At 36.7% G+C, this 113,892-nt stretch overlaps 8 protein-coding genes, 1 non-coding gene and 1 pseudogene across 23 annotated transcripts; 4 read left to right on the top strand and 6 right to left on the bottom strand.

Annotated features, from left to right (window-relative positions):
- Positions 1-36,175: 36,175 nt before the first annotated feature.
- LOC103948937 (ankyrin repeat-containing protein At5g02620) lies at positions 36,176-39,382 on the top strand. Its single transcript, XM_009360031.3, is given in 5 exon segments — positions 36,176-36,417; positions 36,587-37,291; positions 37,387-37,796; positions 38,291-38,744; positions 38,747-39,382. Coding segments are annotated over 4 exon segments (1,647 nt in total). The 5' UTR covers positions 36,176-36,417; positions 36,587-36,930; the 3' UTR covers positions 39,169-39,382.
- A 1,664-nt stretch (positions 39,383-41,046) lies between these two features.
- Positions 41,047-48,596, top strand: LOC103948932 (E3 UFM1-protein ligase 1 homolog). Its single transcript, XM_009360021.3, is given in 21 exon segments — positions 41,047-41,296; positions 41,623-41,934; positions 42,013-42,057; positions 42,059-42,280; positions 42,522-42,569; positions 43,022-43,087; positions 43,211-43,314; positions 44,289-44,382; positions 44,460-44,516; positions 45,005-45,437; positions 45,543-45,697; positions 45,784-45,849; positions 45,934-46,002; positions 46,138-46,230; positions 46,369-46,434; positions 47,021-47,067; positions 47,164-47,227; positions 47,345-47,422; positions 47,519-47,581; positions 48,093-48,185; positions 48,281-48,596. Coding segments are annotated over 21 exon segments (2,451 nt in total). The 5' UTR covers positions 41,047-41,122; the 3' UTR covers positions 48,383-48,596.
- A 628-nt stretch (positions 48,597-49,224) lies between these two features.
- On the bottom strand, positions 49,225-57,094 carry LOC103948933 (probable NOT transcription complex subunit VIP2). Of its 7 annotated transcripts, none has more exons than XM_009360026.2 (15): positions 56,951-57,094; positions 55,323-55,455; positions 54,610-54,715; positions 54,361-54,539; positions 54,148-54,196; positions 53,815-54,033; positions 52,924-53,130; positions 52,745-52,846; positions 51,323-51,414; positions 51,032-51,217; positions 50,187-50,612; positions 50,041-50,093; positions 49,917-49,958; positions 49,521-49,665; positions 49,225-49,430 (listed from the first exon to the last, which is right to left on the bottom strand). In XM_009360026.2, the coding sequence occupies exons 2-15, from the start codon at positions 55,338-55,340 to the stop codon at positions 49,371-49,373; spliced, it is 1,884 nt and encodes a 627-aa protein (XP_009358301.2). In that variant the 5' UTR covers positions 55,341-55,455; positions 56,951-57,094; the 3' UTR covers positions 49,225-49,370. The 7 variants fall into 7 exon arrangements, with proteins under 7 accessions (XP_009358301.2, XP_009358302.2, XP_009358297.2 ...); XM_009360027.2 differs by having other exon boundaries at positions 51,323-51,411; positions 56,951-57,093; XM_009360022.2 differs by having other exon boundaries at positions 53,815-54,196.
- Positions 54,610-54,687, top strand: LOC125470506. Its single transcript, XR_007252788.1, has one exon. It is a non-coding gene; the product is annotated as a small nucleolar RNA snoR35 (small nucleolar RNA).
- Positions 57,095-66,144: 9,050 nt separating the features above from the next.
- LOC103948934 (disease resistance protein RPV1-like) lies at positions 66,145-75,699 on the bottom strand. 8 transcript variants are annotated; one of them, XR_001953340.2, is made up of 9 exons: positions 75,517-75,699; positions 74,715-74,792; positions 73,775-73,815; positions 72,307-72,391; positions 71,161-71,716; positions 69,915-71,019; positions 69,433-69,726; positions 66,963-69,341; positions 66,145-66,588 (listed from the first exon to the last, which is right to left on the bottom strand). XR_001953340.2 is itself a non-coding variant. In XM_048569165.1 (9 exons), the coding sequence occupies exons 6-9, from the start codon at positions 71,664-71,666 to the stop codon at positions 67,449-67,451; spliced, it is 3,798 nt and encodes a 1,265-aa protein (XP_048425122.1). In that variant the 5' UTR covers positions 71,667-71,716; positions 72,307-72,391; positions 72,837-73,026; positions 73,775-73,815; positions 74,715-74,792; positions 75,517-75,699; the 3' UTR covers positions 66,656-67,448. The 8 variants fall into 8 exon arrangements, 7 of the variants coding, with proteins under 7 accessions (XP_048425122.1, XP_048425126.1, XP_048425121.1 ...); XM_048569165.1 differs by lacking the exon at positions 66,145-66,588 and adding an exon at positions 72,837-73,026 and having other exon boundaries at positions 66,656-69,341; XM_048569169.1 differs by lacking the exon at positions 66,145-66,588 and adding an exon at positions 72,837-73,026 and having other exon boundaries at positions 66,656-69,341; positions 72,322-72,391.
- Positions 75,700-79,080: 3,381 nt separating this feature from the next.
- On the bottom strand, positions 79,081-82,846 carry LOC103948935 (putative pentatricopeptide repeat-containing protein At1g12700, mitochondrial). Its single transcript, XM_018647900.2, has 3 exons — positions 80,811-82,846; positions 80,004-80,104; positions 79,081-79,402 (listed from the first exon to the last, which is right to left on the bottom strand). Exon 1 carries the CDS (start codon positions 82,734-82,736, stop codon positions 80,886-80,888), a length of 1,851 nt encoding a protein of 616 aa, XP_018503416.2. The 5' UTR covers positions 82,737-82,846; the 3' UTR covers positions 79,081-79,402; positions 80,004-80,104; positions 80,811-80,885.
- Positions 82,847-89,719: 6,873 nt separating this feature from the next.
- LOC103948931 (receptor-like protein kinase HERK 1) lies at positions 89,720-93,254 on the top strand. The gene is given in 3 exon segments (XM_048569077.1): positions 89,720-89,869; positions 90,002-92,715; positions 92,718-93,254. Coding segments are annotated over 2 exon segments (2,496 nt in total). The 5' UTR covers positions 89,720-89,869; positions 90,002-90,401; the 3' UTR covers positions 92,900-93,254.
- A 1,711-nt stretch (positions 93,255-94,965) lies between these two features.
- Positions 94,966-97,912, bottom strand: LOC103942272 (putative pentatricopeptide repeat-containing protein At1g12700, mitochondrial). Of its 2 annotated transcripts, none has more exons than XM_048569576.1 (2): positions 97,603-97,912; positions 94,966-97,150 (listed from the first exon to the last, which is right to left on the bottom strand). In XM_048569576.1, exons 1-2 carry the CDS (start codon positions 97,624-97,626, stop codon positions 95,843-95,845), a joined length of 1,332 nt encoding a protein of 443 aa, XP_048425533.1. In that variant the 5' UTR covers positions 97,627-97,912; the 3' UTR covers positions 94,966-95,842. The 2 variants fall into 2 exon arrangements, with proteins under 2 accessions (XP_048425533.1, XP_048425532.1); XM_048569575.1 differs by having other exon boundaries at positions 94,966-95,412; positions 95,548-97,911.
- A 3,556-nt stretch (positions 97,913-101,468) lies between these two features.
- LOC103948928 (putative pentatricopeptide repeat-containing protein At1g12700, mitochondrial) lies at positions 101,469-103,646 on the bottom strand. Its single transcript, XM_048568861.1, has one exon. It carries the CDS (start codon positions 103,392-103,394, stop codon positions 101,553-101,555), a length of 1,842 nt encoding a protein of 613 aa, XP_048424818.1. The 5' UTR covers positions 103,395-103,646; the 3' UTR covers positions 101,469-101,552.
- A 3,434-nt stretch (positions 103,647-107,080) lies between these two features.
- On the bottom strand, positions 107,081-109,253 carry LOC103942275 (annotated as a pseudogene).
- Positions 109,254-113,892: the final 4,639 nt, after the last annotated feature.

Below are 113,892 nucleotides of genomic sequence, written 5' to 3'. Positions count from 1 at the left end.
ATTACACATAGAAGAAGTTATGGTAGCACTATTAACTTATGCGGAAAGAGATTGAAAAATATACGTTAAAAGTGATATCTAATTATATCATAACACGTAATGTACTAATTTATATTCTGAGTACATAAGAATTTGGGACTATTTTGTATTGTCCATGTCTCGATGCAGATATAGGGTAGCTGGTAGGACTTTTGAATCCAATCCCATCCATAGTTCCGTATAGTCAATTTTGCTTCATTTGTCATAGTAGATTGGAATGTTACTTTAGGTTGGACGACACTTAGATTAAATTCTTATTGTTCACCTTTCATGTAGTGTCAATATTAAGATTAGAATGCGTAAATTATCGTTAATTGGTACAACATTAATGTGGAACATACATAACAATATTAAACCAATGTTTTTATATATAATTAAAGAAGGGAAAGCATACAACTACACAAAGATTTGGATTACATTCCAAAACTCAAAAGAGGAGTGTTGCATCAACAATTAACATCAATCTAATATCCTCCCTAGTTGCATGAACATTGAGCAAATAAGAGCTATATTTGAAAGTATTTTTAATATGATTGAAAGTATTTTTGGTAAAAATATTTTTAGAATCAATCTTTAGTAATAACGTAAGTGAATCTTAAAAAAGTACTAGTGCTTCTTCCAGGAATCATTTCAAGTGTTTTTGAAATCCAAAAATATTTTCTCCAAAGCGCTTTATGTCATTTTAAAAGCACTTCCAAACGAATCCAATAACGTAAGTGAATCCTGGAAAAGCAAATTAAGTGTTTTTAGAACTCAAAAACATTTTTTTTAAAGAGCTTTCAATTATTTTAAAAACACTTTCAAACGGAGTCTAAATCTAGAAACAATTAAAACTCGTTCACTAAATGGCAACAATAGAAAAGTTGATTTTGAAACTTGGAACTATCAATGTCAAATAGGGAATCTAAACCAACTTCATTCATAAGGGGGCTAATTCGCAAGGGTCAATGACCTGACAGCATAAAAGGGCTTCGGATGGCAATTTAATCCGTCACATCCGATCTCCGCAGTTAATCGACCCGAACAGTTTGGTTTCAGGGATTAAATTTCGGGTTTTTTACGGTTATGGGGAACTATTGGGTAAATTGTTTGGTTTCGAGTTCGGTTATGGTTATAGGGGTTTCCACTTCGAACCCGCACAATTTTCATTCTTTAATAAAAAATATAAATATTATTATTTATATATATTTTTTTATAAAAGAATGAAATCCCTATTTTTTTTTCTCCAGCAACTTTAATACTCCATCAATTGAGGGATTCTGGGAGACTCCATAGGTCTTGAACCTGCAGACTTCAAAGGTCTCTAACTTTATTTCAAAAAATGTAATGCTTTCAATCAATAATGGAATATGGAAGAACTCAAAGGTCAGAAATGATGGTTCAATACTTCAATTTTGGGAAGAAAAACCTATTTGTTTTCTCTTACAAATTAGCAGTAGCAGATACTACTTCAAGCCTTCAACCTTTTGCGAATCTCCAAGTTTATGAATCCATCAATAGGTATGTTTTCTTCAAATTATTCTTATGGTATTCAAACTCTTAATATTTCATAAGAAAGAAATATTACAAATTCATAACGGGAAATGTGACAGCCCGTTCTGGATTTTCGAACCTTAAGGGTGAAATGACGATTTTGCCTCTAGCATGGTTTTTTCGTTGTGTGGTTGCTTTTGGGTTTTGTTTGGCTGGTTTTGGACCACACACACACTCCCACGCTCCCTCAACCTTTTCCCTATCCCGTATCCCTGTCCTTCTTTCTCTCTCTCCCATTTCTATCCCCATGTGTACGGACACACCCAAAAACCCTTGGAACCTTCACAAATCGAGGAAACAGATTACATATTCGTGTTTGTGAGGTCCCTGGGAGTTCAACCATACCCATTTCAGGTAAGGATACCTTCGTATTCACGTCGAACTCGGGATCCCTCGATTTGGTCATTGTTCATGCACACGTTAATTTTTGTGTTTTTGGGAATTTCAAGCTTGTAGGAAGCTTGATGAGGTCCTTGGGAGGCTCAGGGTGGTTCGTTTGAAGGTTATGGACGTCGGGATCGTGAGTTACAAGGTTGGCCTGAGTTGGTGGTGTTTTCCCGGTGAGATTCCGTGAATTTTAGTGCTTGAAAGTGGTATGGATTTGTTCCTTTTGTTGTAAGCTTCATTTTGGTACCAATTTTGTGAAATTTGGTTGAAAAACGAAGAAGATACAAGGTTTTAAAGTTTTCCCGGTTTTCTAGCGCCGGCGCTGGAGTTTGGCCGGAGAAGATGACGGAATATTCCGTCAGCTTGGACGGAATATTCCTAACAGCGTTAACAGCATCAGTTAAATTTAACGGAATATTCCTGACGGCGTTAACTGACGCCGTCAGTGTGCCAGGCACGTGCCTGCACGTGAGCGGCGCGTGTCGTCGTGCCTTGGCCGGTGCGTGGGGGCGCTTGCGGCGTCGGAAAATTTATGGGGATGTTCCTAAGGTTGAGTAGATGACGTTGGTGTATTCATACACCCCATTTGAGCATTGTATGAGAAGTTATTTCGTAAGGTTGGTCATGTGCTTTAAAATTAACGTTTTTATAGTTGTTTCGCATATAGGTAAGACTTATCCCGAAGACGAGCGAGGTCACTCGAGGGAAGGGGGTTACGACCCTTCTACATACCAGTGAGTGGGCTTTTGGTTTTCCGTATATACCTATATACTTATGTTTTTCCCAGAAAATGAATTGCAACGTTTATACATTTATATGCCATGCATTATGTTTGCCGTTTGTTTATGCATTATTAGTAGCCTATATATATTGGTATGTTGGTGCTGCGGGCGCACAGGTAGGTGCCAGGTGAGTATGGTTTATACTTATATTCAGTAGTGGTTTGAGATGCATAGAGAGCTCATAACCTGCACCCCCGGTGTTAGTGCTCCCGCCCAGAGTTGGGCACAGTCCTTCACGTGATGTTCACCTCCCGCATCACACGCTCATCTTGGATCCAAGTTAGGTGCACAGTCCTGTCGTACATACCACTTTAGGTGGTTCCGACTCGTAGGTGACCCGCGATTATTTGCCCAGCCTTCACATGATCGTAGCACTTGAGCGTACTTATTATACACCCAGTCTTGTCGTACAGACCACTTTAAGTGGTTCCGACTTGTGTGCAGGTATAGTTAGTGAGATGGAGATTTGAGCTCTAGATTTAGCCGTACAGGTCACGTTAGGTGACTTCGGCTAACAGATTACATAGTATTGATTTGACATTTCCTGAGCACTTGCATTTTATCTCGAGACATTTGGCATGTCATATTTCTAAGCATGACCTATATATGTATATGTATTTTCTATTTTTCTGGGAAGTATACAGGTTTTACGGCGAGGGTTTAGAACTTTAGTTATGAAATGGTTTTTGAAAAGCTTTGTTTTTGCCCACTCATACTTTCTGTTTTGCGCCCCTCCAAGTTCTAGTTGGCTAGCACTTTTGGTGGCTCCCCAGAGGATTTTCCCAACATATCTGACATATTATCACCAGTGTAGGACCACCTTTGGGTGTGTTTTTGTAGTGTTGTTTCTCCTGGACTGCATTAGGTCTTCGTGCTTTGAACTTTGTTTTCACACCTACGCTTGCACATGTATGTTTCTACGCTGTGTATAGCTGGTTTTTTTTATTTATTCGTACTTTTATTGTTACTTTATTAGCTTCCGCACTGTGCACATGGTTACATCACTTCCACGTGACGGCCAGCATGCCTTGATCTCAGTCGGGGTGTGTCAGGAAAACTATTACTGGATGGGGAATCCGTTACCCAACGGGTTTGGTTACAGGGAATACCCGTTTGGGTTTTTTACAATTTCGGGTACGGGGAAAACAAACGGGTTTGGTTATGGGGATGGCACATCCGAACCCAATCCGCCCTGTGCCATCCCTACTATACATCCATGCCAACCCAAAAATCTAGACACCATTAAATCGAGACTGGTCCACACAACTTATCGACGTTTCATTCTCATCCATCAGATACAGAATTGGATCATCTCCGAGGCTAAGCCTTGGGATCCTCCTGACCCACTAACATGGGCCGTTGGATTTTGATCTAACAACTACAATTATTATATCATCTATAGGGGCCCCCCTGTTTGTAGTCATTGGATCAAAATCTAACGACCTGTGTTATTGGGTCAGGAGGATCCCAAAGATTTACCTCGGAGATGATCCAATTCCATCAGATACATATTATATTTGTCACCACAAGCCTACCACAATCAATAGTTCATTCACCACATCAACCCCTAAATAGGGGTCAACACTAGAAGGATCTAAGAAGATTCAAGTTTCAACTTGAATAACTTGGGATAAAGCCCCAGGAAGACTTGAGGCCATCTCCAACCAAATGAGGACCAGAGGACTCGTTTTAGCCCTATAGTCCTTCAAGAAATTAATATTTTAATGAACAGTGCAAGACCATATTTCTTACCATCTCCAACCGAGGGGCCAGAGGGCCATAGGCCAAACATAGCCCTGTGACAAAAAACCATCTCCAACCAAGATCCAAAAGGTCATAGGGCCAAACATAATTTATTATTTAAATTTAAAAACTACAACAGCATAACTTAAATTTAAAAACTACAAATTAAATTTAAAAACTACTAGCACTTAAATTTATAGGAAAAAAAATACCTACAATAGGATCTTGTTGCACATCTTTGGGCCAAAAGAAGCATAAAGTAGGCGTTTAAGTTTTATGTTGTTAAATATTTTAAAAAATGTTGTTTAAGTTTCATGTTGTTAAATGTTTTTATGTTGTATAATTTTTATGTTGTTTAATGTTATTTAATGTTATTTAATATTGTTTAAAATTGTTTAATGTTGTTTCATGTTACTTAATGTTATTTAATGTTGTTTAATGGTTTAGGAAGTTATAGAAAGAAAGAAAAAAGAATTTTAAAAGTTTTTTACAAAAATTTTGTTAAAAAAAAAAAAGAAATTCAAATATAACAGCTAGCTGACGTCAGCATGTTACCATTGCATTCAAATCATGGCCCAGCTTGGGGCTAGCTGGGTTGGCCCAACCGATTAGCCCTTTTCTCCTTTTTTGGCACATTGGGGCCCACGAGCCCTTTGGCCTAGCCCTTGGTTGGAGACAAATTTCGTGTCATTTCGAGCTATTTTTTGCCCTTTGGCCCTCTGGCCGGATCAGTTAGAGATGGCTTGAGGTGAGGCAAAGTCTAGCACCGTACGGCTAGGAAAGAAATGTCTCCACATTTAATGAGAGGAGTGGCTAGGTTTATTTTCTTCGATGAATTGGTTTCCAGAGAGTGGAAAAACAATGAAGTAGTGCGAATTGTTATTTAACTCCAAAATAGTTATAATATCCCTCTCTTTCTTTTTTTTAGAGTGAATGATGTCTATTTTGGAGTGGTATTATAAGAGAATTGGCTACACATATAATTCAGTAGATCGAAGACATACAAGGAAGAAATTGATGACAACTTTCACAAAAATAATTGAAAGGTATAAGATGGATAACTAATGAAGGAAATTAAGTTATCCATTTGAATCCCCAAAAAAGTACATCATCCTTGTCGTGGTGAGGGGGGCTTGTAAAGCAACATATTATGTTACAGCAATGTAGAACATCAATGAAGGTTTTAGAGAGAGAGGGAGAGAGAAGGGATTGAATTCTTATATATTTCATTAGTAGTATTACAATCCATACAATTTGTTATATAACCTTCTTACTAAAAAAGCTTACACATCAAGTCACTACAATCTCAACAACCTTGACTACCTTATAACAAACATACTAATCTATTGACACATGGCAATACATCTAACCATTTATCTTATACTCTTATCATCCTCCCTCAAGCTTAGGAGATGGATTACCAAGCTTGAGATTGCAGCAATGAGTGTGAACTAATAATGCGACAACCTTTTAGTCAGTATATTAGCAAAATGTTCATTGGAAGACAAATTGCATTTGAATAAGTTGTTTGGCTACCCTCTCACGCACAAAATACACATCAATCTCTTTGTGCTTTGTTCTTTGATGCATTACTGGATTACATGTGAGTGCAATAGCTGACAAATTATCACAGAATATTGTATAGGGAATTAGACCTGGAATTTGCAAAAACACAAGTAGCTGTCTTATCCAATCAATTTCAGCAGCTATTGATGCAATTGCCCAATACTCAGCTTCAGTAGATGAACGAGATATTGTATTTTGTTTCTTAGAAGACCAAGAAATAGGAGTAAACCCCAAGAAAACAACAATCTAGTTGTAGATCTCCTATCATTAGGATTTCTAGCCCATTCAGCATCACTGAATGCATTTAGATCTAATCTTCATTTGACATACTGAATCTCATAACTCTTTGTACCTTTAAGATATCGAAGTATCCTTTTGACAGCTAAATAATGTGACTCTATTGGACAGTGCATGAAGTTACAAACCTGATGCACATAAAATGCAATGTCTGGTCTAGTAAAAGTGAGATATTGTAAAGCTCCCACAATGTTTATGTATAGTTCTGGGTTGTCAAAAGGTATTCCACCATCTTTAAGTAGCCTGTTATAAGGTAAGCAAGGTGTAGCATAGAGTTTAGCCTAATGCATTTCTATTTTTGTTAATAGATCAGTGACATACTTACTTTTAGAAAGAAATAATCTTGCTGCAGTTTTTGTAATTTGAATACCAAGGAAATAGTGTAGAGTTTCCAAGTCATTGATATCAAATTATTAGGCCAATTTAGTAATAATCTCACTAATTGCATCAACCGCACTACCTGGTATGATTATATCATCTACATAGAGCAAGAAAATCACCACATCAAAACCAACATGTTCACAAATAAAGATGTGTCTGCATAAGTGGACTGAAATTCCAAGGAAGGCAAGAAATTGGTAAATCTCTCATTTCATGCCTTTAGGACTTGTTTTAAGCCAAATAAGGACTTGTAAAGTTTATACACTAAGGTAGAATGCAATGAATCCACAAAACCAGGAAGTTGTGCCATATAAACCTTCTCTTGTAAAATTCCATGCAGAAATGCATTTTTTTTTTTTACATCTAGTTGCCTTAGAGACCAACCAAAATATGCAGCTAGTGCAAGAACTAACCTCACTATAGTTGGCTTAACCATAGGACTGAATGTCTCTCCATAATCTATGCATGCATCTTGATTGAAGCCTTGGCCATAAGCTTAGCCTTGTATCTTGAAATTGTTTCATCTGCATGTCTTTTAATCTTAAAACCCCATTTACATCCCACAAGGTTCCTTTTTGAAGGTAGGGTGACCAAAGACTAAGTGTTATGAGAGTTCAATACTTGTATTTCCTCTTCCATAGCTTTAAACCACACTAGAGATTTAAGAGCAGACTTATATGACACTGGTTCAATCTGAGATAGATCAACTTCTGCATAATCATATGACATAGCCAGAAAAGCATTCTTCTTTGAAATACCACTTTTAGATCTTATTTACATAGGATGCAAATTCAGTGGAAGAATAAGGAAAATCACTTGCAAGCTTTCTGGTTGGAATTCAGGAACCATAGGGATTGTAAAATAGAGTGACTGAGATGAAGTGCCAGTAATAAGTTGATTTGAGACTTCAGCTTCTGTAGCAGCATTTGATGAAGTATGAGATAAGTCATTGGCACTAGCAGATCTAATTTTAGGATTGGGAAGTAGTGGTGGTGGTATGACTACAATGTTTTCACTTGTGACAGACACTGGTTATGAAGGTGTTCTTAATAAGAAATTGGTTAGAATTGCAGATTATTTTTGTGACAATGAAGAGTATGGAAACTCACACTCATCAAACATGACATGCCTGGAAATATAAACTCTTTTTGAACTAACTTCAAAACATATGTATCCCATATACTTAGATGCATATCCTAGGAACAGACACTTTGTGGTTTTTGGTTGCATTTTTGCATTGTTATAGGGTTTCAACAATGAAAAACATGAACAACCACTACTACAATATTAGCTTTAGGTGTCGGATGATGATGGCTGTTTAATAAGTCATTATGTCGGATAAAAGATATATGACACATAATTCAGTTAGTGTCGGATAACAATGAAATCATGTCGGTTATATTCGACATAAATTTTTGGTGGATATTTAGTGTCGGATGCAACCGCCATAAAATTATAATAACCGCTAGTATTTTTGAATTTTTTTTTAAAAATATTTTTAACAGATTCTAGCGGTTTTTAAGTTATTGGTGGTAGTTATAACCGACATAAATTGACTATTTTATTATTTTTATACCAAAAGCTTTTCAATTTGTTGTTCATTCAGATTTCTTCTTCTTGCTCATCTTCATTTTACTCATTTCTTTCTCTTCATTAAAAGAATGTTGCCTGATGGGATTGTTTGCCTGAATCTTGTTATAAGGCAAAAAAACTTATAAATGACTTGGGTCTAACGTATGTGAAGATTGATGCATCTTCGAATAATTGCATGATCTATTGGAAAGACACTGCGGAGTTGAACAAATGCTCAGTTTATAGTGAATCAAGATATAAAAATGTCAATGAAGATGATGGCTCTAGAAGAAAAAAATGGTAGCTGAGGTTTATGTGGTATTTTCCTTTAAAATCACGATTGCAGCCTTGTATATGTCGAAACATAGGGTTGAACATATGAGGTGGCATGCAACTGAATGTCCTAAGGATGGGTTTATGAGACATCCTTCAAATTCTCCAGCATGGAAGCATTTGGATAATTTATATCCGGAGTTTGGGTCAAAAATTCAAAATGTCCGATTAGGGTTGGCCAGTGATGGATTTAATCATTTTGGAAAATGAGGCAAGACTATAGCACATGGCCTGTGGTGTTTTTAGTTTACAATTTGCTGCCCTGGATGTGTATGAAGCAATCGAATTTGTTGTTGTCTCTATTAATACCAGGACCGCGCAGTCCCAGTAAAGAGATTGATGTGTACATGCGTTCATTAATTGACGAGTTGAATGAGTTGTGGGAGATGGGCACTTCCACTTATGATGCGTATTTTAACCAAAATTTTAGGATGAAGGCTGTCATCTTATGGACTATAAGTAATTTTCCGGCTCATGAAATGTTATCAGGATGGAGTACACATGGATATAAAGCCTATCCACATTGCATGCATGATAAAGAATCTATTTACTTGCCAACGAGTCGTAAGATTTGCTATTTAGGGCATCGACGCTTTCTTGCTGATGATCATAGGTTTTGAAGGTAAACCACATCTTTTAATGGTCGTCGAGAGCATCGTAGTGCACCAAGACAATGGGCTGGTTTACAATGTCTTGAAGAACTTTCTACTTTGAGATTTACTTTTGGAAAACCACAGAAAGATGCTTCGGTTGGGCAACGCAGAAAACGAACTGAGAGCAGTACAAGTATTAAGAGTCAACGAAAGAAGAAATCTATTTTTTATGAACTACCTTATTGGAGGCATCTGATGATTAGACATAATCTTGATGTTATGCATACAAGGGTTGGCGTGGAAGAGACTCCTTTTCACAAAGTATTACTGTTGCCTACCGAGTTCACTAATTTTGTCAATGACGACCATGACCAAACAGAAGATGAAATATAATAGTTTTATTATTTACTTTACGCTTTTTAAGTATTAATTAGACTATATTTCAATTTGTGTGGTGACTTTTATTTAAAATATTCTAGTTTGTGTTGTAAAATTTAAAATGTTATATTGGTTAAAAAAAAAAAAAAAAAAAAACCACACACACACACATGGTTTAAATTTTTATTTTTATTTTTCACTCATGGCCCCATTGGATATAACCGACACAAACAAAGCAAAATTTTGGGTGGGAAATTTCCCACAACTTTGATTCAAAAAAAATTAAGGGCGCACAAAATCCGACGGAGGAAAATTTTGTGGCAGTTTTTGGTTATTTTTGTCAATTATAATCGACACTGACCTGACATGCATATTAAAAAGGCTGGCGGTTTTTATTCAGGTTGTCGGTTATAACTGACAACATTTATTACCCTAAGCTAAAATAATTCAACTTCCCATTTTTACTTCTTCCTTTCTCAGCCATTTTTACTCCTTCTTCCTTTCCCAGCCATTTCTATGGAGGAACAAAATGAAGGCCATGAATTCCAGGAATAAACTAAAAAGGGTACGTTTAAAAGTAATTATATTGTGAGTTTTTTCTTTGTTGTTTTTGAAATACATGACAAATGTTTGTTTTTCATTAATAAGGAGCAACTCAACGTTGAACTCGTGGAGTTGCTATTCCGAAGTAGAAAGAGAGATAACTTTGTTCATTTGATTCGACAGGGGAATGTGTTAGTGCAAATGCCGCTGAATTTTCAAAATTAATAGCCTTTGAGGTTAAGGATCCAAGAAATCTTCCATTGAAGGGGATTGGTGCTTGATTCTAGAATGTGATAAGGAAGTTTTGAGGAAAAGAATTAAAGTATATATTTTCGTTTTTTACTTTTATATTTCAAGTCTATATTTCGGATCTGTATGTTTTTATGAATATAGAAGAATATTATTCTTCTTGATGAAGACTATGACAAAATGCCACTGATTCGTAACATGACTCTCCACGTCGCAAATCATCCGGTCCGTAGTTACTAATGTTCATTGACTGAAATCTTATCAGTTTTCATATTTTTATCGAAGTCCCTAACATAATGTCAACAAATTTATACGTCAGTTATCTGAAACATGAAAATTTTGCAACCAGGTTTTGTAGCTGCATAGTTTAATTTCATCATTTGCCTATGTATTGTGCTATCATTGTTTTGGGTTCATTCAATGCGTGCTTCAAAGTCTCTGGATAATTTCAAACGTCTTTTTAAGCTTTAGGTAACGTTAAGAAGCTTTTCCAGTTCCTTATCCTTTTGCAGGGCATATAAGGACCTCTAATACCGTTATATTTCATGATAACAGCCCGAAGAAGTTGGAATCGTATCCCATCATCAGGAGGACGTGAGTGACTCCAAACTTAGTAACAACAAAGTTTCTCAGGAGATGTTTGACAGTATTGTTCGTGAGGTTGTTGAAGAAATTGGAGTACCTTCATCTTCCCTTGTACGTACATCTGTATGCTTGTTTCCTAGTTGCCCATGATACATGTTATGTCGCTTTCCTGCTTACAATGAATTGAGTATTTACTGTATATATATTGCCCATGATACATGTTGATCATTTGGTTATGCTACAGTACGAGCAAGTTTTTATCGGTACATCTCGCAGGGAGTTGAACGCGAGGCCAGCTGCTTTTTTTCTTCATGAAATGCAATCTCAGCTCAAAGGAAATTCAAGAACTGTACTCTAGTGCCCAAGACAGCTTTGAGTCAACTCAGCTCTTTACAGTTCCAGTGGTATATAAGTTCAAGGTTTTATTTGACAGAGATGCATCGACGTTTGGTTTCTGTTTGCTGCATTTGAATGTTTTCATTTACTTGTTAGTTATCAATTGCAATCAATGACGGTGAATGACAATTCTGCGGTAACGTTGCTTACAATCCCTTGCTTTTTGTTAATACATTAGACGACCAATGAATCTCAGCTTTTTGTTTAAGTTTCAAATGCAAGTTCTCATGAAACTTCCTTGTACCAGATTGATCAGAGAACATGGCCTCTAAAATGCCCGGCTGCCCCGAAGGCGGATTCACCTTCTATAAGATGATGGTTGGACCCGTGAAGAATGTTTGATGGAAGGTCTGTTCAAATTTGTCGGTTGTTGCTTGTTAGTGGCTCGGCAGGTTTCAGTAACTGTTGTAAGGCTCGGGCTCCCTTTCTTCGTTACTCTTGCAGTTTGGTACAAAAAGGGATAACCTTGCTTGTTATATTCCTCAGTTTCACACGTATGCTTGTAAAATGTAATTTAATATAATCACAGTTAATTTGAATTATGTACCAGTAATTTGAATCTTTTTTTTTTTTTTCCATTGGCTATAGTAGTTGATCTGTTCTTTAAGAATGGCTAAATATTCAAATGGGAAAAAAATGGTTGCAATCAACGTAAGACGTAAGCATTTTGTCTATACGTCTTAACAATACTAGATGTTGCATGATTTGATTGCCAACTAGACAAAACTGCAATATTAACTAGTTTAATAACCAATTCGTTTTTAGTTCACTTTTTTTAAAACTAAAAACTAAAATCTTATTTGGTAAAACTTTAGTCTCTTTGTTCAAAAAAAAAAAGAAACCTCAAGTCTCAATTTTGTAAACTCAAGAAAGTAGTTTTCAATTTTTGGTTTTCAAGTTTTATTTTTTATTTTTTAAAGTGACAAGATTTCAATTTTCAAATTTTAAAAAACTAAAAGCGAAATGATTATTAAACGGCTCATAATACCACCAAAAGTGAAACTTTTTTTTTTTTTTTTGCACAAACGATATTATCTACACAAAGAGGAGGGGGTGAGCTTAGCCTCACAATGAGCTAACAATAATGTTGTTCAAATTCAACTTTGGTGAGAATCAAATCTAAGACCTCTCACTTACAAGTGAAGAGGAATACCACTAGGCGGCAGTAATATTAAATGGCAAAAGTGAAACGTATTAAAATAAGTAAGTTGAATGACATGGACTTTTCACCGACGTATCCTATTTACCAGGAATGAGGATCCTTTCCGGATCCTCTTTGTGAGGATCTCGAGAATCATTCAATCACATTTGTTCATCGTACATCGTGCGGCCGATTTTCATCAGGAACTATCTATATTTAATTTTAAATAAAAAAATTTACAATGATGTATAGTCATACGATATACGATGAACGAATGTGAATAAAGGATTCTCGAGACACTCACAAAGAGGATCCGAAGAGAATCCTTATTCATTTATTAGAGCTTCACAAACTACACTTATACATCAACCAAAAATGCAATGGGCTAATAATTGATCCATTTAAGATTAGTAGGCCCAGAAGCTTTCCCAGTTACATTGCTTTGACTGGAAAACTAGTAATTTTAGTTTAGCATAGAGGTGGGCACGGTGCGGTTCAGTGCGGTTCCACCCCTAAACTAGAACCAGAACTGGAATATACTAACTGTTCGGTTCAATACAGTTCCGCTTAAATTTATTATTAGAACCTTATGGTTCGGTCTATACCGGTTCCGATTCGGTTCTTGCTAGTCTACGGTTCCTAATACTAAAATTATTTGAACACCAAATCATCATGCATTCAAATATATCTTCTAAAACGTATTACATAAAGTTGCATACAACATATCTTTTTTAATGCAAATGTTTTTGATAGTGGCACCAAGTCAACAAAAAGAGACAACTAAAATACATATGCATTGGTCAATGAGTCAACAAACAAAAAAATGATGAAGTAAACTGCAAGTTTTCAAACTTCAGAAAGCAAGCAAGAAGCAGCAACTCCTGTACACAATCAGCAGCTCCTGTACACGATCAATTAATCAAAATCAAATCAAATAACTTATTACAGAGAGCAAGCAGAATCAAACAACTTATTTCAGAGAGGAAGCATGGGCTTCCCCAGTTTGAAGAAGCATCAAGAAAAAAAACCTCAAGAAAAATAAAAACCATCTCATGCTCATCTCATTCTTGCCGAAACTTCAATTTAAAAGGTGTACATTCTTACAAGCTCCAAATAAATCCAGAAATTAGAGTCATAACCCACCTTCCCTACACATCTTATGCATTTGCAGTGTTCCTTTCTAGTCATACCACATATGTTATACTTACTCAATCCCAAAATTTAAAGCATTTAAACACATTTTGACTGCCATTATGCTCCAAATTTCAATTTGCTGCCACAAATTCAAACAGAATCTGTTGACAAATTTCAACTTGCTGCCACACACAGATTTAAACAGAATCTTATGCATTTTGACTACCATTTGCAGGTTTAAAGTATGCATTTTGACTACCATTGATTGAAAGAGTAAATTATAAATTTCACTAACTATCAATAGTAACAAAAGGGAACATATAAAAGTGAAAGATTAAGGAGAAAAGGTGATAAGAAAGGTGCTAAAAAATTAAAGTTACATACATACCATCATTAGTAAAAGGTGATAAGTTAGGATTGAATAGTTTATGAGTCCCCAATGCTAGATATGCCACCATTCCTTTTTTCTAGAACATATAAAAATTAAGAACTCGTTAGAAAATAAGAAAGTAAGCATGCAATAAAATAAGAGAAAAAACAAAAACAAATTAATGAAAAATAAATATTCATACCTCTTTCAAGTGCTTCATAAAACTCTATATCTTCCAATATTGTCTCATCGTCTAAAATTGAGATGTTATCTGACATCAACCAATTTTGAGTACAAATTAACCTCTCTACCATTAGAGGAGTCAATGAAAAACGATATGAGTTCACAATCCTTCCTCCCGTGCTAAAGGCAGATTCTGAAACTACCATTGAGATCGGAATTGCAAGAACTTCCTTTGCAATTAGTGCCAACACTGGGTATTCAACACCATTCAATTTCCACCAATTTAAAATATCAAATTCTTGACCTACTTCCACTTTTTCATTGTGATCTAACAAGTACCTATCAAACTCATGGTCCGAGAGCACGACATTACTTGCTTCAACCTCTTTTCCCCCTTCCATGTTGATTTGGATCAGCCCCACCAATAGTAGTTGTAGTACTAGTAGTATTAGAAGAACTATTAGCACTAGAACCACTTGGTTGGTTGGAAGAAGGAACCTATTCATCATATAGTTTGAAGATTAGGCCTTTTATCTCATTCTTCTTAGTCATGACTTCATCAATACGACACCCACGACGTTTCAAAATATGTGGCACATAGCCCAGTTTATATCTTGGATCAAGCACAAGTCCCACAAATAGAAAAGGATTCACTTTAATAAGATCATCCCAATACTTATCAAATTTTACCTTCATGCTTCGTGCCATTTCATGCAATATCAAGCTTGTGTAGGTTTGAGTCAATAACATATCTTCTTCAACAAACAAATCAATTATCTCTTCATCAATTGCAAGCAAATAAGAAAAAGTACTATGACAAGCCGGATGCAAAATAACACTCATCTTCAATGTCATTTGATAGAACACTTTCAAAAAATTGACAAAGATAGCAGCATTATGCCAATCTTCCATATTTGGTGGCCCATACCTCTTTTTACCATTGGAAGGTTCACCCACCCGTTCTTCTTCTCCCGGCAAATCTTCACCAAACAATGACAAGTATGCAATCTCATCATCTCCCATTCTCACAAAAGCTTTTTCAAATTTCAAAGCATTCGTTAACATCAAATAGGTGGAATTCCACCTAGTTGGCACATCTAAAAAAACAAGACCCTTGCATTCAATTTTTTCCTTCTTAACACAACTCCTAAAAGTTTACACCCGTTGTGGAGAAGACGTTACATACACCAACGCATTCCTAATAGCTAAGATGGATTTATCTAACATCCTCAAACCATCTTGAACTATCAAGTTAACAATATGAGCACAACACCTAACATGCATGTGCTTTCCCTCAAGTATCATTCGTGAATTTTGCCAATGACATATCTTTGTCTTCAAATACTCTACTGTCACCTTGTTTGAAGAAGTGTTATCGACCGTGATGGTTAGAACATTCTCCAAACCCCATTCTAGCAAACAAACCTCAAGAAGTTTTCCAATGGAGTTTCCCTTGTGATTAGCTATGACACAAAAGTTTAGTATTCTTTTGTGCAACTTCCAATTACTATCTATGAAATGTGCCGTTATCACTATTTAGTTTACCTTTTGAAGACTTGTCCAGGTGTCGGTTATGAGGCTAACTCTGTTTTCAATTTTGCTTTCATTTCATCAGACAAGAGGACAAAGTGTCTCGCAAGTGTCCTACAAGATGGTGAATAAAAATGAGGGAAACAACATTACAGAAAAACCTAAACCCTCTCCCTTCAACATGTGTAAACGGCAACTCATCTAAGACAACCATTTGTACCAACGCCTTCATATAATCCTCTTTCATATTCCCCCTAGCCATAAGAGTACCAACACCATCATCAAAAGACAAAGTCTTTTGCCTTTTATCCTGATTTTTTCCCGGGTAACTCTTACATCTTCCTCTCTCAATATGTTTTCTAATGGTTGAAGTACCATTTCCAGAAGGGTTAGCTGCAAAGGTAGTAAAATAGTACTTACACTTAGCTCTCCTACTAATTATTGTTTCTTTGGTCCCATCCGGCTTCACAATGTTTGCTATGTCATCGTATTCAACAAAATGATCCTACACTGTTGACCTACGCATACTGTTCCCAAGAGGAGGCAATGGAGGAATATCACTCGGTTGAGTTGGTGATTGTGTTTGGGGTGGAATTGGTGGTTCGGGTTGTGGTGGAGTTGGTGGTTGGGATTGGGTTTGAGTTGGTGGTGATGGTGTTGGACCCGGTAATGACGAAGGCAATGATGAAGAAATAGATGCAACAAAAGAACAAAAACCATGTGATGTTGATTGGTTCTTCATCCCTAAAATAGACAAAAATAAAAATGCTACTGTTAAACTTAAGCATCAACAAAAACATACATGTATGTCTAAGCAAAAAATACATGTCTAAGCAGTTTGAATGTTCATGCAATGCAATAAGAATATATTATTGCTAGACCTTCAAATCTATTACCTTGTCTTTAATAATTAATTGCAAGCTTTTGTTTGTTTGAAAGGTTCTGTGATTTCCACATCAAAATAAACAATTGAAAGAAATTCTTAACAAATAATTATTAAAACTTAAAGGTTGACTGGCCAATATAACATATCAGTCAGTCACTTACGGTACTTACTTAAATAAGGGATACATCTGAAGTATACCACAACCTACTTCAGGACAATAAAAACCACTTTTTTGCAGAGATAAGGTTGAATAGAAACTATACAGATTATGCATATATGTTTCAAAGTGTATAGTTTGCAACTCACAAAGCACTAAAATAGGATGGGACCAAGTGACAAGTACCTTATAGCCACTTACGTTCAAATCAACTATGTGTTTGTAGTTCTTCACCATGTGCGCTATACCTATATCCGTTACCCTGAAATTCAATGCATGTTCACAAATTCAGCGAATGCAGTTCTTCACAAAACCTCCTATTTAGCGGTAGAGACGTCAAGAAGCAATTCAAAAGAAAATACAAGCGCATGCCATTGATAAGTTGCACATACAAAGTCAATTATATGTCAGCAAGCTCAAGTAGAAGTAGGTCTACCATTATCCTTAAGTTTTTCTTCTACACTTGGTTAGTTGGTTCATGTTCGTCAAATGCATCAAATTTCTTTCTGGCTTGTCAAGATATTACTAATTTTCAACATAGAAGACATCAACTAAGGGAACAATAGCTAACATGTTTGAGACAAAAGGGAAGATACAAGGAGAGAAGCATTAACGAGGAGTAATTACCACTCTACAAAAGCGTCATATTCCAATTCATTTGACAAAAAAGGATTACACATTACAAGTAGAGAGCATCAACAGTTCACAACCAGAATACCAGATATGTATAATCTTGGCCTAAATAGTCACATAGAAAGCTAGCAAAAGAAACTACCATTACTATAGACAAAGAATCCACAGGATCACATCTCAAATAGTAGTAACACGAATGACATCTCAACACTCTCTTCCAAATGCAAAGGTCCTAACTGTTGGAAATGTGCCCTAAAACCAATCATATGATGATACTTTACGGACATTTCAAACTAATGTAGTTTAAAGGGCAAACATTATTGTTTGAGCCGTCTCATATAAATGTTATATGCTTAAACGATAAGTCCAAGGAATATGTGATTGGAAGAATGCGATCTAAAGAAGTTAGATTCATGAGACCATTCTTTCGTTGACACATCCTAAACGTTCCTGATCATAGGATTGTCAATTGGGCATTGACAGTCCGTTAAGATCAGTACGTGCTATGTCTTCTCTCAGGGAGAGTGACTAGTCTCGAGTCATTGGTGTGTGTGACATCAAGACAAGTACGTAGGTGCTCAATAGAGAATGAGTTCACTGAACACGATCAACGAAGAGTTCTCATATTCATGTCACATGAGAACTCATGGTTGGGATAATGCAAATTAGTCTTTTGACCTGAGGCATCACAGTTGTCTTGTGGTTAGGTCCTTAATCTTTGATTATGTCAACGTCACTCTATCAGGGTGTCCACGGCATCGTTGGGGTTAAGCCACTTAGCCATGGAGGCAAGTGAATGCGCAACAAGGGATCTCTAACCTTCAAACTGTTTTGAGGGAGAATACTCTATGATATGATTTAGAATCTCTGGCCAGAGTATGAATGAGATGTTGGAATGCGTTCCAGATCACATTCAAGGTAATCATATAAGTACAAGATTCACATTGGATAGTAGACATGAATAAACTATCAAACCAAACAATGTGGTCAAGAGTATTGTATTAGAGAAAGACCGTATTGCATTTGTAATCCTAAACTGAATAGGTTCTCCACCTCTTCTGATTAGCTTGGGTAACCATGTTATGCTGCTAGGTGTCACTCATGGTTTGTGGAAGCCCTAAAAGTGTATTATCACTAACGGGAGAATTGAAAGTAAGTTTCAATTCACAATCGATTTGAAAGAGTTTGAATCGCCCACTGCCTCGCTAAAAGGAACCTAATGGATCGTACACCGTGTAAGGTAGAGTTTGAAGATTCAACGGAGATGAGTAAGAATAATTAAATGGTTTAATTATTTATGGCAAGGATTAATTAATATGTTAATTAATCAAACGAATAAGTTCGTTAAAAACCTCGGGTTAGTTTTGGGCCGCAAGGCCCAATGGGATTTGAATGTCAAGCCCATTAACTCAAGTTGTATGACAACTTGAATAAAACAAAGGGCTTGAAAGCCCAATAAACCTATAGGCTAGCCATGTGTAAAAGAATAGGGCTTTTGGTCCATTAGGTCACTTATTTTGAAAGGACTATATAAAGGACTTTATAGCCTAAAATTTACTAAGGGTTATTTTTGGGGGAAAGGATGAGAACACAAGCTCTTCTTTCTCTCTAAAATTTTGGCCAATCTAGAGGGGAAAATCTAGCAATCTTACTTCCTCTAGGTCACTCATTTCTTCTTTCAATATACCTTGGTGTGGAGACTTAGAGGTTCTCAATTTTGGGAACTTGGAGAAACCTTTTCATCCATCCAAATCCATGGATCCAAGATGCAAGGAATGAAGACCCTCTCTTTGGGTGATTAGCCTTTGCTTATGCAAAGAGGAATCTACAAAGGTATTGATTTCTCAACTCACTTCATTTTTGAGTTGAGTCTTGATTCACCTATCTACTAGGCTTTGAATTTCATGGGTAAATGTTTTGTTTTAAGTGCATACAAGCATGATTCCGCCTTTAATTGTTAATTGCATGCTATTGATGTTGCTTAAATGAACATGTTTTTCACAAATTTTCCTTCAAGTGGTATCAGAGCCTAAGTCTAGTAGTTGGTGAATCCTTTTGGGTTTTGTAGTTCATAGTTTGTGATTTGAATGTTGTAATTGTTACAAGCTTTATTCTTGCTTCTTTGAATGTAAATTTTGTTAGAAAATTTGCCATCTCAAATGTTGTAGATGTAGTTCATATGAGCATGAATAATGGAACTAAAAGTTGGTGCCAAGTGTTTTGGGATTTTCGGCCAAATCTAAAGGGTGATTTTTTGGGTTCATGTTAGGCTTGTTAAAATGGTTTTAAAGTGCTTTTTGGAACCCCTAAGTACCCTAGGATATTAACCCTCTTTTGAGTTGTGAAAATTTGAGTTTTTGATGAAAGAAAACATCCATGGAGCTATTATGAGTTTTCATGTATGTTCTTCATATTTCTTGAAGTTCTTATCAAGAACAAAAAGTTTTGAAGTTTTGATTCAAAAGTTTTATGTTTTACATAAAGTTTTGATTATTAGTTGATGGGTGATGATTATGTCAAAGATATAATTTTGATTATTAGTTAATGGGTGATGATTATGTCAAAGATATAATTTTGAATATTAGTTGATGGATGATGTTTGTTGGTAAGAAATAATTAAATGTTTTTAATTATATCAAAGATATATTTTCTTTTCAAACCATCCCCACCATCTTTAATCTCACCCACCAAAATCCACTTACAAAATTCTTTTTATCAAAAAAAACTCTATGTTACTATCCTATGGCCGGCCACCCTTATAGTGGGGTGCTTTTGTGCAATTAAATAAAGTTTTGATACTTTTGTGTATTTGTATTTTGACCCAAAAGTTTGTGTTTTTGCAAAATGGCCCAAATAGAATGAGAACAAAAATTGTTTTGTCTCTTTAATGAGAATTGGATTTTCATTATATTTAGTTCCATTTAAATCAATTCTATGGATACAAAAACCAAATGAAAATGTTGCATTCAAGTTTAATTAGTTAAAGCGTTGATTAATTAAAGAAAGGGTGATTATGAACCTTAGCCTACGATAATTGAGCTATGTGAAAGGCCGTTTCAAATTTGTTTGAACCATGGGAATGTGTAGATTAAATTTTGGTTGTAATTTGATATGATCAATTGTTGTAAAAGAGCATAAGCTCTTCTTTACTTTAAAGTAATTTGATTTGATCAATTGTTGTAAAAGAGCATAAGCTCTTATTTACTTTGAAGTACTCATTTCTTGTTTTATTCGATATGCATGAAATTGGAGTAGTTGGGTCCAACGCCCAATAAGACAACACGCCTTAATGTGATTAAACGCGTAACTAAAATCAATCTCCATCCCTAGACCGAGATTCAACACTAGGCTCGTGTTGAATCGAATCAAAGGTTCATAGTCATCCTAAGGCCCTAAGGCAACTATATAGTCCATCAATGAATGCAAACCTTATGTTAGTAGTATCATATACTCTTGCTTTAAAAACCGTTTTAAAAGCTTAGTGGGAGTATTATATACAACTAAATCAATCAAATGGACCAATAGTTGTAATAGGACCAAAATGTTTTAATTGGATTAAAATGTATGTTTATATGTGATGAGACCTAAAACCCTCAACAAATCAATATTAAGTTGATAAGCGAGAGATGCTTTGAATATCTCTTCGTGGCCTTCCACCGTGGTAGGCTCCAATCGTTTGTGACTTGTACACCGGCTTCACCCTATCATGGGGGAGTACAAAGTGCATGCTTACACTCAGGAGGAGTCTATACGCATATGATGAGGTGAGTGTAGGCAACGAGGATGGCCAATATCATATCATTGTGAGGTTATTCTTGAACCCCTTCATGAACTAAGCATGGTGGGAATAACTTAACTAAGTGCAATGGCGCCGATATCATATCATTGTGAGGCAACATTCTCTAGAGGCCAAATAAGATGGGTACTTGCATGAGATGCAAATGAGTAAGCGTACTCTCTCATTATTATTAATGCTAGCCAATATCGTATCATCGTGAGGTGGGCTTGGTAATAGTGAGCCTCCCATACCCTACTAAGAGTTTCCTCCAAAACTCTCGAATTCCGATGAGGGATATGGAATTTGCCAAAAATAGTGGGTGGTGCTATTTGATTTAAAGACCCGAATCAAATGGCTTAAAATCAATCAATTTATATTCGTTATGTATTTGTTTACCAATATATTTGCAAACGCTATCCAAAACTTGACAAAGAAAAAACCGAACGCTTTAATTTCCGGACTTAGTTCTACAATCCCATAGATTGTCTTTAATGGCTTGTAGATGTAACTAAGTAGTCTCATCCTCACAATCTTCCTATTGATAATGTATCATTGGAAGAATATGTTAGATAAGTCTAACATGAGAAGGACAACACTTTTAATGTCATAATTCTTCAAATACAAATGTTGTATGAAGAAATAAGAGTTGCTTTGAACAACCCTTAATCAACACAAACTTTAGTGCTTGTCTCTTTGTTACACGAATAAAGAACTTGAGAAGTAAGCACAAGGGCATGGACACTTTATGTGCCATGATTCTTCACTTACAAATTGTTGTATGAAGAAATGAGAGTTGCCTTGAACAACTCTTGAAAGTTTGTTATTATGTTTAGAACATAATGGTTGGTTGACAAAAATAGTCCATTTATATGGACTTATGATGATTTTGAATCATTGAGTGATTGAAGTGTTAAACCACTTAACGAGACGGAAACTAGGCAAGGACTTCACCTTTGTGTCCCTATCCTAATGGTTCACTAAGTTTATTGTAAACTATATAGTGAACAAATAACCGCACGCTCTCCAAATCGTTTGATGTGTATAACACATTTGAAATGAGTTTCAAGAGAGATAGTGGGAGTTTAGGGACCATGACTATTGTAATCAAAAGGGAAGTCAAATGAAGAAGGCAAAATAACTCCAAGGGAACAAACTTTCTTTATGAAAGGATGGACATTGGAAGGGGTATTTGCAAGAAATGTCTTGCAAGTGTCAAGAACACACCTTTCGAAGATGTTGTAAAATGTTCTTGAAAAGTTCACAACAGTTGGTTCTTCTACTTGAATGCATGATTCTGTATTAGTAACTATGTTTTACAATTGATGTAAAAGTGTGCTAATAAGAAGTAGAAGATTAATGAGAGAAGAGAAAGTACTTCACATTCCAAACGTGAATCGAATATAGATCTCTGCGAAAGCGGATTGTACTTACTTCCTCATATGAACTACCAAAGAAATTGGAAAATACTAAAGATTGTCTTTACATTCCAATTTTAAGGAACTTAAATCCGTCACTATAATAGAGATGGATGAATGTTTTGTTTGACAAAACATTGTTCTTTATTAATCAATAATTAGATTATTGTAATTTAATTGGTTATCTCTATAGTAGAGATGATGTGGTAGTTTAACTGTTTAGAATACGATGATGCTTAAAACCCAAAAGGTTGCAAGGTAGTGACTAATCCCAACTGAGTTGTGATACCTCTAAAACATAAGTTATGAGTTGGTCATAGATGGATGCTTTGGATCGTTAGATCCGGATCCAATACCTTCTTGTTAAAATTGTATAGAGGCGAAATGTTCGAATCTTTATTCTTTTGGAAAGAAGAAAGAATCACAAAGTTGTTGAGGTTAATTCACTTAGATGTTAGTGGCACTTGTCCACAACATAATACTACTCATGTTGTATGACATTCACCGAAGATCACTCTCGGTTGGACTATAGTTTATTTTGAATAAACACAAGTCCGAATATTTTGCAAAAGGTTTCAAAGAATTCAAGAAATGTAAGTAGATGAGTAAGACATCTAAAGTATTTACCTTCTTAGATTTGATCCAAGGAGAAAGATAACACTTTAGATTAATTTCCTTGAAAAATTATCAAGGAAAGTAGCATCGTAAGATAATGAATTTCTCCATTAGGAGAAGAATGAACATAAATAAGATTTAGTTCGTTGGACATTATCAATTACCCATATATATATGATATATACTTCTAAGACATGTTAGTTGTAGAGATCCATCCATCATGGATCTTAGCAAGCTAGTGGGAGCTATAAACGTCTTATGAGAAAAGATCAATTGTTTGATTTCTCATAAAGATGTAAATGAATCTTTTGTTTACTAGGTTTACAAAAGATTAGTGGGAGTTGATCATATTCCTAAATTAGAATATATATACATGATATATATTAATTTTGAAAATGAAAGGAATTCTTCATCGTTAAAGTTATGACTTTAAACATTCTATAATGATAGAATGTATATGGGAGACATAGTCTATATACATGGGATGGAAATCTATAATGATAGATTTCAAGATATAATTGGATTATATCAATCCCTAAAATAAACAAGAGATGCTAGGAAGTTTCTCATATGATGATAAACTTCAATTACAATGACAATTCTAGTGAGACTAGGAAGTTGTTCTTCTCAAAGGGAATGTACCCTTTGACTCCCAAAGAAATAATGCGTAAATAGAATCCTTTATGCATACGCAGAAAGGTGATTTATGTATTTCATATTGTATGAAAACATTGATATAAGTTGTACCTAGAACGGTACAAGATGATATCAATGCAAGCCCAGGATCAGAACCATGGCAACTGTCAAGTGAATCCTTAGGTATTTAAGAAATATTAAGGATGGATTCCTCAAGAATGAGGAAGAATTAGAGTAACGTAATGGAAGCGTAAATGTATTAGATTATGAATCTAATCCATCATAGAATATCCCTTCATTATGAATGAAATGATAAAGAGATATCTCTTTATTATGACTAAAGAGATATTTGGGTGGAAACGTTAAAAGTAAATGACTTTAATGTGTTTCATCATGTATGCAAAATATATTGCCATATAGAAGCTTACAACATTGTTGTTTGGATGGGAAAGTTCATTCATGAACTCTTCATTCGGTTCCAACCAGAAAGTGTATGACACTAATGGGGCGATAGCTCAAGCCAGGGAATCAAGGTCTCATCAAGGTCCGAACTCAAATGAGAGACTGAACCACATGATTGAGAATCATGTATAATGGTGACGTCGTTATTCTCAAGGTTGCTTCTATGGATAACATATAGATATCCATTGTCTAGGCCTACTACTCAGCCATTTATGAAATGAATTACAGAAGAGGTATCATCAATGATGACTAAGCTGATTGGCTCTAGTGCAAGTGGGAGATTGTTGGAAATGTGCCCTAAAACCAATCATATGATGATACTTTACGGACATTTCAAACTAATGTAGTTTAAAGGGCAAACATTATTGTTTGAGCCGTCTCATATAAATGTTATATGCTTAAACGATAAGTCCAAGGAATATGTGATTGGAAGAATGCGATCTAAAGAAGTTAGATTCATGAGACCATTCTTTCGTTGACACATCCTAAACGTTCCTGATCATAGGATTGTCAATTGGGCATTGACAGTCCGTTAAGATCAGTACGTGCTATGTCTTCTCTCAGGGAGAGTGACTAGTCTCGAGTCATTGGTGTGTGTGACATCAAGACAAGTACGTAGGTGCTCAATAGAGAATGAGTTCACTGAACACGATCAACGAAGAGTTCTCATATTCATGTCACATGAGAACTCATGGTTGGGATAATGCAAATTAGTCTTTTGACCTGAGGCATCACAGTTGTCTTGTGGTTAGGTCCTTAATCTTTGATTATGTCAACGTCACTCTATCAGGGTGTCCACGGCATCGTTGGGGTTAAGCCACTTAGCCATGGAGGCAAGTGAATGCGCAACAAGGGATCTCTAACCTTCAAACTGTTTTGAGGGAGAATACTCTATGATATGATTTAGAATCTCTGGCCAGAGTATGAATGAGATGTTGGAATGCGTTCCAGATCACATTCAAGGTAATCATATAAGTACAAGATTCACATTGGATAGTAGACATGAATAAACTATCAAACCAAACAATGTGGTCAAGAGTATTGTATTAGAGAAAGACCGTATTGCATTTGTAATCCTAAACTGAATAGGTTCTCCACCTCTTATGATTAGCTTGGGTAACCATGATATGCTGCTAGGTGTCACTCATGGTTTGTGGAAGCCCTAAAAGTGTATTATCACTAACGGGAGAATTGAAAGTAAGTTTCAATTCACAATCGATTTGAAAGAGTTTGAATCGCCCACTGCCTCGCTAAAAGGAACCTAATGGATCGTACACCGTGTAAGGTAGAGTTTGAAGATTCAACGGAGATGAGTAAGAATAATTAAATGGTTTAATTATTTATGGCAAGGATTAATTAATATGTTAATTAATCAAACGAATAAGTTCGTTAAAAACCTCGGGTTAGTTTTGGGCCGCAAGGCCCAATGGGATTTGAATGTCAAGCCCATTAACTCAAGTTGTATGACAACTTGAATAAAACAAAGGGCTTGAAAGCCCAATAAACCTATAGGCTAGCCATGTGTAAAAGAATAGGGCTTTTGGTCCATTAGGTCACTTATTTTGAAGGGACTATATAAAGGACTTTATAGCCTAAAATTTACTAAGGGTTATTTTTGGGGGAAAGGATGAGAACACAAGCTCTCCTTTCTCTCTAAAATTTTGGCCAATCTAGAGGGGAAAATCTAGCAATCTTACTTCCTCTAGGTCACTCATTTCTTCTTTCAATATACCTTGGTGTGGAGACTTAGAGGTTCTCAATTTTGGGAACTTGGAGAAACCTTTTCATCCATCCAAATCCATGGATCCAAGATGCAAGGAATGAAGACCCTCTCTTTGGGTGATTAGCCTTTGCTTATGCAAAGAGGAATCTACAAAGGTATTGATTTCTCAACTCACTTCATTTTTGAGTTGAGTCTTGATTCACCTATCTACTAGGCTTTGAATTTCATGGGTAAATGTTTTGTTTTAAGTGCATACAAGCATGATTCTGCCTTTAATTGTTAATTGCATGCTATTGATGTTGCTTAAATGAACATGTTTTTCACAAATTTTCCTTCACTAACATCATCAACAAACATTAGCTCATAGGATATGACAGGTTAAACATTCGAATGTGGGCATGTAGGTACCGTTTGGTACGTGGGACGGGACGGAACAGAGTGGGACAAGCCGTTCCGTCCCACGTTTGGTGCGCGTAATGTAAGAGAAAAACATCTCTATACTGGGCTGCAAATCGCAAACTTGATTAACCATAAACCAACATATGCACATATGACCCAGAAACGCACATGATCTTTGCAATTTCACCAAGTATTTTAAGCATGTGCAGTTAGATATAGATAGAGAAAATACCAAGGAGGGAGGACGGAGGACGAAGTGTTGTGAGCTGTCACAGAGGAGGGATGATGAGGGCCATCGCAGTTAAGGATGAGAGGTCGTGAGTGGGGGTCGCCGGGGTCGACTGTGTCTATGTGAAATCTGAAAGGGGGAATCAGGATTCAGGAATGGGGTGTGTGTGTGTGTGTGATTCGTGAAGATGAAGCCGTGTGTGTGAGTGAAAGTGAACCCTAATTAGGATAGGATCCTCTACTTTGCAATTTAGTGAAACCAATTTTTCAACGTATTATACCATGACATGTGTGTGTATATGTATAATTTATTTATTTATTATTAATAAAATAGTTCGGTTCGGTTCAGCCGGTTCTTGGTCATTCGAAATTGAAATCGAAACCGATTTGAACGGTCCGGTTCGATTTTTCACTCAAAGTTGAGTTTTCCGGTCAACACGGTTTTTTTCGAGCTTTTTTTCATACAGTTTGATGCGGTTTTGTGGTTTGGCAATTTTTATGCCCACCCCTAATTTAGCAGTCAACACCCACACTAGTGTGTATTTAAAAGATGCTGATGGAGATAATGATGAGGAAATCAATATGTATTTGGTGAGTCAATGATGGTGAAAGCAAAGCTCAAGTCAACTAAAATTTTAATACAAATATACACCATATATTATATTGCCAGATAAGCATATATGGTTTACATGGTCCACTAGATTCAAACACATTTTAGTGTGACACAAAAATACAAGGTGCTATCAATTTATACGTAGCGATGTACAATCACATTGATTTTTTTTTTTTGTCATAATATCTATCCAAACAACAATAACAATAAAGTTTTATCCCACTAAATGAGGTTGGCTATATGAATATGAATCCTAAAACGTCACTGCGCTATGTTTTGCATCAAATCTTTCGTTAGCTCCAAATACTCAATGTATTTTCTTAAATTCTCTTTCCAAGTCTTCCTATGCCCCTTTTACCCTAAGCCTCTATCTCATAATTGCATTTTTTAACCTGAGCCTCTATAGGTCTTTGGTTCATATGTCCAAACCACCTTAACAGATTTTTTTACATCTTGTCTTCAATTGTCACCACTCTTACTTTACCTCTTAAACATGTTTTTTCTCGTGTGCCCACATATCTAACGAAATATTCTTATATCCACTACATTCATTTTTACCACGTGGTGATGCTTGACGGCCCAATATTAATTCTATGTTATAAAGCACACGACGATCGTACAACACAACGGATACCCTCTTCCACTACATCCATTCAGCTTGTATCTAGTGATTGAGATTTCCACCCAAAACGAAAATGTTCACTCTTTGATACTTCATGTTCTCTAAATGAGAGAAAATAACAGCAACATTTTGGGGACATTATATGTAGTGCACAGATTCCCATCTGGGCACCAATTAGGGCTCAAGGCAGGACTGACTGGACCAGCACGTGCAAACTGCACGTGAGGATAATTATTCTCGATTGGTGTTGCAGATATGCATGCTTTATTTACTCCTAATAGTTCCCATGTGAGTTATATGTGTTTAACTATATTTTAATTTTACTAAAGTAGCTAAGGTGGTCTGTCATTGGATTTAGGAGCACAAACACTCGAACACTGCTTTTCCCTGTGGCTTGTTTGTGTATACAATTATAATATGAACTGAACTTGGCTGCTGAAAATTCAGCAATAGGTCTTACTTATATTCAATTCCGGTTGAACACGTGTCTAAATTTTAATTTTTTTAATTAAAATTTGGACATGTGTCTAGCTGGAATTGAATGTAAGCAGGATCTGTTGTTGAATTGTTCAACAGCCAAGTCTTTTCCGTATAACATAATCTAACACAAAATTACATGGTATACAAAATGTTATTTCTTTCTCTTTTGCTTTTGGTCTCTGTGATTTAAATAAACAATTGCATGATTCTGTATTTACCAGCAATTATGCAGTTTTCTTTGCTTCCTTCGATGCGAAGTACTTGTATTTTTTGCGTTTTTTATTTCTTTAAAAATGCAGGATTTTATAGTTAAGAATATTTAAGAGATTCCTTCAAAAGTGACTTTTTATAAGCTCTGTCACATTATGTTTTGACATTGCTTCATTTCATTTTTTTTTTGTTTGTCGCAATGTTATAATTTTTTTTAGTAGAGCAGTAGCTTCTACGTTGAAGTAACATTTAAACTATATATAGAGTTTACTTGTCTAGATTACTATTGTCGGCAAGAAATTTTGTAGCCACTGAACACATTAAGAATTATTTATTTCCAATTATTTAAGTTCTTTCATAATATTCATAGTCATGTGAGCCTCATTTGTTGAGTACGAAGAATTGATTAATTTAGGTATAAGTTTTTACATATTAAATGTTGAATTAGGATCCAACGACTGATGCGTGCAAATTTTTTATGCTCGTCGTTAATAGATCTAACGTTTTGATTTGAATATATATTTATTTATTATTAAGGTTATTATCTTTTTTGTTTTATTAGTTAGATCGTATATAAAGTATTAAGATGCATTATAAGAATTATTAATTTAATAACACAACATGTTAAATCTCTGGAATAAGTGTGAGAGTATAATTTTAACCTTTAAATTTTGAAGAGCTTGAATCTCACATAAGCGTGAAGTATTGTAACATCCCACATCGCCCAGGAGAGTGATCCTTAAATGTATATTATCATCTCTACTTAGCACGAGGTTTTTTGGGAGCTCACGAGCAACTTTCCAGTGGGTCACCTATCATGGGACTGCTCTAACCTCCTTCTCGCTTAACTTTGAAGTTGTCACATCCCAGCCCGGGGCAAATCACTTCCTGAGCCCGCTTCACCATCGTAGCACGATATTGTCCGCTTTGGGCTTACCATTCCCTCATGGTTTTGTTTTTGGGAACTCACAAGCAACTTCCCAGTGGGTCACCCATCATGGGATTGCTCTAGTCTCCTTCTCGCTTAACTTCGGAGTTCCTACAGAACCCGAAGCCAGTGAGCTCCCAAAAGGCCTCATGCTAAGTAGGGATGAGAATATACATTTAAGGATCATTCCCTGGACGATGTGGGATGTTACAATCCACCCCCTTTAGGGGCCCGACGTCCTCGTCGGCACACCACGGCCAGGGTTAGACTTTGATACCAAATTGATACATCCTAGCCTGGGGCAAATCACTTCCCGAGCCCGCTCCACCATCGTAGCACGATATTGTCCGCTTTGGGCTTACCATTCCCTCACGGTTTTGTTTTTAGGAACTCACGAGCAACTTCCTAGTGGGTCACCCATCATGGGATTGCTCTAGTCTCCTTCTCACTTAACTTCGGAGTTCCTACGGAACTCGAAGCCAGTGAGCTCCCAAAAGTCCTTGTGCTAAGTAAGGATGAGAATATACATTTAAGGATCACTCCCCTGAACGATGTGGGATGTTACAAGTATAAATTTATAATAAAACACTGCAAATATTGGAAAATAACAATAACCATATAACAGATTAGTTGAAATGTAGAAATAGATGTTCAAAATATGAACCTTATTTGTCTTGAATTGAGTTTGGCTTTTATTACATTTTGTTCATAAGGAAAGATATCAACGAGACTAAGGGAAGTAATTTTTTTCTTATTTAAACTCGCAGTTGTGCACATACGTTGTGTGCATAAATAATTTTGTTTTTTTTTTGTTTTTTTATTAAGGAGTGTGATCCAGAAAAAAATAGTTATAAAAAATGTGACAATGATCAGGTAGTTTCATCTAATGTAGCATATTTTTTTTATTTAATTAAAAAAATAGTTATGAAAAATGGGACAATGATCGGCCAGTTTCTTCTAACGTGGCACTTTTTTTAAATTTAATTTTTAAATAGGGCATGCTGCTGAGGTTGGTGTAAAAAACAGTAAAATTTATGTTGCATGTGATTACTAAATTACTCATATTTTTTTAAATTTCTGTTTAGTTCAGGTGAAGAAGTTAAAATAATAATTTTTTTGAGTTTTAGTTCATTCTATCACAAAAGAGTGGTTATTGACTTTTGGACACTTACATGGAATACATGGTTAATGAGTCTCCCTCTAAGCCCACCAAACTCAAATTTATCCTACTATTTTGTGTGATTTTTCTATGGGTTAAGACAATGACATTGTTAATAAGGATTAGGGGCTATAATTAATTGACTTTGTGTTTACACTTGGGAAAAATAAGACCTCGAAGTTTAACCGTCTCCAATACACTTTCAGCAGAGTCAAGCATATATCACCCATGACTCTTATAAGTCTAGAAGATTATTATTATTATTATTATTATTTTTAGAACAAACTGATATTAATTATGAAGATAAATCCAAAACTTAAGCATCATTAATGGCAATTAATAAACTTAATAGTAGTTTAAGTTGGAGGCAATTTAGGAATAAAAATTAGTCTCTCTTATCCACTATTGTGCAATTCAACTGTGCAAAAATTTGATATCAAAATTTAACATGTGAAATACGAGTCTCAAATTCGTTTCAGCCTGATCACTCTGTGATTGTTTGCTTGTTCTGGCCGTGGGTTGGTGTGCTCTAGATAGTTGGGATCTCGCTCGTTATCTGTTGATCCGGACATAACCCATCTGAGTTCATCAGCACTTGTCGGGCTACACAGTCATCTCCAGTACGCACATTACGCGGCGCGTGCTTCCTATCTCCCGTAGTTGGTGTGAGGTGTCCTCCGATGCTCGGGTGTGGGTCCGCGGGATTTGACAAATACGCGTGGGTCCATTTTTACTCGTCGATTTTGTCTTGTCTTGGACTGCCGTGGCAACGTGGGCGTTCTCACCTCCGTCCAAAACAGTCGCGGTCCACCTGCGCGGGCCCCAAATATTTTAGCTGACTTGGGACCACCTTTGGCAATTGAACGACTCACACAGTGTAAAGTGTGTAAAATATGCAATCATTGTAGGCTTGAATTCACTTTACTTCCTTGGACCAAAAAATATAAAAAGAAAAAAAAAAAAAAGAAATCACTTTACCTCCTGAGTCACCGACCAAAATGAACTTGTAGAAATTAAGCAAGATATGAAAGTGACAATTTTTTGGTTTATGAAGTGTTCTAAAAATTGACTTATGCGATCGAAGATTGATGCGATTTAAGTTGAAATGTGAAAAAAAATTGGCTAGAGGCTAGGCTAGACGAGGATTAGGCAGTTCCATTGTTTTTAATTTTATTGATTAAGTTAAAGATTTTTTGAATAACCTAGTTAATTAGTAAATTTTCAAATTTGGTTTTCTTATTTTTCTTATTTTTTGCTGCATTTGTCAGTGACGATGACAATATGTCTTAAGTTTAAAGTTTCAACTTTTCTAAATTTCCAATATAAATATATTTTTATTTTCTAGAGTGTCAGTCGGCACTTATTTATATGTTATATAATAAATTTAATTAAATTCGCCTAAACTCCCGCTTAGCCGCCTAGCCACTGGACCCCAACGTATTATCCTACTAGTACTTAACATTTTTTAGAACTTTGCTTATGAATAATGAAGATAGATAATTGGTTCAGAAAAATAAAAGATAAATACTTTGGGACATTTTAAGTTACCGACCAATAAAGAAATAGCGAGAATATTATTTTGTCAGACAATAGAATGTGTGATTAGATTTTACTTTGTCTTCGTTTGTGAACGCATATATACATGAATGCCATGAATTTATCGTTTCTTATTAATGAAATCCGCTTTCTACAACGTACAAACTCCTTATATATATGTTAGAATGAGCCCATATATTATAGACCATCACCTTCTAAATATAATAGAATGCCAAATATGTAAATAAAAAGATAAATGAAAAGAAATGTTTCCTTTGCATATCTACAATTTAGAAATAAGGATAATGTCCAAAAACAATTCCAATAATGTTTTGTTTAGGTAGCCTAAATGTATCTACAAACTAGACGGGGACATATTATATTGTTTTAGAAAATATGTTTTTATAGGCAAGTGATTTAGTGCTAAGTGAGTAAGAGCAGTTGTTTATGCACTTGAAGTTCTAAATTTAATTCTCCGTCACCCATTAATATATATATATATATATATATATATATATAATAACAGTAACATAATAATAGTGTTATAGTTATTATTGAAGTGCACAATTAGATTTTTAAAGTATCAATAACAATTTCTTAAGGGTAATGCTAGGGAGATCAAGTTTTTAAACCAAATTTTATAAAATAAATGATGTTGATACTAATGATTGGATTATTACTTAACTATTAATTAATGTACTTATTTTCTATTTGTGACACATCATTTGATTTAAAATTTTGATATTCCTAACGTTATTCATTTCATAGTGTTATTTGTAGTATTCGAATGAAGTGCGAATATGATTAATTAATTATCCTTAACAAAAACACAATCCAAAATCTAAACAAGAGATTTTTTAGTATGACCGTCACACAAGGTGGTACATCACGTGTCCCTATATAAATGGTGGGTTATGTGTATTAAAAGATTAATAACTTAAAAATTAAAATTTTCCACCACTTGCATAAAAACAAGTGGTGTATCATCCTGTGTTCCCAGTTCACAACGAAAAATTTCTCAGTCTAAACAAGGTGATAACAAGCCAATTAGCAAAAATGATTAAAAAAATCCAAATTGTCTAACTGACCGACACTCTAATAGACTCATTATATCACTTTTATAGACTCATCTTACCCTTATAAATTCATTATTTTTCTTGAAATAGATTAGAATCATTAGAAAAACAAAATTTTGCATTTCCATATGCCTAACCGATAATCACATACAATAAAAGGGTATGAATAGAGAAAATTTTCAATGTGTTAAGAACACATTCCGATACATCAAATGTTATAATATACAGTTAGTTGAATTTACATTTTTAAATTTTTACCTAATTGTATTAATACACTTATTATACTGCTCATGTTTTCAACACATTAAAAAAATCTAGAGTACGAAAGTCGTCCACAAGAATCTACTTTATCCTTTTCTTCATGAAAGGTAAAGAATGCATGGGCCCAAAGTTTAAAGATGGATTCAATAGACGTGTACTAAATTGAACTCCATGTGCGAAAATCAAATAAAGATGTTATATGTATGCGGTAATTAGTCACTAGGGTTTTTGGGTTGGTCGATGATTACCTCTAGCTGTGACCCACTAATACTTATGGTGCTTTTCCCATCATCCATTATATTTTGTAACCCAAATCAAACCCCAATTATACGTAGAATAATGCTTGACTTTTCAAAAGATAAATATGAGTGTTGCTCAAAACTATTGGTTTCAGTGTTTATGATCGGAGGTGTTTATATTGTTGCTCTACTACCTCCAGGTTGGGGTCTCATTAGAGTGATTATTGTGCAATTTTCCTGACTCGCGCGTGATTTGGTCTCTCTGCGTGTCAGCTGCTATTTTATTCTTGTGTTCCTTCTATTAAATAAGTTATTTTAGTGCTTTTGGCTAAGAAAAATTGGCTGAAACCCTTAGTGAGGTCAGAGGATATTTGAATATAATTTGTTTGGCTTTGAAGTGTCATCTTAGTCCTCTAAGGTATGGTTTGGGGTTGATGTGATTTTAAAAAAAGCTGGTATGAAAAAAAACTGGGAGGGTTTTTGGTGTTTGGTAAACTCTCAAAATCAGCTTTATTTCAAAGTTTTGGATGAAAATAAGCCCAAAACATGAAGCTGCAAATAGCAGCTTCCAAAAATTAGCTTATTTTTAAAAACACGGGTGAACAGTAATCTTTAATGAATTTTTCAATAGCCCAAAATTGCCCTCCTCCTTTCCTCACACTTTCAGAACATGCCTCTCGTAAGCACACCTCTCGCACCCAAACTAGAAAACTTCAATCTCGACAATCTCTCTCGTTCTCCAGGTTGCGTTCTCCTGCTCGACATCCCTCCTCTGGTAAGCTTCTCATGTCTAAAATTTCGCTATTTATTTGTTTGGATTTTTAAATTTGGGGATGGGAGAGTGAGAGTGAAAGAAGGGTGGGAAGAGCAAATGGATGAGTGTATGGGTGTCAGGAAAAATGATTGGGGATGGAGGGTCGGGAACAAATTAATTGGGGAAGGTGATATGGTTTGTGGAAAAAATTAATTGGGAAAAAATATTGTACTAATGAATCCTAGCTATCAGTCTAAAATATTTCAATTGAAGTAGTTTGTCATACTAATTAATATTTAAGATAAGGTTTATAAATATTTTTCTTTTAAAAATAAAGTATATTTAGTAATTCACCTTTATTTGTTAAGAAAATTAAATTACTAGTATTATACCCTTTTTTGTCATTTCACACAGTCACAGCTGTTTTACATAAAAGTTTATCAAACACTATAATACTGTTTTTTCTTTTCTTTTTCCAAAAGCACTTTCACAAAAAAGTTTACCAAACACTCTGCTGCTTTATTTTACAACTGCTTATTCTCACAGCACAGCAGAATCAACTTTTTTTCAAAGCACATCAATACCAAATTAGCCCTAAGTTTGACTGTGGATGATTTCAAGACTTTGATGCGTTGTTTTACTCACTTTCGGGCATCTCTCCCTCAAATCCACTAGTATTGCGGCAACTAGTTTGACCGAGTTGACCTTTTATGTTTTATTAAAGCTTATTTAGATTGAGGGCCTTTTGGATATTATCTCGAATATTCTCTTTGATAGTTGTATTTGTTATAATAAAAAAACCACTATTGTTTTGTCTAAAAAAAAAGAAAGCTCCCAAAATAAAAACCTAAAACAAGAAACTAACCGAATTAATCCAAGATTTTATTAAAAAAAATCCTAATTAGTTTTTTGGTTTCTCCCCCTAATCTCAACATAAGAAAAAACTTATTGCTTTCAAGAACTTCAATGGTGGTTGACCTGTCATCAGAATTTAATTTTAAGGAATATAAATTTCAATACAAGTAAACTCAATCCTGAATGGATATGTCTACTTCTTAACCAGTTGTTTGTAAAAACAAAAATAAAAATTAATAAAAGAAGAATAAGAACATGAAAACCCTGTGCGCCAACCCATTCAAAAGCGCGCGTGGTTCTGTTATCTCCGTTACTTCATATATTTCGCCACTTCATTCTGTTTTTCCCCCCTCCCATTTTATTTTATCCCATCTTCGTCTTTATAAAAATAATATTTTCTTTTAATTTAAAAAAAAAACAATTTTACATAATATTTTTATCCTTATAAACACCATATTTGTCATTTTGATCAAATAAAACAACCGAGATTAACATATGATTTTAAATAGAGACGTACAGAAAAATAAAGACGTGTAGAAGTCATTTTCCTTAAATTTTCTCTAGAACTAAAACCTTTGGGCAATCATTTATTGGTTATTCTGGGTCCGATTCGGATTCACGTAAAGTTGCAGCTGTCGCTGTTGTTGTATACATGCCCTTTTTTTATTTAATACTTTTTTTTTTTTTTAAATTTCCATTTCTTGGCCTATTTTCCTTCAATTTACATATTCACCTGGATATATATATATATATATATATATATATATATATGTATGTGTGTGTGTGTGTGTGTGTGTATGTTATAGCCAATTCCTTTCTTGCTCTTTCTACCTCCGAAAGAAAAGGGCCTCTCAGAAAAAAGTTTCTACTTCCTTTCATTTGTCTCCTAAATATGCTTTTACAGCGTGGTTGTTGAATCCCATGGCCCTCTAGAAACTGCTCCTGAATTTTACGGGCTGTTTTTGGTTACATGGAAGAGGAGAACATACAAGCTCCTTTCTGTTTCTTCAGAACCAGGTACATATAGTTTCTTCGGTTTATTTTTCCCTTTTTTCTTTGGTTTTTAATTCAAATTTTCAAATCCTGTTGTGTTGAAAAAACTGAATGAGAAATTAGGATATGTTGAGAAAAGTGCAACAACAAAAACCCATAATTTTGTTTTTGTAATATTGTGTTTTTTTTTTAGGTTTGTTGAAGCTGGGATTGATTGGTAGAGCTCTGTTTTTTGTTGTGGAAACAGGGCAGCGATTTGGGGTGGAGGAGAATTCAGAACCAGAGGTGTGAGATAGAAACCGATTTCAAAGGCCGTGGTTTTGCTGAATTTCAGGGGATTTTTTTGAATTTCTTTGATTTGGTTTGAAGAAACGATGACTGTTTTGGATGAAAAATGCAAATTTTGATCTGGGTTTTTGCTTGAAAGAAGAGGAAAAACTCTTGAAATCATTGGTTAGAATTAGCTTGTGGAGAAGGAGAGATAGAAAAATAGATATAGAGAGAGAAAGAAGGGGGATATTTTTGTAACTTGCTATAATGGAGGCAGAAGCGGCCCCGACTGAGCAGCCGCAGGCGGTGGCGCAGCCAACCTTGTCCCGGAAGAAGATGACCAAGCAGTTAACGGGAAAGCGCGATGATACGCCTTTACATTCCGCGGCGAGGTCTGGAAGGATGGCGGTGGTGATGGATATCCTTGAAAATACAGAAGAGGGTGAGTTGAAGGAGTTATTGGCAAAGCAAAACTCATCTGATGAAACAGCACTATATGTTGCTGCAGAATATGGTTATGTTGATTTGGTCAGGGAGATGATCAAGTACTATGATCTCGCCAACGCCGGAATCAAAGCGAGAAACGGGTTTGATGCGTTCCACATTGCTGCCAAACAAGGGGATATGGGTATGTATCCGTTAAGAACTTCCCCTTTTTCTTCATTTTTCGTGTTATGTTGTTTTCGGTGGAAGATTAATGTTTTCGGTTTGTGCCTTTTGCAGATGTGTTGAATGTGCTTATGGAGGCTCATCCGGAACTGACTATGACGGTGGATCTATCAAACACCACGGCTTTGCACACAGCTGCGATGCAAGGGCATATCGAGGTGGTGAACTTTCTATTGGAGGCAGGAAGCAGCCTGGCAACCATTGCTAGAAGTAATGGAAAAACCGCGCTGCATTCTGCAGCGAGAAATGGTCATTTGGAGGTTGTGAAGGCGCTTCTGGACAAGGAGCCTGGTATTGCAACGCGGGTGGATAAGAAGGGGCAGACGGCGCTGCACATGGCGGCTAAGGGGCAGAATCTTGAGGTGGTGGAGCAGTTGATCAAGGCAGATCCTTCTTTGATAAACATGGTTGACGGTAAAGACAACACGGCGTTGCATATAGCTACCCGGAAGGGTAGAGCTGAGGTAAACTAACCTTTTCCCTGACCTTACTAACATTTCATGTTTTCTTAATTGAGCTGAATGCATAAGAACTTATATTAATGATTCAACAAAATTCCTTCACATTCTTATGCCTATAGGCTATAGTGCACATTACGTTCGGTTATTTAGGCAGGCTAGATGCTCTCATCTTCCGGATTTTATGCAATGCTATAGCGCGATGGATCGCTAAATCTCAATCTTTTGAGAAAAAGCAATAGTCTTGTATAAGCTTACCTTCATTAAGTTTTGTAATTTGGGCATCTTGGTTGCTTTTGCTCGACAATTTTGGTGCATTTCCGGGTTGTCTCCCCACAAAGTTACAAATTCTACCTTTGTTAGGTTTTATAGGTACTTATGATGCTTCTTTTACCTTTTATTGGTTAATCGGATGAATTTATTAGACCCCTTATACCAAATTACAGAAAGAAATTGTAAGTTTCAATCTGACGAGCATAATGTCGGTTTTATGTGTGCAGATTGTTAAGATGCTACTCGAACACAGTGAAACCAACACAAAAGCAGTAAACAAGTCTGCAGAAACTGCCCTTGACACTGCCGAGAAAACTGGGAACCCGGACATTAAAGCTTTTCTCCAAGAGCGCGGTGTCCAGAGTGCTAAAGAAATCAAACCACAAGCTACAAACCCAGCTCGAGAGCTGAAACAAACAGTGAGTGACATAAAACACGAAGTCCACCACCAGCTAGAACACACTCGCCAAACCAGAAGACGAGTTCAAGGCATTGCCAAACGCCTTCACAAAATGCACACGGAAGGCCTCAACAATGCCATAAACTCCAACACTGTCGTTGCTGTCCTCATAGCCACGGTCACCTTTGCAGCTATTTTCCAAATCCCTGGCCAATACGTTGATGACCCCGAAGACATTCCTGCGGGGCAGTCACTTGGCGAGGCAAACATTGCTCCCAAACTCGCTTCATAATCTTCTTCATCTTCGACTCCATTGCGCTCTTCATTTCTCTGGCTGTTGTGGTGGTGCAAACTTCTGTTGTGGTGATCGAGAGCAAGGCGAAGAAGCAGATGATGGCAATCATCAACAAGCTAATGTGGTTGGCTTGTGTGCTTGTTTCCGTGGCATTTCTGGCGCTCTCTTTTGTTGTGGTGGGTCGTCAGACATGGCTAGCAATTGGAGTAACAATCATCGGAACTGTAATCATGGCTGCAACTCTGGGAACCATGTGTTTCTGGGTAGTTAGGCATCGGATTGAGGCGAAGAACATGAGAAGCATTCGGAGATCATCGTTGGACAGCAGATCGCGCTCGTGGTCTTTGTCTGCAGTAATGTCTGAATCTGAGCTGCTCAACAATGACTATAAGAAGATGTATGCAATTTGAAACTGCTTCCATACACGCCTGCATCATATTTTTGTTTTGCCACCATTGGGCCTAAAAGGTGTCCATAATTATTATAAAATCAACTTCAAAAATGTATATTGTCTACAAGGAGTTGATCATAGTTTTTAGCCAAAATGCACCTTGAGATCGACATAACTCCTCATTTTAGTTTTTGAGATTTAAAATTGATGGAACTGGTCCTCGATTTTCTCTACTTTTAATCATTTTGGTCATTCCGTAAAAAATGTATGTTAAATAAAGTCAAATATCCTCAATTTAATGAACAATGGGTTTAAATGAATTGACAAAAATTGAGAGTATTTACGTTTTATTTAATTTAACGGAGATTTTTTACAAATTGATTGATAATCGACAAACTCAAGAATAGTTTTATCAATTTTAAACGTCAGAGTCCATAATAAAGAGATATACTAACCTCAAAAATCATTTGACTATAAAAACCCTTTTTCCTCCTTTAGATATTTTTTTGGGTTTTGCGAAACCATATCCCAACAATTTGTCCAACTAAAGACCATCATTGACTTTGAGGACAAGAGGGACAATCATAGTGAGTCGATACATTTAATGTACCCCTTACGTATAATATCATGTTGAATGTACTATTTAGAGATGCGATGATAAGGGGATTCGATAATTATTTAAAATATGTCGATGTTTAAGTAATCTACGTACTCAAACGTTCGGACCTTGCGTTACTGATTATATTATTGATTACATTTTTATGTAAAGATTTTATTCATGTTAAGTCTTAACTATAAAGGTTACTGTCACTTTTATGATATGATATTATCAGTAACATGTCGATTGATTGCGGAAAGAGATCATCTTCGGATCTCTTTCTTTAAAACCATAAATCAAATGATCCGGATCTTTAAAATTTGATCAAATGACTAAAAACAGAAAAGTTAGTAAAATTTTTTAAAAGTTATAATAATTTGTTATCGTTGAATTATATTTTAATAGTCCAAATCACTTGATTTGGTAGCTTTGGAGAAGGAGATCATGATCTCTTTCCATTGGTTGCATATATAAAGTGATAAGTGTCTAATCTTGTCTTAAAAAACACGTTGATTAAAAAACAGTCCATTAAACCGAACTAGTTATATTTATATCATTTTATAACACTGAAATTAACATGATATTTAACTCTAGCAGTGCATCTCATTTTTCTTATAAAAATATGATCGTAAATAAAATTTTGTAGTTGATGTCCTTAAAATATTGTCATATGTGGCAATATCGATGTACAAATTTATAAAAATATCAATGTATATATCAATATTCATACCAATATCAGTTGTTTTATATGAAAATAATGAAAATTTGCTCAAAAACGTGAAAATTTAAAATGAAATTTAAAGAATATTTTATGGCATTTTATCAAAAATATTCAACAAAATCCTTTGATTTTAGCCGAAATTTTAGAACTTTTTCTGTACAGAGTGAAGTTTAGACTTCAGACATTTTTAATATTTTTCTGATTTTTTCAATATTTTTATAGAAATACCGAAAATTTTAGTAGTTGACAGTCAACGGGAGACACAAGCGCACTCACTCGATGAAGAATTGAGAATTATTAGGAACCACGTGTAATAAATGCAAATAGTCAATGTCGAGGCGGCTGCGGAAGATGGTCTCCTCAATCGTCCTGCCCAGGGTGGGATATTCAGTTGCAGGATGGTACCCTAAATTCTTTTTATTTTATTTTCCATTTCTGGATACCCATAAAACTCGAATTATTAGACATATGGGCCTTTTAATGGGCTTCAAGCCCAACTCACAAAGACGCATAATGGAGTCCGAGAAGCCCAATAGAAACCTGATTTTTGCGAGAATCGGATATACGAGAGCATTCGGGTCGAAAGGTCCAACGAGAGCAAAAGCGCGAACAAAACCTCTCTCTGGACCCGGAGACTCGGAAAGTGATCCGAAAATGGACGATGAATTGCTGGAATTGCAGAGGCAATTCGAGTTCGCACAGCAAGCGAAATCGAGCATCAGATTATCCGATCGAAACGTCGTCGAATTGGTCCAGAAGCTTCAGGAGCTCCACATCATCGACTTCGAGCTCCTCCACACCGTCACCGGCAAAGAATACATTACTCCCGTAAACCTCTCTCTCTCTCTCTCTCTCTCTCTCTCTATATATATATATATATATATCTATATCTATATCTTTGTTTCTCGAGAAAATAGATGAGAAATTATTTGAAGAAACTCCCTTTTATTTTCAATTTCGGTCATCAAACACGGCATTTCGTTTTAATTTCATCGTAATTCAAATCAATAATGTGTTTGGTAATAGTTTTTCGTTTTATGTATTGTTATTTATTTAATATGATAATTGCATTTGTAATTTGAGTAGTGAGTGTGAGTGTGATTTTGGCTGGAATGGTTTGAATTTGGTGAATGATGGTGGTGTGGTAATGATAGGATCAATTGAGGAACGAAATATCGGCGGAGGTCAGTAAACTAGGGCGTGTTTCGTTGATTGACCTTGCGGACACTACAGGAGTGGATTTGTATCATGTTGAGAAGCAAGCTCAGCATGTTGTTTTGGATGATCCGGAGCTTATGTTGATTCAAGGCGAAATAATATCACAGTCTTATTGGGATTCTGTTGCCGAAGAAGTCAATGACAGGCTTCAAGAGTGTAGCCAAATCGCTTTGGCAGAACTTGCCGCGCAGTTGCATGTCAGTTCGGAAATGGTGGCATCTGTGTTGGAGCCCCGCCTTGGGACTTTGGTAACTAATTTTCCTGGCTTTGAGTGATTTTGGAATCGAGGAAAGGAAGATTATATATGGGTTGTTCTCTTGATTCAGGTGAAAGGTAGGCTTGAAGGTGGGCAGTTGTATACTCCTGCATACAGTTGCACGGGTTACTGCCATGGTTCGTGGTGCTGCCAGAGGTATTGCAGTTCCCACAAACTTATCATTGTTGTGGAGTTCGTTACAGCAGCTGTTGCAAGAAATGGATGGAGCCAGTGGAGTGGCTGTAGAAGGTTCATTTTTCCAGTCCCTGTTTAATGGGCTTGTAAAGGAAGGCGAAATTCTTGGATCACTTCGTGCAGGAGTTCATTGGACACCTAATGTATGTGTCATAATCTCGTTTCATTTGGTTTAGGTGTTTTGATTTCATTGTGTATAATGACTGGAGTAAAAGTTCCATCCTCTGATTAACATCGACTTCAGTAATGTGCTAGCACAAACATGCAGACCATTAGCTTTGTTATTACAGAATCTCTTCACATAGACTTTATGGTTTTCTATCAAAGAAAAATATTTTCTTTAAAGCTGACTATACCTGTACATTATTTGTAACTTCCGTACAGGTCTTTGCCATTGCTCAAAAGGAATCAATTGATTCTTTCTTTTCTCAGGTATGAAACCCTTTTCTCCCACCTATTTGTAAACATGTGGTGTCCGGAAACCTGTAGATGCTTCCTGAACTTCAAATTTAACATTTACTCCTAATTGCATGCTCAGTTGTATGTTTTAGTTTCAACCTCTGATTTGACCTTTTACTTTTCTCATTTTTGAGACCTCTATCCAATGAGCAGTATTGGTAATGCAACTCAACAAGTGTATTATATGTGGTATTTAGCACTATTTTTTTGTACTTGTAGAGTGTCGAGATTACTAGTAGCTTCTCAGTCCAAGGCTTGGACCTTTCTAAAGAATTTGTGATTTTGTGGTTACATAAATTTATGGGAAACCAAAGTTCAATACATTTTGTGTGGTTTCTAGCATTTCTTTTTGGTACTGAAGTAGGGAAGAACATTCTTAGATATTAATGATTTGTTCTTCTAACTTTTTCTTCAATATCCTGCAGAATTCTTTCATTAACTATGATGTTCTACACAAACTTAGAATTCCTCAGCCCATTCAGTTCTTGCAGGTATCTAATTGTTTTCATGTTGATGCTCTGATTTTGGAGCTTATAGGATTTCTATGTGAAGTCATTTCTTTGTTTCTATTGTTTTATATGTAATTAAATTTGTGGTTATGTACTTGAATTTAGTCCAGATATCCAGAAGGCATACCTTTGGTTACTACATTTGTTCACCCCTCAATAATTGAGATGCTTGATGCTGCTACAGAAGATGCTCTCGAACGTGATAGCTGGTAAACTTCTCTACTATTGTTATGAATACTTTACTTTTCTACGAGTTAATTTCATCACCTATTGTAACATAAGTATGAAATTTTATCACTTGACACTGTACCTTTTCTGTTTTACTCTTTGTGCCCTAATTAGATTGCTTTCATGGGTGAACAGAGTGACCATCTTATTATAAACCCCTATTATAATCATTGTGCGGTTTTTTTTTTTTTTTTTTTTTGTTGAGAATATCGCGTTTAAGAATGGGAAAAACAAGAACAAACTCCGGAAATCGAAAAACAAATAACCAAGATAAATAACACTAAGAATTTACGTGGTTCGGCAATATGTGCCTATATCCACAGGACAGCAACAACAATCTTTCACTATATCAATAATGAGTACAACCAATAATCTTGCCAAATCTCTAGAACTAGGACTCGACGAAAAACCTGAAAGAACAAGAACAAGAAATACACTATCTCTTTTCTTTTCTCTCATACACACTTTACAATATTCTCTCACTCTAATCCCTTCAGTGGTATACAATTTATTGTTTTGCTCCCTTCTCAAAACTAGTACAATAGTCCCTTTATATAGACATAATAAAGGTCTTCTTCAATAAGGATTACTAATCCTAATTGGAATCTAGTTATGAATCCTCCAATTGAGAAACTAACTCCAATTGGGAAAACAACTCCAATTTTAATCGACTATAATTCCTTATAGACGTAGGACAACGTATCATGGGCTGGAAAAAACCCAACATTTTTTTCTTTCAGGTTTGGAATTTTTTAGTTGAAGGCCATTTAATCTGTCATTTCACTGAAATTCTTATACTTGAAACAATACTTAAGTTCATCAAGATGCTTTTCATGGATTAGATAGATATAGAAAGCTGTTTTAACAAGGTTCTTAAATGTGTTTCCATCATACTGTTATGTTAAGGTAGGCATTACATTTTTATTTCCTTATATGATTGGATGGAGCAATGCAGGATCGATTCACTTTCTATACTCCCAATGTCCTTTGGGTCTCAGGATGCATCTAAACTTTTGTCCCTTTGCCCTTCCATTCAGCAGGGTCTCAAGGTGGCTTTCTGATATCAAGTCTGCTCTTTTACTCATACACTTGATCTGTTAACTCTTATGTGCATCATCTTTTGCAGTCTGATAAAGCAATAATCTTCGGGGAGTCATATGTATTTAGCAGCGGCTTTATCAAGGTATGTCCATTGAAGTATATTATAAAACTAGTTAAATTTAAGATTCAGGTTCCTGATTGATTGGTATTTTTTTATTATCTAAGGTCTAATGACTAAAACTCTTAAATTGAGTCCAAATAGAAAAGTAGAACACTGACATTTATTGCATACCCAAAAACAGCAAAAATTACAAACATGCCATTGAGGGTTTAGGCTAAGTAACTACAATTTTACTCACAAGTTTGCACATTTCCACCTGGTGTTTTCTTCGACATTGAACTACGCATGTACTTACAATTTCTTTCCTGGAAAGTGATTATCAGTTAGATATATAAACATACTTTGCCAAATAATGAGGAAGAACCTGGTTTTTAAGTTTATTGTAGAAGTAAAGCTGTGGGACTCATGGACTTTCTGACTTCTAAAGGTCTTCATTGTGACTTTAAGCAATTCTACACCTCTTTTTAGTTTATAAATTCTGATGCTTTGCGTATACAATCTCATGTCAGGATGTGTATGATCGCCTGGAGAAAGAAATGGAAACCTTTAGTGTTTCAGTTCCTTCCAGTACTGTGGTGTCAGATGATTTGCAGGAGACAAAAGTTGGTCATGACACAAGCAGGTCGACTGAGTCCAATGAAACTGTTAGTGACAGCAGCAGTAATAAACAGGCAACGGAGAAGGGATCAAAAAAGAAAAAAGGTAGAGGGGCTGGAAGCATGATAACAGGGCCAGCTGAGAGTGAGCTGGACAACCAGGACAATGTTCCTACGAAATCTAAGAAAAACCAAAGGAAAGGCAAGAATACCTCTTCTGGACAGGCCTCAGAGTCAAAAGCAGCTGCTAAGTTGGTAAAAATAAAAGAGGAAAATCTCAATGTCCCTTCAGAAGATTGGGTAATGAATAAGATTACAGCGCTTGTACCTGATTTTGAAGAACAAGGTCTGTTGATTCTGTCTTCAGCTACTTTGTTCATTTTGATAATTGAGACTTAATGCCATGAGTTTCAAACTGTGTTTTGATAGAAGCAGTGTACTACTTTGATAGGTCCTGACGATCCCCAAACAATTCTTGGACCTTTGGCACACTATTTGAGGCCCAAGTTAATCAACTCCTGGAAGGAGAGAAGAAAGGCATTGTTTACAGAAAATGCGGAGAGAATGAGGAACTTACTTGATAACTTGCAAAAGAAACTTGATGAGGTAATAAACTCCAGCAACTATATTTATTGTTATTTGGAACCCTTTTAGAGTCTCCGATGTGCTAAACTGCCTTTTATTCCCTGCAGTCTTTCTTAAATATGCAGCTTTATGAAAAGGCTTTAGATTTGTTTGAAGATGACCAATCAACCTCAGTAAGTTTTCCCTCTAGTGATGCGTGTTAAGTGGTTTCAGTTGGTGATAAAATGAACTAAAGAAGGCTCATCGATGATTGACAGGTCATTTTTCACCGGCATCTGTTAAGAACAACAGCTACTACTATTGCTGATATGCTTCTTCAAAATTTGGTAGCTTTCTTTCATTGTGATGTTGTCATGTTCATGGTCACAATATGTACATGTATTCACACACACTAAACTGGTCATCTGTGCATGTAGCTGAGCTGTTTCACAGATTTTAAATGATGGTTACGTATGATGTAGGACATGCACAACAAATTGAAGAATGGAGTTGAAGTTGCAGAGCCTCAAATTACAGAATCTATTTCCCTCAACGCGGGAGAGAGAACTTCCATTGTAGGAAATAATCTACTACCTGATGTTACTTTTTGACATTTCCCAAGAGCACTCCGTCATTTTCTTTCATAAATATGGAACTTCTCAAGCACGTTATCCATTAAAAGAAACGCTTTATGGTCCTTTGGTTTTTTGCAGGCCAAAAACTTTCCTGGATCTCTTTCAAGCAAGGCTCTTGCTGTAGTTGAAGCATTGGAAGGAAAGGTCAGTTCTTATTTGTTAGAAACCCGCTGATTTCTATTTCTGGGAGCTATCTGGATGGGCTAGTCACAAGTCTTGAGCTGATTTTTCAGTTTTATGTTGGATAGTTATTTCTATTTTTCTGATAGATAATCCTTTATACAGTGATTATCTTTTTTCTTAATTATGAATTTAGGTTGCATCCTTAGTGGATTCAGTACTTTGTTTCTGATCTCCAAACTCTTCTGGTTCTACAGAGTTTGCAGTTATCTTATTAGTTTTTCTGTATGCAAAATTAAGCACTCGACACTGGTTGAGTTTCTACATTGATACTGTTTCCTGTTCTTTGTATGCAATGTTCAAGGAAGAGCTGATTATTTTTATCCCTGAAGGTTATCCATAATAAACGAAGCAGTTAGCTTGGAATGTTTAATTTTTGAAGAAAGTTTTTGTTTAGTGGCAATTATTGTTATTATTTTTTATTTTCTTATCTGCCTGATACATCTTATATACTTTTGATGAAATCAAAAAACTTTGTATGTGTCACACTATTACTCAACTCCGTCGACTTACCACAATGATGTCACATGTTGAATGTTCTACATGGCAGCGGGTGGAAACTTTCATGACTGCTCTAAGAGATATTACAGAAGAGAGGTAATTGCATGCTTATTTATTTGTCTTTGTGATGGGTTCCTTGAAGCACTTACTTTCTCTGAAGCTAATATAAACGTTTTGGTTTAAATTTTCTAGCGGCTTGCTCTTGAGAAAGCTTGACAAGAAATTGGAAAGAACGCTTCTGCATTCATATCAGAAGGTTTAGATCTTGTATAAGGAATTGTCAAATCTATTATTCACAAATAGCTAGGTGTGTAACTTGTCCATATGGATATGAAAATTACTTTTTATGGTTTTCTTTCTGTATCATTTTCAGGATTTGGTGTCTCAAGTTTCTGCTGAGACGGATCCAGTTCCTCTTTTGCCAAAAGTTGTCTCCCTGATTTACGTACAGGTTTGTTAATTTTTGTTGCTACCAGAATCAGTATTATATATGCACATTCATGCTTCTCATTTTGCCCAGTTTAGTAACATGAATTTTCATATGTAGGTTCACCATAAAGCTCTTCAAGCACCTGGAAGGGCCATCGCTGTCGCTGTTTCACGGCTGAAGGTACGTTTTCTCTCCCCAACTTCTCCATCAAGTTGTACATATTTGCAGTATGTCTTAGCCTTAGCCTTAGCCTAGATGATTATCCAAGCGGTATAGTTTGACAAGATATATGTCTCCATTCTTTTCCTTACGAAAGTTCCTCATGTTAGATTCATTAGGTTTCGTATCACAATGTCACTGAACAAGACTTACAAAAATAAGTCGGTTTTTCATTAAATTATAACATTTGATCCAGTTAGCTACCGGGAGAATAAGAAAGAGACTATGTTGTGGCTAATTTTGAGTTTTATTTATTTTGGTGAATGTAATTTACTAGTTACTACACAAGATCTGTTGAGTTGTACGTTCCAATATTCAAGTCACCATAGCAACTAAACTTTTCAAAGTGAACATAAGGGAACCTAACGCAAGGAATTGTGCCCGTACTTGAGTTCCTACGATTGATTTCTCATTTGAATAAAAGGGTACAGTTTCTAGTATCCTGTCCCTAATAACAACACCATCTTTTCAGGATAAACTAGATGACTCAGCCTTCAAGATCCTGACAGATTATCAAACTGCAACAGTGGCCCTGTTAACGTTAATATCTGCTGCAAGTGGAGACGTGAGTAGTTATTTTGCGGTTTTCCCTTTAAGTCTTGATTCATATGTTACTCATTGGACTCGTTATGTAATGCAAGCAATCTCTATTTGCATCAGGAAGAAGATTGTTCATCGGATAGAATTTTGAGCAAAAGGGAGCTTCTGGAGACCCAAATGCCCGCACTCAAAGGCCTGGTCTTGCGCAACTCACAATCTTGACTAACGTGAAATCAAGTTCCGAATGTGAAACGAACCTTTGAAAGAAGCCTGAGTTAAGAGATTCGGGACACGATGGAGTGCTTTTCGTTTACGGTGTTTGTGGAGTGGTTATATCTCCCAACTGATAGGAACAGACATTCAAATGTTCTCAGTTCGGTTTGGTCAAATTAGAGATTAGCGTTCATATTTTAATGTTTAAATATCATCAGTGCAACTATATCTTGCCAAAAACAGATTACCTAATACAAGCAGCAGCCATCCGCATGGTGTGCAATGTTGAACGTTGTCAAGAGATGGGGGCAGCCCGTGACAGAAAACATACCGGGGAATTTCATGTGGTACGCTGCAGTAGAGACGACTGCTGAAAGCGAAGTAGATCTTGAGAGCTTGGTTGGCGTACTCGGGATGGGGATCTAGGAATATGAAGAAAAGCAACCAAACGAGCAGTGAGGAAGTATTTCAAACCATTAATACGTTGGCAAGCCCCATGGGCAATATGATTCTCCTTTGATTTATTCAATTCAAAAACCGAAAATACACACGGTGCGCTTCAGATGAGAAAGGTGTGCAGAACTCGTTACCCTCTATAAAACACCAAGGAGATGGTAAGAAAATTTCTCACAATCCATACAACAATGGCTGGAATTTTACAGTACCGGTCGCAAGTTCTTAACACTTATGGCCATACAAGCACTTTGATATCAAACTTTTCAAACAATTACTTTACCTCCAATGCTTAAATCTTCGCGGCAGCAACTTCCAACAACAGCCGTCGATCCAGCAGTTTTATTGGTTGCCACAGACGCATAATTTGGTTAACAAAAAAGGAAAGGGTAAGAAGCTGATTAGCTGAACACTGCAATAAGGTGTATAAGAGAATGGCTTACATTGCTAAATTGAAAGAACATTGATACGGCAAACTGATTTACGTTCTAATGAATGAAATCCATCAACTGAAACTTTACATTCTAAAATATTAAAAAGGTCGTCAACGCTGTGGTAACGTCGGTCTCTTCTCCAACAACTCATAATGCACAACAAAATTATCCTGCGCATAATTAAAACATGGGTTTGACTCAGGGAACTACAATGTGTCAAGTTAGGATACTATGCATGAAATATATTTCAATCAGTTCACCTTTCGGATTGTTTCAAATGTATTGGGATCAAAGCAGTGATAAGATCCTCTCTCGTACGCGTTGGTCTTCCCAAGTGGCTCCATGTTCGGTACCCTTATGAACCATAGACGGTGCTCCTTGTGATAAAACCAGCCTCTATTATTACTGCCAACAACAAATGTCATAAAGCGTTTAGTACACACCATGCAAGACTTGTTCATATATATTTCAGAACATAAGATAACCTACGTCTCCGAGAAAAAAAGGCACATCGGATTTAACATGATCTAAAAAAAATTGTTGAAGGTCAAAAGTAATTCCATCACTACAAGCTCTTATGTAGACAAACCTATGGATATTATGGAGATTTTAGAAATTTTTATGTAAGGGAAATAATAAAAGAAATTTACGCTTACAGTTCATTGGCAGCATATAATTGGGCTTCGTCTTTGGGCATGCTGCAAACACAAAATAATGACTCCATGAGTTCAATACTTCAAAGACATGATAATAATTCGAAAGAGGTCCAACAAGAAGCACCTGTAAAAGATATAGAACAACGTTTCCACAGAAAACTTTGAAAAATACCCTTGCTGCAGCCACCAAAATGAGATTAGATCGCAGAGAGACAATATACACGAGGAAGGTTGAGTTTGTAAACAGATTTAATAAAAAGAACAGCTCACATGTAGTACAGGCGGTTGTTTAGTATAGTAACATTGAGGAACACCAAACTCTGGATCACCCTTAGCTGGCTCATCAGACCACGGGGAACCAAAAGTCTTGTGAAGATTTTCTGTTGAATTCAAGTTTAATCCCAGTGTTGTCAAATCAATTCCAAGTGCAAGTGATGTAAGATCAGGATCGCTCATCCTTATGACACTTAACAATCCAAGTAAACCAAATAGGTCTGGAGCGGATTGCGCTGACTGCATTGATTTCACTCCCTGATCCCTAAATGCTTGATTTCCAGCTGACATCTGTTGCAGGCGAAACTGGGATTGATTTTGTTGTTGATACTGCTGAATAAGCTGGTCATATGAACCCATACCAGAAACTGAATTGGCAGAATTCAGAGGTCTTAATCCAATGCCAGGAGGTCCTCCACTAGTCTGAATCAAATGTTTTAGATGTTAGATCCCACAATTACTCAAGAATATAAATAAAAAAATGCCTATAACTGATACTTTTCTTTTCTCGATCTGAAGATAAAAACCCATCCAACTCTCCAGATGTACTAGAATCGACTTATTTGGACCAGCAAATAATTTTGAATCAAATCACTTTTTGGAAACAAGAAAAACAATTAAATTAAAAAATTAAAATTAAAAAAATTAAAAAAAAAAAAAAAAAAACAGTTTCAAGTTAACCTTTGAACATAAATGATTATCAGATATAATACCTAAAATCATAAGAATATGTTTTCCAATCCACGTTGAATGACAACATAATAAAATCACCATACAATCAATCCCCATGGTGAAATCCCATTATAACATTAACAATAATTTGTGAAACCAAACTACCACACCTGTGAATGATACGTTGAATGTGATGATGGGAATATATCTGAACCATGCATATGGAGAAAATCCTGATTGTTTACTTGTGAAAACGAGACACCACTACTGCTGACTGATGGAGCATGTTGTTGCTGCTGTTGTGGCCTATGAGAAGAATAAGCTCCCCCCAAGTTAAATCCTGAGGACCTTCCCATCTACAAACAATATACAGAGATACAAGGGCTTATAGCAATTTGCAGGAAGTTATAGTCAAAGGGAAAGGAAGAAATAAGACATTTTATGTCAAGCTTAGAACTCACTGAGAAGTGCTGAGATTGCATCATCGACACAGCATTGTCGTGGAGTTGTTCTTTCTGGTGCATATCAATCCCATATTCAGCATTACCACCTGCTGAAGATCTAATAATAAGGTCAAAAATGCGCAAGTGGGCAAGCAGCCTCCCCTACAGGAATGTTGTTCAACTATCAAGTAGTATGTCTATGTGATTAAACGACAGAATGCTAAGTCCTTGAGGTTTCCTAAGTGGTGAGGGAGGATGAAATGGTTTAGGAGTACGATAGGTCAAGGGTTACATCCCTTCAATTGTAACCCAAAAAAAATGGTAGATGAGAGATATATTGACACCCATGGTTATGTGACACTGCCTAGTTCCTCAGCTCATTGACTGCCCTTCTATCCATCCTTCCACAACTCTCCCTCCGTCAACCACACCAACCTACCAAAGAGAAAAAATATCCCCAAACCCAATTTTTTTCATTACCATAAGTCTACCTCTGTTGCTGTCTAGCATAAGTCTACTGCATTATTTTTTGTGAAGAGCCCAGCATACTAGCACAATGGCAAGTCATTTAGAATTATGTCCACCTATTTAAATAGATTAGAACTAATTTAAATTGTGAAATACAAGAGGGAAGTCTGTTTCAAGATAGCATATGGTCCAATATCCTAGTGGATAGGGTGTTGGGTTTCCATCCGTGTGTCCCGGGTTCAGAACTTCCCCATCCCCTAAATTATTGTAATAGTTTCGAACCCTCGCCCTCATACTAATAATAATAAGTCTGTTTCATGATATAGTAGAGGTAGGAGCAATTGACTAGAATAACAAATATCACCAAAAATTGACGGGTCAAATAATATTTACATCTGAAAAGCACCTTACGGAAAACATTTCTCAAACCATTACATTTCAAACTCTAAAATAGATCAAAGTCTTAATTAGCTTAACATTTAAATTAGGGAGATTTAATGAAAAGCCCCTCACTAAATAAAATTTTAACCAAAAGCATTCAAAGAAATTTATTAATCATAAGGACAAAAACCAACAAAAGAGAACCACAAAACAAAACAAAGCCTAAACATGCAAACCACCAAACCAAGCCCAGCGGCAGCCCACTCATGAGCCACATGCACAGCTATGAGAGAATACTAAAAGGGAACTTAAGCAGCTTTCAAAGCTGATCTTAGAGGCTTAGAGGAAAGGGAACATTAGCATCAACCAACAAGGCTTACACTCCTACTTTTGTCATGAAATAGGATCAGTTTTTTATATATGACTAATCTCGCACTGATTAAAATCTTGAATTTTTCCATTATTATTAAAAAGTTTAATATGTGTTTTTTTATTAAAAATTAGTTTTGTTCGGCCCCTTTCATTAGTTTCCTATTTAAATTATGCAACTTCAAATGAATATTCTAATCAAATTAAATAAATATATCACACCTTTAAATCCTGGTAAAGCTGGAAAGTCCTCATTTTGGATGCTGAACTCTTGGTTCTGTTGAACAATAGGACTAACGCCAAGGCCTTGTTTTCGTAGTGAACCTAAAAATTTTCTGTATATTATATTCCAATTACTGAAAAAGGATACATTCAAAACTGCATCAAATTTCTTTACTAACCCAATTGCCCCTGAGGCCCTCCCGCAGAACTAGGACGACTTGTTAATGAAGGGAAATCATTGATGTCAAAAGGAGAACTGTCATTAGAATTCACATCATTCATTATTCCCATAGAGCTCAAATTATTCACTTGGACATGGCTTTGAGAAAGTGGACCTCCAGGATTAGGATAAGAATTTCCAAGCATCGAAATTACTTGCGGAGACCCTGAAACCAGAAAAGTTATGTAAAGGTAGATTTTGTAAGTAAACTTCAATAAAAAATAAAACAATTTCCTTTCAGCACCAGACATCCATGCGCAATAACAGCCAATAAAGCTGAGTCTGACAGTTCTTGGAACAATATTTACATCCAAAAACTAAGGCACTACACCAAACTGTGTTCCAATAGTTCAACAGAATCCACACAAGTATTAAAAAAAAATTGATAGTATTTACATTAATTACCAAATTAATAAGAACATCAAATAATGAACCAAAGTCAAATTTATTTCAAACTTCAAATCTTAGTAGAAACTCAGTCATATCAGTTTCATAGATAAGGCTTTCCACAGTAGGGCGGGAAATTCAGTTTGTTTCCAATTTCATAGGAATCAAACTCATACAAATAGACCAAAAAATTTGAGATCTGTGAGAGTGATTCTCGAGTTCAATATATTGAACTCATAAGTTTGATTCCTATACAATGAATGGCAAACTTTTTAGAGAAAAAAGAATACCTAATATTAGAGTAAAATGGATCCCACAACTAATAGATAGAATTCACCTCTATCAAACTCATACCATTGTAGCACTTGCTTTATAGGAATCAAACTCACCTTAACCACTGCAGAAGGCATAACTATAGTTATAAAGCACTTAAAGAACTAATTCCATAAGGTAGCCAATATACCTTGTGGTAGCACACCACTCATCAAGCGATTTTGCCCTTGGACAGTTAAGCTTCCAGATCCACTATTTGCACTTAAATTTAGACGAGAAGCAAGACCAGGCACTGACAAGCCTCCACCAGAGCTAATACTCCTCCCAATGTTGCCCCCACCAACCATGTTTCCCATGGAACTTGTAATCCGAGGACCTGCATTTCCCAAAATTGGGGACACGCCCAACCCTGAAACAGCATTCCGGTTACCAATTGCAGCAGATGTAGGGAGAATCCCAGGAATAGAACCGCCAATTCCATTTGTGCTACTACTAAATCCAGGGTTTCCTACTACACTTATACCTCCTCTACTAGTGATTCCTGAATGTCCATGGGAGCTTCCATGAGATAACTGCAAAACAGTTTTTTTTTTAAGGGAAAAAAAAATGCAATGAGGTAAAGCATGGGATAAGAGGAAAACACAAGACAGAGACAGAGAGGCAGAGAGAGAGGTTCATCGATTCTTTCAATACTCTCAAAACTACAATTAGCATATGAAATACTTATCCACTGTACCTGAGACAAAGCAACAGGAAGGTTATTTGATGTGAATCGTCCGCCAGAGAGGCTTCCAGTTGGTTGTTGTACTCCACCGGAAGGAACATTATTTAATGTTGAACTTCTTGATGTTAAAGTACCTGGCATGTTGGGAACACTGAAGCTCCCATGAATGTTATGCAATCCCTGAATACTTCCTGCAGAAAGAAACTTAAAATTTCACTAACATTGACATTAACGCAAGAAACTCAAGCAATAGTAACCCACCTGCGTGATGAAAAACAGGAGAAGCAGCACCAGATTGACCAGAGAAAGATGACGCAAATCGCCCACTATTGTCTGGAAGATTTGAGGCTGATCCGTTTAGAGAAGACTGCAATTAAAAGCAAATTAGGTTTCACGTGATAAATGAACAAACTATTCAACACATATTAAACATAACAACACTAGAGAAATTAAATTCCTCTTAATTCCTATATATCACAACTGCAACAATAACCGTCAGGATTACAAGATTTGGCACTATCTGTCTAAACATAAAACCAGAAAACTAATCAACATAGTAACATTTCATAATATACTGCAAAATAGATATAGTTCATCATGCAAAACATAACACCACTAAACAAAACACATGCATGAAATCGCCAATAATTTAAAGAAACAAAAGCATATAAAATCATGGTTTTGACCCTAAACTATTTGCAAATAAAGTGCAAATCCTAAAGAGCACCTCACAACAATGCTAAAATTGAAGGGGAAAAAAGTTGTGTATAATTGCTTGGAAAGATACATGAACAGAAAAATGACACATTTCTCTCAATAGAAAATCCAGAGTTCAATCATTAAACAATCCAAAACATTACATAATTAGACAGACTTGTTGGGAATAAGATAACATTTTGAGTCAAGGATACAATCTTAATATCTAGTATAAAAACTTTTTACTGTAAAGAAGTGATGTGGACAAAAGACTGTACATTAAGTAAACCCGACATTGCATGGGCATCAAAAGGTCATGCTATAACGCATTCCTTGCTTCCTTGCCGAGAAATAACCCTTCCTTGTAAGAACAACTTGATATATCTTCTCTGTTAACAAATAACCTATAGCCTGAAAAGGACAACTTGATATATCTTCTTTGTTAACAAATAGCCTACAGAATGAAATTAACCCAAATACTGCAGCTAAGATAAACGCACAGTTAAAACTATCAAGCAAGCACAATAGATGCATCCCTACAACCTGTTCGCTCTTTAAATTCAATAACCTGGCATCAATTTTAGTACAAATAAATCTGTCACACATACACACACAAAATAAGAAAGGTTACGGTAACAGTACAATTTTTTTGCATTTTTTTATATCTCAGGACTCCACATGCAGCTTTGCTGACACAAATAAGAAAGGTTACAGTAACAGTACAAATATTTTTTTTTTTTTTTCATTTTTTTATAATTCAGGACTCCACATGCAGCTTTGCTGACACAGCTTCTAAACTGCCCAACCCTACAATCTGTGGGGGAATTGCAAGGTAGGTACCTTAGGGTTTCGAACATGAGACCACAAGATACAAACCCATGTGCTTCAGCCAATCCCACTGACACCCCGTTCATAGTATAACAATTGCAATAAAAAAAACTACCTTAAAAGTCCATCAAACTAGATTTTCTTAGGCAAGGAATTGACAAAATATAATCAGATTTACAGAAACCCAAAATCTTCTAGTTGTTCATTTTGCAAAAACTATTTTACTAATGCCATATATCTCCTTCAGCATAAGGTGCCCAGATTATTATGAACTCTCGACTTCCCATACGCAAATGAAACTATCAATTACTATAACAGCATAAAAAATCAGAGTTGTATACAAATAAAAACACAGATGGTATTTTCAATTACTGAATCAAGTTCCATAAATTGAAAAGGTAAACTATACAATATTCTAAAGGTGAGCAATCCCAAGAAGCAAATCACAGAGTTCTCCAGGAACTTTCTCAGAGCTCCCACAGACTTCACCATCTGCTTCCCAATTTCAAATGCACTTTAACTCACTAAAAAGAATTTCTAAGACATCAAACACCATTTCAATATCAAAAAACGACTCCGGAACGTATGCTTCACCAATTATTAACTCATAATTCAAGAGCCGTAAACTATCCATTTCCTAAACACTCATATCCAGTAAGTTGGCAGTTCAGTTTTCTTCTCTGAGACAAAAATGAAACTTTTGAGAAAGAAAAGAAAAACACAAAAGGAAAGATCCCAAGCCATAAATCAAACAAAAACTAACACATAAAGCTTAAACTTCACTACATTCTGGTTTCTTCATCAGTCCAAATTTTCTCTACAACCAAACAAAATGTAACGCAACGGAAACTAGTCTCAGTCATTTCGATGTTAAAATCCTAAAATAAAAAAAATTCTCTCAAAAACCCTAGGAGAGAGAACGATGTTGCTAGGGCACCAAAACCTAATTTCCACAGTCACATGGGCAAGAAGAAGAAGGAACTCGGAGCGTTTGCAGATCGAACTCGGACCGAGTCGGGATCCAGTCCGACTCGGTGAGAGGTGAGAGTCGCAGAGAGAGAGAGGAGAGAGAGAGTACCTGAGGGAGCAGATCAGCGATAGAAATGGTTTGGGGTCTGAGTCAAACAGCGAGTACGAGAGACGAAGGAAAATAAAGATTTTCGATGGTAAAGTTTGACCAAGGGAGAAGAAAAAAGATCGTATGCGGCCGCGAGTACGAGTGGTGGAGTGGGCCGCACTCTGTGGTCTGCTGATGGGGTGAACTGTTGGATCTGGTAATTTTGCTGGACCTGGGTGGACGGCAATAAAGGAAAGTAAGAGGTAGTCTCTTATGAGATTGGTAATCTACGGAAGAAAATCTCGAATGTCAAATATCTATTGGCCGAAAGAAAAGTTATAATTTCCCGCATCTGGCTTGTGAAAATGCATTTTATCAGTTATCTTAATACATCATGCCTGTGTCAAATTTGTTATCTTAACAGATTATATCGTGTTAAATTCATTATTTTATCAAATTTTTAGTAAGTGACTTAGTAACAACCCAACTTGTTAATAGGTTCGTGTCAGGTTAAGGGGTCCTACAAGAAATTGTTATGCTTAATATCTATACTCGTGTGTCGGGTTCATGTCATACTCATTATCCTAACGGGTTCTAACTAGTGACTCAATAACGACCTGACTTGTAATGCATTCTTCGCGGGTATTATCATTAATGGGTTGGCCCGATACACGTTATTTTTGGGTCGTTTTGTGAAACCCCACTTCTAGAATTTATGTAATTTTACTTTTATTTTAACAATTTGTGAAATTACGATCTTGTCCCCCTAACCTTACCCAATCCGGATCTACTTTATAGATTTCCTCTCAAATTCTCTCATCTCTCTACTTACCACATGGTAGTTCCCTCACCATATCTTTTATTCTCTCTCTTCTATCCCCGATTCACTTTCTCTCACACATTCTCTCCCTTTCTCGGACGAACTCTCTCACTTTCTCCGATCGACACACACGCACACCAACCTTCGAACCCACACCTTACAAACACCAACCTTCAAACCCAGGACCTTCCTTTTCTCTCTCTCGCTCGCCTCCGTGAAGCGCGAGGACACCTAACCCAAACCCAGTGAGCCCGTGACATTTAAGCCCAAGTTCGGCCACCTTCGGCCGTTTCACGGTGAATCTCAGGTAACAAACACTCCCTCATATCTCTACCTTTATTTTGGGTGTTAGATCGTAGGTTAGTTTGGCATATCGTCGTTGACCGGAGCTCGGAAGGCTCCAGTCTTCGTTCTCGTCGAGAAACGGGTCTTTGACCCACACTCGGAACCCAAGCCCTTTAAGCCCAAAGCTTTGGGCCGGGCCTTCAAGCCCAACCTATGCATAAACCATTCGAACCCTAGGCCTTTGGGGTCGTATAGAATTGGGCCTTTAGGTCGTTACTGTCACATCCCAGACAGGCTCCGTCGTAGCATGATATTGTCCGTTTTGGGCCACGCCCTCACGATTTTGTTTTTGGGAACTCACGAACACTTTCCAGTGGGTCACCCATCCTAGGAATGCTCTCGCCCAAACTCGCTTAACTTCGGAGTTCCGATGGAACTCAAAGCTAGTGAATTCCCAAAAGGCCTCGTGCTATATGTAGGTGGGCATGTACATATAAGGCACATCACTCTCTCTCCGTTGGTAGATGTGAGATGTCACAATTCACCCCTTTTAAAGGCCCGACGTCCTTGTCGACACACTTGCACTACACGGCAGAGTAGCTCTGATACCATTATGTCACATCCTAGATTGGCTCCGTCGTAGCACGATATTGTCTGCTTTGGGCCAGGCCCTTACGGTTTTGTTTCTGGGAACTCACGAGCAACTTCCCAGTGGGTTACCCATTGCTCTCTCCCAAACTCGCTTAACTTCGGAGTTCCGATAGAACCTGAAGCCAGTGAGTTCCCAAAATATCTCGTGCTATATGGAGGTGGGCATGTACATATAAGGCATATCACCCCCTCTCCGTTGGTCGATGTGGAATGTCATAGTTACATCCGAGCCCAAACCCGTTGAAACCTTAACCCAGAACCCTTTTACCCTTGGCCGGGCTATCCAGCCTAAGCCCGTTGAACCCAAACCCAGAGAAAGACAAGCCATTAGGCCATCCAATTTAGGCCTCTGGCCCAGTAGCCTCAAGCCCAAAACCTTTAAGCCCTAGCCCAGCCTATTGGACCGGTTTGACCTAAACCCCAGGCCAGGTCAACGTTGACTTTTTGTTGACTTTTTTGGGTTTCGGTCGTGACCCTTCCTAGGCTAATTTCAACGTCCTGGATCCGTTTTTGACGTTCAGTTTTCTAAAATTCAGTTGTTTAGTATAGTTTTATTAATTAAACCTTTTATGTGCTTAGGTGCATTTATTAGCAGCGATTCCATCAGCCTTATTTCGTATGGCTCTTCGACGATAGAGTATCTGTGAGTGGACCCCTTCTAAAATGTATGTTTTAATAGTAGAAATGCATACACGAAAAGCATGATTTAATGGTTATGTTTTATGAGTATATTAGATTTACACTTTATGAGTATCATGCTTTACTGAGAATATTTTGGAATACCATATTTTATCGAACTTAGGTTCTTTGTAGTATATATGATGGATGACTATATACTACGAAGTGGTTTTGAGATATATGTATTTATGTTGGAAATACTATGTTCAATGGTTTTTGTGCTTATCTAGTGGTCAGTGTTCTGCCTACGAGCGACGATACTTATATTGCCTTCAGGCGGGTGTGTGTAGGGCACTGTTATGTGCGTATGGGAGATGATACTTATATTGCCTTTGGGCGGGCGTGTGTAGGGCACTGTTCTGTGCGGAGATGATACTTATATTACCTCGGTGCAGGCATGTGTAGGGCATTGTTCTGTGTGTATGGGAGATGATACTTATATTGCCTTGGGGTGGGCGTGTGTAAGGCATTGTTCTGTGCATTGGGCAATGCTGATACCACTAGTTAGCACATTATATATGAGATATGTTTTACGAAAGGTTTTATGGCATGCTAGGGTTTTCGGCAAATCTATCACCTATTATACTATTAGTTTTCATAAAACTTTGGGAGTTAGTATATTGAATAACTGTTTTAGTATTATTTATATATAACTTGGTTCACTCATGTTTGTTTTGCGCCCCCTCAGGACATAGGAACGAGGCGTACGATCCCAACTACGAAGCATTCCCCTACTAGTGATATCATATCATCCTCTCTGCTTTGACATCTATTGTAATAGCACCTCTCTACTTTACTTTCCACTTGTACTTTGGATTAGTTGTATGCTCTGAACATGTCATGCATTATTATTATATTCATTGTTGGCAGTTGAATATTATATGGTATTTTGTAAGACTTATATTTGAATATTACTTTGCATAGTTACGTGCTAAATTTGTATGCATTCTTCACATGTTATCAACATATGAATTCATTAAATGGCTTTCGTCACCTTCGGGTGTCAGTCAGCACGTGACCATCCTGATATTCCTCAGACATTTGGATTGGGGCGTGTCACGTTTTGTGTCGGGTTAAGATTATGCAAGAAATTTTCAAACTTACTCTAACCGTTAGATTTAATTTCCACAACGATCTGATATGCAATCTCATCCATTCATTCTCCATTGGCCCTACTTGTAGTGGTTGGCCATTAGGCATGTTGCCTCTACCATTTTGCCCAATAAAATGCACAAACTAGGAGTCACGATAGTTCAAAATTTCAAGTAGATAGTTCAAAACTTCAAGCATATATACTAATTACTAAAATATTGAGTAAATTGACATGGATTGTCCTTCTGTAACACAACACTAACATGAGGGAATCTTGAGTCAGATCGTTGAATTCCGTGATTGTTCCAACCATTTAACATTTGTAAGTATATTGATGCCTTATTAACTACTGACATGTCATTCATGTTAATGATACTTTGAATACATGTTTGTTGATATGCTTGTCAATCCTAAGCAAAAAGTAAATAATAATATGACAACATCTTATTAGGTGGCCTAGATAAACCCATAGCCACATTAAACCTAAGATTTTCCCCACCATCAAAATCGAGACTTAAGTACGATACGTTACTAAGGTAGTATTGCAAACTTGTCATGTGTATATATTTTAGAATACCATCAATGTACTAAATGTAGATAAGTCATTCGATGTAGGATAAAATCTCAGGTGAAAAGTTGTTTGTCACGTGATAAGTCATATTACTTTTTACTAGACAAAAAGTCCCTACCTAAGTTTACTACCATTTTTAACGATGATGTAATACACAATATGATCAGAGAAATTGGGTTGTATGCTTAATTACTTGCATAGCGTGCTGCAATTGCTGCTCTTCTCCTGATACCACTGCATATAACACAAACTATGCTCCCCGAGTTGAGAGTCCAACAACTGCTTCTTCACCTGAAGTTGATGTTAAGTCAAAAAAGCCTCTCAAAGTGCGGATGACAAGGTTGCATCATATGATAAAATGGGATGAATATAAGTCAGCAAAAAGTGCTCTGAACAATCCATTTGCCATCAGTACTTTTGGAAGCCCGTCTAGAGATTTCAGATTCTAAATATGGAAAGATCAACAGGTGCAGATGCCTCACCCGTCATAAGGAATCTCAAAGGTGTATTTCTGGATAGTTTTCTACATATTTAAGATTATCGTGATACCTGCAAAATTGTTGGAATTCTAAACTTTCAAGCGCAGTGATGATTATGAGGGTGCTGGGTCTGTGTTTTCTGGTGACAAGGGTTTCGTTGAACCAACGTGGGAGACATTTGACACTAATGATGACATCAACTCAGTGTTGAATGCAGTTAGTACCACCAAGGTAAGCCGATATTGTCTTTTCAGTTTTCTTTTTTAAGTTTAGAGTGGATTCAGTTTTTATTTATTAGAACTCATTTCTTTGACATTGTGGTTAATCTGACCTAATCTTGCTTCATGATTGCTGTTGGTAGCACCTAGTTTTTATTTAATCAAGATCATTTTGTGTTGACATTAATAAGAGATGGTGCCATATCGCGCACATTTTCAAATATTGACGGATTCCAGGTTAATCCATATATGAGTCATTGTTAAGAATAGTGACGGGAAAAAGAAGGTTAAATTTCAAATTAAAAAACTAGCATTCATTGTCATGTTATAAACATTTCTTGTTAACATTCTGTAGCTGATGTAAAGTATCCATTATTTTGCACCTTCCAAATAGTATGGTTTCAAGGTTCCAGTGAATCCACTTTCCTTTCTAATAGCATATCGGTTACGTAGCACTTTGAAACTTTTTGTTTTTGTTCCGGACTGGTTCATCACAAGGAGATGGCTTTTCTTAGAAGAGTCGTCTTTTACTTTCGACGATTTTGTTCCTAGCACCCCATTCTCAACCTTCAATTCTAGATATTCACCGCCATGATACAAGGATAGTTCAGAACCTTCATTTGACACCGTCTTTAGGTTTGATTCGTTCAAAAACACACAAGGTACTAGAATTTTCCCTCAACCAGAAACACTAGGAAAATTTGATTCTATGCGCAGCAGTAGAGATTTTGGTCTAGGGTCGTGGTTTTCCAACATTTGATGACATCCTAGACTCTTTTGGCTCTTCGCCACCATTTAGTTCATCGATGGACAGTTAAATTCCAAGAAGAAACTCGAACCCCTTTCAAATCTTTGGTGCCATTTCAGACGTCATTGGACAATCAAACTCCAAGAAGAGAATCAGATTTTTTTTGGGTCTTCATCACCATTTTGGACATCATTACACAGTTAAACTCCAAGAGGAAACTCGGACTCATTTGGGCCTTCTCCATTTAGGACATCATTCGACGCCCAAACTCCAAGAAGAGACTCCGACCCATTTGGTTCTTGAGGGGAAATGATCCTCGCCAGATCATTTCCACCAAGTCCACCAAGGCACATAATCTGGACCTTTGAAATTTGATCTAACAGCTAAAGTTATTATAACTTTTAAAGTGGACTCCTATTTGTAGTCGTTGAATCAAATTTTAAAGGTCTGGATTGTGTGCCTTGATGGACTTGGTGGAAAGGATTCGGAGAGGATCCTTTCCCGTTCTTAAGGTCCTCTTCGGATGCTAATGGAGATTCTAAGAAAAGACTCTGATCATTGGAGAGCATTTTAGCCTGGTAGTTGTTCTACTTCATTTTTGCGTTTGGTGTACCACTCTGTGTACCGGTCATACTGAAAAATGTCTCCTCCCTTTCCATCCCCTCATATTTAAATGGTTACGATTAAGCCATGTTAATATCTTGTTTTGAATTTTTTTACATAGAGAAAAAGACAAAAATAAGAGTGTGGGAGAAGGGGAGGGAAATGGATGGTAATAGGATGTAAGAGAACCCTACTCTGTTTGCTATTTTTCGCTCCAAGCTTTTCTACTATGGGTGGGATTGGCCTTATGTTTTATGCTTTGAAATCACTAAGCTTTTTTTTTTACCAGAAACGATAGCATAGCCTTTCATTAATCAACACCAAGCAATTACAGAGTGTCATTGGGTACATAATTCTAGTGACCAATAAATTGATTTGGAATGAATTTGCACAAAGTAGACAAATAACATTAAACCCCTAGTAAACACCCATAGGGTCTATCACACAGTAGCCAAACGCACAAAACTACTAGTACAGATCTGTCACAATAACTGATAGCAGCAACAGAGAGATACCAGTAGACACAACGGTCATCGCCGAATAACGAGGCCACAAAAATCATCGCAAAAGTGCGAGACCACAACAAAGTCATCGTTAGCAACGAGACTCACAATAACAACGCACAAAGACGAAGACCAAATTAGCCAAAACACCAGTGCTATCACAGTGCACAAAGGCGACAAGAACTAAACTACACCGAGAAAGACTCGATGAACAACTCAAAAGTAGGGGGATCGAGGCACTCAGGCCTAGATCACCTACAAAATCCGGACAGTGAGACGCCGGCGTCCACGCTTAAGCTAAGTCGAGTCGCAACAAGACGAACTAAGCCACAACTAGAAGAGTCGAGTTACAATAACATGAGCTGCAACAAGCCGAGTCGCACCAACATGCTCAAGCCGAACTAAGCCCCAATGAGACAAATGCGCCAAGCTCTCAGACCAAGCCGAACCTCCAGAGCAGAGAGCACCGAAGCTGTTGAGGAGGGAGACACCACCATGGAAACCGAGTTGATGATAGGGGATCCAGCCCACATGCAGCACATATCTAAACCCCATACTAGGAAACGAGCGCCAATTGAAGAAGATCTTGAATGGGCAAGGCCCGGGTTGGGGTATAAGGCATAGAACCATGTGTATTTGCACCCAAAATGGTGGGAGAGAAGCAAGGAAGGGGAAATGAGGAAGTGAAAGGTCGGGAAGGAAGGGTCGAAGTGAGGTGGTGGGAAGAAACGAGAATGGCGAGGGGAAGATGATGGATGAGAAGGGGAAAATGTGGGAAATGAAGGAAGGAAGAGCTAGGAAATGGAGGGGAAAGGCTCTCACCGGCCCCCAGCCATAGCCAGAGGTCGGCGACGAAGGGGGTGATGGCTAGGGTTTGTTGGAAGAGGGAGAGCTTTTTGGCAGAGGAAATGGAGGTTAATTTTTGTTTGAAATCACTAAGCTTGTAATGTATCTTTTGTATTTCATTTCTTTGTGTATGCATCTTGCTTTGTCTCCATTCTTTCTTCTTTTAGCTTGTTGCACGATGTATAATATTCCTCCTTAATTTTAGAATGTTCTTAGTCCTATTAAAGTGAAGATTCACATAGTTTTATCGTTGTTACAAATTTGATGGTTGTATTGTTCAACTGGGGTTGTGCCTTTCTTTTTTCACCCTTAATTTGTTGTAAGTTTTTTCCTTCTCTAATAAAAGTTGTTTTGCTGATCTTTTTTTTTCAGTCATCGAACTATCGCGTATTTTTTGTTTTGTTTTGTCAAATGTTCTAACAATTGCTCTTGGTCGTGAGATTTTTGTTTTGCCGTGGGCCTGGCATATTAATGTCTAAGTTTATGATATAAAGGTGAATTTAAAGATAACAAATGTTATACATTTGTCCATAACTTGTGCTTTATAATGTATAAACAATACCAAAATAACAAAAGCCTTACCTCTGCTATCGTTTCGCCTAAAAAAAAAAGCCTTTCCTTTTGTCTTATTTTTTGTACAGACAAGTTAGCTAAGTACAAATCTGCCGTAAAATTTTTCCTAATCTATTGAGGAATGGTGCTTAAGATTGTTGGATTAAAAGTCCGAATCATCTTCGTTTCCACTGGGTTTAGGCCCATGATCATCACTTTGATTTGCTTCGGACTCATCACTTGATCCACCACCTTTGTAATTATCATCTGGTCTTGTTTCTTATACTTTTGGGGTGCGTTTGTTGCACCAGACTATCTCGGACTGAACTAGCTTCATGGACTAAGCTGGATTGGCTTAGACTAGACTAAGTTGGACTAACTTAATGAAGTGTTTGGTGCAGTGTATGACTAAGAAGCAGGATAATGAAAATAGTTCCATTTTAATTTGTTTTCTATTAAGATAATTAATCAAAATTAAAATTGTTGGATGAGTGAGACTCAATAAAAAAAAAAATACCAAATTTAGAAAAGAACTCATGAATATAACAAAAGCACTGTGTATTGGAATCTCAAAACAAACAGACTGCAACGGAAGTTACAACTTGTTTAGGATAATGGTACAAAATTGCAGTGTTCTAAAAAACGCTTAAGGTGGCTGCCTAGGCGTTCGGCGGTGGAAGCCTGCTGCGATTTGGGGAAAATCGTTTGAAAAATCGGTGGGAACTTAGGCGGCCGCCTAGGCACTCGCTAGGCGCTCTAGATGGCACTAGGCGGTGCTCTAGGCGGTCTGAAATTCTTGTTGTCACACAAGGTGCTCTGCAACTCTCGTCACCACTGAAGGCTCTGCAAAACTGCAACTCTTTCACCTCGAACTCTCGTAGCATCTGCAACTCCAAGTTTCCAACACCTGCATAGCATCTCGCACCTCACATTTGGCATCTGCACCTGCATCAGAAACTATGGCTGCTTGCTAGAGATTTCTAGAAAAAGAAAGGGAGCGAGAGAAAGGAGAGAGAGCGGTTTTGGGTTTTTGTGTCATGGGCTCACGGGAAGAGTGAAAATTTATGTAGGGAGAGGAATTTTTGTTTGACTTTGCCACATGTGTGATTTTTTATGACTAAAATAAATATATTTTTAATGAGGGAAACCTGGTCCAATTGTTTTTCCAATTAAAAACAAAGTCCAACTATGATTAATATATATGGGGTAAGTAAATGTTACAAAATTAACAAAAAAAAAAGTTCTCAAATTATACACATATACTCATATTTTATAATATATATTATAAATTTATGTAAATCCGCCTAGACTGCTAGGCCCCAGCTTGCTGCTCGATTAATGTCTAGTGTTTTTTAGAACCTTGCAAAATTGTATGAAAACATTTTTTATTTTTAATTTTTTTTTATATCTCGTCATACAAGATGTTTCACCATGTAAGGCCCTTTAAGCTCGTAACCTAATTTCTTATAGTAATGACAAGTTCCTACTCCCGAAATATCAGCAATCTTTTTCCATCTATGCTCCTTGCTAGCGATCCATGCGGCCTCCACCGTTAAAAGGGTACCATAACCCTGTTCGAAACAATTACGGAATGGAGTTTGATGAGGCAGAACCTGCTCACAGGGCAAAACTCAAGCCGTAAGACTCACAAAACAAGATGAAAGTCAGTGAAACAAGAAGTTCCAGAACAATGAGATCCAGAGTTCATCTATACATGCTGAAGCGTAAATTACATATTCTACTCAATCTTACAATCATCTTCTCAAGAATTCATCTTTCATCAGCCCCGCACATTTGCACATAGCAAGAATAGAATGATGATTTCATGTGAAAAACCGCTCTCACACAACTAAGAGTTATATCAGTTACTCAGATGCTTCACTACAACCCTTGCATAAGTAAGCTTCACACAAAGATACAAAGATGCAAAATTACTTGGCCTCAGTTTATAGAATCAGTGGGCAATGGTGGCTGAATACAATCTTACCCAAAATTCCAAAGTAAATGCGTGTGATATAATATGTGCATGATTGTTTTCTCAATCCTACATTGCAGAGAGGATCATCATTGATATGTCACCGGTTCCCTTGCGTAAGCACTCAACTTGGGTTGTCATAAAGAATTCTTATCCCTTCTCAATGCATTTTTGTCCTGCTTTAACAACCTTCCTCCATCGAAGACAAGGACGCGGTAGTTGGTGGGATGGTCAGGCGAGGTCGTTCAACAGGACGAGGACTAAGACACGGTAGGGAGTGGTGGGTGACGCTGGATTGGTCGAGCAGTTGAGCAGACGCCAGAGAGAGGACGATGGTCTTAGCAGTCCGTGGGTTTTCGGGGGGCTTCGCGAATGAGACTTAATCTCATTAAACTTAGTCCATGTGAGAAACGAACACTGGATTGCACTAATTTTGTGTCTAGTCTAATCCAGTGAACTCTAGTGAAGGGAAACAAACACACCCTTGGTTCCCTCGACTCAGACATGATCAAATTTGAATTTCTCAGGATCTTGGGCATACAACAGGCGTATACCACAACTTTCCACCTTCATATGGGAATAAGAAGCAGGTTCTCTTCTTAAAACCACCGGGCAGAATTCAACAGAGGCCTCATTGGCAAGTTTGTAAACATCAGGGGAGCATATTTTTGCTACATCTTCACTTCTAAAGGCTCTATTCCACACATACACGTGATGCTGACCATAACAGTAGTCTTTCTGGCTGCTTCTTGGGATAAAGAATGAAGAAGTGAACAGTTCATGTCTTTCACCCATGAATTTGACAATGAAATTAGCACTTACACTCAAGTCATTCTGCGGCTTTGAAACCCCAGAAACAACAGCAGAGAGAGCGAATCCCGAGAAGCCTTTTCGAAACCAGTCTGGACAAAGCTTGATGTTCACTGAAGATCCCTCACTTTGATCACCGAACCAATTTGGAATTTCTTTTCCCGGACATACAACGTTAATACGAGGCCGAGGGTACTTTGACGGCGCAGTTGCCACTTGCATAATTCTAAGCTGTGCATCGTCCATTATGTTGCTCCTTGCGTTCTTGTCCAATTCTGGACAATTAATAAAAATTTTGCAAAAATAATCATATTTATCCAAACCTTGCGTGAGCGCTGTCCTTGAACTTGACACCGTCTTCAGCGATGTGCAATCTTGTGCTCTAAGAAGACGTACTCCTGGGAGCTCTGGTAAATATTGAAGCTGCTTGCACCCATATAAGCAGAGGCTAGACAACTGAGATGCTTGTTTGATGCTTGCAGGGATGCTCCTAATCCTGGTTCCACACAGATTTAAGTCTTGCAATGAGGTTGAGCAAAAGAGACCATCAGGGATTTCAAATATACCGCTGTAGCTGAGAATTAGTTCTTTCAAAGAGAGAAAACCGACAGAGCTGGAAGGCAATTTTTCAAGTTCCCGACAGGCATAAAAGTTGAGACTTCTAAGATTTGTTAAACTGTAGATACTTGTTGGGACATCCTTAAGGTACTTGCAGTCCATAAGGTCTAAAGTTTGAAGCCCAATTAGATTTTCAATAGACGAAGGAAGCATGTCGACAGCTGTCCCTTGCAAACTAAGAGACTCCAAATGTTCCATTGGCTTCAAGATTTCAGGGAATTTGGAAAAGCTTGAGCAACCTTTGAGATCAAGTCTCTCAAGATATTTCAACTTACATATGTTCTCTGGGATACTTGAAAGCCATTTGCAACCTTGTAGCTCAATTTTTTTGAGAGCAGGGAGAAACTCGATTGATGAATGTAGCTCTTGGACCGCTGTTCCACTTAAACAAAGAGACTCCAAATGTTCCATTGGCTCCAAGATCTTTGGGAAGTCTTCAAGTTTCGGGCACCCATAGAGATCAAGTAACTTAAGATATTTCAACTTACAAATGTGGGTTGGGATACTCACAAGCCTCTTGCAATCCAATAATAATTCACTTATATTCCTGGGAAGCTCAAAAATCTCATTAAGAGATGTGCAAGAGTGTATGAGAAACAAATCGGATATGTTCAGCTTACACCTGTTGCTTGGAAGTTTCTCAAGGTCTTTACAACCATTAATATTCAAGTAAGAAATCTTTTGATTAGACCAAACTGATTTGGGCAACTCCTTTATACCACTGGTACATAAATCTAAATATTCAATATTTCCTGGCATTTCTGAAAGATACTTGAGACTGGTGCATTCTCCAAGATCAAGATGAGTAAGCTTGTCAAGAAGTTGAAAATACCAAGGAATTTCAACCAATCTGTAACAGCCACGAAGATTTATGTGCACAATTTTTGGACACCTAGAGAGATTTGGAACTTCAGTTAGATTTGTGGACCATGCCAGATCGATAACTTGTAAATTCACAAGTCTCTGCAACAACAAATTAAATAGAAATATCAAGAATCAATAAGCGTGACTTCCTACACTGCATTTTATAAAATAACTGAATACGCATACATACCTGGTCTTCTTTCCAAAGCTCCTTAACTTGGCTTTCGGGCATATGAAGCTCAACTAGATTTTCATGAGAAAAGTTTGAGGGCAAAGATTTCAGAGGATATCCACACCAGTAAAGATAACGAAGAGAATCGGGAAGATCTAGAGAAGCGTTTAATTTGCAGTAATTGCCAAACTGTTCAGAGTTGACAACAATTAGCAATGTTAGGTTAGACATCTTTTTGAAATCTGCACGTTTCAACCGTAGCTCTTTAATCTTAGACCAATTAACCAATATGGCTTGAACATTTGGAGTTCCCTGACAATAAGAGCAAATTTTCAACGTGAATAAAACATATAGACATAAAGCAAAATCAATCAAACCACAAATCTAGGAATCTGACTTCTTGATTATATATGAGCATTTCTTTGGTGTGTTTTCATCTAAAATTTTCTATTTGTTTTTACTCGTATAAAAAAACAAATCCGAATGCATTTGGCACTTACCATGTTACTTTTCAATACATGATAGACATCTTCATCGTTGAACAACCTATTACGTTTACTAGGATCTTCAATACATTGTTCTTGAACAATTGTCCTTCCCATTTCTTGTAGCAAATCATGCATCTCTATGGTTCCCAATCCCCTTTTTGAAAGAAGTGATATGAGAGACATATTAGTGAGAATTCTAATTCCAGCTGCCGCAAAGAATCCACGGATATCTAACATTGGTTTTACCTCATCCACATCCCTCCCTTTATGAAAACATGCTATATCCAGAAATATCTCTTTCTCATTTCTTCCCAATCCCTCGTAACTTATTCTCAAAACTTTCTGGATATTTTCACTGGGGAATCGTTTCAATTTGTTCAATTCATCTTCCCAGTCTTCTTTGCTCTTGCAATCGAAGAACAAGGACCCCAAAACTATAAGAGCTAAAGGAACGTGTCCAGCATAATGCACCACCTTTTTTGCCAACCTATTATGATCTGTTCCAGGACTACTATTATTCTTGAAAGCACGTGAACAAAAGAGCTGAAGAGCATCATCTGTTTCTAATCCCTCAACCTCGTAGATCTTATCATCTTCAACAGTTTGTCTAAGTATGCTCCTATCTCTACTTGTGATAATGATTCTACTTCCAGTGCCATACGGAAGACGATTGCTAGCTAAACGTTCCATTTGCAATGAACTACTCACATCATCAAGAACAATGAGAACCTTTGTACGGCTAAGCCTTTTTGAAACACTACTTGACCCTATGGATTGACTTTTTACCTGTAATATCTTTTGAAGAAGAAATTTTTCCAAGAGATCTAGTCCATTTATTTGTTCTGAGATCTCCCTAACATTTCGAAGAAAACAACTAGCTTCAAATTCAGAAGAGAGTCTACGAAACACAGCATCAGCAATCGTGGTCTTGCCAATACCACCCATTCCCCAAATACCTACAGTGATGCAAGCGTCCTGTGAATGAATGTCTAACAGCGATTCAATTTGCTCGATGCGGCTTTCAATTCCAACTAGGTCTTCTAAACCGCATGATGATTTGTGACACAATTTGGTCGAAATATCCTCTACAACTTTCTTAACTAAATCAGCATCCGTCCTGGCATATATATACATGATTATGTAGGAAAGTAATAGTTAGTCTTAAATATATATACCTTACAAGATCTTAGCACAAATAAAATTGTCACAAGTTTAATGAAAATTTATATTTTATACAAGTAAAGAATTAGTTGGTTACCTAAAATTTTTTGAATCAAAACCAGATATATTTGCTGCTTTCGTCAGAGCATCCCTCCACTTGCGCACCTTGTCGATACTGTTCTCGAAACGTTGCTCGATTAGATCAAACGCAAACGCATAACTCCCCTGTTGTTTTCGTACGTCCGATGGAAGGATGTCGTAAAAAATGGGTATAACCAACTGACCATTTTTTTCCTTGCATTCTATGATATGCACAAGCTCATCCAAGCACCATGTGGAAGAAGCATAGTCTTTCGAGAAAATGATCACCGAAAGCTCTGATTCCTTGATTGCTTCGAGAAGGGCAGGTGCGATTTCATCTCCTCTCTTAAGCTTGTCATCCACGTAGGTTGTGATTTTTTTCTCAAGTAAGGCAGCGTGAAGATGGCTGGTAAAAGTACGGCGGGTGTCCTCACCTCTGAAACTAATAAACACATCATACGTTTTTGTATCATCAGCATCAGCAGCAGCAGCAGCAGCAGGTGAAGAAGAAGAAGAAGCCATATCCGTAACCACTAGTTTTCAGATCCAAGAAGCGGTTGCTGAGAGATTAACTGTTAATTAGAGAGAGGGGAGACTAGTTCAGAATTAAGGAGGATCCAATGAAGCAAGAAAGAGAGAGACGGAGACTAGTTCGGAATCTACTTCAAATTGGCTTTTGACTACTTTGCACAAAGTTCCGAAGGCTCCTTTAGGAAAATCAATCAGTGAGAGAATAAAAGTAGAAAAAGGGGCACATGGGATGGGGTCTCCTTTACGCACTTTACGTGCATAGTTGTGAACTAGAGATTTCCGCGGAAGTGTCAAGCGAATTATAAGTGCAGTATGCAAATAAGGGATGAAGTGTCGGTATATGGGTATGTAGAGACTATTTATACAAAACATGTACAAAGTATTCACATAAAACCATATAGTAGTTGTTGATAACTTAACCATCTACACTGATATTATACACATATTAAGAGTTGTTCAAAATATAACTGCTCTATTTTACCGATGTACTCCAAAAATTGTAGTCTTTTTTTACCACTGAAGAGTAGCTAGTAGCTAAATTATATTTACAGAAAACAACAGGTTAGCATTCTAAATTTAAAAAATTGTTCAAAATATAGCGGCTTCTAGTATGAAGTAGGAGTTACCCAACTTGTTTGGTGCTGACCTTCAATGATTCTACACTCTTGAGATTTACTCTTTTTTCTTTGTGGGTCCTCTGTTACAAATTAGATCACCTAAATAAAGAATCCAGCAAAAATTAGTCATAATTTTTCATAAGCTGCATGTGAATAATGGCTATAAAAATAAGCAAGTAAAACAAAGAAATGATATTGGGTAGAGAAATTAGTTAATCCATCTACAACACAGATTGTTGTACAATAATGTGTGAGAAGAAAGAATATGGTCATTCACAGTAAAAAAGATATCATGCGTATAATTCGTTTTAACAAAAATTTATTGTATACGTGTGTACTTATCTTTAAAAAAAAAAAATCAACACACACACATTATATTTATTTCACAACACTACACACATGCATATAACTACTATCAAAGACAAATAGTATTTCTCTCTTAAACTTTGGTTGTTAACCCTTTCTACATATTTTTGTTAAATTGTAACTTAATTGATGATTCAATTACAATATTCTATATGAAAAACACTTATTCTCAAGCCACCTGATTTTGGCATTTGGGTTGGGGGGCACAATTTTCCCCAGAAGGAGCCATCATGTTTTCTACGGGTTCCCCGTTATTAATAGAAGGATAAGTGACAATTGAAGTCCTTCGGTTCGTATCACTGAGTAGGATTGCCAACCAAATAATTTTGAAAACATCATGCTTTTCAGTCATTTGTCATTGTTCTCACCTAAATTTGAAATTCGGAGACGGTGAGTGATGTTGTAATGATGTATTATGAAATCATGTTGTAATTATGCATGGAACATAGAAGAATGCAGAAAGACGGTTTTCTAGTGCTGTTAATAACAATTCTTAAGCCAATAGTTTTAAATTTATGAGTATAAAGAGCATAAATTTAAAGAGTATAAATTTATGAGTCCTAAGATAATATATTACTTGAAAAGAAAAAGAATAGTTTTCTCTAATAATAGGACTACTGTTAGATTGAATAAAGATGAACGAAATTGTATATGAAAGTCAGTATAACATATAATGTCAAATATCTCATGATTTCACAATCCTACTCTTTATATTGTCAGACAATACCATGATTCATAACTCTGAATTAGAACATGAAATGAGTTGTTCGAGTAATGACACATACTTATTTTTTAACTGGTGACAGAATTTCGAACAGATGTTAGCATGTTATCTTTCTTATTCACATTTTGAATTCATCCTTTAACAACATAGCAAGGCAACCTAATTAACGCATGAAAAAAAGCTTAAGAAAAAATGTAAATGCTTTCGAAAAAATTCCACTTAAAATTAACTTTCACGAATGTTAGTAAGGCAGAAGAACCTTGTAAGTATATGCTAATACAGATTATAATTCATTGCACACAGAAAGAACTCAAATAACCTAAATAAATAAATAAAACTAACACACTTATAAATCATTCAAAATATATAGAAAGGGAGAAATGTGAAGCAACCTGTTGGAGTTCACCTCTGCGATTAATTTCCATCTAGAATCCTACACCATAAAATAAACATTAAAACAACACCTTAGATAGCCACCATGCTCTTTAAATTCCTCAAATCCCTTATACATCACAAAGAGAAGCACATGCATCTAGAGAATTGAATATTAGTATCACTACTATGGATTCAGTTTCATTGTTGTTTCTTCTCTTTGTTTTCAATTCTTTTGATTATCCCCAATGAAGTCAAAACCTATTAAATCAATCTGGTCCAATCGAGTATTTTGAAGTTCTATATATATTATATCTTTGTAAAGTTTTATTCTCATTTTGCATAATGCATTTTATTGATCGAAACTGTGTTTATATTTAACCTTCATATTCAAGAGTTATTCTCGCAACCAATCATTCAAATCCTAAAACATACACAAAATCATGACTCATTAGACAAAATTGTAATGAAAATGTCAAAACAATCGAACAACTAATCAATTGTTGGTTTAGCTGATTATTTGCATTCTTGAAAGAAATTCTAAAAGTGAACAATTTGGACCATTGATTGACTACACATTGAAAAATAGGATGATCATTTTATAGAAAACCTGTATATAGGTGAGTATGTTTATGAATTTTTGTAAGTGATTTGGTAAAAGCATTCTTTCCTTTTATAAAAAAGAATTGGTTTACTCAACAAGAAAACAATTGGTAAAAATATTACTCAAAGGATTGGAAGCTCATAATCATTCGGCTTGTCGGCAAAGGAAGATAGGATGTTTTATCGAATGTGCAATTGTACAACTTTATTATCTATCGAATGTGCTACATCAAAAAGAGAAGCACATGCATCTAGAGAATTGAATATTAGTATCACTACTACGCATTTAGTTTCATGAAAACAAAGCACATTGAATTGAATTACACAAAGAAATGGACAAATAGAAGCAAAGTATACCATCTAAATCTTCGTACCCCGTCGAAAATCGAGCCAAGTCTCCGGACCAGCTGCCTCTACCTCCTCTTCTAATCAAAACTAAAGCAAAGTTGAAGCGATTTTAGTGAACTCCCAAACCCCTATTAACAGATAGGAAAACCATAATAGTATACCTAACACAACTATCAAATAAAAGGAAGATTACTGCAATTTCAAATGCACTTTAACTCACTAAAAAGAATTCTAAGACATCAAACACCATTTCAATATTAAAAAACGACTCCGGAACGTAGTAGTATGCTCCACCAAAGATTAACTCATAATTCAAGAGCCGTAAACTATCCATTTCCTAAACGCTCATATCCAGTAAGTTGGCAGTTAAGTTTTCTTCTTTGAGACAAAAATGAAACTTTTGAGAAATAAAAAAAGAATGAAAGGAAAGATCCCAAGCCATAAATCATACAAAAACTAACACCTAAAGCTTAAACTTCACTACATTCTGGTTTCTTCATTAACCCAAATTTTCTTGACAACCAAACAAAATGTAATGCCATACAAACTAGTCTCAAGTCATTTCGATGTTAAAATCCTAAAAAAAAAAAAAAAAAATTTCTCAAAAACCCTAGGAGAGAGAACGATGTTGCTAGGGCACCAAAACCTAATTTCCACAGTCACAGGGGCAAGAAGAAGAAGGAACTCAGAGCGATTGGAGATCGAACTTGGACCAAGTCGGGATCCAGTCTGACTCGGTGAGAGGTGAGAGTCGCAGAGAGAGAGAGAGAGAGAGAGAGAGAGAGAGAGAGAGAGAGGAAAGAAAGAGTACCTGAGGGAGCAGATTAGCGACAACGAGGGTTTTGGGGTCTGAGTCAAACATCAAGTTAGACTGCCCTAAGAGCAGTTCCACCAAGGAGATGAGAGGCCAGCACCCAAGCACTTCAGCCCAGCGGATAGGCTGGCACCCAGCCTGTGCTGGTCTCTAAGCCAGCCCAAAATCGACAGAGGTGTAGGCTGGCCTGTATGACTCCATTTGCCAGGCGTGTGGCAATCACGTGCAACCCTGCGCAAGTAGCCAACACGGAATTAGACGGGGGCCCCGCATGTGCAAGCGCATTCAGCCATCATATGGGGAGACCACGTGGGTCAGCCTGGGCCATTGGATTTCCAACGGTAAAAAAAATTTAAATTTGAATTTTGATTTGGACCGTCCAATCATAGATCAACGATCCACGTTTGTCCTCCAAAAATTAAAAAAAAAAAAAAAGGCACAACGGTCAGAATTATGGCCGTTGGCCACATGGCACCTTATAGGCTGTTAGATTTGAATATTTTTCAAATCCAAAGGTCCAGATTAATTAACTAAATTAAAATTTATTAAAAATTATGAAAAAATTAAAAAAAAAAATTCTATAAATACCTAACCGTCATCTTCCGCCTTAGAGGAGTTCCATCTCTAAAAAAAAAACACCAAATAAAATTACATAACCTCACTATATAAACTTAAGAAAAACACACTAAATAAGATTACATAAACACACCAAGTAAACTTAAAAATAAAAAATAAAAAACCAATTAAATTTACATAACCTCACCAAATAAACTTAAAAAAATAAATAAATAAAACACACTAAATAAAATTACATAAACTTAAAAAAAAATACACTTTATTCTTCAACCACAAGCTCATTCTAATTATCTTCACCTTCTTGCAATCCCCATTAATGCTCAATTAAGTCATTCTGGCAGGTTATGTGCTAGTATGGCTCTTACACTGAAGTGTACCGCTGAACAATCAATTCATTGTAACGTCTATCCCGTTCCAACGACTCATGTTGCACGGGAACTTCGGTCCGGTCATAAGCATATAGATACGTGTTCTTGAGTTGTTCATCGGATCCGGCTCGTATTCATCGGCGACATCATAATCATACTCATCTTCCACAATCATGTTGTGGAAAATAATACACGTCATCATGATGGGTCGAAGAGTCTTGACATCAAACATTCTAGCAGTAGACCTGACAATTGCCCAACAAGCTTGCAGGATACCAAAACAACGCTCCATATCCTTCCTACACCCCTCTAGACATTTTGCGAGGTATTTTTCTTTTTCACTCTGTGGATGTGGCACTATTTTGACAAACATTGACCACCTTAGGTAAATGTCGTCTACAAGGTAGTATGGTCTGTCATATTTATGGCCATTAACCCAATATGTGCATCTCGGCGATTTTCCTTGCAGCAGTTTGTCGAACACTATAGATTGGGTAAGGACATTTAGGTTATTCTGAGCTTCTGGAACACCAAAAAAAGCATGTCAAATCCATGTATCAAATGAAGCCATCGCTTCCAAAATGATACTTTTGGCTCTTTTTATGTTGCCATAAGCTCCTTACCACGTACTTGGACATTTTTTCCAAGTCCAATGCATGCAGTTGATGCTTTCGATCATGTCAGAGAAGCCTCGCATCTCACCATTCCATAGAAGCCTTCGCATGTCCCTTGGCGTGGGTGTTCGGAGGTACTCATTGGTGTAGAGGGCTTCAATTGCAGAGCAAAACTGCATCAGGGACTCCAAAACAGTTGTTTTTCCTATCCCTCACGATCTCTTCCAGTTGATCTGCAGATACTCCATATGCAAGCATTCGTAAGGCAGCCGTAATTTTTGCTCAGGAAAAAGACTTAGAACATGAAAAGCATCATCTTTCTGCACAAAGTATGGATCATGGTTGCAAATAGCACTCATGATTTTGTCGAACAAACAACATCTAAAAACATGATAAGGGAATGCGATGTTAGGAATAAAATAATCTTCCAAGAGATCTTTTCCTCGTCTTTCACTTTTTCTATCGAAGTTTGCGGCACGTCTGGGTTTGGCTATCTGACCCACAGCTTCCATGACACGGCGGGAATATGAGGCCTTCTGTCTTCTATGGTCATTATCCTAATCCTCCTCCATTGCGAAGGCCTCATCTCCACCTCCACCTTCCTCGAGATTGACCAATTCTTCCTGTTGTGCCAACAGTCTTTTCTGTTGCTCCTTGAATTGTCTATACACTCTCCTTGAAGAAGACATTGTAAAAAGAACTCGAGATTTGAAAACGATGAAGAAGGATTCTGAGCTAAAAAGAAGGATTGAGTTTGGTGTGAGGATAGATGTAGAGATGTAGGGTTTATATGGACTAAAAAAGAAAGGATGAGGTTCTGGACAATGTCACGTGACACTACGTGATTGGTTGAAAATCTTATCGAAATCTGGCTAAATTATTGCAAACAGGAAGTGACACGTGGCGCGTTAGGATTGGTTGAAAATCTTATCGAAAATCTATCCATAAAATAGTACATTTGGATAATGACACGTGGCGTGATAAAATTGGTTGAAAATCTTATCGTAATCTTGGCTAAATTATTGTAAACAGATAGTGACACATGGCACGTTGGGATTGGTTGAAAATCTTAGCGGAAATCTATTCACAAAATAGTACGTTCGGATAATGACATGTGACGAGACGAGATTGGTTAAAAATCCCATCTAAAATTAAAACTATTTTATTTATTTATTCTTGTATAAAAAAAATTTAAAATATTTAAATAGGCTGGGTCCAGGTGAAGATCGTTTGTGCCAGTGCATTTTTTTAGAGGTGGAGATGTATTTGGCCTATTACTGTTCATTAGGGTCTATCATTGTTCATTGAGCAGATAAATGCACTGGATGTTGGCGCATTTTTTTTAGGAATGGAATTGCTCTAAAGAGAGAAGAGGAGGACACTAGAGATGAAGGAAAATAAAGATTTTCGATGGTAAAGTTTGGCCAAGGGAGAAGAAAAAAGATCGTATGCAGCGGCGAGTAAGAGTGGTGGAGCGGCTGCACTCTGTAGTCCTCTATGAGAATGGTAATTTACTGAAGAAAATCTCGATTGTCAATCATCTATTGGCCAAAAGAAAAGTTATAATTTCCAGCATCTAGCTTGTGAAAATGCTATTTATTTGTTACTTCGTGTCGTTTTCGTGTTATATATGTTTTTTTAACTGATCGTATTGTGTCAATGGTACGACTCGTTAACAAGTTGATTCTATACCTGCTATTTTCGTATTGAGTAAACAAGTTGTGCTAAAAACTGTCAGGCTTACTCTAATTGTTAGATTTGATTTCTACAACGAACAAACTTCTATCTCAGGCATTCATTTTCCGAGTGGTACATACTACTGAAGAAAAATTAAAACATTTAAGCTTTATGTACACTTTTTTATGATAATTATTATTGGTATTCTGAAATAGTCATCGTGCACTTACCAGAGTTTTAGTTTAGGGAGAGCTTAGAATTATGTTATAACTTTGTAGCACACGTTCAAAAATTCCAAAATGTCGCTTGTAAGAATTATTTGATACTTCTTGTTGATGAAGGCAAACAATATAATAAAATTTCAAACACAACTATGTATGAATACAATTTTGACTCGCACATACATGACACCAACTATAAACATAAGGTTCAAGCGGCCCTTTATCATAGTGAGGGAAAGGAACGTGAGTTCTTACCTAGTCGGTGACTAATCTAACAAAATCTATCGTTTGTTAAAAAAAAAAAAACAAAAAAAAAAAAAATTATAAACAAAAGGTGACCGGCCGGCGACAAGGAGCCAGTCAACGGTGTAGGTGGCACTCCTTGTAGTGGTTGGGCCATTAGGCATGTTGGCTCTACCATTTTGCCCTATAAAATGCACAAAAATATGAGTCACAATAGTTAAAACTTACAAGCATATATTTTAGTTACTAAAATATTGAGTAAATCCACATGGATTGTCCTCCTTCTGTAATACAACTCTAATATGAGAGAATCTTGAGTCAGGTCGTCAAATTACGTGATTGTTCCGCCCTTTTAATATTTGTAAGTATATCGACACGTTATTGACTATTGACATGTCAATCATATTATTATACTTCGAATACATGTTTATCTAGGTGAAAAGTAAATGATAAAAGGGCAATATCTTATTAGGTGTCTAGAGATGACCCACGGTCAGACTCTTCGACCTAAGATTTCCTCACTAACAAAAATCGAGACTTACATATGATACGCTACAAAGGTGGTGTTGCAAACTAATCATGCATTATTAGTTTAGAATACCATCAACGTACTAATTAAATGTAGATTAGATAAGTCATTCAAGATTGGAAAAATACTTAAGTGTAACGTTGTTTTTCACATGATAAGTCATGTAACTTTTAACTGGACAGATAGGTCCCTACCTAAGTTTACTACCTCTTTTAACGATGATGATACACAGAGATTAGGTTGTATGCGTAATTACCTGCATGGTGTGCTCCTGCAATGACCACAAAAACAACGAAAGCTGGAATTGTAATTCCAAGAATTAATGGTAGCTTGCTGCTGTCACCACCACCCAACGACCTTCATCCCAAAAAAATAGAAGCTAAACTTGTCAACAACCAAAAAAAGCAAAGAAAAACGAGAAATATGTGAAAACATAATCGGTTTAGACACTTTTTTTTAATCAAAAAAATTAAGATTTGAGGAACACTAAACAAACAATAATATGACACTAAATCATAGTTCATATACGGTTTATTGTCATCTAAATTCTTAGTAGAGGACAAAAACTGTGGCTAAATATCTATAGTGTAATATATTAGGAGACATTTTCTGGGAAAATCTTACAATTGAGTTTAGGTAAGGTGCCAAGAAAATCAGGAACGGCTCCACCCAAGCTGTTGTTGTGTATGTCTCTCCTTCAAAACATAATTTACTAGTGACATGGATAGAATTTGAAAACTATTTATAGGTCCCTTTATATTTAATCATATTTTCTAATTTAAAGTATTTTTTTACCAACTAACTCTTGGTTTAGCGATAGTTTTTTACTTTGGTAATGTTGGAACATTCGAAGCCTGCATCTTCCATTGATGATCATCTAGTGATATTTAAATAAGTAAATCATATTATGTTATAAAGCTATTAATAAAATCATCATGCAACTGTTTCAACGATATCAAAATTTATACTAATGTATCTACCAAGTTCTCTAGCTAAGAATATGTCAAAAATAAAATGCCAAAACATGTCCCAAACAACACAAAACTGATATAGTGTGTTTTACCTTGGACACCATGGTTGTCAATGGTGCAACAATTCCAGAGTTCTCTGCGATGGTCAAAAGCATCTCCTTCAACTTTCAAAGATGCAAATTAACTTCATTATGATCTTCTAACAATGGCAACAAAGCAGGATCTACATCATCTTTAGACAACAAATTAACTATCAATTCCACAGTTGATGCATCTGCAGAAAAACCCCTCTCCACCATTTCATGGATAAGTTTCATTGCCCTTGATGTCTTGTTCTGATTGAAAAAACCCCGGATAATTGTGTTATAGGTGCAACCATTTGGTGAACAGCCTTTTTCTTTCATTTCTGTAAGTAAATTCTCCGCTTCATTTATTAGGCCGGCATTACAAAGTCCACTAATCATTATGGTAAATGTCCTGACATTAAGCTGAAGTCCCTTTGATGACAAACCGTTAAAGAGATCCCTTGCGCATTCAACTTTTCCACCTATGCACAAACCTTCAATAAGAATATTGTAAACCACAATATTTGGATCCAATTTCTTGCCTTTCATCTCTCCAAACAATTCAATTGCCTTAGATAGTTGTTGGTTTTTACACAGACCATCTAGTAATATAGCATAAGTTTGAACATTTGGAAGTTGGCCACAAGCTTGCATCTCGGAAAACAGCTTTTGTGCATCGTGTATTCTACCCTGCTTGCAAAAACCATCTATTAGTGTGCTGTAAGTAACTGTATTCGGAACCAATCCTTCACCAGACATTTCCAGAAAAAGCATCACTGCCTCATCTATCATTATCTGCTTACAATAGCCGTTTATCAGTATGTTGTAACTATGAATCTCAGCCACGAGCCCCTTGCTAAGCATTAGATCAAAGACTTCTTTCGCCTTACCCATTTCTCCTCGCAAACAATAACCATCCATAAGTGAATTGTGCGTAACCATGTCAGGCACAATATCTCTTTGAGTCATCATTTCAACCATGTTTTTTGCTTCCCCGACCAAACCCTCCTTACAAAGGGTGTCTACCAAGACACTGAAGGTGTGCACATTTGGAAAGATACCTTTGCTCACCATTTCATTGACCAATCTCGTAGCTTCTTTCCACTCCCCTAATTTGCACACTCCATGAATCAAAGAGGTATAGGTAATGACAGTAGGGGCAATACCCTTACTCATCATTTCAGAGAAGAGGTTCAATGAATCCACAACAAGAGTATCTTTACAGAGACTGTCGATGATCGTGCTGTAAATGACAATGTCAGGCTTGCAACCTCCTTCTTCCATTTTCCTAAGTAGTTGAATAGCTTCAGCGTTGTTACCTTTCATGCAAAGGCCCTTTACTAGTGTGCCGAAAGTAACCACATTGGGCTTACAATTACCACTTTCCATCATTTTATTCAAAATCCCGACAGCATCAGCCTCTCTATTCCGAAGAAGGAATCCATGGATTAGAGTGGTGAAGGTCGCAACATTCGGTTCAAAACCAATTTTGAAGAATTTTCCCAAGACAGATAAACCAAACTCCATTTGGTTGAGATAAGAAAAGCAATTAATGATGATGTTTAGAGTATAAACATCAGGACGAATTCCGGACAGCTCCATTTGGTCATTCAGCGAGATGACTGCCGAATAATGTTTCAACTTGGCGACTTGAGTCAAGACTTGATTGAAACGGACGACGGAAGGCAGTGGACGCATTTGAAGCATTTCGTCGAACACATGGAGTGCATCCTCAAGATTATTGACTTTGACAAGCCGATGCAATTGGGTGTTTTTAGATTTGGTTGGGTAACAAGGTCGAGAGTGAAATGGAGCCAAGTAATTGTTGAAGAATAGAAAAGGAGTATATTTATGAAGAAGACGAGGCACAAGGGACATACCTCTCACTCTGCTGCCGATGCCATAACCAACCTTCAAAGAAGAAGAAGCAGCCATTGTCGTCGTCCGCATCATCTTCAGCGTCTGGGTTAACAAGTAAGAAGATGATGGTTAGGGTTTTATGCATTTTTCAACGCATACAATTACCACCAGCCCTTCTTTCTAACCGGTAATGTTATGCATACCAAATTTCTAACTAAATTGTATAAACTAATAATATGAAGTTTGATGATTAAATTATTAATTAAATATTTATTTACCGTGTTTTTTTATAATGATTTATTATTTAATTGTAAATTTGGTCTTTTTAGCACTATTCTTCCTTATAAGTTCTCATATGACATGAACACGAACATGACGTCTTTCCAAGCCTACTTTTGACTTTTTGAGGGAATTTTTAGAATCAACTTTTTATCTTAAACCTTTTTTTCAACATACGACATGAACACGAACATGATGTCTTTCCAAGCCTACTTTTGACTTTTTGAGGGAATTTTTAAAATCAACTTTTTATCTTAAACCTTTTTTTCAAAACTAATATTATTTCAATGTATTGTCAACGTGGCCTTGTCTATATTTCACCAAAAAAGTGGGTCTTAATCCACGTCATAGTGAATAAAATGCGGTAAAATGAGCGAAGCACATGACTTATATTGGATGTGCGAGGTAAATGTGGTAAAATGTGCAAGGCACATCACTTATATTTAGGATCGGCTAATTCAAATCATTAATTTGTCATCTCACCTTTATACAAAATATTAAGAAGATTACATAGTATTACGGTTTGTTTGGAGGTGAGACTTTTTACTAGTCGATCCTATCTGTATTATAGAAGTGATAAAATGTGGTCTACCTATTATTAAATCGTTTGCCACCGGCATTTAGGTCAAAAACTACCAATATGTCAACGAAAAGGAAATGACTTCTTTTGCCACAAACATCCTGGTTCTCCTGTGTTCCTTTACAATTTGAGAAGCTTGAGAGAAGAGCAGCCCATCACTCATTTCTCTTGGCGGAATCAATATCAATTAATTTAATGAAAATAAAATCTAATGCAACAAAATTATATACTACGAAATAGATACGTATATAATTACAAAAAATAAAATTATGAAACGCAATGAACTAACGGAGTTTGGAAATAGAGGCTTGTAGATTTTCAATGTTCTTGAAATAGAATTTCGGCCATACTCAATGCTTGTAGTTCTAAGGTGTTAGCTCCACCCGAATTCAATTATCTATAATCAAAGTTTCAGCACCAAAACTTTGATTATGGTGAACTTTTGTGTTTTTCTTTCTCAGAAAGTTTGTATGGATGAATATTGCAAAATTGACGTATTAAAATGCATATGGACGTTAGAAATACATAGGTAGTCTGATTCAAATTCAAACAGACGACTGTTTGAAATAATCTGTAAGTTTAAAACAATTTAATTAATCCTTAATTAAACGTTCCAAATAACGTCATAATTCTTAGTTTTTACAAAGGCCATCAAGTAAAACATTGTACAAGCTTGCATATGAGAGAACAAGTTCTTCGTATCTTGTAGTCTCCCCATCTTGCATAAACCGTCAATGAGAGTGATAAGTAACAGTATCTGAACCAGTCATTTCCTAGACATTTCGAAGAAAAGCATCCAGGCCTCATCTTTCCTTCTGTGCTTACAATGACAAGTTATGAATGTGTTGTAACAATGAGCATCAAATGCATAAGCCCTTAGCTGAGCATTAGTTCCAAAACCTTTTTCGCCTCACCCGTTTCTCCTCGCAAACAATAACCATCCATAACTGAATTGTACATAACCATCTTAAGCTGAATATCTCTTTGAGTCATCATGTTGATCATGCTTTTTGCTTCCCGGCCAAGCCCTCCTTAAAACGGGTGTCTACCAAGACATTGAAGGCGTGCAGATTTGAAAGATACATTTGCTCACCATTTCATTAAACAATCTCGTAGCTTCTTTCCACTCTCTTAATTTGCATGCTCCGTCAATCAAAGAAGTATAGGTAATGACGTTTGGGTCAATACGTTTACTCATCATTTCAGGGAAAAGGTTCATTAATGCATCCACAACTAGAGCATCTTTACATAACTGTTGATGATCGCGCGTAAATGACTAGGTTAGGCTTGCAAGTTACTTCTTACATTTTCCAATGTAGTTAAATAGCTCCAGTGTTTTTACCAATCATGCAAAGGCCCTTTCATAACCAATTATGGCTACTAGTACCACTCTCCATCATTTTGTTGAAAAGTATTGCTGCCTCGGCCTCTCTATGCTCAAGAACAAGGAGGTGAATTGTCTACCCTCTCATTTCTATACTCTTCACATGCTCTTCTATTTGTGTGGTCACAGTTAAGCTACGTTAACATTTTATATTCCTATTACTTTTTGTTTTATTATTTCTATTAAAAATTAATATAAAATGTTGACGTGGCTTAACCGTGACCACACATCACAGGAGGACATGAGGAGAGTATAGAAATATGAGGGTAGACAATCCACCTCCCAAGAACAAAGCCATTGATCACAAAGGTCCAGGGAAATGCTGAGGAGTTAGACTCTTTATGGACTCTCCATCACCTCTATTTTTGGTACAATTCCCTGCTAACATTATAAAACATTGTGCAAAAAACATGAGGTGACAGAGAGTATAAGAGTCCCAATTTGAGAGAGTCTGATTAGCATTATTCCCTACTAATTTTATAGAACATTGTGTAAAAAAAACAAGAGGTGATAGAGGATATAAGAGTCTCACTTTGAAAGAATCTGCTTAGCATTTCTCTTCATTACAAGTAGGTATAAATAACCACCACACAAGTTCTGGGAAAGAAACTGTGAACTCACATCATCTGCTGGCCATTGGCACATACTTGGATGTAGATTCTCATGTCTTATTCAATATCCTTTTAATTGGTTTTAATTTGTGTCGTCCTATGGTGCATTGCCGCGTCCCTTTGACTAATTGACACTCCCCCACCACGTAACACGTTAGTGATGTAGTTTTCGAGTTTTGTTTTGTTCTATGCGTGTAGGGTTTTCCATTTGCCAACCAAAAGAAGCAGAGTCCACTGCCGTAGCTTGCTAGCTAAGCTTGGCACACCCATCATCTTACAATTACTATTAACATTCAAATTATAGGCCCACTTGCCAACTGCCCAACAGAGACTTTCTTCCACTTTTTTCTTGTAATAATCTCCATTTATTTACATTATCTACAAGTTCAACTTCAACCTCCTTGGATATATTGAAAAATAAGTGTTGCTAAACTAATAACTAGTTAATTTTATAAAAACTGACAAGTAATGTTGATGAATTGAAAGGTAATATAAAACTATAGCCAGTGATGGAGTCAAAATTTGCATGGTGGGATCAAACCCATTGTAAAATAGTACTACAAAATATACATAAAGCATTATGAACTTTAAATTTTGCTTCACCCGACGCGTCACATGTTATGGGCTCAAAAAATTATGGTTCCATAATAGGTATACAGAAAGAAACACCACTTATGCCTACAAAACATGAGTAACGATTTCTCTATGTAGCATTTATGAAATAGTACACAAAAGAAAAACATAACAGGGTTTCAACTCAAAATGAAAAATCTTCCATGGAGGCCAACCAAAAGTGGCTAGTAGAGAAAACACCAGAAGTCTAGGTGAAGGATGACCTATCGTGGTTCCATAAAACAAATTTTGCACCACAACGCAACCATTGTTCGCCTTAAGTCATAACATATACAGACTTCAAAAGCCCCAAATAAGAAACAAAGTTAAACCACAAACATACAACATCAAAATACCAAAGAAAAACTGTAATTTATCACCAATTAACATACCAACCGAAAGTGGCTAGTAGAGAAAACCCCAGAAGTCTGGGTGAAGGATGACCTGCCGTGGTTCCCATGGTAACCAATTTTGCACCACAATGCAACCATTGTTCGCCTTAAATTGTAACATATACAGACCTTCAAAAGCCCCAAATAAGAAACAAAGTTAAACCACAAACCTACAACATCAAAATACCAAAGAAAAATTGTAATTTATCACCAATTAAAATACCAACCGAAGGAGTAGTCAAACCTCACAGTTATATCCACTGTCCGAGACCAGCAAGAACACATTTCTAACACCGACAAAGTAAGACATGAATTCAAAACCAAAAAAAGGAGGCGGAGAAAGTGAAACCAAGGTCTTGCTTGGATACGGGGACAATGGATGCTTTAGAAACGTACCATTGACTTTGAGTTTATTCTTTAAATGCTAGAGTGATCAAATTGCAAGAGTCATCAAATTGTTAGAGCATATTTTATATGGTTAAACTCATTTTTAAATGATCAATCGCCACACAATGTAAATCACAAAATATAATTTGAAAATTTGACCTCTCTTGTTAAGGAGGTCTGCACATTATATGATACATATTTTTCTATGTGTCTACACTTTATTGGATGATTTTGCTAATTGTTTATGAGATTAATAATTTGAAAAAACAGAGAACAATGATTAGCACTCTAAAGATTTAATTGTGCGTTAAAATTTTTTATGTTTACAAAAAGAAATTCTCTTATAAAAACGTAAATTAGATTTTTAAAGTACCAATAGTTCCATTGCATTATTGTATAAGGAAAACTAATGAAAATGACTTGAAAACTTTGAGTTTTAATGATAAAGACAAAATAAAAGGTAAAGTGAATAGTACCAGGATTAACTTTTTAGTGTAAAAATGTGATTTTTCGTTAAAGTGAACAGTACCGTGAGCTTTTCGTTAAAACTTCCTATTGTATAACTACTATTGTTTTAGCCCTAGTTTGATACTAAGGTGATTCTGAAAAAAATGGCTATAAAAAAATGCTGGGAGCTTTTTTATGTTTGGTAAACATTTAGTTTCAGTTTTTTTTCACAGTTTTGGATGAAAAAAAAGTAAAAAACACAAAGCTGCAAAACCCAGTTTTGAAAAACCAGTTTTTTTTCACATATTTTCACATAAAAGTTTATTAAACATTATAATACCGCTTTTTTTTTTTTTTTTCAAAAGTACTTTTACAAAAAAAGTTTACCAAACACTCTGCTGCTTTATTTCACATCAGCTTATTCTCACAACACAGCAAAAATAACTTTTTTTTTTCAAAGTACAGTAATACCAAACCAGCCATTAGATAAAATATGAGTAGTGAATGATGCGGAGGCTGGGAGCTATTACATTGGGTAGAGAGCAGATGTGTTTCATTTATATGTTTGTATAAAAATTAAAAACAGACGTGTGCAAAGGTGCTCAAAATTCAAAGTAATTCTAAACACAAATTACATGACTCATTTTGGATAGAAAACTTAACTGAGTTGGTGAAATAACAAATTAATAATTTTGAAAAATTTATATGACAATTCACTTAAAATTTTAGTTCATCTGACAAGTGGAATCCGACTTTTTGAAGGCTGTGGCTGCCTACATTACTAAGGAGTTGGTTTTTAAGTTACAAGAATGTAGTAAATTTCGCGAAAATGTAATGGAGCGACTAATAACCTTGCCAAGTCAAAATTATATAGCGGTGATTTTATAGTTTAGTTTGAGGAACCTCGAATGTTATATGGGATGTACTCTATCAAGATTGGTACTCTAGTTGAGGTCTTCTTCATCAATAAAGCTAGCTTTTTCTCTTAAAAAAATAAATTAATAATTTTGAAAATTGATATGATTAATTGAGTAAAAAGACAATGGGCAAAAACCTCTTGCCAAGAATAAACCCTCTTCATTATTTATTTTCTAAACTTCCTATAAATTAATAGGGGAAAAAAAAGGGGAAACTTAATATGAGTCCAATTTTATGAGCCATTATTAGTTATAGTCCAATTTTGTTTTAAATTTTAAGTTAGGTCCAGTGATTTATGATCCACTTAAGCTTATTTGTATTTTCTTGCCAAATTTACCCTTAATTTGACTAATTAAGTAATTACTGTTTTTTTTAATTTGTGATTAATGTTAATCTTATCCTTAATTATAGGATTAGGGATTGAAATCTCTTTCTTTCTTCTCATTTCCCCAACCGTTAATTTCTCTTTTCTTGTTTCTCCCTCACAATATCTTTCTCTTCCTGTGTTATTTTGCCGAGTCATCTTCTTCCATAATATTCCTCTTCTCCTCCTCTTCCATAAGAATGATCAATATACATTTGATTGGTTAAAAAAAAAAAAATTGCATTAGTGTTTTGGATTCTTCGTCTTTTTTTTTTTTTTTGCTTCTTTTTCCTTAATATATATATATATATATATATATTTTTTTTTTTTTGAATTTTGAAGTTCTATCGAATTAGCATTTTCTCTAGTGTTTCCTCCCTCAATATCATTTTTCTTCCCAATTGTTTTTGGTTTTATCTACCTATATCACTTGTCCTTTTTTTTTTAATTTTTCTATATTATAATGTACATGTATCATGAATAATTGTATTTATCTACCTATATATATATATTATATATTTTGTTGATAATTTAAGATTAATTGTGTTTATCTACCTGTACCATATGATTTTTTTTTATAATACTCTACCCATATTAGAGATTAATTGCATATGTATCATATGTTTTTTTGTTTGTAAATTAACTACATGCATCGCAGATTGATTGCATTGCCTACTTGCATCACAGATTAGTTGCATTATCTACCTATACCTTAGTTTAATTAGATATTATTTAAATATATCTTCATGACATATTTTGTATTTATGTACCTATATCATAGGTTTTTTCTTTTTGTAATCTACTTTTATCAAGAATGTATATCACAGTAGATTTTGTTGTTGATAAACATGCCATGAATTTTAATTTTAATTTTTTTTCCTTGGATATTGAATAGATTAAAGGCTTTAATGATACAAAATTTGGATAAACCAAGAAATTTAAATATATTTTCATTTAGATTATAAAAGGGTAAAATAGACATAAAAAAATTAGTTGAACCTAAACTGATAAGGCACATGGAATTGGACTCAATTGGAAAGTAGCTCAATTTTTTGGACTCGGATCTAAATGCCCCAAAAAAAAACAATGTAACAAAAAAAAAAAAAAAAAAAAAGCCTTCATTTTTTATTTTCATTTCGGACAGATATTTTTTTGTAGAGTTAAATCTGCACCAAACCCTTTTGTTTGTAATTTACCTTCTCCATCAAGCAGATAGATTCTCAATCTTCACTCTAGTTTCTACCAAACCAAGGTAAGCCCTTCTGAAACTTGGCCGGTTTTTAAGTAATTAATTAATTTAATTAATTAATTACTTATCTATTTATTAGTTTTTAAACTCATCTCTTTGCACATCTGACGCCGTTTCCCATTTTGTTTGGTGCAGTTTCGTGGATAGTTTAATGCCTAAAAGAATCTTTGAACCTGTCAGTATCCATCTAGTTTGTCATCTACTTCAAACCAGCTTGTGTTTTGCCAGATTTGCATACAATCTTGATTGTTCTTCCTCTTATTTGCAATTTTTCATAACTTTAGAGGGAGAAAGAGAGAGAAAAAAACTGCTACTGAAACCTCAAAAGATTGCATCAGATTTGTTTTGGAGCTCAGTTGATCTCAAAGGTGACATCTTTTCACTTCTCCAATCAATTCTGTTTCTGGGTTTTCATTAAATTTCTGTTTCTGATTGATCAGTAGAGTTCCTGTGTAAAACCCAGATTTTTTTGGTCCCAATTGAGCTCAAGAAACCCTAATTTCTTGGGTTCCTCAATAAATTTCCCAACTTTTGGATGATGGGTTGTTTTAAATTTGATCTGTTCATTTGGGTTTTATCCCCATTGTGTTTGGGATTGTTGTGTAGTGGATTTGTTCCTGCTGACAATTACCTTATAGACTGTGGATCACTTGCCAATACTACAGTGGGTAACCGTGTTTTTCTAGCTGATAACTTGGCGTCCAAATATCTTTCATCCCCAAAAGACGTTGTTGCCAATGTTTCTTTGAAATCAATCACTTCCTTTGATGATTCACCGCTGTATCAGACAGCGCGAATCTTCCCGGAATCCTCTAAGTACACCTTTTCCATAAGCCATAGCGGTAGGCATTGGATCCGCCTTTACTTCTATCCGTTTGTTTTTGGTAGTTATGATCTGAGCAAGGCGAAGTTCTCCATTTCCGCCCAAAACTTTGCCCTCCTTACTGATTTCAGTGTTCAAAACACTTCTCTTAAAGAATTTTCGGTGAACGTGACTTCAGATAGCCTTGTTATCACCTTCACCCCTTCCAGCAACTCGTTTGCATTCCTAAATGCTATAGAAGTTGTTTCAGTCCCTGACCAACTCATCACTGATGATGCCAGCTCTGGGTCAGAGAAATTCCAGGGTTTGACGAATCAGGCTCTGGAGACAGCTTGGAGGGTGAATATGGGTGGACCAAGAGTGTCTTTTGAGAATGATACCCTGTGGCGTACTTGGGTTCCTGACCAAAGTTTTCTAGTAAATGAGAACCTTGCAAAAGATTTTTCGAACATTGCAGCTGTTAAGTATGATGTTGGTTTGGCAACTGAAGACATTGCTCCACAAACTGTCTATGGAACCCTTACTGAGATGAACTCGGCAGATAATCCAAACAGCAATTTCAATGTTACCTGGGAGTTCACAGTGGATCCAGGATTCCAATACCTTGTTCGATTTCACTTTTGCGATATAGTAAGTAAATCTCTCAATCAGCTGTACTTCAATGTTTATGTTGACTCTGCCAATGTTGCTCCAGATCTTGATCTGAGTACTGCGACAATTAATAAGTTGGCTGTGCCATATTATCTGGACACTGTTACAGCGTCCATTGTCAGAAATAAGCTGCGTATTAGTATTGGCCCTTCTGCTGTAAACAATGCTTATCCCAATGCCATTCTAAATGGGCTCGAGATTATGAAAATGAACAACTCAGCAGGTAGCCTCAGTGGAACAAACGCAGTTTCTTCTTTGAATTCAAGTTCGAAAAGTAACGTTGGAGTAATTGTGGGTGCCAGCGTTGGGTCATTTGTTGCAGTGGCATTGGCTGGGGTTCTCTTTGTTCTGTGCAGAAGAAGGAAGAGACTGGCAGACCAAGGCCATTCAAAGACTTGGAGTCCCTTTTCCATGAATGGAACCAATTCTCACACCATGGGAAGTAAATACTCATATGGGACAACTGCTAGTGCTGCTTCTAACTATAGCTATCGTTTTCCTTTTGGGGTGGTGCAGGAGGCTACGAATAACTTTGATGAGAGCTGGGTTATTGGAATCGGTGGTTTTGGGAAGGTATACAAAGGAACCTTGAATGATGGAACCAAAGTGGCTGTCAAGAGGGGAAATCCACGGTCTCAACAGGGACTTGCAGAGTTCAGGACTGAAATTGAGATGCTATCTCAGTTCCGTCACCGCCATCTTGTCTCATTGATTGGGTATTGTGATGACAAGAATGAGATGATTCTGATATATGAATATATGGAGAACGGAACCCTGAAGGGTCATCTCTATGGCTCAGGTCACCCCAGCTTAAGTTGGAAACAAAGGCTTGAAATATGCATTGGATCTGCTAGAGGACTTCACTACCTTCACACTGGTTATGCAAAAGCAGTTATTCATCGTGATGTGAAATCCGCAAACATCTTGCTTGATGAGAACCTCATGGCCAAGGTTGCTGATTTTGGGCTTTCTAAGACGGGGCCTGAAATCGATCAAACCCATGTCAGTACGGCAGTTAAAGGAAGTTTTGGATACCTTGATCCTGAATATTTTAGAAGGCAACAACTGACAGAGAAATCAGATGTGTATTCATTTGGGGTGGTTTTGTTTGAGGTTCTTTGTGCAAGACCTGTTATAGATCCGTCTCTTCCGAGGGAAATGGTGAACTTGGCTGAATGGGCAATGAAATGGCAGAAGAAGGGGCAGTTGGAGCAAATCATAGATTCAACTCTTGCAGGCAAAATCAGACCAGATTCTCTGAGGAAATTTGGAGAAACCGCCGAGAAATGCTTGGCTGACTATGGCGTTGACAGGCCCTCCATGGGAGATGTGTTGTGGAATCTAGAGTATGCCCTTCAACTTCAAGAGGCAGAAATCCAGGCGACGCTGAAGAAAATAGTACCAATATGATTGGTGAGCTATCCCCACAAGTCAACAACTACAGTAACGTCGATACAAATGACTCTGCTGTGCAATTTGAAGTCTCGAGTGTGGATGATCTTTCAGGTGTTTCTATGAGTAAAGTGTTCTCACAGCTGGTGAAGTCCGAGGGTAGGTAACTGTTCCGAGATAGTATGTGCTATGGGTTTAGCATCTCCTTTGATTGCACTTCTTTTGTGGTAGTTTGCTGATTAAACTTGATGAAGCATTCTGAGTTCTCCTTTTGTACAGAAAGGGTCCGCGGTTTGAGTGTGTTTAAGATTCATAAGGGTTTTATGTAACTTGTTTATTTCTTATTCATATTGCACACCGTATGAAGCAAAAGTTCTGGTGGGAGATGGCTCTGTAGACCTTTCTCCTCACAGCCATCCATCGCGCGTGGTTCGTATGATCGGTGATTGTGAGAGGAAGGCTTATGCGTATCCCGCTTCAGACTTTTACCATGTGAAAGCCGGTAAAGTTTTCATTTTCGTACTCTTCCTTCTGCGGGTGTTTTGGTTTTTTGTTTAGTGATTTTGTGCATGATGGATTGTTTGTCGTTGTTTGGTTCTTAAACAGAAGAAAATAGTGCAAGAGAAACAGTTTCAGATGGTTCTCTGATAGGATAAGAGAATCAACATAACGGAAAGGGAAATTACGGGAAATTAGAAAAAATTAAAGCAGATTCATCATTTCATTCATAACCTTGCAACAATGCGTACAACACATATATGGAAGGCATTTTACCTAAAATGGTATTTGAGATTGACATAATTTCGCACTTTAGTCTCTAAGATGTGAAATCATTAGAAATTCACTGCCAATCATTTTACTTATATGAAAATCTCTGTTAAATAGGGCTCCAAATGACAAAAATAGCCTCATTGTAATAAATCATGGGCTAATCATTTGACAAAAATTTAGGGTATTTTTGTTGTTTTGTTCTTATTTAACAATGATTTCTTACGGAAGGGTCAAAATGATTGATGGTGAACAAACTCAAAGATTAATTCTATCGATTTTAAATTTTAAGAATTAAAGTGTGGAGTAATGTCAAACTCATACACTATTTCGGCCAAAATTTTTATATGGGTCAGACTATCTTGGATGCTTTTAGAAGCCCAACAGCCCATGGCAGCAGTAATTGGGCCCAAGAGAAGCCCATGATACCAAGTGATCCTAACATTCTCTCAAACTCCCTACTAATTGGATGTGGTTTATAGAGTTTGACATAGAAACAAAAGTGATCAAAACTGTAATTTCATCCCATTAGTTTCTTATATTTTCTATATATAACCAAACATTAAGAAAATAAAAGACTTTCCATTTTCTCTTTTATTTTTCCATATCTAAAGTGAATATCGTATCAGTTGGACAAAAATAACAATATTGTTAATAGGAAATAACGAACAAGATTAAACAAGGGTGTGCGAGATGAGAAAAATGGTGTGCTTTTGTCATTTTTCTTGTTAGTAAGGCAAGTCTTGTAGCTTAAATGATTAAGATCTTTCACTTTTAACTCGATTCTCTTTATCGGTTCCCAAACATTTCTTTTTGTTTAAACGGGGGACCATCTAATGACTGCCACTGTAGTCCACTCTTTCGGAGGCCTGAAAAGACTCACAATGGCATTTCAACTTCTTCTTGCCCACCATTGTGTGCTTCACGAGCACCATGAATTGAAACCAGGATGTGCTGCATAGAATATGAGTTTGAAATTCATCCCTAACTACTGGGGCAATCCGTGCCGCTACTGTCAATATGTACTCTGGATGTGCAGTTAGTATATCGTCGACAAAGGGTCAATAATCCATCACTTGTTACGCCACAAAATTCAGATTTGGAGTGGTTTGTGTACACCACGTTGTAAAACTCTGCATTGGATATGAATCATCAAGAAAAAAGGAAAAACCGAAGAGAAACAACATCCCACGCCCGAAAATTTTCATCTAAACAAACATCATTCGGATGAAATCCAGCAGCATTTGCGGGATAACAAGGCGCTTCTTCATGTGCGGGTTCTATAACCTATTGATTCTCGTTGTCAGTTCTTCCAGCCAAGAGAGAGGATACAGCATCCTACCCAAAAGTTTGTTTTCGATTCAAGAAAGTTATAAACAAAAAGAGTTGTCCGGCTCCTCATAAATGATGTTAAGATCGGCTAGCTCATCCTCGGAATCCGAAAATAAAACAGAGACAAAAAGGATTGTTTCAATGACACATCTAATCATAATCAATAGGATTTGAAGAGCTGTCATGGTTAATCACATCAAATTCAGCAGGCAGGAAGGGCACGGAAGCTACCGTATTGAGAATGCAAGCAAGGTAGCTTGCTTGCTCTCCTGGTAGCGTACGTTGGTGGCAAGGAAGGAGGCACAGGGACCATATTAAAGTAAAGAGGCATTCGGGAAGCAACTAGGTTCAGCTGAAAATTACAATCCCCCGTGTCTCAACCGAATTAATGAGAATCATATATTTCATAATCCATGGCTGGGGACTGCAAGTAACCATACTCAAATCGATCAGCATGTCTCCATTTTCATCCGCAAACAATATGATCTTCCATATCAGAGACTTCGTCATCATATATCACACTAAATTTTTTGTAACTTTCTGAGCCCCTATTTCCACCTGAACGTGGAAATGGATGCTCCTGCAAAAGACATTGACATCAACGGTACACACGTGAAGTGTCTCCTAAGCCCAAAGCTACTCATGCTTCACTTCGTGCAAAAGGATCACAACATACTATGTTTACAATATTATTAAACACACACAAAACACGTACCTTCACATAAGCGTCCAAGACATCTTCTAGCAACACTGTTTGCTGAATTTCATTCCCTGCTAAACAGTTGGCGTTGAGAAATCTAGCACACCCTTAAAGTCTTCCATCAAGATGAGTAATTAATTATTCAGATCGGGCAAGCCTTGGCACAAAGGAAAGGTTGCTCCTTTGTGACCGAAATGTCACGGATTCAAGTTGAGGAAAGAGTCTCTTTGCAACTCAAGGGTAAGGCTGCATACAATAGACGTACTCACCCCCCACGACCCTCGCAAAGTGGGAGCGTTGTTGGCTTGAGTCACCCTTTTATTCTTTCTATCAATGGTAACAAAGCAGGATCTACTTTATCTTTAGACAACAAATCAATTATCAATTCCGTAGTTGACGCATCTGCAGAAAAACCCTTCCCCACCATTTGTTGAATAAGTCCCATGGCTTCTGATGGCTCATTGTTATTGAAAAAGCCTCGGATGATTATGTTATAGGTCCAACCATTTGGAGAACAACCTTTCTCTTCCATTTCTTTAAGTAATTTTACCGCTTCGTTTGTTAGCCCTCCGTTGCAAAATCCACTAATCATTATGTTATACGTCCTGGTATTAGGTTGAAGACCTCTTGATGATAAACTGCGAAAGAGATCCCTTGCAGAGTCAACTTTCCCACCAATGCACAATCCTCCAATTAGAATAGCGTAAATCACAATATTTGGCTTTAACTTCTTACTTTCCATATCTCTTAACAATTGTATTGCCTCGGGAAATTGTTGGTTTTTACACAGGCCACCCAATAAAACAGCATAGGCTTGAACATTTGGAAAATGGCCACAAGCTTGCATCTGAGAGAACAACTTTTGTGCATCTTGTGTTCTCCCTACTTTGCAAAAACCGTCCATGAGAGTGGTGTAAGTAACGACATTCAGAATGACTCTGCTACTAGAAATTTCCTCAAAAAGCAACACCGCCTCATCTATCCTTTTATGCTTACAATAGCCGTTTATCAGTATGTTGTAACTATAGGCATCAACTGTGTAGCCCTTTCTGAGCATTAGTTCCAAAACCTTTTTTGCCTCACGCATTTCTCCTCGCAAGCAATAACCATCCATAAGAGAATTATAAGTAACAGTGTTAGGCTCAATATCTCTTTGCGTCATCATTTCGACCATGCTTTTTGCTTTCCCGACCAAGCCCTCCTTACAAAGGGTGTCTATCAATACACTGAAGGTTTGCAGATTTGGAAAAATACCTTTGCTCACCATTTCATTAAACAATCTCGCAGCTTCTTTCCACTCCCCTAATTTGCATACTCCATGAATCAAAGAAGTATAGGTAATGATGTCGGGTTCAATACATTTACTCATCATTTCAGAGAAAAGGTTCATCGCATCAACCACCATAGTATCCTTACAAAGACTGTCGATGATCGTGCTGTAAATAACAATGCCAGGCTTGCAACCTCCTTCTTCCATTTTCCTAAGTAGTTGAATAGCTTCAGTGTTGTTACCTTTCATGCAAAGGCCCTTTACTAGTGTGCCGAAAGTAACCACATCTGGCTTACAATCACCACTCTCCATCTTATTCAGAATCCCGACAGCATCAGCCTCTCTATCCTGAAGAAGGAATCCATTGATTAGAGTGGAGAAGGTCGCCACAGTCGGTTCAAAACCAAGTTTGAAGAATTTTCCCAACAAAGATAAACCAAATTCCATTTGGTTGAGATGGGAAAAGCAATTAATGATGATGCTTAGAGTATAAACATCAGGACGAATTCCGGACAGCTCCATTTGGTCATTCAGCGAGATGACTGCCGAATAATGTTTCAACTTGGCGACTTGAGTCAAGACTTGATTGAAACGGACGACGGAAGGCAGAGGACGCATTTGAAGCATTTCGTCGAACACATGGAGTGCATCCTCAAGATTAGTTACTTTGACAAGCTGACGCAATTGGGTGTTTGTAGATTTGGTTGGATAAGAAGGTCGAGAGTGAAACGGAGCCAAGTAAACGTTGAAGAATAGAAGGAGAGTAGATTTATGAAGAAAACAAGGCACAGGCGACATACCTCTGAGTCTGCTGGCGATGCCATAACCAACCTTCAATGAAGAAGAAATTGTCGTCGCCCGCATCATCTTCAACGTCTGCCGGTTAATCAGTAGGAAGATGACGAATTGGTTGTGCGTATCGGACTCTTTTTCCCGATGAGGTTTGGGGTTGGTTTGGGTAAATTTTCATAAATAAATGATGATATGCATTTTCAACGAAAACAATTTTTTGTTCTTCTTGACAATTTAGTAAAATCAACGACCGGACTTAAGAGTCCGTTTGGTAGGTTGAGTGAAATAGGGACTTAAAAAATCTATTGGATACTGGTAAGATAGAATTTGAACTCATGTATAAAGATAGATTAGATAACTCATTTTATTGTGAAATCCTAATCTATTATAACTCATGTATAAGCATTGATTAGATAATTCATTTTATTGTGAAATCCTAATCCATTATGTCTTTCATAATTTAACACAATAATATAATATATTTAAATATATTTTAATTGATTACAACCTATTCCAACCAATCAATAAACAAGTTTTATTGCTAATGTGTGACCTTTTCTTATTTTTTGAAGAAGATGATGTGTGACCCTTTCTTAACTTTTCTTAAAAGTCACGTTTTAAGGGAAATATAGGATCAATATATCGTTAAGATTTTCCTAACAAAAGCAATGTTTCAATTTGTGATTGAGATGCATGCCACATGGTTAATATCTACGCTTGATATGCCATTAATACATCAGGAGAATCCTTTTCGGATCTTTTTTATGAGGATCTTGAGAATTCTCAAATCATGTCCGTTCATTGTATATTGTGCGGTCAATTTTCGTCAGGTATTATTTATATTTAATTTAAGATAAAAGTATTTAAAATGATTTCTAATCTCATGATGTACGATGAACAGACAAGATTTAAGAATCTCCAAGATCTTCACAAAGAGGATCCAGAAAGGATCTTCATTCGTTAATATATAGTCGTCAAAGGATCAACGAATGCAAGTCTAAAACTTCAAAGTAGTCAGAAGAGTGTATTAAACCCATCCAGTATTGTAGGGTTAGCAACTTGAGAGGCTCAAGCTGTAATAAGCACGGTTACAATTGGTGGGCTACAGGCACAGACACATGTCACTCTAACTTAGAAGTCCAAAGCACCATTCGGCATTCGAAAATATTGTACAACCAGAAAGCTTGTGGATTATAACTCATGACATTCAAACATGAGCTTTGCGTCCTTCAAAAGAATTGTCAAAAAGGCGATTTGAAAATCATCTGAGGGTGGCTCTGAACTCCGACTTAAGTACGACTATTTCTATTCCTGACCAGCATACTAACCCAAGTATGTTGTAAAACACTTATGCCACAAAATTCAGATTTGGAGTGGTTTAAACTCTGCATTGGATTTCAAAACATCAAGCAAAAAGAAAAACATAACAGAAACAACACATCACGTCCGAATTTTTTCATCTAAACAAACATCAGTCGGATGAAATCTAGCAGCATTTTCGGGATAACGAGGCGATTCTTCGTGTGCGGGTTCCATAAATTCTTGATCTCGTTGTCAAGTCTTCCGGCCAATAGAGAGGATACAATATCCCACCCAAAAGTTAGTTTTCGATATAAGAAAGTTATAATTAAAGAGAGTAAAAGATCTGTGGAAGGAATAGAGAGATAGAATGACCACAAAACTCAGTTATCTGGCAAACCCATTCAAGCTATGAGATACAAAACTATTACAAAAAAGAAAATGAAAAAGAAAAAGAAGAAAAGAAAAGAAAAAGGTTGTTCCTCTAGGAACAGCCTTTGTCGTACAGCTCCTCATAAATGATGTTAGGATCGGCCGGCTTATCTCTAGAAAAATAGAGATAAAATAGATTGTTTCGGTGACAAATCTAATCAGACTGAATAGGATTTAAAGAGCTTTTATGATCATTTACTTTAGTTTCACCAGGCAGGAACGACACGAAAACATGATAGGCGTATTTCAAATGAAGGATACTTGTACCCATTGAGTCAAAGTCGTATCCGTTCACCATGATATGTATCCGATCAGTATCCAAGAGTACCTGACAAGTATCATTTCCGACAAAGTATCTGATACGGCCGTGCATTAGTTAATTCTGGAAAAACAAAGGCTACTATGGTAATTAGCGAAAATTCTATACGCAGTTCAGCAAAACTTCACAAAATTTATCACTCAATTGTTCAGTCGCACCACCAAAACAAGCAAACCCAATTTCAATGTTCACTCAATTGTTCAGTTGACCCATGTTTTGATTGAAAAGGACAACGGAAGGCAGCTGATGCGTTTGAAGCATTTCGTCGAATTCGCTGAAGGCATCCACAAGATTTGTGACTTTCACAAGCTGATGCAATTGGGTGTTTGTAGATCTGGACGATGTCGTATGTACTAAAAATACAAAAACTTCATTGTGCTGGGAAGCAATAATGAAAGAAACATCCATTCATATCAGCTTTCTAGACCAGACATCATCTCGGCCGACATTGCTTGCTTTATTTCATCCCTTGCAAAGCAATTGTTATCGTTGTTCTAAAAATCTCTACCTAGGTCCTGCTTAGATCTTAGGCGGTTGATCACCGTTCCAATTAATACATAGACGTTTGAAAATTAACAAAGGGCTCCTAGACCTGCTGGCGCCCGCCTAGCTAGGCCAAACTTGCCTAGGCATGCGTTTAAGTCGTGACTCATTTTGATAAAAAATAGATAACTTTAATTTTGTATTTTATTTTTTAAAATAAATTGTAAGAGACTTGTTGAATACTTAAATGAACACATATTATATGTTTGTTTCTCATGTTTTCATTATGTTTCAATACTTCATAATATATCTGTCATTCTATTTTATAGTTTATGACGAAGTTATATACATTCAAGTATAAACAGAAATTTATTTATACAAAATATAATAGATTTATTTAAATCCGTGTAGTCCACTTAGGCTCTGCCTAGGCGCTAGGCATTAGCTTGTCGTCCAACTAGCGCCTAACGTTTTTTTAGAACCTTCGTTGTTATTGAGAAAATAAGCAACATACTTATACTTGACGGAAGTGCTCGTTTTTGCCATTTTGACGAATATCATAATCCATGGCTGGCGAATGCTGCAAGTAACCAAAACTCAAATCGATCCGCAAGTTCTCCATTTTCATCCGCAAACGATATGATCTTTCATATCATGGACATCGTCATCATATATCACACTAAAATCTTTATAATTTTCTGAGTCCCTATTTCCACGAGAACTTAGAAATGGATGCTCCTACAAAATATCATATTGACATCAACGGTACACATGTTAAGTGTCTCCTGAGCCCAATGCTATTCATGTTTCACTTCGTGCAAAGGGATCATAACAAACTTTTTAACAGTATTATTAATCTCACACAAAACATGTACCTTCACTTCAGCGTCCAAGACAAGACATCGTCTCCTGGCAACATTGTTTGCTGAATTTCATCCCCTGCAAAACAGTTGGTATCGAGAAAACTAGCAACACCCTTAAAGTCTTCCATCAAGATGACAAATTAATTATTCAGAAGATGTTTGAATGTAAAAACCAGTCTTATTCTTGCTATGCACCTAAGGTGAGCCTTGGCATAACGGAAAGGGTTGCTCTTTTTTAGGTTACAAGCTTGAGTCGTGTAAACCACCTCTTTACAAAACAAAAGTCTGTGTACTATAGACATTTTCACCCCGGGCAAAGCAGGGAGCCTTTTAGCTTGAGGTCACCCTTTAATTCTCGATATGCACCTCCACTAACATGAGTGTAATTTAAAAAAAAAAAAAAAAAAAAAACCAAAGGGCAGGTGGTCTGTCATTTTCTTAAGCTATAATGTATGCATAGTATTATAATGCATTTATGGGATTGAAAGGTGCTACACTTTCAAAATTAACAATAATCATTAGAAGGATCTGTTTCAACTTTACAAGGTAGAAATTAACTTCGTTACGATCTTTCTATCAATGGCAACAAAGCAGGATCTACTTTATCTTTAGACAACAAATCAATTATCAATTCCGTGGTCGACGCATCTGCAGAAAAACCCTTCCCCACCATTTGTTGAATAAGTCCCATGGCTTCTGATGGCTCATTGTTATTGAAAAAGCCTCGGATGATTATGTTATAGGTCCAACCATTTGGAGAACAACCTTTCGCGTCCATTTCTTTAAGTAATTTTACCGCTTCGTTTGTTAGCCCTCCGTTGCAAAATCCATCAATCATTTTGTTATATGTCCTGGTATTGGGTTGAAGACCTCTTGATGATAAACTGCGAAAGAGATCCCTTGCAGTTTCAACTTTCCCACCAATGCACAATCCTCCAATTAGAATAGCGTAAATCACAATATTTGGCTTTAACTTCTTACTTTCCATATCTCTTAACAATTGTATTGCCTCGGGAAATTGTTGGTTTTTACACAGGCCACCCAATAAAACAGCATAGGTTTGAACATTTGGAAAATGGCCGCAAGCTTGCATCTGAGAGAACAACTTTTGTGCATCTTGTGTTCTCCCTACTTTGCAAAAACCGTCCATGAGAGTGGTGTAAGTAACGACATTCAGAATGACTCCGCTACTAGAAATTTCCTCAAAAAGCAACACCGCCTCATCTATCCTTTTATGCTTACAATAGCCATTTATCAATATGCTGTAACTATAAGCATCAACAATGGATCCCTTGCTAAGCATTAGTTCCAAAACCTTTTTTGCCTCGTCCATTTCCCCTCGCAAGCAATAACCATCCATGAGCGAATTATAAGTAACTGTGTCAGGCTCAATACCTCTTTGAGTCATCAATTCAACAATGCTTTTTGCTTCCCCAACCGAGCCCTCTTTACAATGGGTGTCTACCAAGACATTGAAGGTGTGCAAATTTGGTAACATACCTTTGCTCACCATTTCATTAAACAATCTTGTAGCTTCTTTTGACCCCCATAATTTGCCTACTCCATGAATCAAAGAAGTATATGTAATGACATCGGGGTTAATACCTTTACTCATCATTTCAGAGAAGAGGTTCATCGCATCATCAACCATAGTATCCTTACAAAGACTGTCGATGATCGTGTTGTAGACAACTAGATTAGGCTTGCAAACTGCTTCTTCCATCCTCTTAAGCAATTGGATAGCTCCAGTATTGTTACCCTTCATGCAAAGGCCCTTTACTAGTGTGCCGAAAGTAACCACATCTGGCTTACAATCACCACTCTCCATCTTATTCAGAATCCCGACAGCATCAGCCTCTCTATCCTGAAGAAGGAATCCATTGATTAGAGTGGAGAAGGTCGCCACAGTCGGTTCAAAACCAAGTTTGAAGAATTTTCCCAACAAAGATAAACCAAATTCCATTTGGTTGAGATGGGAAAAGCAATTAATGATGATGCTTAGAGTATAAACATCAGGACGAATTCCGGACAGCTCCATTTGGTCATTCAGCGAGATGACTGCCGAATAATGTTTCAACTTGGCGACTTGAGTCAAGACTTGATTGAAACGGACGACGGAAGGCAGAGGACGCATTTGAAGCATTTCGTCGAACACATGGAGTGCATCCTCAAGATTAGTTACTTTGACAAACTGACGCAATTGGGTGTTTGTAGATTTGGTTGGATAAGAAGGTCGAGAGTGAAACGGAGCCAAGTAAACGTTGAAGAATAGAAGGAGAGTAGATTTATGAAGAAAACAAGGCACAGGCGACATACCTCTGAGTCTGCTGGCGATGCCATAACCAACATTCAATGAAGAAGAAATTGTCGTCGCCCGCATCATCTTCAACGTCTGCCGGTTCATCAGTAGGAAGATGACGAATTGGTTGTGCGTATCGGACTCTTTTTCCCGATGAGGTTTGGGGTTGGTTTGGGCAAATTTTCATAAATAAATGATGATATGCATTTTCAACGTAAACAATTTTTTGTTCTTCTTGACAATTTAGTAAAATCAACAACCGGACTTAAGAGTCCGTTTGGTAGGTTGAGTGAAATAGGGACTTAAAAAATCTATTGGATTGACAGATACTAGTAAGATAGAATTTGTAACTCATGTATAAGGATAGATTAGATAAGTCATTTTATTATGAAATCTTAATCCATTATGTCTTTCATAATTTAACACAATAATGTAGTATACTTAAATATATTTTAATTGATTACAACCTATCTCAACCAATCAATAAACAAGTTTTATTGCTAATGTGTGACCTTTTCTTATTTTTTGAAGAAGATGATGGGTGACCTTTTCTTAACTTTTCTTCAAAGTCACGTTTTAAGGGAAATATAGGATCAATATATCGTTAAGATTTTCCTAACAAAAGCAATGTTTCAATTTGTGACTGAGATGCACGCCACATGGTTAATATCTACGCTTGATATGCCATTAATACATCAGGAGAATCCTCTTCGGATTTTTTTATGAGGATCTTGAGAATTCTCAAATTATATCGGTTTATTGTATATTATACGGTCAATTTTCGTCAGATATTATTTATATTTAATTTAAAATAAAAGTATTTAAAATGATTTCTAGTCTCATGATGTACAATGAACGGACAAGATTTAAGAATCTCCAGGATCTTCACAAAGAGGATCTAGAAAGGATCCTCATTCGTTGATATATAGTTGTCAAAGGATCAACGAATGCAAGTCTAAAACTTCAAAGTAGTCAGAAGAGTGTGTTAAACCCATCCAGTATTGTAGGGTTAGCAACTTGAGAGGCTCAAGCCGTAATAAGCACGGTTACAATTGGTGGGCTACGGGCACAGGCACATGTCACTCTAACTTAGAAGTCCGAAGCACCATTAGGCATTCAAAAATATTGTACAACCAGAAAGCTTGTGGATTATAACTTATGACATTCAAACATGGGCTTTGCGTCATTGAAGAGAATTGTCAAAAAGGCGATTTGGAAATCATCTGAGGATGGCTTTGAACTCCGACTTAAGTACGACTATTTCTATTCCGGACCAGCATACTAACCTAAGTATGTTCTACAACACTTATGCCACAAAATTCAGATTTGGAGTGGTTTAAACTCTGCATTGGATTTCAAAACATCAAGCAAAAAGAAAAACATAACAGAAACAACACATCACGTCCGAATTTTTTCATCTAAACAAACATCAGTCGGATGAAATCTAGCAGCATTTTCGGGATAACGAGGCGATTCTTCGTGTGCGGGTTCCATAAATTCTTGATCTCGTTGTCAAGTCTTCCGGCCAATAGAGAGGATACAATATCCCACCCAAAAGTTAGTTTTCGATATAAGAAAGTTATAATTAAAGAGAGTAAAAGATCTGTGCAAGGAATAGAGAGACAGAATGACCACAAAACTCAGTTATCTGGCAAACCCATTCAAGCTATGAGAAACAAAACTATTACAAAAAAGAAAATGAAAAAGAAAAAGAAGAAAAGAAAAGAAAAAGGTTGTTCCTCTAGGAACAGCCTTTGTCGTACAGCTCCTCATAAATGATGTTAGGATCGGCCGGCTTATCCCTAGAAAAATAGAGATAAAATAGATTGTTTCAGTGACAAATCTAATTAGACTGAATAGGATTTAAAGAGCTTTTATGATCATTTACATTAGTTTCACCAGGCAGGAACGGCACGAAAACATGATAGGCGTATTTCAAATGAAGGATACTTGTACCCATTGAGTCAAAGTCGTATCCGTTCACCATGATATGTATCCGATCAGTATCCAAGAGTACCTGACAAGTATCATTTCCGACAAAGTATCAGATACGGCCGTGCATTAGTTAATTCTGGAAAAACAAAGGCTACTATGGTAATTAGCGAAAATTCTATACGCAGTTCAGCAAAACTTCACAAAATTTATCACTCAATTGTTCAGTCGCACCACCAAAACAAGCAAACCCAATTTCAATGTTCACTCAATTGTTCAGTTGACCCATGTTTTGATTGAAAAGGACAACGGAAGGCAGCTGATGCGTTTGAAGCATTTCGTCGAATTCGCTGAAAGCATCCACAAGATTTGTGACTTTCACAAGCTGATGCAATTGGGTGTTTGTAGATCTGGAGGATGTCGTATGTACTAAAAATACAAAAACTTCATTGTGCTGGGAAGCAATAATGAAAGAAACATCCATTCATATCAGCTTTCTAGACCAGACATCGTCTCGGCCGACATTGCTTGCTTTATTTCATCCCTTGCAAAGCAATTGTTATCGTTGTTCTAAAAATCTCTGCCTAGGTCCTGCCTAGATCTTAGACGGCTGATCACCGTTCCAATTAATACATAGACGTTTGAAAATTAACAAAGGGTTCCTAGACCTGCTGGCGCCCGCCTAGCTAGGCCAAACTTGCCTAGGCATGCGTTTAAGTCGTGACTCATTTTGATAAAAAATAGATAACTTTAATTTTGTATTTTATTTTTTAAAATAAATTGTAAGAGACTTGTTGAATACTTAAATGAACACATATCATATGCTTGTTTCTCATGTTTTCATTATGTTTCAATATTTCATAATATATATGTCATTCTATTTTATAGTTTATGACGAAGTTATATACATTCAAGTATAAACAAAAATTTATTTATACAAAATATAATAGATTTATTTAAATCCGTGTAGTCCGCCTAGGCTCTGCCTAGGCGCTAGGCATTAGCTTGTCGTCCAACTAGCGCCTAACGTTTTTTTAGAACATTCGTTGTTATTGAGAAAATAAGCAACATACTTGGCAGAAGTGCTCGTTTTTGCCATTTTGACGAATATCATAATCCATGGCTGGCGAATGCTGCAAGTAACCAAAACTCAAATCGATCCGCAAGTTCTCCATTTTCATCCGCAAACGATATGATCTTTCATATCATGGACATCGTCATCATATATCACACTAAAATCTTTATAATTTTCTGAGTCTCTTTTTCCACGAGAACTTAGAAATGGATGCTCCTGCAAAATATCATATTGACATCAACGGTACACATGTTAGGTGTCTCCTGAGCCCAATGCTATTCATGTTTCACTTCGTGCAAAGGCATCATAACATACTTTTTAACAGTATTATTAATCTCACACAAAACATGTACCTTCACTTCAGCGTCCAAGACAAGACATCGTCTCCTGGCAACATTGTTTGCTGAATTTCATCCCCTGCAAAACAGTTGGTATCGAGAAAACTAGCAACACCATTAAAGTCTTCCATCAAGATGACAAATTAATTATTCAGAAGATGTTTGAATGTAAAAACCAGTCTTATTCTCGCTATGCACCTAAGGCGAGCCTTGGCATAACGGAAAGGGTTGCTCTATTTTAGGTTATAAGCTTGAGTCGTGTAAACCACCTCTTTGCAAAACAAAAGTCTGTGTGCTATAGACATTTTCACCCCCGGGCAAAGCAGGGAGCCTTTTAGCTTGAGGTCACCCTTTAATTCTCGATATGCACCTCCACTAACATGAGTGTAATTTAAAAAAAAAAAAAAAAAAAAAAAAAAAAAAACCAAAGGGCAGGTGGTCTGTCATTTTCTTAAGCTATAATGTATGCATAGTATTATAATGCATTTATGGGATTGAAAGGTGCTACACTTTCAAAATTAACAATAATCATTAGAAGGATCTGTTTCAACTTTACAAGATAGAAATTAACTTCGTTACGATCTTTCTATCAATGGCAACAAAGCAGGATCTACTTTATCTTTAGACAACAAATCAATTATCAATTCCGTGGTCAACGCATCTGCAGAAAAACCCTTCCCCACCATTTGTTGAATAAGTCCCATGGCTTCTGATGGCTCATTGTTATTGAAAAAGCCTCGGATGATTATGTTATAGGTCCAACCATTTGGAGAACAACCTTCTCGTCCATTTCTTTAAGTAATTTACCGCTTCGTTTGTTAGCCCTCCGTTGCAAAATCCATCAATCATTTTGTTATATGTCCTGGTATTGGGTTGAAGACCTCTTGATGATAAACTGCGAAAGAGATCCCTTGCAGTTTCAACTTTCCCACCAATGCACAATCCTCCAATTAGAATAGCGTAAATCACAATATTTGGCTTTAACTTCTTACTTTCCATATCTCTTAACAATTGTATTGCCTCGGGAAATTGTTGGTTTTTACACAGGCCACCCAATAAAACAGCATAGGTTTGAACATTTGGAAAATGGCCGCAAGCTTGCATCTGAGAGAACAACTTTTGTGCATCTTGTGTTCTCCCTACTTTGCAAAAACCGTCCATGAGAGTGGTGTAAGTAACGACATTCAGAATGACTCCGCTACTAGAAATTTCCTCAAAAAGCAACACCGCCTCATCTATCCTTTTATGCTTACAATAGCCATTTATCAATATGCTGTAACTATAAGCATCAACAATGGATCCCTTGCTAAGCATTAGTTCCAAAACCTTTTTTGCCTCGTTCATTTCCCCTCGCAAGCAATAACCATCCATGAGCGAATTATAAGTAACTGTGTCAGGCTCAATACCTCTTTGAGTCATCAATTCAACAATGCTTTTTGCTTCCCCAACCGAGCCCTCTTTACAATGGGTGTCTACCAAGACATTGAAGGTGTGCAAATTTGGTAATATACCTTTGCTCACCATTTCATTAAACAATCTTGTAGCTTCTTTCGACCCCCATAATTTGCATACTCCATGAATCAAAGAAGTATATGTAATGACATCGGGGTTAATACCTTTACTCATCATTTCAGAGAAGAGGTTCATCGCATCATCAACCATAGTATCCTTACAAAGACTGTCGATGATCGTGTTGTAGACAACTAGATTAGGCTTGCAAACTGCTTCTTCCATCCTCTTAAGCAATTGGATAGCTCCAGTATTGTTACCTTTCATGCAAAGGCCCTTTACTAGTGTGCCGCAAGTAACCACATCTGGCTTACAATCACCACTCTCCATCTTATTCAGAATCCCGACAGCATCAGCCTCTCTATCCTGAAGAAGGAATCCATTGATTAGAGTGGAGAAGGTCGCCACAGTCGGTTCAAAACCAAGTTTGAAGAATTTTCCCAAGACAGATAAACCAAATTCCATTTGGTTGAGATGGGAAAAGCAATTAATGATGATGCTTAGAGTATAAACATCAGGACGAATTCCGGACAGCTCCATTTGGTCATTCAGCGAGATGACTGCCGAATAATGTTTCAACTTGGCGACTTGAGTCAAGACTTGATTGAAACGGACGACGGAAGGCAGAGGACGCATTTGAAGCATTTCGTCGAACACATGGAGTGCATCCTCAAGATTAGTTACTTTGACAAGCTGACGCAATTGGGTGTTTGTAGATTTGGTTGGATAAGAAGGTCGAGAGTGAAACGGAGCCAAATAAACGTTGAAGAATAGAAGGAGAGTAGATTTATGAAGAAAACAAGGCACAGGCGACATACCTCTGAGTCTGCTGGCGATGCCATAACCAACATTCAATGAAGAAGAAATTGTCGTCGCCCGCATCATTCTTCAACGTCTGCCGGTTAATCAGTAGGAAGATGACGAATTGGTTGTGCGCATCGGACTCTTTTTCCCGATGAGGTTTGGGGTTGGTTTGGGCAAATTTTCATAAATAAATGATGATATGCATTTTCAACGAAAACAATTTTTTGTTCTTCTTGACAATTTAGTAAAATTAACGACCGGACTTAAGAGTGCGTTTGGTAGGTTGAGCGTAATAGGGACTTAAAAAATCGATTGGATTAACAGGGACTGGTAAGATAGAATTTGTAACTCATGTATAATAATAAATTAAATAACTCATTTTATTATGAAATCCTAATCCATTACGTTCAGTCATTTTCATTTCACAATTTAACACAATAATGTAATATACTTAAATCTATTTTAATTGATTACAACCTATCCCAATCAATCAATAAACAAGTTTTATTGCTAATGTGACCTTTTCTTATTTTTTGAAGAAGATGATGTGTGACCTTTTCTTAACTTTTCTTAAAAGTCACGTTTTAAGGGAAATATAGGATCAATATATGGTTAAGATTTTCCTAACAAAAGCAATGTTTCAATTTGTGATTGAGATGCACGCCACGTAGTTAATATCTATGCTCGATATGCAGTTAATACATCAGGAGAATTCTCTTCGGATTTTTTTTATGAGGATCTTGAGAATTCTCAAATCATGTCCGTTCATTATATATCGTGCAGTCAATTTTCGTCAGGTATTATTTATATTTAAATTAAAATAAAAGTATTTAAATGATTTCTAGTCTCACGATGTACGATGAACAGATACGATTTGAGAATCTTCAGAATCCTCACAAAGAGGATCCAGAAAGGATCCTCATTCGTTAATATATAGTCCTCAAGGGATCAACGAATGCAAGTCTAAAACTTCAAAGTAGTCAGAAGAGTATGTTAAACCCATCCAGTATTGTAGGGTTAGCAACTTAAGAGGCTCGAGTCGTAATAAGCACGGTTACAATTGGTGGGCTACGAGCACAGGCACATGTCACTCTGACTTAGAAGTCCAAAGCACCATTCGGCATTCGAAAATATTGTACAACCAGAAAGCTTGTGGATTACAACTTATGACATTCAAACACGGGCTTTGCGTCATTCAAGAGAATTGTCAAAAAGGCGATTTGGAAATCATCTGAGGGTGGCTCTGAACTCCGACTTAAGTACGACTATTTCTATTCCGGACTAGCATACTAACCCAACTATGTTCTACAACACTTATGCCACAAAATTCAGATTGGAGTGGTTTAAACTCTGCATTGGATTTCAAAACATCAAGCAAAAAGAAAAACATAACAGAAACAACACATCACGTCCGAATTTTTCATGTAAACAAACATCAGTCGGATGAAATCAAGCAGCATTTTCGGGATAACGAGGCGATTCTTCGTGTGCGGGTTCCATAAATTCTTGATCTCGTTGTCAAGTCTTCCGGCCAATAGAGAGGATACAATATCCCACCCAAAAGTTAGTTTTCGATATAAGAAAGTTATAATTAAAGAGAGTAAAAGATCTGTGCAAGGAATAGAAAGACAGAATGACCACAAAACTCAGTTCTCTGGCAAACCCATTCAAGCTATGAGAAACAAAACTATTACAAAAAAGAAAATGAAAAAGAAAAAGAAGAAAAGAAAAGAGCAGTGAGGAAAGTTGTAATATATAAAGGGCATGTGTCCAATTGAAATTTTGAAGGATTTATAAATCTATGGATTTGTATAGAGTTTAATTCATTTATAGAGATTTCATGTAAAATTTTGATTCAATTATTACGAAATCTAATAGGAAAAGGTGACATTTGTGGATGTATAAAATACACTATAGAATATCTCTAATTCCCTCTAATTTCTCAACTTTTTCCAAAATCTTTAAATTTAAATTCTAATTGAATACACTGGAATGTTATATATTTCTTTAAAATTATAATTGAATACACCCGGATTTCTAAGAATTTTAATAAACTATCTTAAAATCATAATTGAATACACATTAAATTTCAAAGAATCACTTAAAATCTTAATTGAATATTCCTAAATTCATTAAAAGAATAAAAATTCATCAAAATCTCATTGAATACGCACTAGGTCTTATCTGACAACAAATTTGTTTGAAGACATTTCATTGTGAAAAGTGCGGCGGAGTGGGGCGGGTTCAAGAAATTAATGGGGCGGGGCGGATCCAAAAGTCCCAAGAAACAGGGCCCTGGCTGGACCCGCTTCTCCCATTCGCACTCAGTTTATCTGGCGTGGTGCTACACACAACAAACTCCCAAAACATACGACTCCCCCAACCTCTCCTCCTTGTTCTCTTCCGTTTATCCCCATCTGTCTCTGATGCAGAGAGATCGAGCTTCCGTTGGCGCCTTTTAAGCCCTCCGATTCCTCCAAACAAACGTCGAATTCCAATCCCATCTGATCCAATACGATTCAATTGGACCACCGTGAAAACCCATATGAAGCACTATAGGAATGGCGAAATCTGGGACATTGAACACCAAATGCCAGTGGCTGCCGACGCCGGAGATGTTATATTGGGTGTGGACGGCGGAACCACCTCCCCCGTCTGCATTTGCATGCCGATTTTGCCCGTCTGCAAAGAATGTCACCCACCATCAGACCTTCTTCTTCTCCATCCCAGAAGACCCACGATCCCCAAACTCCATTAAGGACTAGAAGATTGGAGCACAAAAATCTGGGATCGTGGTTCCGCGGCTTTGCCTGTGCTACTGCTGAATAAGTTTCCCCCCTGCAAAAAAGAAAAGGACCCGTGGATCCGGCCCAAAACAGGCAGGGTTAGGTCAGGTTCACCTATTAAAATAGGTTGTATCTGATCTGGCCTGACTCGTTTCTTTTAAATCCAGGTTCAATCCGGTCCCTTCAAAATTCTGCTCGACCCTGCCCGTGCCCCAGCCCTACTCTGGATGAGGTAAGCAAGACCCTCTCCTAATTAGGCAGAAAGAGGGAAAACAAAAATACACAACCTTTTATTCCTGCTGATTGGAGTGGACCCCATCATTCTGATGGCGCGGAGTGTCCTAGTCGGCTTACAAGTGGAATCTCTCTGCTCCCGCCAAAACTGAATATCTTTTGAATTGTTCTTCCAAATCGGTCGCTCAAGACCTTTGGTCTCTATCCCGACCGATGAAAAAAATGGGACCACTTGTTATTGACTAGTTGAGAATGATTCTGAAGCTGAATTTCAATTCTCTCATCTCTCAAAAGAATCACCACTTGAATCGCTTTTGAGATTTCCAATCGTTAGAGAGAAACAAACTAATTAGACAAAAAGGGTACACTTTTTCAAGTAACAAAACCGTGATCATATTACTAGAAATAACATAACTCAATTCGATAGGAAAAAGAGGATAGGACCACGAGAAGGTCATGTGATTCTTATAATAGTTTCGAGTTCTCATCCCTCTCTTAAAATATTAAAATTTTAAAAAATTTGTTATTTAGATGCATGCCAGTATGCCACTATAATCAATATCCACGCTCGATATGCAATCAATATATAATTGACCATATATCACCCTTTCCCTTCCTCCCCTTAAGCACTTGTGCCACTATGTGAAGAAGTCTTTATCTACGGATAGCAAAGTACTTATATGGCGCTCCTGCCTATGACAGGATCAATAATCCATTGCTTGTTACAGCGCAAAATTCAGATTTGGAGTGGTTTGTGTACACCATGTTGTAAACTGTGCATTGGATTTCAAATCATCAAGATAAAAAGAAAAAAGAAAAAACAGTAAAGAAACATCCCAGAATTTTTCATCCAAACAAACATCATTAGCAGCATTTGCGGGATAACAAGAACATCATTCGGATGAATTCCAGCAACATTTGCGGGATAACATGGGACTTCCTCATGTGCAGGTTCCATAAATTCTTGATCTCGTGGTCAGTTTTTCCAACCAACAAAAGGAAACAACATCCGATCCAGAAGCTAGTTTTTGATACAAGAAATTTATAAACAAAAAGAGTAAAATATCTATTGCGGGAATACAGGCGACAAAGACAGTGTGACCACATAAATCAGTTATTTGGCAAACACATTCAAGCTATGAGTAACAAAACTACTATAAAAAAGAAAAAGAAAAAGAAAAAGCAGAATAAAGAAGAAAAAAAAGGTTGTGGAAGCACAAAACCTTCCTCTAGGCAAAGCTATTTATCAATATGCTTGCTGAAGCAAACTAGGTTTCTCCTCCCATCAATATGGGACTCATTTTGACGTGGTGAATTTACAAGGCTAATACGTGGATAACACAGCAGGATGACGTGAAGTGCCTAACAAGTAGACAACACAACCATGGAGCGCGTGTTGCCTTTTGGCTTTACACATGGGACAACCTGCTCTAATATCATAAGAAAGTTGAGGTTCTACCATAAAACCAATTGACAATATGAGGAGTAGCCCAACCTCTTATAAGTCCATGCAAGGTCCTTCTTTCCATCAATGTATGACTCATTCTCAATGGTTGATCATTATTTCGACAACGCTTTTTGCTTCTCCAACCAACTCCTCCTTACAGAGTGTTCAACTAAGACACTGACGTTGTGCACATCTGGAAAGATACTTTTTCCCACCATTTCATTCATCGCGTCGCTTCTTTGAAGAAACTTCCCAAGACAAACCAAGCCCCATTTGGTTCAGATGAGAAAAGCAATTAATGATAATGGTTAGAGTGTAAACATCGGGACTAATTAGTCATTCAACGAGATGACTGCCGAATAATGTTTCACTTTGGCAACTTGACCGATGTTTTGATTGGAAAAGGACAACTGAAGGCAGATGACGCATTTGAAGCATTTTGTCGAATTCGTTGAAGGCATCCTCAAGATTAATGGCT

The sequence above is a fragment of a genome, unplaced genomic scaffold, assembly GCF_019419815.1.
Source record: "Pyrus x bretschneideri cultivar Hongxiangsu unplaced genomic scaffold, Pyrus_bretschneideri_v1 Contig5, whole genome shotgun sequence".
NCBI lineage: Eukaryota > Viridiplantae > Streptophyta > Magnoliopsida > Rosales > Rosaceae > Pyrus > Pyrus x bretschneideri.
This window is presented reverse-complemented; position numbering and strand designations above follow the sequence as displayed.

What these genes read in the sequence shown, in the direction of transcription:
- LOC103948933 (XM_009360022.2), bottom strand. An exon ending in AGCTTTACCAGGATTTAAAG is followed by an intron (nt 51,415 to 52,744) that starts GTGTGATATATT and finishes TTAGATCTTCAG; the next exon opens with CAGGTGGTAATGCTGAATAT. An exon ending in ATTCAACGTATCATTCACAG is followed by an intron (nt 50,613 to 51,031) that starts GTGTGGTAGTTT and finishes CATTTGATTCAG; the next exon opens with ACTAGTGGAGGACCTCCTGG.
- LOC103948934 (XM_048569165.1), bottom strand. Translation starts at nt 71,666, where the DNA reads ATGGCTTCTTCTTCTTCTTCACCTGCTGCTGCTGCTGCTGCTGATGCT. An exon ending in ATGTATTGAAAAGTAACATG is followed by an intron (nt 69,727 to 69,914) that starts GTAAGTGCCAAA and finishes TCTTATTGTCAG; the next exon opens with GGAACTCCAAATGTTCAAGC. An exon ending in AGCTTTGGAAAGAAGACCAG is followed by an intron (nt 69,342 to 69,432) that starts GTATGTATGCGT and finishes TTGTTGTTGCAG; the next exon opens with AGACTTGTGAATTTACAAGT.
- LOC103948935 (XM_018647900.2), bottom strand. Translation starts at nt 82,736, where the DNA reads ATGATGCGGACGACGACAATGGCTGCTTCTTCTTCTTTGAAGGTTGGT.
- LOC103942272 (XM_048569575.1), bottom strand. Translation starts at nt 97,669, where the DNA reads ATGATGCGGGCGACGACAATTTCTTCTTCATTGAAGGTTGGTTATGGC.
- LOC103948928 (XM_048568861.1), bottom strand. Translation starts at nt 103,394, where the DNA reads ATGAACCGGCAGACGTTGAAGATGATGCGGGCGACGACAATTTCTTCT.